The sequence below is a fragment of the Ceratotherium simum genome, chromosome 5 (assembly GCF_057802395.1).
Source record: "Ceratotherium simum simum isolate JZ-2026a chromosome 5, ASM5780239v1, whole genome shotgun sequence".
NCBI lineage: Eukaryota > Metazoa > Chordata > Mammalia > Perissodactyla > Rhinocerotidae > Ceratotherium > Ceratotherium simum.
The window spans coordinates 24,114,696-24,258,874 of NC_141904.1; the positions used below are offsets into that span (position 1 = coordinate 24,114,696).

The 144,179-nt window shown below is 40.6% G+C and overlaps 1 pseudogene; it reads right to left on the minus strand.

The window, feature by feature from the left end:
• Window positions 1-62,306: 62,306 nt before the first annotated feature.
• On the minus strand, window positions 62,307-113,193 carry LOC147916984 (small ubiquitin-related modifier 1 pseudogene; annotated as a pseudogene).
• Between the last annotated feature and the right edge of the window lie 30,986 nt (window positions 113,194-144,179).

Below are 144,179 nucleotides of genomic sequence, written 5' to 3' on the forward strand. Positions count from 1 at the left end.
AGCCACGTTATCCTTGTGAAAATATGGACTGTGGACAGGAATAGCATTTTTTTGAAAAAGGAAAATGGGAGAAATGGTTCTGAGTGTTGGATCTGGTCTTTTCTTTTTGCAGGAATTCTGTTGTCTCTTTAGAAAATATAAAAGCCGTTCCAAGGCACATTGGCACCCGCATGGCACTGCAGCCTTCTCTTGGCACCACCTCGTCCTGTTGCTGGCAGGACAGAGCATGGACCTCTTTAGCCTCATCCTCTGTTGTTTTCTGCACAAGAGCCAAACATTGTGGCTATTCGTGAGGCAAGGCTGGCAGCTGAAGAACCCAGATGCCAAGCTCTGGACTGGACTTCTGTTCGGTTTGTGGCTGGTCCCTTCCCTGGCATCTGCCCTGGCTTTGCAGCAGCCTGCGTCCCCGTCTGCAGAGCTGGGCTCGGGATTAGGCTTCTGTTGGCTCCCATGGATGTTCGGTCACTGTTTCCCTTTTGAATTATCCTTGATTATGAGGAATGTGTCCTTATGACACATTCCTCCCCAGGCGCCTGCTCAGACGATGTGCCTTCGCTGCTAAAAAGGGGGTTTTCTCTCAAATTACTTGCCATTGTTAGCAAGAAAGCTCTTGGAATGGGAACATTCTTCTTCAGATAGAAAGATGTAAAATGAAATACAAAAGCTTGTATTTTAGACGCAAATTTTTATTTTCTTCTTGGTGATAGGAAAGGTTCTGGATGAAGTTAAACAAAGAGAAAAAAAAAACAACATTAAAAAAAAAACCCAGAAACATCAGAAATTCCAGAAGCCTCTTCTTTCTTTTTCAGTTCCTTTAGACTTTCTGTTCCCACACAATGTTACTATCCTTGACTGAGAAAAATGATTTCATTTCCTTATCCAGAGACTTTCGACTTGACAAAAGGGAGAGTGAGTTCTCCAGGTTACAGGAGGTGGTATATGTTTGGCTTTACAAATAGATGTTGAATTAGTTCCCACTGGGTAAGGAATATTGGATCACATTCTGCTGGTGAGGGGCAGGGGGTAGGAGGAGGTAAGGCAATAAGTTTGACTGTCCCTTGATGGAGCTCATGGATAGTTCCCTGATATGAGGAGATCTCATGCTTACCTAAGAAATGAAACTCAGCTTGGGAAGTTCACCAACTAGAAGGGAAGCTAATGTACATGGACATAGTTCAGAAATACTCACCTCTGGAATATCTTTGTACATTGGGAGGCTTCTGGCATTTGTTCATACTCTAGAATCTTTAGGTATTTGCCCTCTTTGTAACTGACTATTTTTCATCAGAATTGTAGATACAGTTCAAAGGGAAGGATGAATTACAGCGAAATAGAAGATGCTTGGCTTTACACAGCACAGTTCTAAATGACCTTTTGGGAATTTGAGCAGCCTTGGACCAAAATCCCACATCTGCAGTCCCATCAAGCTGAAGGATTATTCAGCGCTCAATTTCTGCAGCTGGAAAAGAAGTTTGTCCCAATGGCAATCTCTCTAGCTTCATGAAATCTCAATGAAAGCTAAGTGTTTGAAGTCAGACAGACCTGAATTCTAGTCTTGGTTCTGCTCTTTATTAGCTTCATAAACTTGAGTATATTTCTGAACCTCTTTAAACCTCAGTTTGCTCCTCTATAAAATGGGAAGATAACAGTACCTATTTCATGGGGTTACTGTGATTGTTAGATGAAAAATTTGTGGTACAATGTATGACACAGAGTAAGATCTAAAAGATGTTGCCTAGTGTTAAGATTTCCTGTAGGTTGAGGCCGGAAGAATACCACCCATCAATCTACAGACCTGTGTCATTTTTATCTCATTGGTTGACCCTCACATTTATTGATCTTACTGCTTTTTTTTTTCTTTGTTTGCTGAGGAAGATTCATCCTGAGCTAACATTTGTGACAGTCTTCCTCTATTTTGTATGTGGGTTGCCGCCACAGCATGGCTACCTCTGAGTGGTATATGTCCGCGCCTGGGAACCAAACCGGGGCCACTGAAGCAGAGCGCACTGAACTCAACCACTAGGCCATGGGTCTGACCCCTGACCTGCTTTTAACAAGGCAGAATGACCTGTGTTCATGAGACTCTTGGGGCTACACATAACATGGTGCCAAACAGGCATGCAATAACTAAATGTTTGCTAAATGAAATAGTGGGCAGGATAGACTTTATCCCCCTGAATGCATTATTTTAGAAAGTTAAGATGAGATATAGCCAGTTCATAAATTACTGTCAAAATAGATATCTTCTGAGGTGGCCAACAAAGGAAATTTCAAGCCTTAGGTGTATAAGACTGAGGAAAATATCTATTAAAGGAACACTTTCTGAATTTGGAACTGTGGTCACACTAATCCAGAAAATAAAGTTATTGACCTAGGCAGGTGACTTCAGCAGACACAAAGCACATTGGGAGGGAGCAGTAGTCAGTAAGCAAAGCTTTAGTGTCATTTGTGGGCTCTAGAAATAGGAGCCCATCTCTAAATCTAGAGTGTGAGGGGAGAGGGAGTTGGTATTCTTTTTCTGTAACGGGCCAGATAGTAAATGTTTAGGATTTTCAGATCATATTGTCTCTTAGAGTTGTAGTGTGAAGTAGCCATGAACAATATGTAAGCAAATGAATGTGGCTGTGTCACAATAAAACTTTATTTACAAAACCAGATGGCAGCAGGATTTGGTCAATCCATGGGGCATAGTTTGTGGATCTCTGGAATAAGGGATTGAAGACGTGATGAGTCAATATTCAGAATTTTCTTTTGTAATCAACTTTTAGGTGGGTCACATAGTCCCTAAATAAGGTATCTCTCATTTCTTATTTCTTTCTAGTTAACAGTTCATTGAACTAAGATGCGTGAGAATTTTAAGGGATGGGGAGAAAAAGATCAGAGACTATGAGTCTGGAGTCCAAACCCAAGGGCCAGATGTCTATGAGGAAAAGGCAGTAATAAGATAAAGGAGGGGCCAGCCCAGTGGTGTAGTGGTTAAGTTTGCATGCTCTGCTTCGATGGCCCAGGTTTGCAGGTTCAGATCCTGGGCGCTGTCCTATGTACCGCTCAACAAGCCATGCTCTGGCAGCATCCGGTATACAAAATAGAGGAAGATGGGCACGAATGTTAGCTCATGGCCAATCTCCCTAACGACAACAACAAAAAAAGATCATAGGGAATGGAGGCGTGGGAAAGAGAGCACATACTCTGTTCCAGCCAACCATTGCCATAGGGAATTTGGGCCCTGTGTTTCAGATATTCCAATTTTTCAAAAGAAGCCAGAAACCTGATAAAAATTCCCTGATTTTTAAATACTGGCTTACCATTTTAAAAACACAGTGTGACCATACCAAAACATATGTATGGTTGAAATGTAGCCTGTAGCCTGGTAGTTTGTGACCTTTGCTTTTAGCCCACGGATCTTCCACCTCTGAAATACTACTAGTTGGCTTAAAATGGGGCTGGAGGTTTTTCCAAAGCTAGTCTGAATTTTTCAAGGACTCATCAGTTTTATGCCTGCTTCCTTAAAGTCTCCTGTCTATCTCAAAACTATCTACCTGAAGGTGGCACCACAAAGCTCTGCCTGACCATATGTACCAGGTGTGCCAAACACGCCCAGTGAAATTCTATCTATAGAATTCCGCTAGAATTTGAACAGCCTAAAGGAAAGCGCAAGGCTTGGCAGCTTGTTCATTGCAATCAAGATTTATGGACAGCCAACCTAGAAGATTCCGAGGGAAATCAGTCCACTTTGGGTTTGAAATTGTCCGGCTCTGCTTGGATACGCTAAATCCTCCCTTATCTCTTTCCTGCTCTTTCTTGTTGGCAGACTCATCTCTATGATTCAATAGAAACCATTCTCTTTTCCTAATATTAAAGTCTCATTTTGCTCTAAACTCTAATAATTTGAGACATTTTTTTTTCTGAGTTGAATATAAACAGAAATTACCTTTTCATCACTTGAAAGTTTAATTCCCTAGTTTTAATGAACTCCTTAAATTTAAATTGGATAGATTAGATAAAAATCATACTGTTTTTATTTGATAATCTCAAACTGCATTGTTGTGGAAATATTTGGGGTGCGAGTTATAATTTTAATGTCCCGTGCTTATCCCATGGGCATTAATCTCTTTGGGATTCATCTGTATGGAAGCCATCTGAAAATTCTTTTGTGGAATAAAATTCACATGCTAGAAGTTGTGGGAGGTTTTTAAACTCAACCTCTTTTTTTCTTTTTCCTTTTAGCAGCAGTTCTTCCAGAAATAGTCTATTGTGCCTGACATAATGTATCCTATCCTGAACTTGACAACGTTCCACCCTTATTTGTAACTCAGTGACCCTGAGGCCCAAATTGGTATTGAACTTTCTGAAAAAGCACTCTCGGTTCTTTAATAAGAACTTATTGGTAATTAGCACCCTAGCCTAGGCCTACATTTTGGGTTGTCAAAATAAAAATAAAAATCAAGTGGCATCTGTTGATCTGGAAAAAACAAAACCGGTTATACACATTTAACTCTGCATTTTAGAAATTCTTAAATTAATCCTGTTTTAGCGTTCTGGAGAAAGGTGCAGTGGAATGAAATGATCCCATGAAATCCTTGTGTTCCATAAGGTGTCTTGAAGTTTGATTGGATATTAACTAAAAGATCATTTTGTTTCTCTTTTATAGCAGGAGATGCAATGTGTTCATTTTATAACATCTCCGCTGTTTGGAATAAATCACCAAGGACAGATGCTCATCACATTTCGGTTCAATAAAATCCTTTGCAGAGTCTGAACAGATACATGGCTAGTTGCTTTAGGTCTCTGTCCAGGCCATTATTTGTTTGGAAAATCAAATTCACAGAACAAAATAGAGTTACACTAAGGACATTGAAATTAATATTTTGTTTGCTGTCTTATGTGTTTGCTGTTATTTTTTGGCAGGGTCGTGCCTGTAGGACTTTCCCTTCAGTTTCACAAGTGCCACCTTTATAAATATCATCGACCACCTCTTCATCTTTTCTTCCAGAAGAGCACAGTTAATCTGATTTCCTGCTGTTAGATCTTCTAGTAATACCATTTTAAAGGTTCTCAGCAGAAAAATTTGCCAGTGCTCTTGAAGAAGTGCTAAAATTCCACGTTCAGTCTTTTCCGTGGTGGCAAATGGGTTTTCAACGAGCAAAGCCGAGGCGTTATTTTAAAATAAGATGTGTGCGCTGCAAAGCTGTGGGTGAGTTTTGGACCTCTTTCACGTGCTGTATGGCACTTCTCTTGAATTTTTAAAAAAATCAAGAAGACATAATCCACTGACTTGCCAATATTTTTTTTTTTTTTAAAGAGAAGAGATTTGAGCTTAAGAAGTTGTGACTGTACATCTTCAGTTGATATTTTCTTGAAGAGGTGTCATATGGTTTTAAATTATTTATCCAAGAGGGGATATGATAAACAGTGGAGGCTTCCCATCATGGTGTACAAGGTAAAAGTGTGCATTTTACCAAACATTCATAAATGCATGTTCCTGCATTTGACAAAACTGCAAGAGTCACCTGAGAAAATATTAAGTGGTTGTGTGTGTGTGTGAAAAAGTAAAGGAGAGGCTTGAACGATGAGTAAAGAGATCAACCCACGACTAGAATGGTGTAAGGGTGATAATCATTCCCAAAGAGCAAAAGAAAATGCTCGCTAACCTGTCAGGAAAACGAACCAAGGAAATGCAGCTCTACCATTTGGTAGAGCTAATGTTCTGCCACCATCTGACGGGACCGGAAACGTGGGAAGTTGGGCGTGTGGCTCCAACTACCGCCAGTGAATTTTGCTTGCTGTTTGTTTATTAACAACCATGTCAGTGCTGGAATTACTTCCGAGCTTCCTCTCTTTCAAGAATGTGTTTCTCACCCTGGAATTAAAAGAGCATTTTTATTAGTGTATACTTCTGTTTTGACAAAGGACTCAGTGGCTGTCAGGCCATTTTAGGGTTGGCTGTGTTTTTTTCCCACCCTGAATTAGGTTCCCGAACTGCAGAGAGAAACCTTCCCTACGCGCAAATGCTGAAGTTTATAGCAAGTAGACGATGAGAGATAAAAATTATGCCCTTTCTTTTATTTAAAGATCGCCTTCGTGTCGAACCGGCTTTTTACTGCCGTTAAATATTTGCTTTCTGGGCGCATTTATATATATTTTCTTAGCACTTAACTACCATTTCTGCTTGGTTTTGTATCTGCTAGCCCCAGCATTTACAACCTACGAAAACCTCATAAATCTACTTCATTTTTCTAATAAGACATGAAAGTCCTTAATTGGCCTTAATGAAATGCACTTAAAGGGCAATAAACGTGTTTAAGCCCCTCTTTCAGGGTGAGCTTCAGTACTCTCGCTCTACTCTGTTTTAGCCTTTCTGGTAATTAATCATTTATTCATATGTGACGAATCAGTAACAAGATCAAGCAACTACTGCACAATTGCATGATAATAAGCTGCTCATATATGTGTCAAGATTTAGCAATCCTTTTTAAAGCCTAATTTAAAGTCATTTTACAACTAACCAGACTGCTTCTCTGAAGCATTTTTCCCCCAGTATCTTTTCTACATATTTTCATTTGGATGCCATCTTTTTATTTTGTTTATAGAGCCCAGTCCGCCTTAAATCCACTTATGGCACCAGCGTGAATTTCAGCAATGCAAACATTTACCATTGTTTTTCAGTTGGCTTGGAATTCTCTCTTTGATCCAAAGGGGAGGGGGTGGAGGAGAAGCAAAAGGAAAAGGAGGACCGCATTTATAAATAGAAGACCCAAGAGTCCCTGCCATTTTTAGTACGTATTTAAATCTTAAATCTGCAGTGATTTATGGAGACGTGTTAATCATTTGCCTGCACCTTAGCACTCTGAGAATTCCAGCAATTTCCCATGCCACAAATATGCCAATGGAGGGGTTCCTTTTCCTGCAGAGGAATTCTTCCTTTCTTCCTTTCTTTTTTTTTTTTTAATTGAGATGTAATGAACATAGCCCTCACCACAAAAGAGGAATTCTTTCTTTCTATGCAAGCTGTAGGATGGAATGTCTGAATGCCTGTTTGTGTGTACACAAACTGGGGGTTGGATTTTCCTGGCTGTGTGTATACAGCGTGTGCTCACAGGTAAGCCTAGATGAAGGTACGTGAGGCAAGATTTGGACCTGCCCGATTATGGTATACACAGTTGCTTTGTACTTACATCTTGAGTTGATCCTGATATTTGATTGAAGGGTTGGCATCAGCTGTAGTCAAGGCAAGTTTGTTCCGTCCAAGTAAACCAAAGTAATTAAGAGACGAGTCAAAAGTCCTTCTCCAGGGGCTAGCCCAGTGGAGTAGTGGTTAAGTTTGAGTGCTCTGCTTTAGTGGCCTGGAGTTTGCAGGCTTGGATCCTGGGCTTGGACTTACACACCGCTCATCAAGCCATGTTGTGGTGTCATCCCACATAGGAAATAGAGGAAGACTGGCACAGACATTAGCTCAGGGCCAGTCTTCCTCAGGCAAAATAGCTCAGGGCCAATCTTCCTCACCAAAAAAAAAAAAAAAAGTCCTTCTCCAGCACATATTAACATATGTAGATCACTCGAGGCTTAATCATTCAGGTGTCTTTAATATTTGCCTATAAATAGCAGGTGATAAGACCAGGTATATATATTTTTTTAAATAAGAAGAGATCCTGACAAACTCAGTAGAGATGGCACCTATGAGTAAAAACTTGCCATCTGAATTGGTTTGCTATCTGAATTTTTACCTCCTTCTATGATACGTGTTAGAATTAGAATGAAGCTGTAAATATGTGAGCCCCTCCCCCAGATGTACTTATACCTTGTTAATTCAAATGTGACGTAAAAAAGGTCAGTTTGAATTGGTGACAAAGCTGAGTAGTATAATTTTTGGAAAAAAATGTCATTTTGTCACTTTCAAGTATAAAAAATGGCCACTCCAGTGTAACCAGGCAGAGGGAGCTCTGGCCAGATTCACTTTTATGTCTGGAAAATGACCTCATGGGACAGCACATTAATTGTCTGGTGGTAGTGAATGCTCCTGAAGCATTTCAAAATTTTCCTCTTATATACCTTAAAAATTCCTCTGCAATTCAAGTGGAGGTAGGCTCCTCGAATGTAGAAATTTTATTTTTTCTTGCGTGGCCAATAAAACTCATCATAGTGAATTTAATACATATCTGTCAATTTACCTTGACTCAGCAACACTTTTGTTTTTTAAATCTTAGGCCTTAGAAAAAGTAAATTTTGTTCTAACTTTCTTGCAATTATACATTCCTGAATAGAAGGCACAAAATTAATGAGATTTAATCGAGGCACCATTTACGTTGCAATCTATGTGAATGGCTCCCTCTGGAGTTGTGCAGTGCACAACTCATGCATCCATAAATTGTGGCTCTGTTTTTCTGTTTTGTCTATATACACCGGGCCTTGATAGAGAAATATCTCTGATTTTGGTTGGAACATTATGTTTCCTTCATTTTCAGATGGCATATGTTCTGGGAGATCCTTAAATGTAGCCAAGGGTTCTCATGTGTTAATTTTTATATTTTAAACTTGATTACTCTCATATTTTCTGCAATTCTTCACATGCGGTATAACCTATTTATCTAGCTCTAAATCACTTCGTGGGTGAAATGTGAACTGTATCCTCATTCTATATCGTCTTTCGTTTTGTTTGTGACAAAATGATGTTACTTTCCTTCAATTTCCAACAAAGTTCCTTAGGCCAAATAACTTCTACAGAAAAAACAAAATGATGAGCCTTGAGTAAAATAAATGCAAAGAAAGACCTGGTTACTCAAGCTATACTAATCAGCTGATTTCAATAATTTTAGGGAGAAAAAGATACAACTTTAGAATATGAAAGCTGAACTCTACTGGGCTTGAGATTTTAAGATGGCGTGCTATAGCCTGAGCCCTCTGACTAGCATCTCCCCTGAATTTGGCAGAAATAATCACAATGTGTAAAAATAATCACAATATGTAAAAATAATTGCAATAAGGTGATAATTTAGCAGTAAAAGGAAAATTCCAGACCCAGTTTAATCAGTTAAAGTGTCTCTCTGGTTCTTCTGATTTGTTGTTCATTTACGCTGGGCAGCTGGACAATAGGATTTTGCACGGGCCACAAACAATGAAATAAAACAGCAAGATGTACTGTATTTTACTGAAACATACAATAAAGGGCAGCAGGGGACTCGTCAAAGCCCAATATTCAAAGACTGTAATTTTTTATCACTACTTTATTTCCTAAACCAAAATGTTTTTTGGGTATAAATATTGGAGGAAAACAAAACTGTACCACATTTACTATCATGGAGGCAATACCTAAACCTACATTTTATCAGAATTAAATTAATATTGTGTAAGTAGTTTTGTAGTTTTAGCATTTTATTATTATTTATGTTCTAACTGCTCTGCATAAATAGAATTGTTCCTTGCTTCTTTTTGTTTTTACTACTAATAAAAAGTAATAGGTGTCATAATTCAGGGACTGTTTGCACTTCAAGGCATTTTCTGTTTGGTCTTGGTGGCATGGGGAAGGAGACATACCCCAAACCAGAGCACAAGAAGCTTGAATAACAAACGTAGGAAGCACTTCTGTGGAGCAGTCAGTGTTTAGGCAAGAATGGCCAAAACAAAGATGGACAATTAAGATTTTAAAATTGTTGAACAGAAAGCCAGTCTAACCAGCGACTGTGTTGTGTGAGCAGAAATGTATCTGCGTTCCTTTCAGCTTCATTCATGTATGTCCGGCAATTGCAGAGTATACATATATTTATTAATAAATATCTTCCCTTAGTTACCTGCTGATTTCTCAGAACACTTAGGAAAGAGAAGAAAATACTTTATTTGTGATTAGCAGGAAGGCGATTTTTAACCGCAACAACCGTGCTTTCTTATATTTTCTAAAAAAAGACTTTTCAGAGGTAGAAGTGACAGGAGTTAAGTGAAAATCAGAAAATCGAAATCATTCCTTTGTGAAAGTCATAGGTTTGTGATATTCTTGAGGGAATTATGCAAGAATTTGAACTTAGAAATCTAGAAAAGTGGACTAGTGGCTAAGACCACGTTCCTTAAGTGGGCAGATCTAGGGCTATATTGTAATAATGCTTTTATGCCTCAAAATCTGTGCTACTGTCACTGTCTTAAGCATGTAGGCAGCACAAACAGCCCCTGTCATGCAGGTAACTCGCAGCCTCTTCTCTCCCAAGGAAAAGAAGGGAACCTTTCTTTTTGTTCTAGAGGAATTTTTGTTTTTCAGTGGAAGACTATGCAGCCATTCAAAGGGATGTGCAGGAAGGATTTTTAGTTACATGGAAAATACTGATTCTATGATAAGAAACGAAAGATACAGCATGCAAAATAATACCCCCTTGAGATCTCAGAGAGGGAAAATGTATTGCATAAACACCAAATGAAATATACTAAAATGTTAACAAAACTTGCTTCTGGGTAGCAGGATTATGGGTGACTTTTATTTTTCTGAGTGTATTTCTCTAATTTTCAAATTTTCTATAACATGTGTAGATTATCTTTACAGAATGAAACTAATATGAAAAAATAAATAAAATGATAAAAATCAATCTTTAAGATGCACTTTTAATGAATTACACTGTTAAATTTTTACATACATTGTCAGCAATGCTATAAGAGAGCTACTATTATCTTTTCCCAGTTTACAGATGAGGCTACTATAGCTTAGGAGAGACAAGGTAATTGCCCAAGTTCGTACAGCTCATAAGTGGAGAGAATTCAAACCTAGATGGATTTGTTTCAGTGCTCACATTTCCCACCACCACATTCTGTTGCCTTTTTGAGTCACTGGTCTTCATGCACACATTCTGTATAAAAAAAATTGGAAGGTGTCACTGATTCTTCTTTGTTAAAAGAGGCAGTTATGTGGCCACTTCCACCACCATGCTGGAGCCTGGCATCATCTCTTTTCTTTTCACGTGGGCTGTCACTTTTGGTGATTCTGCTTTTCTCTCCAAATCAAGGGCTATATTTTTGTTCAAATGAAATCAAATGAGCAGGGTTTCTCAACACTGTCATTCTAGCTTATGACAGCTCCTTCAGGTTGCTTGAGCTCAACTTTTTGGGGTGATTTGGCAGGTTCCCAAAGGCAGAGTTTTTCCCAAGCTTTTGTGCTAACCTTTTTGGATGCCTTTGCATCTTCACACAGCCCACCCTATGCTACGATAAATATTAAGCCAGAATCCTTCTAATTGAGACCAGACTTGTCATTCTTTCCATAAAACTTGAAAAGTATCAAACCTAATACCTGCAGAAATAGGCCTGCTTCTACTTATGTCACTTATTATACACATGCTTTTATTAACTTTGACTTTCTTTGGAGTTGACCCTGAAGACTAGGGATTCTAATACAAACACATTGTCAGTTAAAATTTCTGAGATTTTCATTTTGCTTCAGGAAAAAACAGTTTCTTTTTTGGTATCCTAGGGTCATTTGCTTTAAGCTCAGAGGGCAACCCTGCAATTGGTTTCATCCTGCTAATAATTTTGTAGGGGGGTTTCAATGTTATGCTTCTGACCAGCCATACCTAATTTCCAAGGTTGCCACTACACTACATTTGCAATCCTCAGTGACAATGCAAAGTGATTAATGTAAATGACGATCTGGACAATCCAGAGAAGCGGACTTTTGGAGGCAAAGTTTTCTTGGGCTAGATTAATCTAGGGAAAGATGGCACCATTGACCGTCATTTGTCCTGGAAATTTGAATAAGCCTTAATGTTACTTTTGTTAGGCAGAATTTAGATATGAAGTTTGACACTTTTAAAACATGGCCCCAATTGTTTTGCTACTTCTCCCATTGAGAGGGGGTCTATGTCCCTTCCGCTTGAGTCTGGGCAGGCTTGTAAGTGCTTCCACCAATGGTGGATTGTCAAGGCTAGGGGATTAAGGCCATGCCTTTTGCCCCGTTCTTGTACAATGCTCCCTCTCTGGACTCTCTCTGTGAATGATCCTTCTTGGAACTCAGACACGCTGTGAGAAGCCCAAGCCCATGGAGAGACCACATGAAGATGCTCCGGACGACAGTCCCAACTGAGCCCATCTTTCAAGTCATCCCTGTTCAGGTGCAGACGTGTGAAAGAAGCAGCCTTCAGATGATTCGCAGCAGTTCAAGTCTACTCAGCTGAGATCCCAGACATGGTGGAGCAGTGACAAGCCATTCCCACTGAGCGCCGTCCAAATCTTGACCCTCAGAATTGGTGAGCATAGTAAAATAGTTGTTGTTTTACCCTGTTAAGTTTAGAGTGGTTTATTACACAACGTGGAGAACTAGAATAGCAAGATTTAAAAATTTTTCTCCCGCTCTTGGTTGTTCAAATAGTGTCTTACTTGCCCTTATCTTATTTACTATGAACTAAGAAGCCCCAAGGAATGTCAGAGGCATGGCAATAAAAAGACAAAAATGATTAAGAGATTCCTGGGGGTGGAGTTGGGGGTTGAGGAAGAACCTGTGACGTATCCACTGGTACATATTTCCTGGCATTTGTAGTATGTGAAAATTACAAATATGTGGACATTACAAAGAACTTTTAGACACATTTAATGCAATTGAATTGTCATAACAATCTTACAAAGTGAGTATCATTATTATCATTATCATCCTTATTCTACAGATTAAGAAACTGGGGTTCAGAGAGGATAACTATATTTTCCAAAGACACACAGCTGCTTGAGGAACAGAGGGGACCAGAACTCATGTCCCCTGGCCTCCCATCCCTTGCTCTGCTTGGCACCGGTTGCTTTACAAGAAGAGAACTGCTGCCCCTTCGTGGCACTTGGTCTTGCCTCATACAATCCCAAGTGCCAACCTTCACAGGAAGCCAGAAGAGCCCCTTTGCTGAACAGGGCCAAAAATAGCAGCTCTAGAGGTCTCTCCTCAGAAGAGAGGGAATACTGGCTGAGTTTTCATTTCTCTGGGAAGAGCAGACAAAGACGTTTGAACATCCTTAGTGCAGACCTCATGCCTCAGTCCACTGCGCTTCATTTCCAGAAGTTTGATTTTTTAAAAAATACCTTCCTTGTCCCTGTTTCGTATGTTCGGTCTTTCCTCTAGCTTCTTGAACGTATGGAGTACAGTTATACTATCTGTTTTAATGTCCTTGTCTACTAATTCTATCATCTGTGTCATTCTGGGTCAATTTCAATTGACCCAGATGGGCTGCATTTTCTGCCTCTTTGTGTGCCTGGTAATTTCTAATTTGATGCCAGCCATTGTGAATATTATCTTGTTGGGTGTTGGATATTTTTATATGTCTGTATTTCTGAGCTTTGTTCTGAGCCATAGTTAAGTTACTTAGAGCCAGTTTTGTCCTTCCAAGTTTGGCTTTTAAGCTTTGCTAGGTGAGACCAGAGTTGTGTTTCATGTAGGGTTAATTTTTCCCTGGTACTGGGCCCTATGTCCTCTCAATCTTTTGACGCCCATGTACTGGTTAGTCCTCAACTGAATACTTGAGAGGAACCCTCTGCAGATCTCTGGAGTTCTCTCCCTGTGCGGAGATGTCCTCTCAGATTGTCTGCCCTGTGAATTCAGGTGCCCTGGTTTCCATAGACTCCCAGTCTGTCTCCTTAATTCAGGGAGACCACTGGGCTCTGCCTGGACTTCCCTCCCTGTACCATGGCCTAGAGTCTTTCTCCAGGCAGTAATCTGGGGCAGTTGTAGGGCTCACCTTGTTTTCTGTCTCTCAGGGCTCACTGTCCTTTGTGGTCTGATATCCAATGTCTCAAGAGCTGTGTTTTATATATTTTTTCTGGGTTTTAGTTATTTTAGGTAGGAGGATAATGAGAAGGCTTATCGTGTCTGGAAGACTCATGTGATAACACATCCATTGGTAGATGGTTAAAATTGGACCATTATTTAGATACCAGTCTTGTTCAACTATTTTCTTTCCCCCTGGAACTCTGCCTTCAGACCTATGGAATAGGATCAATTTGTAGGTCCTTTAAGTACTTTAGACACCAAAAACCCTCTTGGATATTATTTGAGGCCAATTTACCCACTTTCCAATGCTGAGATTACAGTATGAGTGTGTTGTATACTTTATGGCTAAAATGCAAATGCTAATTCAAGCCTTTGGTAGGAGAAAAACATTCCTATCTCTTTGTTTATACTTCAATTTTGATATTTAAATGTTTTATTCTGGTGCCTTATGCTCTGTTAAGTATTTATTGCATGTATACTGCTTATTAAGTTATACTGCCGCCTGACTTTAAAATCTTACATTGGAGGCAATACTTACATAGAAGTCTCTCTTATCCCTTGCATTAAAATCAATCACACTTCCTGGGAACTTCCACGGACTCCTCCTCATACCTCTCTGATTTAGTCACTTTCACTGCAGGAATGGAGGCTCGCTTACAGGGAGCTCCAGAGGAGGAACAACTGACCCTCCTGGAGTCTGGAAATGATCCAAGGCAGCTCATTGGCAGGAGCTCCTGGATCTCTTCTGAGGGGCCTCCATCGATATGACTCCACCTCTCCCCACGTTGTCGGTTGGTCTCAGGTTGGATTCCCCAGGAAATATACTCTGTGATGGAGATTTGGGTACAGAGAACTGGAATTGATTCCTGTGAGAGGGGGGAGGAATGAGGAGTGGGCAGAGGGAGAAGCTGTGCCGCAATGCAGTAGCACAAAGACCTCAGCCAATCCCAGGGGGAGCTCTGGAGCCGGGATGGCCCCTCAGAGTTGCCCCCAGTTGAGGGAAAAGGGGCTGAGTCTTATTATGTCCCCATCCACCATGGTTGCAGGCTGCCCCTGAGAAGGGAGTGTGACCATGGGTGAAGCTGCTGAGGGCAATTCCCTGGGTGGGGCTCAGTTCAGAGCCATCAGCCTCCAGCACTCCCAGAAACTGGGGTAAGAGTACTTCAAACACAAAGGCCTGTCTTCCGTTTCAGAGTCCTGGGCAACGATTCCAACTATTTATTAGCTGTGAGAACTTGAGAAAAATCATTCATTCATTCATTCATTCCCATTCAACCAATAGTTTTGAAATACCTATCATGTGTTTTTATTTTTGTTTGTTTTGTTTTGTTTTTCTGCCTACCATATGTTTTGAGTTCTGGGGATAAAAAGGTGAGGTGGTCAAGTTCAAACAAAAACCCTTCTTTTATGGAACTTACAATCTTGTTAGAGGAGACAGACAATAAATAATAAAAAATAATTTAAAAATTACAGACTGTCACATAAAGCAGTATAAAGTAATATAAGTGATATAAAATAATATAAAGTGCTTCTCAAACTTTAACATGGAAATAAATCATCTGAGAACCCTGTTAAAATGCAGATTATGACTCAATGGGTCTGGGGTGGAGCCAAGATTCTACATTTCTAACAAGCTTGGAGTTGTGCTGATGCTGCTGGTCCATGGACCACACTTTGAGTTGTGAGGTTATAGAGGACGTAAGCAGAGTGGACTAGGAGGGTCAGGTGGTGGGAGAAGGAAGCTACTTTAGATAGAGTAGTCTGCGTGAGGAGGGAATATTTGAATTGAGACCCGGAAGAAAGTGAAATTACTTCATCTAAGTCCTAGTTCCCTCAACTATAAAATGGGAATAATAATAAAATCTGCACACAGTAGGTACTCAATAAATAAGAGCTATTACTGTGGTTGTTGGTTCACCCAGGCCCATCATGGTTGTTCTGCCTCTTCCTACCTTACAACCTTTCATCTTTTACTCCTGCTGATTGTTGCCAGGTTTCTCACCATATTTTCTATTTTAAATTCCCAAGAATAGGAATCTGATTGGCTCAACTTTGTGTGGACCAACTGCTTTAGGCCCAGCCACTTCATAGGCTGGCTGCTGACAGGCAGCCATCCTTGGCTTTGTTGCTCTTCGTTGACCAATCAGCTACAATGGAAGAGAGTGGGGTCATATGGTATGAACACAGCTGCTTAAGGCCGCTCCCTTAGCAAAGGCTCTAGGCAGGCACCAAGGCTAATGTTTAATATGTGTGTCCCATTAGGTCCCTGGTCCTGGTTTACTAGGGCTAGCTGTTCGTGCATTCATTTCTTCTAATGGATTGTGAGTTCTTTGAGGGTAGCACCTGTTTTTCCTGACACATGGCAATGTGTTGGAACAGTAGGAACTTAATATGATGAGGGCTAATTTAGTAATATTATGGAGGCGCCATGGGGGCTGACATGCACTAGAGAAGGTTTGGAGGAAGAGGCTGACAGGCACAGAAGGAATTTGAAAGACAAGGATGATTTCAATAGATAGAGAGGAGAATGCTTTACAAAGAGGGGCACTTGCATTAGCAGAAGTTTGGTGGGTGAAAAGACCAACATTTTACGGACAGACGCAAACAACGTCTTGGCGTGTTCAAAGACTAAACTAAATTTGAGCAATATTTTTCCCAGCTACAGATACTAATTGGCATTTTCTTTAGTCTTCCTACTTAAGACCTGAGTACCTTACACTTGTGCACACACACATACACACAAACACACAATATATACAATAAAGATAAAACATTCCATTAAAACATACTCCACTCATGCATTAACTTCACCGGCTGCAGAGCTGTAGAAGTCCAATGCCAAGAGTAATAAAAACATATTAAGAGGCAGCTTGCACAGAGGGTGGTTTTTTGCAAGGGTTCACAGATCTTATTTTAAGATTGAAGCCCCACAGGTGTCCTTCCTCCTCTTTTCAACTGACAGTTGTGGTTGTGCAAGGACCACGGCTGGCCCTGGGGAACTGCCAGCCAGGCTCAAACAAACAGCCACTTGCGGCTGTGGATTTCCTTTTGGCTCTGCCTGGAGGCAGCAGTTAATGTTGGGGAGTTTGGGGCCTGGAGGCTGGGGTCAGACTTTGAGTGGTGCTAATTCTGACTCCAGTCTCTTCATTTTTATTACTGTTGTGACAATTTTAGCTTGTCCCTTGGACAAGAATATGGCCCAAGAAGAATTATGGAGGGGACAGCCCTTCCAAACAGAACATCCCCTAACTTTTCAATGACTATGACTCCTGATTGATGGGGATGCCACTATTTTGGTCTTTGGGATGTGGTTGAAGTTTCCTTCTCCTGTATCTATGAAGAAAAGTTCTGCTTAAATGAAGGCCACAAATGAGAGTTAGGGGACATGTTTAACCTGTTCAAGGTCACTCCATACCCCAGAAAAGCTTTCTAACTAAGCTCCCTCCTGCTAGTCTTATACCCTGGAATCCTTACTGTGCACCATTGCCAATTAATTCCAACATTTTCATCACATCATTGCCAAAATCTCTATGACTCCTTTTACCACTAGGATAAAGTCTCTTCTCCCTTTGCTCAAATTTAATTTTGCCTTGTCCAATCTGGCTCCAAACTCTTTTCACCTTTGCATACTATTTTCTGTGCACCAAGTCCCAAATCTCGCCAGATTTGTGACCTCACTGTCCCTATATCCTACAGTTCCTGTCTCTGGGTCTTTGCCCTCGTAGTTCCTTATGCTGGCCATGCATTCTCATTTCATCTCTCTGAATTCACTCGTTCTTCAAGGCTAGCTTAAGTCCCTTCTCCTCCAGCCTCCAGGATGGCTCTACTCCCAATCTTCAGGCATCTCCCTGGACTCTTCATCACTGAATCTCAATCTTGTCATTTGTCAGCTTCTGAGATACCTAGGTTCTGTTTCCTCCACTAAGACTATAAACTTCTAGAAGGCAGGGATATTTTACTTACGGCACAATGCTCTGTGGTTTAATGAATTACTAGTAGCTTGGATGAGGAATGCTGTTAATTACAGATACATTTTATTGAAATCAGACCTCGAAGGTCTCACACTTGAAAATTCTAATAATATCAGCACTATATATACTTGAAATTAATAAACTTTCAGTATGCACGGGATACTGTATCTGACCATTTCCTCTCCCAATTCCCTGAAGAAATGCTCACCTTTGATATCGTCCAAGTCAAACAGCCCCACCCAAGTTCCCCTGAATGTCAGCAATAACTCCACCACACCCGGGGACAGACATATCTCTGGAGGCCATCTGACAGCATATCAGTAGACTTTTCTCTCAGGCTGATTTGTTCTCTATAGTCAGTGGGGTAGTGGGAAGACCTCACCAGGGGGAGTCGAGAGACTGGGCTCTAATCTTGTCTCTGCTGGAAACTCGCTGTGGTGTCTCTCATGAGTGAACCTGTTTCCCTGGGGGAAGTTTCTTTAAGCTGTGAATTTTGGAGGATATCATAATCCCAACCTGAGTTAATCAAGAAAGGGCAAAGCCAGCAGCACATTTCTGAAAATGTTGTCCAACTTTAAACTTTTGCCCCTGTTTTCCTCTATCTGTTTTCTCTTGTTAGGATTGCCTCCTCCCTTTCTCTCTGTCTTTCTTTCTCTTTCCTTTTCTCCCTTTAGTTGTCGGTAAATCTGATAATGATCTCGCTCTCCTTTTATTCCTCCCCTTGTTATAACCACACTTGAGCATGTTCTGCTTAGATAAACATTTCTCATGCCATGAGTGCTGGGTGCTGCTCACGCAAGCTCCAGCTGACTTTGCTCCCGGAATCTTCTGTTAAAAAAAAAAATGAACTCTTAGCCCCAAGAATACATCTTTCTTGTAATTAAACATTGCATTTCCCCTCAAGAGTGCCAAGTCTCTTTGAAAAGCATGACCTCATTCATTTCTCATCCCTTGTCAGCTCATGGGGCTTCTGGAGATGAGGGTATAAGGGAAATGCCCATTACACCACCCCATTTTACGGAGTGAGAAATGAAGACCCAGAGCCCCCAGTGATTTGCCCTAAGGGATCAAGGAGTCCTTGGCTAGTAGGAGAGCAGAATATGGGGTTCCTGGTTTCCAGCCACTTTTCTAACCACAGGCATGGGGACAAGTTTGAGCAGAATCTTAAAGAGGCAAATTGATTATGATGCAGCCAAGAAATGGTGCTGCCCCTGGGGATTTAGGAAGGTGATGAGTGAGGGCAATGCTGTGTTCTGACTGGAGACAGGTAAAGGAAAAGGGATTCATCCACCCAGAGACTTTTCTAGAACAAAGAAAAGAGAAAGCTCCGTTGAAGCAAGACCAAAGGGGAGATAACAAAGGATATGGGCCACCTTGAACTTTATTTATCAGTGTCCAATCCTCACCACCAAGCTGTGTTTATGTGCCTCAGATCTCCCAGCTTTGCCTGGAGACCTGACCAAAGACAGATTTATCACGAAGCCAATGAAGCTTAGTTCATTGGCTTGCACAGGTCCCTTCCAAGACCCCGGGAGGGCTGTAGCAATGGGTTCGCATGGCTGTATCTTTTTGTAAAATTTGCAAAAGTAAGATATTCTTTTTCTTAATGTGTCCCCCAAATTGTAAAAGCTTTAGGACTTGCAAAGTGTGAATGTGCCCCTGGACCTGACCCGCGCTGTCGTAACATCCACAGCTTTTGTGCTGCAAGAAACCACTCCTCTTCCTAAGTGGATCTGTGCTGCCTTAAACTGCCACACTATGTTTGTGCCTGCTCTGTGTCCTTACCACGCAATTGCCATTCTTGGCCTTAAGGAAGGAAGCTATCCCTCTCTGAGCACTTCTTATGCTTTCATAAACACCATCTAAGTCCAAACTTACCACATGTTACTTTTTTAAAGTGGGAGAACAGCTTCATTGAGGTCTGGTAACTTGGTGAAGGTCACATGGTTTGAAAATGGCACAGCCCCAGTGGGAACTCATCCTTTTTGCATAAGCAGGGGTAGCAGGAAGGAAAAAAAGAGGACTCTGGGGTAAAGGGAAAGTTCTTTCTTTTTTGTTCAAGCCACTTTTCTTTGTTTTCCTTTCTAGATTCCTTTCTCTCTTGGGGGCCAAGTGGTGACTGGCAAAGCTCAGGAAGCTCCTGGAGATGGATCAGTTGTTCTAAAGTTTTGGTGGGCACCAGCTCACCTTGAAACTTGTCGATCATGTGGATTCCTTGGGCCCCACAACAAAGAGTCTGATTCAGTAGATCTGGAGAAAGGACCAAGAATTGACATGTTTAATAACCACCTCTGTTCCTATTGCAGATGGCTCACGGAGCCCCAGTGGAGAACTCATTATGTTTAGGGGGAGGATATTGCTTATAGCCAAAGAACAAATGTTTTGAAGAGGACAGAGGAGTCTTTTGGAGGCAGCAGAGCCTCGTGGTTCCCAATGTGATCTCTGGACCCAGACCAGGTTCAAATCCCAGCTCCACTATTTGCTAGTTATGTAACCTTGGACAAGTTATCTAACCTCTCTAAACCTAGTTTTCTCATCTGTAAAATGGTGATGATACTCAAATTCTCACAGGGTCGTTCTGAGGATCACATGAGTGAATCTATGTAAAGTACTTAGAACAGCACCCGGCACTATTAGCTATTATTATTTGCTACTATTATTATTTGCTGTTATTATTCCTCTAGTAGGAGGGAATTTGGTAGCAGTGGAATTTTTTCAGGAATACTGATTTTAGTGGATTTCTGAAAAAAACAGTGCCGAAGGAGTGAGTACACATAAAATGTAGGTAGCTATTGAGGAAGTGAGAGTAATTGGTAGAGCAGTGCACTTTCTCCAGCTGGCTGGAGGCAAGTACAGACCGAATCCCGCTTAACCGCTGAAAGGGTCCTTACCAGACCAGGGTTACCCACACTAATTACCCAAACACACAGTGCTTCCCTTCTGCTTCTAGGCAGCGAGGTCTTGTTAATGCTATAGAGGGAATCTTCCAGAAAATGCCATTCAACATCAGCACACCTGCTTCGTACACCCTGAGCTCCAAATGGAGAAAACAAGCAAAAAAATTGATTTAAATTATGCAGGTGGAGGGTAATTAAATATTGATATAATAATTATTAAATTATGCAGGTGTAGGATAGGTTTATGTGAAACTTCTGGAATCGCTGCAGGAGTGGTGTAGACAATGAAAAACCCTGCATGGGGCTCTGAGCTGGAAGACAATGCTGTGAAGTTATGGTTGAACTGGGCAGCTGGTTAACTTTGCGTTCATCTGTAGGTAGATCTCTCTCCGGATGAGTTTATCCAAACCACAGGCAAGCCTTCCCCCAAATGACCTGAGTGAGTTGTAGGGAAAGCCACTCCTATCAGGCAGTCCTGAGAATTAAAAGAAAATAATAGAAATGGAAAATGTGGGGAACCTCCCAAATAATCATATTTTCACTTAAAACTATAATCTTAAACAACAACCTCATTTTCATCTCTGAAGTAATAATGATTTCAGAGCCAGAAAGAAATGGCTCTGAAATGAACAAATGGTTGAGAGAAGAGCGTGAGGCAAGGTTTGAGGGACTGTGAGGGGGAGCCATCCCAAGTCTGGACCAGAAATGTGTTTGTAGATGGTTGTGGCCGTGATAGGCAGACTCGCCACAGCTAGTTTGTTGGAGGAAAATTCTAGTTCCAAGGCAGTGAATTTTTATGTTTGACCATTTTGTCACTTGTGTCGCTAAAAAAGAATGGGCCAGATGGTGGTCTCTAGTATGTTTTTCACAGTGTGGCGTCTGCAGAGGGGTTTACCCTAGTTGGCCATTAACAATCAGTGTGAACAGCTTAAATAAGAGTCCAATGTTGAAAGGCAAGAAAGCCAAATGCTGAAATGTCCTTTAATTTCAAATCTCGGATGAACTTAAATGTTCAGTTTTAAAAGCTGCATTTGACAGTCATAGCCAATGGATAAGATGACAACTGCAAGTATCTGTTTTAAATGAACCATTTTTTTCTCCCCTTAAAATGCAAAAAGTCATGGTTAAACCAAAGAGTTCTGATGTGTTGGCATTCAATGTTTTGACTTTGGTTTTGTGAGTTTTGACTTTTTCAGGTTAGTTTAGAGGTTCTCAAACTTCAGTGAGCTTCAGAACCACTTGGGGGGCATGTTAAAATACAGATTGTTGGGTGCCACCCCCAGGATTTCTCATTTGATAGAAATTTCCATTTCTAACAAGTTTCCAGGTGGAAGCTCCCAACTTCCCAGCAAGTTCTCTGCTGCTGGTATGGGGACCACACACACTTTGATCACTGTGCTAAAACATCTTGTGGTTCCACTGAGCTCTTAAAAATTTTTTAAAGTCCTAAATTCTTTTGAGAATCTGATGAAAGCCATAGACCCTTTCCTCAGAAAAATGACACAGCTAAACAGAGACATTTATAATTTTAGAGAATTTATCCGGAGGGCATTGCAAGAGTCTCTGCCTGAAAGCTCTTGTCCTGTCTAGAGCAGGGGTCAGCAAACTTTTCTGTAAATGTCCAGATAGTGAATATTTTAGGCTTTATGGACCATAGAGTCTCTCCTGCAACTCCTCATTTCTGCCATTGTAGTGAGAAAGCAGCCATAGACAATACGTCAAGGATGGGCATGGCTGGGTTCCAACAAAACTGTATTTACAGAAACGCATGGTGGGCAGTATTTGGCCTAGGGGTTGTAGTTTGCTAATCTCTGGTCCAAAGCATGGATTTTAGGATCAGATATACCTGTTATTAGGTGTGCAACCTTGGGGTCGACGCTTAACCTATTTCAGCTTTGTCTTTTTCGTCTGCAAAACGGGGAGTAAATGATTCTTGCTATGAAGAGTTGTGTTGAGAATTAACTGAGATAATCCACCCAAAGTTCCAAGCATTTCCCTTAAGTGTTATTATTTTTATATTTAATAATATTAATAATAGTAAATAAATAAATTCTAGTGTGAAAGCCCTTTATGAACCATGCAGTCATCACATTGTTATTGTTACTGGTGTTAGGCAGAGAGGGTGTATGAGAATTACCCAAATACAAGTGAAGAACTGGGAATGTGACATTTTGTTCCAGAATTGTGAAATAAGAGGGATTAATGTCTAGGAAGCCCCAGTGTGTCCTAGCCACCGTCTTTCTCTCCAGGTTCATCCTGCCTACTGGACTACTGACATCCTGATCTCCTCCATACGCTCTTCAGATAAATTCTCTTTTCCCTACAATATTCTTTCTCCTCCTGACCTCATCCTCAGGCCTCTGTTTAAGTGCCGTTTCCTCAGAGGGTAAGTCATACAGGACCTTGTTCTTTTTGCTTGTGGCAATTACTTATTCGATTATTTACTTGATTTTTGAATGTCTTCCCCATTAAAACTATAGTCTCCTTGAGGTCTGGACCATGTCTGTTTTGGTCATCACTGTTTATCTGGAGTTTAGCGCCAGGCCTGGCACTTCATAGATGCTCAAAAAATATTTAATGAACGAATGAGTCAATTTTACCCAAGGTTATTCTTGGTTCAAAGCAAAATAATGAAATTTTGCCTTTGGCGCTCTCTCTCAGTGCTCCTGTCTCTAGGTAGAGGTGGGGAGGGTGAGGGTGCGGGGGTGGGGGGATCTCTTACTCAGGCAGTTCGGTGCCCTAGGCTGCCTTCTGTGGTGTTTCATGATCAAGTGCTCCCACCATAAACTTAGCTCTTCACTGGCCTTCCCAGCTGTCATGTTGTAAAGCCATATCTCAAACCAGTTCCTCTCAATGGTGATTGACCTTCTTCTCCAGGAGTAGTGGTTTTAACTGAGAACTCTGGGGATGCGAGGCCTTAACATCGGGGCAGAGCTCTTTAATGGAGGACTTCTAGGTGGAAGTGGTTGGATGGGTGGGATAAGTTATGGAAGAGGAGCCACCCCTGGAATCCTTCAACTCACAGCCCAGTGTCAGCTGTCTGCTCTGAAGCAGCATCAGGGCAAATGTTTGGCTCTGAGAGAGGTATTTGCTGTTCCTACAGGAAAACCCCATCTAAGTCCCCAAACAAATAGATATAAAATATATTTTGTAAGTGACACTAATTCAGTGGCTCCTTCTCCTCCTCCTCGCCCCTCCTTCTTCTTCTTTATTGTCTGATGATTGTAAGCTGTTAATGATTTAAGCTGTTAATCCTAGTTATGGTGGAGAAAGAGAAAGGTACAAAGAGTAATGGCTAACAATGGCCACATGTCTATTGATAAACTTGTGAGCTCCTCAAACTGCCTGTGATTGAGTAGGGCCAAAATCCTTTACAAATAGAAATAAGCTTAAAATTTGGTTACCAACAATGAGGGTGGAGAGGCGTAGCAGAACATCTTGGGGTGCCATGTCCCATCTTCGAGACTCATATCAGCCATAGCTTTGATAGATAGTGCTGTGCACTCTCATATCACCCCCCATGCCCCAAGCTCCAGCCAGGCATCCGGACACTTTTATTCCTGACAGATTTCTTCAAAGCTGTGGGAGCCCGTTCAGCCAGTACATAGAGACGGCCCAGAAGGGGAGGAGAGTTAACACACCAGGAGCAACCCTCAGCCAAAGGTGTGTGGGAGCTAGTGCTCCAGCCTTCTGTACTTTGAACAGACAATTCTGGGAGGTGTTTTGTATGTTTTTCAGAGGTCCCAGTGGAGTTGAGTCCCCACTGTCTGCAGCAGCAACCTCAATAACCCACCTTTATAGAGTTTTCCTTCTCCCAGTCTCCTTCTCTCATTACTTCACTCGTGTGTTTTTGTTTGTTTTGTTTTGGTGATGGTGGGGCACCTCCCATATAAACTACCTACATATAAGCCTTTTCTTAGCCTCAACTTTTGGAGGAAGCTAAATTAAGACAAGGAGTTATCTAGTAATAATGCGATGATCTTAAAATACTTTTACATAAAAGGTGGTGACTTACTACTTTTTTCCAAAGACAAAGGTGAAGAAAATGGCCTTGAAAGGAAACATATGGGATTTAGAAGACATAGGCATCCACTTCCTGGAAAGAAGACCCTGAGCTAGCACTATCCAATATGGTAGCCACTAGCTACGTGTAGTTATTGAGCACTTGAATGTGACTAAGGAACTGAATTTTTAATTTAATTTGATTTAAATTAACTGAAATTACTACATATGCTTAGGAGCTACTGTTTTGGACCACACAGCTTTATATATTATACATATATAAAACTTCATATGGAGGCTTAAAACAATTTTTTTTGTGGCTGACTCTCTAGTTCCTTACCTAATATCTATTCTACTCCTTTTTCTTGCAGAATCCTGATCTTATTTAGTGTGTTATTGTGCCCAGTTAAAAAACACAAACAAAATCTGATTTCCCAGACTTCCTTGCAGCTGTGAGTGGCCATGGGAGCGTCCCTTCCCATATAAAAGACAACGTCTGGAGCAGAGACGGTGTCTTGCTCCTTGCCCTTCCTCTGTCCCTTTTCTTCCTGCTTGATCATACATCACCCTTGGAGGGACAGCAATCATCTTACCATCAACAGGAGGAAAGTGGACTGTTAAGGATGGTGGAGCCGTAAGATGCAAGAAACCTGAGTCCTAATGCCTTCTTTGACTTGCTGCCCCAGTCTTGGTCTCCTTACTTCCAGACTTTGTGTTGATTGAGACAAATAAAACTCTAACCATTGATACTTGCCGCAGAATGCATCGTGACTGGCGTACATTGTTTCAGATGGGTGGGTTAACTGCTATGTTAAGCTTTGGTGTTGGATTGAGAGGTATTGGAACTGATTGTACAGCTCTGCGTAAGTATAGCTTGGAAAACTTGGAAAATGAGTACAGGCTACAGCTATAAACTAGAAAATGTGGTCCTCTATGGGCATTTACTCTCAATATACCAACTTTTAGGGGACAGTAGCAGTACCTTGGAATAATACAGGGCTGTTTCTCCTTAGGATTTATTAGATGTCTCTGGATGGCTGAAAACACGTATTCTCAGAGAGTGAAAGATGGATTTGCACTGGTGGGGCTGGGGCCTCTGGGTGGTGCTAACACCTGCACATTCTTGATACAGAATGGAGCCTAGGTCAAGAGGTAGCCATTGCAGGACCTGCACCCAAGAGATAATCCCACACCCACTTCACCTCCAGTTGTGATGGACAATTTTGCTGAAAAGTTGCATAGCTCCCTTGTAATCCATTTTCAAGTGTTTGGTGAATATTTGGGGGACCAAGTCTATTTCTTCCTACCATGTAGATCATCAGCTAACCACAGTACACACACTTCTGCCACAGGAAAAAAGATATTTCACTCTCCCAGGCTTTTGTTGTATAAAGAGATTTTTGAACTGAGCTCCTTAAAATATCAATGCTCCGTATTACTCCCCAGATACAGATATAAATCTCTATAATGGTACACTTTACAAGCAGCACTCTGGAGTCTTTTCTGATTGGTAATCACAGTGTTTCCTTATTAATACTGTAAAAAATGTAAAAGGCATAAACATTTTGCAATCTATCTGTTCTTTCTGTGCGGGCATACATCAGGGGCTGCTTTAAGCATTCCTAATGGTTCACCCATCACATTTTTTATGAGTTTATATGGGAAGAAAATTGTACCAGAAAACTGAATTCAATGACTGCCATTCTATGAATAAATTCTGTTATCTTTGATACTCTGGGTATAATAAAAACATACAAAAGTTAAATTTCAGCATCCTTGCAGAGTTATGTCAACTGTTTTTAATGTCAATAAGACACTGCTATTCAACCAATGTCTTTTCCCTCCAAAAAATACTACTTGATTTTCAGGTTATGTTTTCATTAAAACAACTTGTTTTTAACAGCAAGATGCTGTGTATGTTTGCTAATTTATGTATGCTACAAAGTCTGATCAAAATGAAGAGTTATAATTTTAAGACACGTAGCTTAGTAAAAATCCATTTATACTTTGGATGAAAGATTAAAATAAAAGTCAAGTTTCCATAAAATGTGTTTTATATAAGTTAGATCAGAAAATATCTTGGTAGAGTAACTTTGATCAAGCAGATTCTTATATATTTTTGTATTTACACACATCTCCCTGTGATTAGAGGGTATATCTTACATTGTGTCCTATAGGTATATTCTATAAGTAATATTGTTTTTTATGCTCATCTGTGAGATTTTTTATCTCAGAAAAATACAAAGAGCTAAATATTTTGAAACAAAGACTCAATTTTCCTGAACTATCCAATTTCAGTATTTGCAAATTGATTCACTGTGTGTTTCCTTTACATGATAAAAAAACTCTGAGCAACTTTATGTATGGGAAGCCTGAAACTCAGAGAGTTTTCCCAAAGTATTGACCCACAGGCTCTCAACTGCCCATCCAAAGGTCTATCATTTTCCTTTGGGGCTTTAGAATTTTACCTCCAAAAGACCCAACCTGTTTAAGTGGTCATTTTCTTATTCATGACTTTATTGCCAAGATACAGAAAAACTGAAATTAAAATCCCAAAGATGTTCAGGGCTTTCAAAGCTCTGAAAACCCTCTGCTGCCTGCACACCCATCCACCCAGCGTACCCTAATGAGTCCACACACGTAAGCTATAAACCAAAGAAGATATTGCATGTGTTTGCTAGCGACGTGGATCCATCCCCTGGATTTTCCTTACCCTCCATACTTAGCTGACATTTGGGACCTCAGGCTTCCTACATTGTCTTAAGCTTTGCCTCAAGGGAAGTTTCTGCCTCATTCCCTGGCCTCAGGCTAACCCTTAGCCCCTCTGAAAGCAAGAAAAGGAGAAAACGATTTGGACAAAAGACATTTTGAAATATGTAAAACAAAATTTGTTCCTAGGTCTAGTGGAGTGAAAACCAAATTCCTTTTCTGGAAATAAGCAGGTAATTGAAATAAAAGTGCCTCCTTGGCATAAATAATTCTCTATTTGCCTACAGAGATGGCTTCTGATCTTGGCCACAAGCAGAGATTTCCCAGAAGTCATTCTTGAAAAAGTTAAAGAAAGGATAGGCAGCCTTCAGGAACAGGTCATTCGGTAGGCTGTTGGAGTTTCACTAGACCCACCCTACCTTCTTTCAAGGCGTTCACTGGTTTATTTCATGATTGAGCTAAAGCATCCTTTCCGGAGCCACCCAGCCAGATGACTCCATCTGAGAAAATGAGTGTTTTGTTTTCTTTTAAAAGTGTACACGAAGATGCTTATTTGTAAAGAAGATTCCAGAGTTGGCATCCTTGGAGGTTAATCCTGATTAATAAGTGCTTGTCTATAAAATTTTGGCTCTTACTTGAGGTAGAGGTTCTGGCCTCTAGCCACCCTGCAATTATCACCAAGTCTCAGGTCACATCTTGTGGGCACCCCTGTATGGAGGAGGTGGCTCAGCTGGATGCCATAAACAATACCTCATAACCAGGAAACACTCATTAAGCACCTCATCTTCTAGAATTTCACAATCTTCTCTCTTGTTTTCCCATGTCCACTGGCACCATGAAGAGATGTTTTGCTTTTGTATGACACTTGCTAAAGTTTTTCCTCGCTCTGGGGTGGTTGTCAGCGTTAGGGAGAAAGTAGAATCAACATTGCTTGAGTGTTTTCACCCTGGAGAAGTTAAGCCAACATGTCATGGAGGTGCTCACACTTAGACACACATTGAACAGATTGGGACCAGACCATGAATAGCTAATTTTTTCAGAGTAATGTCTTTATTATTTTAATGTGATAAGCAGGAACAACTCTGTTCAATGTCTCCATCAGCTTCTGGGAAATGTCTTTATTGTACATTCTCTTTAGATACAGCAACCTGTGAGAATTTGACTTTGAAATATAAGAACTTTGATGAGAGTTTTCAAGATGCTAGTCCTACTGGTTATTTCAAATTTCACTTGAACCTCTGTGTGCAAATTTGCACAAATGGCAGCTTCTTGCATAAACTAAGATCAGATAAATGGCCCAGGCAGTTGAAGGAGTCGGTGGCTCCTTGGGCTTCTGGTTCCCAAGACTTTTCTGCCCTATCTCTGATTCACAAAATCACATGAGAGCGACTTTGAGGGTCTGGTTGCATTTTTAACAAATTGGGGAAGTTAGGTATTTACCAAGCACTTGCTTTGTGTAGAGTACAGAGCCAAGTGTTGTGGGGATAAAGGAATTCTGGGACATAGGTCTTACCATTAAAGAAACTCATTATCTAGTTAGAGAATTAGCATAAGGTCTAACTTAGATACCAGTGGGTTGGCATCCAATATGTGATTGTGATTTGAGAGACACTCAAAGGATTCCAAATATTTCACCTGTACCAAGGCTAAAACCAACTCCAACTCCAATCCCAACCCAACCTCAACCTGAATGCAACTCAAGACCTACCCTACCAAAAACAATACTAGATCTCTCATATTGAGTATCTTGAACATGCTAGGCATTGTGATATGTTCTTTATGTGTGTGATGTTATTTAGTTCTGAACTGTATTTGGCTTTGACCCTGCTTTATCATTCCTCCAAGCTCATGTGCAAGTTCCAGGAAACCTCTTGCGCAGACTTGGGTTAAGATAGAGCCACTCAAGCCACAAATCTGCTGCCCCAGACTTGTCACTACGTGTTCCCAAAGCCACCCAGAGGGCTTTAATCCAAGGCTTTTACATGTTTTGGAAATTTGATAATGCTGTGACCAGAAAAGAATCTGAAGTAACATCCTCGTATATTAGAGTGCCCAGTGCCTCAGTCCCCAAAAGGCCTCCTATCACCCAGATGAATTTTAAAGAGTAGAAAAGTTGTCTAATAATAGTCTCAACATGCCTTTCCTGCATCTGCAGCTTAGTTACCAGATGGGCTTCAAGATCCCACTATCTTCAAGGTTACTGAGATTGTAGGCTTTGTGAGGCTGAGAAAGAGACAGAATTCTTCAAGAGCTGACCTGGATTTTCACTGAATTCTGGGTTTCTATCTGCACAGCTACAAAGAACTACCAGGAATTCCTGACTGCCTCCCATCTCTGAAGAGTCAGTACAGATTCAAGGTGTTAATTCTCCACCTTTAAGCCAAGACTACTGGCGTGTTCGTTTAATCTGGCTTTTGCCAAACAAAAGATTGTTTCAGGAATAGAATTTGTGACTTGTGCTCGGAATTATTTTTTTATTGGAGAAGGAGAAGCTACATAAATTTGTCCGAAGGTAGATTGTATAGTTACTTTTGAAGCTCTTTCTTTTGTTTCTGGCGTTCCTACTAAAACATGGGGAGATGCCCTAAGTATCCATTTGTGTGACATGGAAGAAGAGGCACCCCAAAAGTTGTACTTGTTGAAGTCCTGATAGATTCCAAATATTGGTTGAATGCTATATGCCACTTTTCATACATTTCTTTTCCTTCTTACACAACTCTGAAAGGCTAATATTAATAGTTCCACTTTAATTGAGTAACAGGCACGGATGAATTAAATAACATGTCCAACTTCATACATCAGCTTCTCATGCTCCTTGCACTAACACTTTGCCCCTTTTAAAGTTGTTTTCAACAAATCTCAGAAACTTGAGATACTGTGAGAATACTTTATATGAAAAAATTATTTTATTTGTTTCCAGCTTTATTGAGATATAATTGACATATAACATTGTGCAAGTTTAAGGTGTACATTGTGTTGATTTTATATATTGCAGTATAATTACCACTGTGGCATTAGATAACACCTCCACCATATCACATAATTACCATTTCCTTTTCATGGTGAGAATATTTAAGATTTACTCTCTTAGCAACTTTCAAGTATATAATACAGTATAGTTAAATATAATCACAATGCAGTGCATTAAATCCCCAGAATTTTTCATCTTCTAACTGGAAGTTTGTACGCTTTGACCAATATCTCTCCGTTTCTCCCATCCCCCAGGCCATGGTAACCACCATTCTACTCTCTGTTTCTATGAGTTCAGCTGTTTTAGATTCCACGTATAAGTGCACTCATACAGTATTTGTCTTTCTCTGCCTTATTTCACTTAGCATAATGCCGTCAAGATCCATCCGTGTCGTTGCAAATGGCGAGATTTCCTTCTTTCTCATAGCTGACTAATATTCCGTTGGATATATATATATACCACATCTTCTCTATCCATTCATCTGTTGACAGACACTTAGGTTGTTTCCATATCTTGGCTGTATGAATAACACTGCAATGAACATGGGAGTGCAGATATCTTTTTGATATTCTATTTTTGTTTCCTTTGGATATAAACCCAGAAGTGGAATTGCTGGATCATATGGTTGTTCTATTTTTAATTTTTTGAGGAACCTCCATACTGTTTTCCATAGTGGCTGTACCAATTTATATTCTCATCAACAGTGTACAAGGGTTCAAAAGAAAAATTACTGTAGTTTTAAAATGGGTGGCTCTTTCTCTCATGTCCTCTTTCTTATTTAGCACCATTGAGGGAGATGGTGCTAAATCCTGGGAAGTCCTGGGAAGAATATAGGAGAATGTGTTCGAGGCAACTGGGGCACAATGCTACTTATTTGTGTCCACTGTAATGCATTGATAGAAACTACAGAAGAAACCTGATAGAAATGTTAATATTAATATGGCCAGAAGAACAAGATTCTTGGCTCCCTGGTGGAACTGTGAGAAGAGCTAAATGGTTTAGCTAAGTATTGGTGCCAGAGTCAGTCCCGTCATTTGGCAGAGAGGCGGTGACTAGAGTTGATAAGTTGTAGCTAACAGTGCTATGCTGGTAAACTAGGGGTGGGGGTAGAGTGGCTGGGGAGCCTTATTTGTAGCATTTGTCAATTTCTGAGGTGTAAATACCCTCACCAAGACTGAAATCAAGGTATCAATGGTTTTACAACGGGCTCACAAAATTTCTGAAAATTTAACAATTGGCTTCCATGAGCCAGTATGATCTGGCTCCAGCATGTCACCGCAGCTCTTCTCTGAGAACTGACGGCTCCAGCCTCCAGTAAAAGACATCCAAGCTACCCTTCCTTCCTGTACCTGCCCAGGATTTCCCAGGTGGACTCTCATCTTGGGGGTGATGATGGTCCCATTCATCACATTTCTCTTTATGGTGCCTCATGATTAAGGAAAGCCTCTTTCAATGAAATCTCTCAAGTGTGCAGAGCTTTATGTGAGGAAAATAAGACAGTGAAAATGCTTATAAAAACAAAGGTCCCGATTTATCAGGGAGACCTCAGGTGAAAAAACAGATTAGAAATAATGCCCAAACTCATTCTACTCAATAGCAAAGAACCCCACAAATAACCCAGTTAAAAAAAGGATAAAGGACGTGAATAGACATTTTTCCAAAGACGACATACAAATCACCAACAGGTACAGGAAAAGGCGCTCAACATCACTCATCATCAGGGAAATACAGTTCAAAATCACAATGAGATATCACCTCACAGCTGTTAGGATGGCTATTATTAAAAAGACAAGGAATAACAAGTGTTGGCAAGGATGTGGAGAAAAGGGAATGCTTTTGCATTGTAGGTGGGAATGTAAATTGCAGCAGCCACTATGGAAAACAGTATGGAGGTTCTTCAAAAAATTAAAAATAGAACTACCGTATGATCCAGCAATCCCACTTCCGGGTATTTATCCAAAGGAAATGGCAACAGGATAGCAAAGAGATGTCTGCACTCCCATGTTTGTTGCAGCATTATTCACAATAGCCAACATATGGAAACAACCTAAGTGTCTGTCAACAGATGAATGGATAAAGAAGAAGTGGAACATATATACAATGAAATATTATTCAGCTATGGGAAAGAAAGAAATCCTGCCATTTGCAATACCATGGTTGGACCTTGAGGGCATTATGCTAAGTGAAGTAAATCAGATAGAGAAAGACAAATACTACATGGTACCACTTATATGTGGAATCTAAAAAAAAAAGTCGAATTCATAGAAACAGAGAATAGAAAAGTGGTTGCCAGGGGCTAAGGGATGGAGGGAATAGGAAGAGGCTGGTAAAAGGGTACAAACTTTCAGGTATAAGATGAATAAGGTCTGAGGATCTGATGTATAACAGGGTGACTATAGTTGATAACCCTGTATTGTATATTTGAAATTTGCTAAAAGAGTAGAACTCAAAATGTTGTCACCAAAATGAAAACAAATAAAACTTTATGGCCAAAACAAAAAAGAAAGAATACTTGAATAGCTTACAGTTTCAATTTATTTACTGTACACTAGACGTGGTTAAATGATGTTTTATAACTTGTGATGAAATAAGGAGATTCCATATTGGGGCTGTAAACAGGTACTGGTGTGGTGGTGAGGGTGTGCTTTGATTCATCTTCAGTGACCAGCGCCAACTAGGGAGAGGAAAGGCTAGTTTCACACTAAGGAATGTGTTCAGATTTGGCCAGCAGAACCTTTGGCTGTATTGCTATAGCTAGTTCTTTCTTTGGTGTCCTGGGATGCCTGGTCTAGGCACAATGAGTTTGTCTTCTTTGGTTGAGTTCACAGAATCATAAGATCAAATATTTGGAAAGGCATCTACCTAAATATCATAAATAAATATCCTTTTCAATTTCCCTGACATATGATCATTTGCTTGGGCTTGAAGGCCTCCATTGAAAGGGACATAACTTCCTGAAGCCCCTGCTTACATTTTCAGGCAATTCTAATCATTAGAAAATTCTTTGTCAGACAGAGTAGGATCTTCATCTCTGCCACTGCTTTTGGTTCTTCTCTGGACATGTAAGACTTAGGATGGACATATAACTTTAGAAGGGGTCAGATGCATTTCAATTCAGTTCTACAGACATTTCCTGAGTGTTTACCATGGCCAAGATACACAGATGCACTAAGCTCATTCCTTTCTTTGAGAAGCTCACAGTCTGGAAACCTAGAAAGGTTTATAAACAGATGACTTGATTCCATTCTAGCATTCTGTCGTAGGGGCTTCCCTTGTCCTGGCCATTGTGTCTCCTTTCCCCTACCACATGCTTACAAAAGGAGCTTCCATGTTCTAACATGAGCTTATTATTCTGACCAACAATTGGTGGGTCTGGAGGTGGGTCTCCGACCAAACTGCAGTAATCACAGGAGTCTGCCCTCACCGGCCAAAGTTGATTGGTCCAGGAGTGAGCTCCAGACCAAAGCTGGCCACTTGAAGCTCTTCCTTGGGCTTTTAAAATTTGGTGTCAGAAAGGATAGAAGCCAGTCTCTCTCTAATGATTGTCTCCCTAATGACTATAAAACCGTGCAGCTGCTCTAGCCACGTTTCCTGCTGTTCTGCAGTGAGAAAGAAGGAAGCAGATGTGCAGAAAGAAGGAGAAACAAGAAATGGAGAGAGAGTCCTGGCAGCATTTCATTCCATGCTTCCAGGTTTTCCTGAGACCTGCCTCCATCTCTGCCAGTCTCAGGTCCAACTGTTCCTTTGAATCACTGATTCAACACATTCTCCTTGTTGTAAGCTGGTTCGAGTGTGGTTTCTGTTTTTTTTTGGGGGGGAGGGGAACAGGTGGGGAAGGCTAAGTAAAGGGATTAGAAAGCAGTGTTGATGCTCCATCCCCCAGGCCTTCTGGTGGGGGCAACCTTGTCTCACGCACATAGCAGAGGGACAGGGTGAGTATCAAGATGAAAAGACTCATGTTTCCTTGGAAGACATTTGGTTGGGAGTCACTGAGAGGCAGAGAATGATAAGACGAGGTGGAGGTGGAGGTGGGGGCGGGCAGGCATACTGTTGAGTGGAAATTGTTCTCTTGGTGAGAAGTTTCTATTCACCACTGTGTCCTGGGGGTATCTTGTCTCTTTACTCTGGGTCCGCTGCTAAAGCAGTTAACTTCCGGGTGGTTCTGCAAGCCTGAATAGGGATGGAGCCCTGTCTTTGTCTGTAAATAGAGGGCTTACTGTATACCTTACTCTTGTAGACATTTATAAATAAATATATATTTACGTATGTTATGTATTACTTTCAAATTCGTTTACACATAAATCTCATAATATTATCATAAAGGTGGGAATTATTATCCACATTTTACAGAGGAGAACCAGAGATCGCAAAAGTCAATGAGCTATCTGAGGTTCACACAGCTATAGAGTGACAGTTGGGATGGGAACCCAGCTTCTGACCCCAAACCATACAGTACGTCCCTTTCTTCCTAGAGAGAGAGTCTGGCCCCTTAAGGCTCTGCCTGGTTTGAGGCCTGCTGCGCAATGTCTCTAGCCGTGCGGTCCAGCGACTGCGTTCCCTGGGGAACTCACCCCCAGCTCTCCCTGGAACCCAGCCTCTGCCCCTGGCGTAAGAGAGGAGTGAGTATTTCAGGGCAGGTCTCTGCTCTGGCAAAGGCCCAGGACTCAGCAGGCTGCACCCGAGTCCTACAGCCAGGTGCGTCCGGCCTGAGTCACCACGCCGGGCCAGGTGAGGCTCTGAGGTGGCACCTGCCTGTGGTTGGCAAGACTTCTGAGAGGGATGCCTAATCCCCCAAATAATAATGACAACAATAGTGGTGATAATGGAGGGCTTCAGGTGCGCAAAGGTGGTTCAATCCCAAAAGGTCCAGGAACTCTACAAAAGGTCCTGATAAGTATGATTATCTCTTGGGAGGGCAACAGGTTTACCTTGTGGGCAAATTCTGTGTGTGGAGCTAAAAAGCCTGAGAGCTGATGAGAGCAGGTAATGATGATAGCAATTGCTAATGCCTCTGCTAGGAAAAGGACAGGCAGAAAGCCGTGTTTGGAGAATCAGGGTTAGTTCAGGAAAAACTTTTCTTTCCCATTTCTCTTTGGATATGAATTAGCAGCAGCAGCAAATGACAGAGCGCAGGCTCAGGTTTTAAGGTAAAGAGATGAGCAGTGTGGGAGAGGCCATTTGCTCCCCATGTGTGGTGAGAATATCTGGGCTGTGGGTTGCACACTCAAGGCTCTCTGGGGACTGGCAGGTAATGGTTGTGAACGAAAATAGTCAAGTGGAAGGCAAACATAGTTCAAGTAAAATGAGTTAAAGATGACAAATGGCAACATATGCTTGGCTTCAGTATTGGGGGGCTGATAAGGAGGAGTGGGGACTGTGGCAAACCAAAGGGAAAATGCATGCCACTACAGAAGGGGGCAGCTCCACTCAGATCCAACCAATGCTGGCCCCATGCTGTCAGACCTTCCAATTTTGGAAAGAAACTGGACATCTAAATTTTTGCAGATAATATCTTGAATTTGAAATATTGGTAACTAATTTGAACATTTTCAAATGCTGTTGGCCTATGGCCTGCCTGGTTGGGGTCTCTCTTGGAAGAAAATCCTTCAATTATTTCAAAATTTTCAGAAGCTTAGCCTCATTATACACATGGAGTTGGATGAGACAGAGCGGCCCGCTGTGCACCCCCCACCCCAGTCTGCGTCCCCAAGATTATAAAGGAAGCCAGTGGGCAGGAGGGGGGTATTCCAGGCTCATATGTGTCTGAGTGTTGGCTGGATGGGGCTGGCCATGAGTGTGGTCCAGTGAGAACAACAAAAAGGAGCTTGGAGAAGGAGAGGCTGGTGAGGGAGATCCAGCAGGGCGACTGGAGATAAAAGGCAACTAGGACAAAATGTTGTCTCTTTTAGCTCCCCTCTCCTTCTCTTTCTTTCCATGGCCCTCCCATCCATTCTGTCTCCTTCCTTCCCCTCCCTTTCCTTCCTCCCTTCCTCCCTCCCCACCCTTCTTTCCTTTCTTCCTTCCTTTCCTCCCTCCCTCCCCTTCCTTCCTTCCTACCTTCCTTTCCCTTTCCTTCCTTCCTTCCTTTCCCTTTCCTTCCTTCCTTCCTTCCTTCCTTCCTTTCCCTTTCCTTCCTTCCTTTCTTCCTTCCTTCATTCACCTTCCTTCCTTCCTTCCTTCCCTCCTCCCTCCCTCCCTTCCCTCCTTCTTTCCTTCTTTCCACAGATTCACTGCCCACTCACATTGTATCAGGAGCTTTACTAGGCTATGGGAATACAATGTATGCCTAAAATTATCTCTAACATTTTTTTTTTACCACATGATGTGAAAACAGCTATAAAGATTTTTACCGAATTTGGAGTATGTTTGACAAGGTTGGACATAACATAAGCTGTGTAAACTTTTCTTTGAGGGAATAGCCTCAGAGACACACAGTCAACCTCCAGAGCAGCAGAAACTGAACAATAACAAGAGGCCTAATGGCTGTTAGTGACATGAGACTCACCAGATGCCTGGGATGTTGTAGGCAGAGACTACAAACAGGAGATTCAAATCTGATACTGGCATAGAAAGTTACAAGGGAAACACCTGTTTCTGACATGGTCAACTCTATAAAGGTGCTCCTGGGTAAGTAGTAACAACAGGTGTTCATTTAATGATGTTAATGAGTTCTTCTAGTAATATTGTGGAGGTTGCTAGTGACGAATGGCCCAGCTCTTACTCTAAAATTCTCCTCCAAGTGGGGTCCATGGACCAGCAGCGTCAGCATCTCCCGGCAGCATGTTAGAAATGCAGACTTGTAGCTCCACCACAGACCTACTGCCTTTTTTTTTTTTTTTATAATTTTATTTATTTATTTTTCCTCCCAAAGCCCCAGTAGATAGTTGTATGCCATAGCTGCACATCCCTCTAGTTGCTGTACGTGGGACATGACCCCAGCATGGCTGGAGAAGCGGTGCGTCGGTGCACGCCCGGGATCCGAACCGGGGCTGCCAGCAGCGGAGTGCGTGCACTTAACCGCTAAGCCACGGGGCCGGCCCCGAGACCTACTGCCTTTTAACAACACCTCCACAAGTGCACATTAAAGTTTGGGAAGCACTGCTCTAAAGCAGGAGTTCTCAACCTTGGACTCATCTGGGGAGTTTTTAAAAAGTGCTAATGCTGGGGCTACCACAAACTGCACCCCCCCCCCGCACTACCACCAAGAGGCTCTGATTTAATCAGTCTAGGGGTGGGGTCTAGGCAGTAGAAATTTCTGAATCCTTCCCCTGGTGTTTCTGATATGCAGCCAGGTTTGAGAACTACTGCTTGTCGGAAATGCAAATTCTTGGGCCCTACCTCAGACCCAGTGAATCAGAATCTGCTTTCACAAGCCCTGTAGGTGTGATTCTGACGCATGCTTAAGTTTGAGAACCACGGCCCTAAAGGATCACAGTCTACGGTGGAGACACATGGGAAATACAGGCCATTTCTCTGCAGTGGGACGAGGACCCAGACAGGGGCAAGGCCACATTTTCCTGCGAGGGGCATCCAGCCTGGGGCAGAAGAGGACAGAAAGGCCTTCTGTAGGAGGTGACATCTAGAGGGATGAGTGGAATGTAACCAGGTAGGGAGACGGGAAGGAAAAGAGCATTCCAGCAAAAGGAAGAGCAGGTGCAATGGCCCTGAGGTGAGAGAGCCCGCAGCTCATTCAAACGCCTGAAAATGGTTCAGCGTGGCTGGAGGACGGAGGGTGCTGAGGGGTGAAACTAAAGCTATCAGCAGGAGATAAATAACGAAAGACCTTGTGTATTGTGCTAAGGCGTTTTTACTCTATTCCTAGGTGGGTTTTTGGTGGGAGAGTATTAGAAAAATCACTCTGGTTGCCATGTGGAGAATGGTTTCAAGGTGATGGGGGGACACTAATGGAGGCAGGGAGACGAGTTAGGAGATGGTCACAGTTGTTCAGACAAGGGATGAATATATTATCAATCAGCGAGTTTTTACTGAGAAACTACTACACTAATAATTGCGTGTGAAATAGTAGATAATTTTTGACCTCAAGAGTCTTTGTTGGGTTGTCAATACAAATAGATTATCCTATTCAATTAGTGAATTCAACTCAATTTAAAAATATTCATAAAACCTGGACTTCGGAGAGGCAATGTCCCAAGGGACAGAGACATGCAATGATCAATAAGGCATGGTTGCTGCCACCAAGGAGCTTATAGTCTCCTGGAGGAGGCAGATATGACCCAATACTGTATATGGTATAGAGGACAAATACTGTTGTGGACAAGTCATTTAATTGGCCTGCACTGGCCGTGCCCTCTTACTGTAATGAGCACCAGGCCACTGACTTACCCAGCCTCATCACTTATGCTTGACTCACCTGTGTCAACCACAATCTTGTGAGGCATTGTTATCCTTTTTTTTTTAAGGAAGATTGGCCCTGAGCTAACATCTGTTGCCAATCTTCCTCCTATTTTCCTTTTTTCTCCCCAAAGCCCCGAGAGATATATGTCATAGTTGTACATCCTTCTAGTTGCTCTACATGGGACGCCACCTCAACATGGCTTGATGAGTGGTGCATAAGTCCACACCCAGGATCTGGACCAGCGAACCCCTGGCCACCGAATGGGAGCACGTGAACCCAACCACTACACCACCAGGCCAGCCCCATGGCAGTCGTATCTTTATTCTCATTTCATAGATGAGAAAACTGGGATCAGAGAGTTTCTATCATTTGCTCCAATCACAGGACTGGCAAAGGAGCAGAAATGGGGTTTTTACTCCAGGCCCTCTAGTCTCATCATCCCATATTCTGATGATTATACAGATGTTTCCCAAACTCTGGTCATCCTTTCTGATTTTTATCATAATTGTGCAAGCCTGCACTATTATTTACTTTATATTTTACATTTAGCTGACTCATTTTTCATGCTAAATAATTTATTCTAAAAAGAAGGGTCATATGTCATATGAATATAATGAGTAGAAAGTATAACTTGCATGAATAGGAAGTAACTGTAAAGTTAAATATGTCAGACACAACCAATGGTCTTAAAAATCTAGTTGCATACAGTAGCCTGGCCAAGACTCTGAGCCTGAGGTCTGCTCTCTCCTTGTTAAAAAGGGAAACTTGCAAATGTGAAGAGGTTTAAAGACCTGGTAGCACCAACCTGATACTTAGCTTTGACTCTTCATAAGGCTCTAAAGATAAGTGAGCCTTTGGGGAATAACTTTCTCACTGTGAGATTTAATCTTGTTAATTGTATCCACTTACCATGTCAAATCATTGCGAGTCATCTATGGGGCAGACGATGTGAAATGTCCCATTCTCCCCTTTTTCCTTTTTATAAGACAATTGTCCTCCCCTGCCACAGCCCCCCACCCCACTGGGTCACCAGGGGCATCCCTTCTAGGAAGGCAATGAGAGAGAACCTTCGGTACAGGATCATAGGGTATAGAGATGGCCATTGGGGTTTCAGTCTTGGGGACATATGATTGTGATAAAGTGATGATGCTCGTGTGATAACTGGCAAAGATTAGATTTTCTTTTGCCCTCAGCACCTGGTTTTCTTTTTCTCTCTTTTGTGGACCACTTCAGCCTCAATTACCTGTTTCTGTCTCACAGGATTCACGAACCCTCCCTCACTTTGTTAATCATGTTTAATACTATTTTTACATTATTACCCAACATGATAACTTTTAGGATGTAGAGAGAAAGAAAGAGACTTCGGAGATGCCTGAGAATGGGTGAGCCTGGGGCATTGAGACCACTGTGTGGACGCGGGCTGAGAGGTGAGGTTATCAGGTTGGTTTGCTTTTCCATAGGGACATTGAGATGCTGGAGCACTGGCCATTCGTGTGGGATGACCAAAGGATGAGGCTGGAGAGCAGTCCTAAGGCAGGATTTACAGCTGCGTGAAAAGCCTGAGTGCAAATCCCCACCCCAAATGTGCAGGGGCTGGGGCAGGTGTCCACACTGCATTTAGATCCCACACACATGTGAGCGATTCTCAACTCTTTGAGAAGGAGCTTCTACCCTGATCATTCTCCCTGACTTGAGAATGTACAAGAGTGGGGACTGATCATAGAAATGTCACCCACCTGAGGGATGTATTTGTTGACCCAGCTCTGTATATACCTAATTTTTACATCAGCTGGGATGTTGATTTTATTTGAGTCAAACGATTTATATGTTAACTACCCTACTTTAATGATCATGATTATCATGATTTATCATATACTTTTTAGCATCCTGATAAAAGAAACCCTTTCAAAATTCAGGAGATTATTATCTGAGTCTGCTTTGCAGGTGATTTATTTCTGTCAATATTCCAGAGAGAGGGGAACATTTTGTTTATGTGACACACACTGGGGATTTTCAAAGAGCAAAAGACCCCCCTGTCAAACATGACTGCAAGTGAAAAGGGATCTAAACACACACAACTCCATATGAAGGATTAAAGGAAGAAAAAAATTAATTGTAAGACCAAGTCTCAAATTTCTCTTCACGTTAGTATAGTGGCTTTCCATGAGGTCCAATCTTTAAAATTTGGATTTGAACAAAATAAAAAGCCAGCTAGAAACTTTTTAAACACAGCTTTCAAAATCTCATTTAAAATAAAACATAAAATCTGATTTCTTTCTAGAATATCTTTCTGGAAAGTACACATTTATTCTGGGCAAGGTACTGGGGATACTAGGTAGACATAAATTATAAGACATAATTATGGCTCTCAGGAAATTTACAACCCTCCAAAAGAAAAAGTTATAGAAACTTTGATGAAAGTAGACTAGAGTAATTGAAAAGTGACCGGTGAACCCAGGGCTGGACAATTCATTTTATATCAGCTGGCAGAGGGAAAGGCTATAGAGGAAGTGGTATTTGAGTTAGTTCTTGACAGGGGCATAGGATTTTGCAAGGAGTGGGGAAAGGAGATTAGAGGCAGAGGGAACAGGGGGAGAAAAGACAGAGATAAGACCTGCTTGGCAGCGTAGGAGTGATGATGGGAGCACTGTGCCTATTTGAGAGAAAATGACGGAGTAAAAGGGTGGGTAAGAGCTTAGTAGTGAGGGTCTCTAAATGGTGCTTGGATTTCACCGACCCTGTCATGGGCAGCCATCATAGGTTCTTAAGCAGCCAAGTGACAGTGATGGGATATTTTAATTTAGAAAGCTAGGAAGGGAGATCAGGCAAGAGACTTTTTACATTGGCCCAAGCAAAATTATCTTTCATATATCTTTCACCAATTCTGTTCTTTTTTTTTTCCCCCTCTAAGTAATATACTAAAATAAAGGATCTTTATTTTGGAAAGACTGGATGTATTTGTCACACAAACTCGGTTGTTCCAATGAATAAAGTCCTGAAACAGCAGAAGGGATGAGAAAGGGCTGTCTTCACTTGGGATTTCTGGTTCTTGTTTCTTCAATGTGTGGGGCATTACTGAGACGGAAGCAGGGGAAAGAGAAAGAGGGAAAAAAACCGTATGTGTCATACTTTGCCTGTTCCTCCAAGAAGACAGACTTTTTTTTTTTCTCATTGCAAGCCTCTTCAGATCAAATTAAGCAGTAAAAATAGTCTAATTGAGTTGGGCTGGACTGAAGCTGGATCCTTATCTTAGTGCAATTACATGGTGTAATCCATGCTTCCAATTATACCATTCCTCCTTCCAAGAGGAAGAGACTGAGCTGGTAAACAGACTCTCGGTGAGGCTCGGAGAGTAGTGTGGCTGCTGTTTTTAAAGGGGAGTAAGAGATGTGCTATCATAAATGTGCATGAGGCCCAGTGCCTTTAAAGAAATCCCTACTTCTGCCCAGGAGTAGTGGAAGGGAAAGCAGAGGGACTGGTAGATCAATTGATGGGAGAAGCTTGATTGTAAAATGTAAGACTATGGTGATTGCTGCTTTTTGAGATACGGACTTGAACTCAGGTCATAGGTGGAGTCGCTGGCATTGCGGGCATGGGGGTGATGGTGAGAGTGGAGGCTGATGGGTTCTAACACTGCCAGTGTCATCAGAGAACCCACTGCCTGATGGAAGCCGGGTTCTTTCAAGGTAGAGCAAGGCATTGTACCCTCTTGTTCAATCTTTCCCCACGCTTCGTCCATCCCACCCAGTTAGAATACTTTTCTCCCTCTGAAACAGAAACGAGAAACATAGTCTATAGTTTTCAGTCTTGAACTTTTAATTTTCAGATCTGGCTTTGAACAAATCATAAGAAAAACAAAGTTGTAAGGCTTTTGCTTTTCTCTGTTTTTTCTCCTTTCAAATTCTCTCTAGAAGCTTTTTATCCGAGCTCCCTGGGGAGACGCATTGACACTGTGGGAAATACTCCATTTTCTCTTACGTGGTGGGAGGATACTCAGTCGTCAGTTAAAAAAATAATGATCTGTAGCTGATTAAAGAACTGAGAGAGCCTCACACTTGGAGTCCTTTAAGTGAGTAATTCCTTTAACTGGGGCCGGGTAATTCTTCTAAGCGGGTAATTCCTTTAAGCAGGACCCTTCACAGCCCTGTAAAACTGAAGACCATCTAGGAACTCTTGAACTGTTTCAAATTGTTTTCAAATGGGTCTGAATGCTGTTGAGAAATGCATAATTTACGACCTTAACACTTGATTAGGTGGTAAACGACTGTCGGGAGAGATGTCCTTGGTAATCCAGTTAACATCTAGATTCTAATTATCACTTCAGAGGAGAAGGAAGGCTGGGTAATTGAGAACCCAAATTCTTAAAGGGCTTGAAGTGGCCATTTTCTTATGCAGTTAAGCAAATTATTTCTCTACCTAGAAGGTGTCTAATTGGTACCAATTGATGAGAAGGAAGAAATGGTGTTATGATTTTCAGGAGTGAGTGAGTCAGGGGGCTCCAGCCAAGGCAACAGAAAGTTGCATGGAGTTCTAAGAGCTCTCTCCCATTTAAAATTTTCACTTTATTTAAAATCTGTGTTAAAGAAGGGAGAGAAGAGGGTCCGGCCCCGTGGCGTAGCAGTTAAGTGCGCGTGCTCTGCTGCTGGTGGCCCGGGGTTCGGATCCTGGGCGCGCACCGACGCACCGCTTGTCAACCTATGCTGTGGCAGCATCCCATATAAAGGCACATATAAAGGAGGAAGATAGGCACAGATGTTAGCCCAGGGCCAGTCTTCCTCAGCAAAAAAGAGGAGGATTGGCATGGATGTTAGCTCAGGGCTGATCTTCCTCACACAAAAAAAAGAGAAAGTAAGAGACAGCCAAGAGAAGACAGCATGTAATTAAGAGCTGATGGCCATACCTCTCCCCTGTCCGTCATTACTAAGGATTTTTCTCAGTTGAGACTCAATTTCACCTTGTGTTAGTTCCCATTGATCACTATCAATTATTTAAGCCGCAAATGCTATGCTGTCCATTAAACCAAGAATGGGGATAATGGGCCAAAATCTGCCTGAGAGAAGGGTCACACTCTCACTGAATTCAGTAGGAAATAGAGAAAGAGGTAACAGGTAAAGAGATTCCATTCTGTATCTTTTTCTTTGACTAGCCCTCCTCCTACCCCCACCCGCAATCTTCTATGGAGCACTTCTGTGTGTATAAATGTCCACAGTAAGTGCAATGGGTGCAAAAATGGGGATGTAAGACATGGTCCTTGTCTTTAGCAGTATCCACTCTGATGGATAGTTGCCCTGATTACTAATAAAGTTTATTGGAGAATATGGGTTAGAACTGTGGCCAAGAGGATTTGCCTATTCAACAGTGAAATCAGCACTTACCTCTGGTCATCGGCACAGCTGGTCAACTGCAGGCATCCCCCATGATGAGGCAGTGGGAGGCAATCCCCACAGAAGAGAGCAGATTAGAATGCAGGTGTGCTCTGGACAGGCTCCAAAAGAGCTCGTCCCTAACTCTGTGATTGGATAACCGCAGCTGCCATGAAAGGAGGGAGCTAGATGTGGATCCTAGAGTGTTACTCTAGCTCAAGTCCCTCTACATGGAACAGGAGGCTCCTCCCTAACACAGAGGCCTGGAAAGGGATGTTAAATGGAGACTAAACTTCTAAGTGGTAAATTACATGCTTAATTCACTGCTTTTATGGATTTGAGGTTGAAAGTGCAATTCTATGCATGTTCTGAAAACTGGCCACATCTTGAAGAGCTCAGAGAACTAAAAATGCACAGAACCACCACAATCCAGAGTCACCACCCTCTTATGCCTGGGATGCAGAAAGTGTGTAGTCCATCCCTGATGGTGAGGTGTCAATTTGGCACAGCAAATGTCTGGTGAATAGGAAATGATGGCTGAATTTAAACCTATGTTTTCTAGGTTCTTCTGACCTTACTTATTTTTTTCTTGATAGCATTTTTTTTTGCATGAATAAAAATGCAATACATCATAGAATATTTAGTTCATCATAGAATATTTAGAAAATACACAAAAATCTAAAGAAGAAAATAGACGTCATCTTTTATACCACCGAAGATATCATTAATACCATTCAGGTTTTTTTTTTTAATTCTATCTATAAGGTGATCAATGTTAACTAAACTTATTGTGGTAATCATTTTGCAAAATATACATATATCAAGTCATTATGTTGCACACCTGAAACTTATACAATGTCATATGTCAATTATATCTCAATAATATAGGAAAAATAAATAATAAAATAAAGTTTTGTGTATATATACACGCGATTTCCCCACAAAATTCCTCTCATACTATACATGGAATTTTATATTCTGATGTATTTTTATTATTTTTATTTATTTAATTTGGTGAGGAAGATTTGCTGTGAGCTAACATCTGTTGCCAATCTTCCTCTTTTTTTGCTTGAGGAAGATTAGCCCTGAGCTAACATCCATGCCAATCTTCCTCTATTTTGTATGTGGGTCGCCGCCACAGCATGGCTTCATGAGTGGTCTATGTCTGTGCCCCGGATCCGAACATACGAACCTGGGCCACTGAAGTGCAACGCGCTGAACTTAACCACTACGCCATGGGGCCAGCCCCTGATTTCTCTTTATTATATCCTGAATAATTTTTCATGTCATCAAGTAGACTTAAAAATATGCTTTTAATGGCTGTATAGCATTTTGTTTAACTTGCTGCTTCCTCTTGGATATTTGGGTTATTTCTAACTTTCTTTTCTACAAAGACCTTTCTTACATGTAAATATTTGTGTGCTTCTCTATTTCTTAGGGTAGAGTTGTTGAAATTGAGAGTTTGAAGGTCTTAAAATGGTGCTGTGTTGTAAATGTTTAACAACTGGCTTGTAAGAAAAAAAAGTCCTAATTTGTAGCATTTGCCAATTTCTATGGTGTAAATATTCCCACCATAGCTGATTTCAAGCTACCAATGTTTTAACACCTAGCTTTAAAAATTCCTGAAAATTTCACAATTGGTTCTTGGGAGCCAGCATACCACTGCAAAGCTTTAGATACATATTTTGCTGTTTCTCTCCAGAAAGTTTGTACCTAATTACATTTCTACCATCAGCATGTGAGATGGCCTGCTTGGATCCTGCTTAGGGTCTGGCAGCCCCAGGTAGACCAGCAGCTGAGGTGGAAGGTAAATAAACTCAGAGTTCTTTTATTCTAAGGGATCAGTGCCACCCTAGATGACATGTGGGAAAAATAACTTTTTTTCTAAAGAACTATGCCACATATATAAACATTGTAAAAAGGGAAAAACTAAACTCAGAATTTGTTTTAGATTTTATGTAAGACCAAGTCCAAATATTTGCTAACCAAAATAGCCTCTCTGTTACTTCTCTATCTTTCATATTGATGCAATGCTATTAAATATGACACTTAATCATCTTGTATATGCAGAGAAAAATGGCATCATGGAATAGAAAGGGACTTTGTAATGTTGCTGGAGCATGGTAGTTCTCAAATGCTGCAGCCTTGGCTCAGCCACTAACTAACTCTGTGACCCTAAGTAGACCTCCTGCATTTTCTGTTGATCCTCTGTATGGGAACCAGAGTGAGCCTTAAAGTGCAGGCTTGATTCTGCCATTCCTTCACTCAATACCTTCTTTGAATGAGTTCCCTTTGTTGGCATTAGGATAAAATATCAAATTCTTAATACGGTTCACCCTGTTACGTTGTATGGCAGACAAACCCTAAGGTAACCTCCAATGACCCCTGCCTTCTGTTATTCACGTCCTTGTGTAGTCCCTCAGCTTGAGTGTGAGTGGGCCTATGACTTGCTTCTACCCAATAGAATATGGCAAAGAAGATGGGATGTCACTCCAGTGTTTATGTTATGTTATTTAAGACTCTGTCCTTCTAGAGTCACTCTTGTTCTCCTGCTGGCTTTGAAGAAACAAGCAGCCATGTTGTGAACTGTCTATGGAAAGGCCCACATGTCATATAAATGCAGGAAGCCTGTAGGAATTGAGGGCTCAGTCCTCAGAACCACAAGTTGCTGAATTCTCCCGACAATCTTGGAAGCAGAACTTTCCCCAGTCAAACCTTCAGAGGAGAATGCAGCCTGGCCAACACCTTAATTACAGCTTAGTGAGACTCTGAAGCAGAGAACCAGCTAAGCATGCATGGCAGCTCCTGACCCACAGAACTGTGAGATAATAAATGTGTGTTATTTCAAGCTGCTAAGTTTGTGGTGATTTGTTACACAGCAATAGGGAACTGGTTACAAAGTCTTCCACAATTTCCTGACTGCCTACCTCTTCTAGCCCAAGGCTGGTATTCTCTGTTTGCCCCTCCAGATCCATTCTGCATGCTTCTCCTTCCTTTTCTGGGCCCCAGGAAGCTTCTAGGGACTGCATCTGCTGAGCTTCCTTGACTTATGGCTTTTGATTGCCACTGAAATGAGGTTGGGAGTTGGGAGGAAGGGGGAGAAGATGGATCGTGGCTCCCTCTCTGCCAGGTTGTAGGTTGGAAACAGCTGTTTCTCTACTGAAGACCGCAGCTCCTGTCAGGTGGCTTCTCCTATGGCTCCAGCTCTCTCTGATTCCCCCCTGCTCCCTTCCCATTCCCCTCAGTGTTAGGGCTGGTACAGGCTCCTTGATGTTGCTAGCCCTTGATGTTTCACCATCCTTTCCCTTGTTCACTTACCTTAACTCTGCCTAAACCTTCGGTAATAAGTCACTTCATTAAACTCTCCTAAATTACCCTAAGTGTGTCACTGTTTCTTGCTGGGATCCTGAATAATACAAGGCATTACTTCAGTTCCATTCTGTTTTATACAAAGGGCTTCCCATATACTATTCCCATGCCTAGGGGACAATTTCCCCAGCCCCTGATCCCCATCTTTACTTAGCTCAGTAGTTCTCACAGTGTGGCCCCCAGAACTGCAGCATGAGAATTAATCTTGGAACTTGTTAGAAGTGCAAATTCTCAGGCCCCAGCCCAGAGCTACTGAATCAGAGACTCTGGGGCTGGGCCCAGCAATCTCTGTTTTAACAAGCCTTCCAGGTGATTCTGAGGCATGCTAAAGTTTGGGAACCACTGAACTAGCTTGCTCTATTATCTTTTTTAAGTCCCAACTTAAACTCTTAGACTTAGTTTGTTCCCTTTGTTTCATTTCCCACAGCACACTGTCTCTGTACCTGTAGAATGCGTTTAACTTATAGTTATTTGTTCAAATTTGGTCTCGCCCAGCGTCCTGTGAGCCCAGCATCTATGTCCACTTTGTTCATGTTGGAATTATTCATGTTCAATCTGGTGCCTGACTTACAGTGGCTGTGCAATAATTATTTCTGAAATAAATTGATTGAATGAACCATTTGGGCCTCAATTTACTCATTCATGAAAAGAAGATCGGCTGGCTCACAGATTCAATGATCGGCTTTGCTTAAGGTAGCTTGGTTAGGTTGTAGAGTTTGGCTCTGGGTAGAAGTTTCCAAACTTCTGGTTTGGGAAGATTTATATTGTGTGGGTTAATTCTCATTCTTTACAACCATTTTTATCCAATGTCATAAAGTTGCATATTTGGAAAAATAAGTTATATAAAGTACTTTACTTTATAAGTAGCTGAAAGCCGCTACTTGGTTTGGATGAATCACTTTCAAAGTCCTGTCTAAATAATCTGACCAAAGCACTCATGTTCTATTGTTCAGTTCAAACCATTTAATCATCTCTATATTAATCTCATATTTTTTGATATATTCATCCATCTATCCATTCAAGATTTACACCTTGCAACAAATATTTACTCTGTGTCAGGAGAAGTGCTTTGGACATGGAGTAGTATAGTATATGCAACAGCAGGAACAAAAGATCAGAACTGTTTTTTTTTTTGAAACCAAAAAACTGTAGCCTAATCTCATGGATTTAATGACAACAAGGTAATTATCCAAGATGAATTTGCTAGACTTGAAGTGGTCTTGTTCCTGAAAGATCTCCTTAGACTTATGACACAAAGAAGCAGATGGGAGTCATTGGAGATTTGAGCAGAGGTGTGACAGGAACAAATCTACATTTTAAAAGGATCACCCTGGCTACTCTGTGGAGTAGAGTGAGGAGGGACAAGAGTTGAGGCAAGGAGAGCTGTTACCAGGCAATCGTAGTGATACGGTAGAGATGCTGGTGGCTGGGATCAGGGTGGTGGCACCACAAATGGAGGTGTATTCAGCTTCTGGATATATTTTGAAAGTAGAGCTGTTAGACTTTGCTGACAGATGTGATCTGGGGTGACAGAGATGGAAAGAAGTCGATGTTATTGGCCTATGCGACTGGTAGGATGGGGTTGCTATTTAGTGAAGTGGGGCGAGTTGTGAAAGAATGCTCTGAGCAGTGGGATCAGGAGTATGGACCATTTCTATCATAAATCATCAGCAGGATAAGATTGAATAAATAACATTAAGTTTAAGAAATATTTTGGGAATTTTACAAATGGTTCTGAATTTGGCTTCAGTGTGACTGTGGATGGAGACAAAGAACATCCTATGATTTTACCCCTTATCAGTATGTGCTAACTGAGGTAGACATGCTTTCATTTGCGAGAGATCATTGCCCAGTGTGGATTAGATTCTGTGCTGGTCCTTGGCTCAGATTTATCCCTTGCCCTTCTCCTGCTCTGCTCTGTTTCACAGAAGAGCTGATAATTGCAGGCTGTGTTTCCTAGGCTGCCTGAGCAGGGAGCTTTCGGCTGTGTTGGTACTGGTAAGCCCTCATAAGAGACTAGAACGTGGGAGGAAGGAGAAGCCAGGATGTTTCTCCTCTCTGTCTGACACGTGTAGCATCACTAGCAGTGGACGAACATCCCCTGTGGCCCCAGCTCCCACAGGACAGGCTCTTTGTGGTTCTGGTCTCTCTCCTCACCCCTGGGCTCTGGTGATGCCCCTCCCTTTGAACCTCTAGCATAGGAAAGTCTCCTGCTTCCGGCAGCTGCTAATCTCTTGGTTGCCATCCTGTCCCTGTTGGCTTCTGAGTTTAATGTCTAGAGTGGTTTCTGTTTTCCTGGTTGGCTTCCACAGGCTAAGATTCCTATAGTGAGACAAAGAGGGAATCTGGGGTAATTATTTGGTTCATCTCATACGTCAAGGGAATCTAAGTGTTTGACTTGAGCTTATCCTCTATACTTGGCTTGTCTGTGACCCAATTATTCATCTGAGTTAGATGGACTGTGGGTTTAATATTGATCTGACCTCCAAGCATTTTGATCCACTACTCAGGACCAAAAGGGTTGACAATAATCTTAAAACAAAACCCCTCCTCTGATGCTTGAATTTCTTCTCTGCTTTCCTCACCCTGCTTGAATACTCTTAATGAGAAAGTTGTTAATTTCCAAGGTTTGCCATTTTATCTTTAGATAGTTCTGTTTTAAATTTTAATGTTTTTGATTAGAACACTTTATGTCAAAAAACCCAACTCAAACTGACTTAAAGAAGAGAATAGCATTTATTGGCTCCTTTAGTTGATCAATCTAGATGGAAAGTTTCAGGTGAGGCTTTACTCCGGGCTCAAATGATATGTCTACGATCCAGTTTTGTTTTGTTTCCCCTCTCTCTCCATTTCTTAGCACTTCTACTTTAGGGTTGTTTCCTTCCTGAGGTAGGCTCCCCTTGTGGTCTAAAATTGATTCTCAGTAGCTTGCAAAACCTCAAACAAATCCTGGAATGGAGTCTCCTTGGCCCTGATTGGCTTGTGTTCTATCCCTCATTGGTCTGTTGAAGTCATGTTCTCATCCCTGACTGGCCTGTCTGGGTCATGCTCCCATCCCTGAACTAATTCCTGTGGCTAGGTGAATGGGATACACTGATAGGTCTAAGAAAACACACAATAGGGTCTGGCCCCATGGCCTAGGGGTTAAGTTCGGCGTGTTCTGCTTTGGTGGCCCCGGTTTGGTTCCCAAGTGTGGACCTACACCACTTGTCAGTGGCCATGCTATGGTGGCGACCCACACACAAAATAGAGGAAGATTGGCACTGATTGTTAGCTCAGGGAGAATATTCCTCAAGTAAAAAGAGGAAGATTGGCAACAGATGTTAGCTCAGGGTGAATCTTCCTCAGCAAAAAAAAACACCCAAAAAAACCCCCTCAAAAACACAGTAAATGAGATACACTGATTAGCTTAAGCAAATAAATGGCTGGATGAAACTGGGAGTGGGGTCAATTCCACCCAAACCACATATCTCAAAAATTCAGAGTGAAGTTAGTAAGAGAAAAGCGAGAAATGGGTTCTAGGGATTCCTGGGAAAAAAAAAATCCATCCGAAGGCAAGGCCAAAGAGTCAGACAAGTGTCTATTATTATTTCATCCATGTAGGTAAGGGATTCTTGAAGGTTTACGGGGTACATTAACAAATCACAGGGTGCCACAACTCCAAAATTTGGTAAGTAAAATGATAGGTTATATATATTATAAGGAGGAAAACTGTGAATTTCCAAAACTCCTTGTACAGCAACAAAACTATTTATTAAATTATAAATCAATAAACAATACATGTATAGGCATCTACGTTTGGAAGGAGAAGACAAAGAGAAACAAAAAGAAAGGGTGATTTAGAAAAATCAGCTTTTAACACAGTAAAAATACTTGAGAAAATGATTTGTTCTCTAAAACAATGCACAATTAGAACTCCAACTATCATACCAAATGTGGAGGAAAAGGCTATCAATATCAAAAAAATGTATTGGACACCCATGAGAAATGCAGCCAAAATTTCATTTGATAATTCCATCTCATCATCTTGCAAATGGTAACTGTGGCAACTGAAATATGCTTTAAAGGTCTACACCTCCGTGTACACCTCAATTTGTGGCGGGTTGTTTATTTGTCATTCTTTTTCATATAGGGCAATGAGCAGTTAAATTGAACAAAGCTTCCCTCTTCCCCCTCCTCCTTTCGATTTCTCTTTTGGTTTGGCAGGTGCCTAGATTTTTATCTTTGCACAGGACAATGAAATGGCAGATGATCTGTTAAAAGCAACAATGAGAACAAAATCCCACATACAACCGTAACTTAAAAAAATGAAGTGAACAGTGATTCACTTAATTCTATTCTTACTATTAAATCATAGCTAATTATTTATAAATTAGGAAGAAAGTACATATGTCTCAGTGAATATGGTTGATTGGTATAACAGGGAGTGGGACTAGACAGGATTCTTTGTTTTATTTTGGCATGCGTGTTTTTTGTCTTTTTTGCCAAAGTAAACTGTTACTTTTTAAGCCTCACTAGACCATTGGAGGTTTAAGGTGCTGTTGTTCTGATGGCGCTTCCCTGGTGAGGTGGTTTTTTACATTATTCACTTACACTAAATAATTCTGAGATGGCATCTTCTCTTAAACTGACTTGAAAACCACCACAACAGCAATAACAATAAAACAGAGATCCACCAAAGCTGTCGTGAGAGTCAGGTTCAACTGGTTTTTCAACATAATGACTGGGGAGATGTTTTAGTTAGCTGGTGTAGTGTAACAACCCTCTTTAAAACTTAGTGGCTAAAAATAATGGCCATGTGTTATTCCTGACAAGTCAATGCATCTGCTGGGTGGATCCACTGATCTGGGCTGGAGTGGGCCCATCCTGGCTGCTCTCACTCATGTTCTTGTGGTCAGCTGGAGGGTTGGCTGGGCTGGCTGGTCTAGGATGGCCATGGCTGGAACAAATCTGCTTGGTTCCATGTGGTCTCTTATCCTTCCAGCATGTCAGTCCTGACTTGTTCACATGGCAGTGGCAGGGTTCCAATAAAAAGTGAAAGCATGGAAGGTCTCTGGAGGCCTAGGATCTGAACTGGAACATCATCACTTTGACCTCATTCTATTGGCAAAAGCAAGCCCAGATTCAAGAGGAGGGGAATAGAGAATGCCTCTTGGTGGGAGGAGCTGCAAACTCCCACGGGTTGCAGGAAGGAAGGAATTGGGGCCATATTTGCATCCATGTACCACGGAAAATGCGAGTATGCTCAGCTCACATGGTAAACACCTTATTTTTAGGGGGCAGAGTAATATAAAAATAAACATTATGTGTGAAAGAAGTTCCCATGCCCAATTTAGAAACAATCTGGCTTATTAAAATAGAAACATCCCGCCCAAAATCCTTTTTTTAGTTTTCTCATTTCTACCATTTGTCGACTTTTCTACTCAATTGTAGAGAGAGAAACTTTTGTATTTAACTTACTTTTTTGTTTTGATTACACTCCAATTATTTTTGGCTTTGTTTATTAATATACAAATGTAGAGTTTAGGCTTTTGATACCATGGGAATATTTTCTATTCTTCTGAGTTTGTTTCTAGGTATCTTAAAATGAACTGCTACCCATAGTAGAATACTTGAAATTATTGGGTGAAAAGGAAAAGTATGATTCAATTATTCACTTCTTCAAGAAGTACTGGTCGAGTGAGTGCCTCCTGGCAAATAGAAGCTGGTCTAGGTGCTCGGGATACAGTGGAGAGCAAGATGAACAAAATCCCTGTCCTCGTGGAGCTTCCATTTTACTGGGGTGACAGACAGGAAGCAAGCAAACCGTGACTGACGGTGATAAGTGCTATGAAGGATAAAGCGGGGCATTGAGAGCTTCGTTTATACAGAGACAGTTCCACCTGCATTTATAGGAGAGTGGAGGAGGTGAAAATGAAGCAGAGAATATCTTAGGGAAAAGAAGGCACCCACACAGGGGTGAAGGGCCAGGGGGAGAGAGGTCCAGAGCAGAGCAGAACTTGATGAGGCCTTGAGATGCCTCCATGGAGCATTTAGGACCAGAAACCCAGTATAGCAGGCGCTGTCACTATCTGTCCATATCCATGCAGATTCATCAACCTCTGATGCACTTTTCCCCCCAGTAGAGGCACCTGCATCTGCTTGTTGGAGGGCTGCCTTCAGGCTGCCAGAATTCACTTTCCCTGTAAGTCCCAAGAGCTGAAAGTTCTGGGTATGTATCCTCCTCCAGAGCAGCCCTTTACCAATGACTGATGGATGTGGGGATATCAATTCCCCAGCTCCCTTGCCATGATGGGAGCACCTCCCCAGATCTCCCCTGCAAAACTGAGCCGAAGTTGTTCTCATTGGGACTTTGATTTCTTACCCTTGCTTGATTTCCTTCCCTTTCTGGTCGCACTTCCTCATTCTCTTACTGGCTTTTCCTGGACACTTTCTAACAAATGGCTCTCAAATTCGTGCGAGGTACCCAATCCTAGGCAGCCAGTAACACTGGAAGATAGTGAAGGAAGGAGTCATGAGATAAGGTTCCAGAGACAGACAGATTAGGCAAGGTGTTGCAGCCACAGTACAAGCAGGGAAGGAACCTAACCTAACTGACTTTGTAAAAAGATCACTATGTTGGCCAGAGTGGCAATGGCTGGAGAGAGAATTGGTTGGAGGAGGGCAAGAATAAAACCTCAAATCAAATCCAGGACCACTTATCCTCCCTTGTGCTGACATCTCTACCGATAGCTTTTTATCTTTTCAATTGCAATAAAATGATCTACCCTTTGGCTATGCCTCAAAGACAGTATGAAGATGAAAAGGTGATTTACATAAACTTCTTAGCACTTTCTGGAAAAGAAATGCCCAATAAAAACCACTATTATTATTGATAAAAATAAAAATAGCAATGTGCAAACTCATAACCAGCCTCTGGAGAATTTTCATACATTAATGAGAAAATTAAGTGTTATATTAAAAACTAAAAAATAAAGCAACTGTTTCTAGGTTTCTCTGTTGTTCTTACTATTGTTAGTAAGAACACGCTCCTCTGAGCGTGTGAGGAAGCCAAATAGCTGAGGCAAATGTTTATGCCCCAACCTGGTTCACCCTGTGGTACAGATGAGGGTCTTTTGAAAAACAGCAGTGATGAAAAAAAATTCAATGTTTTTTCTTTTGCAGGAGAAGGATAGCTGATTTTGAAATTTAAAAAAAAGCTGTTGTATAAACGGAAGTAAAACTGTTGTTGAAAAATATTGGCTTATGTTCTAGATAAATATACACACACACATAATCTCCATACAGGGCAAGTGAGTGTATGTGTGTGATGTGTACACGCATGCATGCTTGGTAGACTTGCTCTGCTCACTGAAAGCTTTTTCCAACCCAATGTACGGAAAATGACAGATGGATCAGCAATGGCTGAGAAGCAGTTACACATATGTGGCCAGCATGGTTTTGATTGTATGTTGGGTTGTCAGCCAGCCACACACCAGAACTATTATTTTAGGAGGCTGAAAGAGAATTATCTAGTGTCGACGGGAAGAGAGAGATGCAGGGAATGAAATAGACACTCTGCATGTGTGTGGGGGTAGGGATCGATGGAGACAAAGTGGGAGGTGCAATATCAGTTCTACTTAAGAAGTTCCCCAGTTCCTTTAGTTCTCTGGTTCCTCTCCATATAAAGACCATTCATTATGTCTTTGGTAAAAATGCTTTCAATAAGGCATCAGTGTAGTTGAAGCTGCATCCAACTGTCTGAATTCACACAAGAACTCATTGAAAGCAATGCATTCTGGTATTCAGGTTCAATTGTTATTGTACCTAAGTTTTCATAATAAAAATCTCATAGCTGAAATAAATATAGGATACACAGTCGTTTTAGGATTGTATGCCCATATCTTCAAATAACCCGTAAATACTTCTTATCTCAGTGGTTTCTGAACCACACAGCAGGTATAACCTCAAATGCATTGAAAATGACTGATGTACTTGAATGTCAGAAGAATAAATATTTAAGCTCAGCATCTGAAAAGATTACATACCTCGGTAAGACCAACAAATCAAAGAAGTCCGTAGGAAAACATGGAAGTGTTTGCTTTTCTACTTCTCCATCAACACCATTCTGGTACTTTGCTGTATGTATCTTAAAATACACTCTGCTTGACAAAAGATGTCAAAATTAGCCCAAACAATCCAGTGAAGTCTAGACTCTACTATGATGAGGATACCCTAAGTCACTGGTTTTGTTTTTTTTCAGGAAGACCCCCAAATTGAATAAGTAGACTCCCCATATCTCTCTCTCCTTCATTTTTTTTTTTTTTTTCTCTCTCAGAAGAAAGGGACATTCCAGGCCTGTGTTATTAGGCTAGATCCTTGCCATGCCTTAGCATCTCATCCACTGGCCCCTTGATAAGGTTGGGAGAATGGTTACAAGGGTTGGTTTTGAAAAATGGTACAAAGAATGACAGTTACATACAATATTGCTAACAATTGCTTCCTATGTAGCTTTAGACGCCTCAGAGACCCAGTTCCCAGCTGCCTTTGCCTCATGCTCTCTGCCGCATCCTCCCCAGTGTGTCCTCTGTGATGGGGGCTCCCATGTGGCTCCCCACAACTGCTTGTAAGCATTCTTACACTAACTCTTCAGGACTGTCTCTTTTAAATTTTTATTTTTTTAAAAAAATTACAAAATATAACATTTCCTCTGTGGAAAACCAGGGTCTAGAACATAGTAAGTGCTTAATAAATAGGCATTGAGTGAATGAAGGAATTAAAAATAATTAGAAAATATAATACAGAGAAAGAAAATATTAAGAACCAATCGTAAATCCACCATACAGAGATGAACAGTAACATCACATCTTGGTTATATGCTTCTAGATATTTTCTGCAATTCTAAAAACAAAAATTAGATAATTTTGTCTATATTATTTTGTTTCACACTTGCCTCACCCCTCGACATGAACATCCTCCCATGACAATACACAGTCTTATGCATCATACTTTTAATGGCCACAGTATAATTCATTTTATAAAATGGTACTATGAACTATTTAAGTTTCTATTGTTTGACATTTAGGTTGCTTCTAATTTTTTTGCTTTTGCAAACAATACTGTAATAGACATCTGTGATGTTGTTCTTCAATTTTTGCATGCAATCTTAATTATTTCTTTAGGATAAATTCCCAGAAATGAAGTATTTGGGCTAAAGAATCTGTGTTTTTTAATATCTATTGACAAGTCATCCAGAGAAGCATCTCTTTTCCTGAGCCCCAAGGCTTGTCCATTTCCAACTAGAACTCTGAATTATAACCTCCTTCAGAGTGTATACCCTCCAGGACCTGTGACTTATACAGCAAATGATCAATATGTAGTTATTGGATCCAGTAATTTGAGTATCCCTTTCCCATGGCCTTGATTCTAACTCCCTCAAGAACTGAATTCCTTTGTATAGCTAAAAAACAGGTAAGCAGAAAACCAGAGAGAGAATAACCCTGAGTTATCTCTAAATCTTTTACTCCATGGGCTGGCCTGGTGGCGTAGTGGTTAAGATCGCACACTCCACTTTGGCAGCCTGGGATTTGCAGGTTCAGATCCCGGGCGTGGACATATGCACCACTCATCAAGCCATGCTGTGGTGGCACCCCATATATAAAGCAGAGAAAGATTGGCATAGATGTTAGCTCAACGACAATCTTCCTCAAGCAGAAAGAGGAGGATTGGCAACAGATGTTAGTTCAGAACCAATCTTCCTCACCAAAAAAATAAAAAATAAAATAAAATAAAACCTTAACTCCAGCTCAATTAATTAATCTAGGCCAGAGGTCAGCAAACTTACAGCCCACAGGTCAAACCTAGCCTGTTTTTATATGGCTCATATACTAAGAATTGTTCCTACATTTGTAAATGCTTGAAAAAAATCAAAAGAAGAATGATATTTCTTGACCTGAAAATTATATGAAATTTAATGTGTCCATAAATAAAGTTTTATTGGAATACAGCTAGACTAATTTATTTATGAATTGTCTATGGCTGCTTTAGTGCTAAAATGGCAGAGCTAAGTAATTTTGACCGAGACCATAAGGCCCACAAAACCTGTAATATTTACTATGTGGCCCTTTACAGAAAGTTTGCTAAACCCTGATCTAGACATTAGCCAATCCAAGCTGAGTAAACTAAACCTAGAAAAATGAAATTTGCAGTGATGTTGTCACTAAATTTGCACTCTTAGAGAGCTGCAATTATTAGCACTTCCAGTGTGTGTGGGTGAGATCTCACCATCTTTCTATTGTCTCGGCTTTGACCCCAGCATTCCATAGGTGAGAAAATCTAGTACCTTAAACCCTGGCTCCACAAAGTACTCAGATAAGGGATTTTCACTGTGAGCATTGACAATTTCCCAAGTTCACAGTTTTAGCATCATTGATACCAAGTCCTGAGGGCATGCTTTGGCTAGTGTGGCTGACGAGATGAAGTATGGCTCCCTTATTAACTTGTCAAAGTGCGGTGCAGCTGCATCATTTGCTCACCCATTTGCTTAACTTAAATAAAGGTTGGTGGTTAGGCTTCTGTTGCATTGTGCTCTCCTGCTAATTATCAGTGTATTTGTTTTAGAGACAATTAGCCACCTGGTTCATTCTCTCATTGAAGTCAGGTCATCATGAGTTACATCTGCTTTCAGGCCTCCTCAAGTCCAAGACATAATAAAAAGATGATGGCTATGATTATAAAAAGCGTGCAGGGTTGGGCATCAATGGTACAGCATATTGAATTCCCAAGGAGCACTGAGTTGCATCATTGTACTCGCAGAAGCTCCTCTCTGCCAGTCACAAAAGAAGGATGTGAATCGAGAACTCTCATGCAGAACCAGAAGTCCTTTAGCAAGTGAGGAGAGTATTTGCAAAGGTGGACAGGGAGAATGGCAAAGCCAAGTGAGACATGATTCTTCCCTGGGGCGCTGTGCTGATACAACAAAAAAGTGACAAGTAAGCACATCTTAGTGCTTGCAGAATTTGCATAAAACTGAAGTTGTTCAGACCTGTGGGTGTTGCCTTTTTGAAAAATGTGCCCGATAATGTGATGTAATATTATGCAGAATACACATTTGCTTTTATAATCCCATATGCTCCAGCAAAACTTAGCATTTTGGAGCTAAAACTTTATTATGCTAGGTCCTTGCTGAATCACATTGATGATGGAGACACCGTTTGCAGCTTTCTGAATTTGGAGAGTTGAGGGTCTTTGGCATTGAGGCAGCTTGATCACATGGGATGTTGTGTTCTGAGGATGTTACTTGACTATAAAGAGGGAATTCAGATCTGTGAGGCTTAGTGTAATTAATCAAGTGTGTGTCTTTGCTGCGGAGGGCCTGGAACCGGATTCAATCGAGTAAGAGTGAGTATTAAACACTTCACTTTGTTTGCCTTGATACTAGTCAAGCAGAGACTGTTAAGTGAGGTCCAGTGTTGGGTGAAAATTAAGCACTTGTAAAAGTTACAAATAACAGGTCAACAGGACACACTCTAAAACCTTCACTCTATGCACCAGGAAGAATGTAACAGAGAATGCACGCTTCAAACAAAAAATTAGCAAGTTGCTTAAGCACTAAAAGAAATTCCATTTTACATAAAAACTCACAGCATCCACAAAACTCGATAGATTATGGTGCTCACCGCAAAGGCACAGTGGATTATTTACAACATATTGTCCAACATGAATTAGTAAAGACGGTGTAAGCAGAAAGCCGACTTGGCACTCTAAAATTGGGTTTCCCAAAGTGAATCCTGGCAGAACACTAGTTCCGTGGAACGTTATGTTGAAAATGAGATTCTGTGGCCTCTTAATTTTGGGAAACAGGGGGCTCAGCTAAGATAACTCAGCCAAGTTTAAAGTTTGTGTAGGACTTCTGGGAGCTTCTAATATGCTAATGAGTTTTGTGAAATGTACATTTCCCAAACTTATTAGACCATCGAACCCCCTTTTCCTGAGCATCTGGCAGGAACAGTGTTCTGAAAACGACCTGGTTGAGAAACATTGCCCCAAAGAAACATTGCTCAGGCTTTATTAAAAGGCTAAGTGTGAGTGCCAGTAAATAGTTGGGGGCAGAGGGCTTACGAAATTGAACAGGAAGGTTGGCCCTAGTTCCAACTCACCTGTGTATTGTCCTTTTCTTCCCTGGATCTCATCAGAGCTTGGGCTTTTCTTTCTACAGATCTGATGTCTGAGCATGCATGGTTCCACTTTTAAATTTTTAAATTGCTGCCTTGTGGAGCCTCAGGCTATGATTTGAAATGGTAAGAAACAATTTAGCTAATTGAATGGAGAAGTAAGCCCACAACTTTTGATCACCTGCATAAAATCCATTAGTCTGAAGATAAATTGTTCCGTACAAAGGGTGTACAAATGAGTAGGACAGGGTGGGATTGGCCTAATTTCCTAATGCAGGAGAAAGTAATTCAGCCTGATTGTACATCACTGTTGGTGGCAAGTGAGTCTTACTATTTGAAAATGTTTGCCAGTTACATAATAGAGTGTGGCACATAAATAATACGGATCAAGTGAGAACGCAGGACCACGAAGGTTACTGTTTTACCCGCATTGATTCATAATACCAGCATTTTAGAGAGAGGAGTCTGCGGACAGCAGCTACATACAAATGCGTTTCCGTTGTGGAGGTCTACCTTTGTGTTGCGTTTTTCTGCAGACTTTCACAAGGCTGTTGTAAACTTAACCCTGTTTAGCAATTATGATTTACTTCAATTGGCTCCACTCATTAAGCTGTTAAAAACTTAGATTTAAAGAATAATATCCACTTTGTTCCTTTACACAACTTTGGGGGGGAAAATAAAACATTTAAAATGGGATTCTTGGCAGCGAACAATTGACACAAGACACTAAAGCTTACTGTAGCTTTAAAACATGTATTTTTTTCTTCTTTAAAAAGAACTTTGAAAGAGAACAACAAAGCCCAGACTGTTTTTAAGGGAAAGGAGTGACTCCTGATAAAAGCCAATTACAAACTGAATACGTGCTATTTATTTAGACTTGAGAAAATGTATATCTTTAAAAAATATATGTTTATATAATTACAGATCAGCAGCCTCAGGGTTTTAAACCTATTAAAAACAGCTAAGGAAAAACCAAAAGCATGTCATTCATGGAAGCTTGATAGTGCATGAAAGAAAGAGACAAACTAGTGGTTTTGTCTCCGCTCAAGGCCTACTATTGAAGTGCGTATACTTAGAGACGTTGATTCTCAGGTTGCTAAGTGGGTGTAGCTTAGGATTCAGGGTCCCTGTGAGGATATGGCTCTGGGGTGCAATGCTGTCTTTGAACCCTTATTCTTCAAGGCTATCACCTTACACCCTGCTGGCCGCATCTCCTCAGAACATAATTAAATAACTTTGCGCATGTTGGTAATGGCTATGTGAGGCATTTAGGAATGACTTGAAGGAAATAGTACATTCGTGAATTTCTCACATGTTTGTTTTAATCAAAATCAGAAAGTCTCAACATGTTGAACTCAATAGACTACTGGATACTGGGCAATATGCCTAGATGACATTTGAGTTTGTGTATTAAGAAATAAGGGAAAAACCCCCTAATATCTCAAAAAGTGTTTGTGTTATGCTTATGCTTGGGGAAACACAGGGCAATGAGGAAATTTTCATGAAAAACAAGTGGGAATAATTTTCTTTCTATGGCAGATGATGTCATCAAATTCAGAGCATTACAACCAATTAAAAATTTCTTTTTGCTTTAGTTGCTGAAAGATTTACATTAAACCTATTATTCATTTAAATTGTGGGTATGTCAACTGCCATCTTTCTTGTATATGACTTTTAGGTTTTTATTTGTGTTTCACACTCTTAGTCTATGGTGCATTTTTTAAAAAAAATTAACAGACGTTACAAATATTTTACTTGTTTTAATGTAGCTGGTACAGACAATTACCATTTAAAATGCATCCCCAGGCCAAAAAATATGAACAAAATCAAAAGATAACAGTGTTCTGTTGCAGATGCTTCTCTATGACCTCCTTTCTTGATTATTTAGGATCTTGTGACAAGATTTTTAGAACTCTTAAAATGCATTGTCTCTTCAGTAAAGACATCTTTAGGGCTGATTATTACTATTACTCTGACCTATTCTCCTCACTTCCAACCAGATTTTTCTTCTTTTGGTCCAGACCATCAGATTTTAAAGGTATGTTCAAGTTAAGGAAACACCTTTTCTTCCCCCACTTTTAGTCCTCTGAAAACCTCCATCTCCCACTGCCATGGTCAGAATGTTTGTGTCTCCCCCAAACTCATATGTTGAAATCTTAACCCCCAAGGTGATGGTATTTGGAGGTGGGGCCTTTGGGAGGTGATTAGGTCATAAAGGTCAAGTTGTCATGATTGGGATTAGTGCTCTTATAAAAGAGGCTCCAGAAAGATCCCTCTCTCTTTCCATCGTGTGAGGACACAAGAGGTCTGCAACCAGAAAGAAGACCCTCACCTGGCCATCCTGGCGCGCTGATCTCGGACTTCTAGCTTCCAGAACCATGAGAAATAAATGTTTGTCTATAAGCAACCCAGTCTGTGGTGTTTTGTTATAGCATCCTAATGGACTGAGACATCCACAGAAGGTCCAGTGGTGAAGCAGTCGCTGGGTGCACTCCCATCCATCAATCCCATCCCAGACAAGCCCAGTTCTAGAAAAGGTGGCCTTCTCCCATAGTGTCCACATAAACTTTATAAAAAGGAAAGGGCAATATGAAGAAGGCTGGAGTTGGATCACAAGAACTCAGCAAGAGGAAAACCAATGAGAATGAATAATAAGCACCAAGCTTAAAAATACCAGCTGTTATAAAGGGAGACTCCCAGAGATGGGGACCTGCTTCAGTTCAGCATCGAACATTACATTTAAAAGGACTATTTCTAAAAATAGGAAAGGATTAAGGAAAAGGAAAAAAATTAAAAGAATGTCTAAACTGGTGAATGGCTTGCTGTTTGTTCTTGATAAACGTCAATCACATCTCCTTCCTCGGTTCCCAGTCCTTTTGGAGCAGGGTTATCAGCAATCCACTGACCTTCAAGGAGAAACTTGAGTAAGTTCCTTGGAACTCCCTGATGTTGATAGTGCGATTCTTTGAGTTTCTTGACGTGTTTGTCATCTTCACCTTGAAGCCACTCTCACTGCTCTCCTGTGGAATGGCTTTGAGTGTAAGGTAATTTCCCTTCCTACCCACCAATTCCTCAGTTGAAGGTTCACCTCCCAGTCAGATGTGGTGGACTCCCCACCAAGTCCTCACAGTAGTGACCCCCAGAAGACAGAATCCTGCACTGGAGTTACACATTATCTCTCTTCCCCACCACACCACCTCCAGTACGTGTCTTTTCCTGTAAAGAGTCTTGAGTCTTTCTAGGAAGTAGCGAGGGATGAGAATTATAGAACAATGTGGAGGGTTGTGTTCAGGCAGCATGGCTTAGAGGTTAGGTTGTAGACTTTGGAACGATACACTCTAGGTTTAATTTCCAGGTCTGCCATTTGCTAGTAGTGTGACCTAAGGCAACTCACTTCACCTCTCCAAGCCTTAGTTTCCTCATTTGCCAAATGGGGGTAATAAGGGTCACCTTTTCACAAAGCTGTGGGGGGGAGTAACAAATTAAAGTGTAAAACACTTAGCACAGTGCTTTGCTCATGGTAAGTGCTGAATACATTTTTGCTGCTATGGTGATCATTGACACTAGGGAATGAGAGAGCAATATAAGATCTCGTTTTTGTCCTGAACAAATGTACAACCTTCAAACACACAAGCATGTACAATACACACATTCACACAACGATTAGGGAACATCGCAAAGGAATGTGCTAGAATAGAAAGCTTTGGAATTGAAAGCTATGGAAACTAATGTGATTTTTTTTAAAGGACATTAGTGCAGAATGGCATAAATAGAGAAAAATTAGTGGCAAAACTGGAACTTGAGCTGGCCTCTAAATGACAGGGAAAGTTTGATAGGTAGACAGAGCAGAAAAGACTGTTCTGGTATCAGGCACGTGGGAATGAGCATAGAATATGTAGGAGGCCCAAGAAACCTGGCCAAAAGAACCAGATCGTTTGTGTTGGGGAATGTACCATGGCTAACACATGGTAGATGCTTTAGATACACTATGGACGAAGGAAGAAAGATGTTTTCGGATGTCTAGGATGAGACAAGATGATGGAGGGACTTGGGTATAAGATGAGGTGTTTGAGCCCAATGTACAGCAAAAGGCAGGATGAGAAAGTAACATTCTAGGGATATTATTCTAAGGAGGTCATCATGATAAACTGAAGAATAAAGAACCTGGAAGCAGAAAGACCAGTTATGAGGCTATGGCTATATAATAAAAATTCCAAGAGCTGACCTTCTGTTGGAATCTCGCAGTGGGAAGAACTAGAGGGAAAAATATCAACGGGACAAATGAAAATAGCTCTCTTCCGTAATCACTTTCTATCCCCTCGTCCTGTTTTATTGGCTTCCAAACACTTCCCACAATCTGCAAGTCTTTTGTTGATTTATGTGTTTACTTGTTTATTGTCTACCTTCTCCTCTAGAACGTAAGCTCTGGAGAGCGGAGACCTTGTTAGAATACAGCCTAATGTGTAAGTTGGGTCAAAAGGCTATAGGGCAGAAAGCACTTTTAAGCTATTGGCTGTCATAGGACTGCAGTGTAGACTAACAGAAACAGGGAAGTCAGGACAAGCTGATTTGGGAAGAAACGATGACATTCGTGTATCTACCCATCCTTTCAATTATAACACTCGTTGAGTGCTTACGTGGAAGCCATGCAGACCAGTTGTTAAGGCCCAGACTCTGACATTGAATGGTTTGGATTTGAGCCCCAGGCTCCACCACTTTTAACCTGTGAAGGGACTTTGGGCAAGTTACTCTCTGAGTCTTAATTTCTTCATCTGTACAATGGGCATAAAATAAAACCCACCTCACAGAATTGATGTGAAAATGAACTGAGATATGTATGGCAAACTCCTAGTATAGTGCTTGGCATTACCAAGGACTCCATAAAGGCAGCTCTTGTTATTACCATGTGCCAGGCATTGTGCCACTGCGTTGAGGTGGCAATGAGCCTAGGCAATGGAAATATTCCAGAGGCTGTCAGATATGCAGGCCTGGTGTTTAAATGAGATGTGGGAGCAAATTTGCTTTGATTTCATTCCCTATTGACTTGGGTTGCTACTGCTGGCCTTGTAACAGTGGAAGGAAACAGTCTCCAAAGCTACCTCAGATATATTTTCTGCAAGGGACTCACGGTAACAAAGGAAATTACTATCAAGGAATGACACCAGGCATATCGTTCTTCCAGAAGGAGTAATGAAATAAGTTGGAAACTGCTTTTTTTCTCTTTTTTTGTAACTCAAAATAACACTAAAAAATAGATGATGAGATAATTTCAAAGTCAAGTGCTTATTGATGTTTTATTTATATTGTTTATAAAACATTTGGATATTTAAATTTCAGGTACTGTGTTACCGATAGCTGTGCTAGACAGCAGGAAAAACTAAATAACAAAGCTCCCAACATCTGGTAGAATAATCAAAACAAAGAGCCTAAATAGCAACCCAGGATACTTTTTTACTATCAAAAGATTTTTTTAAAAGTATTTCTGATATCAAAGACAAAAAGGAAGTTTCGTTGCCTATGACATTTTTTGTTCAATGTCTTATTTTTAAAGAGTAAACATTAGTGAGCAGGTATAGATTAACTGGAACCACGACAATAGAATGTTAGGACTGAAAAGAAAATTGAGGATAATTTTAATCTTGTTCTTCTGCAGATAGTGAAGCCCAGAGGCTGAAAGAGATCTCCTCAGGGCCACGCAGCCTCTGGGTGATAGAGTTTCGACTAGAACCCAAGTCTCTTGATTCCTAACCCAGAACCCTTTCTCCTTCACCAGGTTGGTGGCCTATGGTAAAGGGGCAAATGTCCAAATAGGGGACACATTAAAATAATAGGACAAATGGCCATCAAACTTCATGATGATTCCTGTGATCTGCATTTATCCAAGCTTGTCTTGCTCATCCAAGGCCCAATGTAGCTACTGATATATCCCAGGGACTCTAGACTCAACATGGACTCTTTATCATGGCAAATGGCACCACCATTTACCCTCTTGGCCAAGCAGGAATCTGAGCATCATAATGATTTCTCTTTCTCCTCTCAGAACCAATTATTCAATAAACCTTATTGTTCTCTCCCTCCACGGTACGCCTTGAATCTTTCCACCTCTCTCCATCTCCACTCCCCCTACCCCAGAGAAAGCCGCCATCATGTCTCACCCACAATACTGCTACAGCCTCTAACAAGCCTTCTCTCTCCTCTCCTTGTCTCTTCCCACCTTCCTGCTCAATCTATTCTTCACATGTGGCAGGAGTGATCACTCTAAAATCAAATCCGGTTATGTCACAGTCCTGTTTGTTATTCATCAATGGTTCCCATCACCCTCAAGATAAAATCCAAACTCCCTTCACTTGAAGTACAAAGTGATGCAAAAACTAGCCCTTGATTATCTTCCCATCCTCATTCATTCCTTTATTCTCTCCCCCAAATCCCCTGCCCTGTGCTGAGTCTATGCTCTAGCCATATTGAACTTTGATTTTTTTCAAATGTACCAAGCTCTCATACGTCTGGGCCTTTGTATGTGCTATTCTCTCTGCCTTGAATACTTTCGCCTTATATCTTCACCTGGTTAATTTCTAATCATCCTTTAGATCTTTGCTGAGATATCCCTTCTTCCAAACAATCCTCCCTGACCACCCAGCCCCTCCACCTGTCTGGGTAGACTCCTCCTCTCTACGCTAAGCTGTATGTCCCCCTTATAGCACTTATCTCATCTTATTGTGGTTGTCTATCTTTTGTTCTCCATCATTAGCCAATTAGCTCCATGTGAGATGGAAATCACGTCCAACTTCTGTGTAGAATCCCCACTAACAATTTCTGTTCCTGGCACATAACCATAAATAGCTGGTGAATGAATGAATGAATGAATAAAATGAACTGTTTTTCATTTTCTAAAATCCCCCATGGGATTAAGAGAGTTTGAGTTGAGTGTGAGGATGGGTGAGGAATGGTTCAGAAAGAAATAGCCCGGATTGGAGTTGGGGAGGAGGCAGAGCATAAACCATTCCTCTCCCTCTTGGAATTCTAATAAAGAACAAGGTTGGTGACAAAAGAGAATGAGATGCTGGGTTAAGGACTGACTTGCAGTTCTATCAAGCAAGACTTTGAATTCAACGGGAGTCTCCTTACCAGAGACTCCTTATCCTACACTAATGATTTGTGTTTACTTTTGTGTATGTCTAAAATTTTCCATAATAAAAAGTCTTAGAAATGTATTCCTTTGCCTAGAATTCCAGGAAATTGGGGAGGCAATCATTTGGTCAAGGGCAAATGCTTATTTAATCAGTAAATGGTTACTGGTGGGCATGGGCGTCGGGGAAGAAAAACGTATTAATTGGATGATTTTATATGGAATGTAGTGTCCCAAGTACTTGATGGTTGAGAAACATATATTGAGAAGAAAAACTAAATATCAGTTTAAATTATAATCATCTGTCATTAAGAAAAGGAATAATCTTTATTATATGATTATTTTTAGTGCTTATCTCTGTGTGTATTTTAACAAAATTAAAACAAAATTAGTATATGGTGATATGTATCTTGAACTATGTAAGTTTGTTTTGTGATGATTATTTCTGAACTTCTGAAAGTAAGCCAGGAACACTGTTGAAGTCGGTTATTGCTCCACAAAAATCACATCATAGTCTCAGTTCCCCTGAGAATTTTGTTAGCTATTTTCTGAAGGCAAAACCAAGATCTTAATAGGTTTTAGCTGATAGAGTGGGAGTTATTTGGACATTTGAACGTGTCATTACTTAAGCGTTAGCCAAATTTGTACATAAGTCTATAGCCTTGTATTCTAGATAGTTTCCATGGTACCTTTTAAATTTTCTAGCTTTCACAATTTTTCTTTTACTACACATATAGTAATAAAATTATTTGCAACCAGCACAGTTTTGTTGAGTCCAATGTATCACCAGGGCACTTATTCTTTATGTTCCAGCCAAAACATGTTTGTGGAAATGAAGATTCTCTTTCAAGACAGGAGATTAAATTCAGTTCCAGTGGTGTCCCATGAAGCCAGTACAGTCTCTCATGGTCATTTTGGTAGGAGCCCAAATATATTTGACTCATAGTTTGGTCTCTCATTCTGGTGATTTTCCTCATTTTTCATAATTTACCTACTGCTGTCAAGAACAATCATTGTCTTTCCCAAGAGACTAGTAAAGACTCTTTTGAGCCAATGGATTTATAAAAGGTGGAATCCAATGATTCAATTCATTTGGGCAGATTCATCAAATGCTTCCTAAATATAAGGTACAGTGGAAGATGTTTTCAGGGATGCAAAGAGAACAATCCTTGACCTTCACTTATAGTCAAATTACGGACAAACAGGAACAATATACACAGATAAAATTATTCTTTCCTGCATTTAAGTGGATATAGCCTGTAAGAGACAAAACACCTATATAGTCATGTGCTGCATAATGACATTTCAGTCAATGATGGATGGCATATATGACAATAGTCCCATAATATTAGTATCATATAGCCTAGGTGTGTAGTAGGCTATACCATCTAGGTTTGTGTAAGTGCACTCTATGGTGTTCGCCCAGCGACAAAATTGCCTGACAATGCATTTCTTAGAACATTTCCAGTCGTTAAGTGATGCATGATTGTACTAAACGCCTATTGAAGGAACACGTGATTGCACCCAAAACTAACTGTGAGAGGGTTTATATGAAATAATTGGAAATGAGTGGTTTTGCTACCACTCTCTATGCTCCAGCAGAGAACAGATACTGCTGTAGATAGACATTTTTTATTACACGCTCCATTGAAAGCAAGGTTGCCATGTCAATCTCACACATCTATTTGCTTTAGAAACTAACACATTCTAGACTAAGAAACTTTCTAGCTAATCAGGCCACTGGAGTCCAGCCAATGCAGTATTCTAGGTAAAGAGTACACAAGTGTTGGACCATCTTGACCTGGGGTTGTTATATAAAACCTCAAATTGACGGAAGAAGTTGAAGTTGCTGCTCTGTCTCAGGGGGACTAGATATCAAGTTTATTGTTTATTTATTCTGGCAATGTTGGAGGAGGTCATTGACAGGACATGACTGCCGGTGGGAGGTTCCTCACCTCCTCTCCTGTCCTTGGAATGTATGTTCTGCCCACATTCCCACAGTGGGAGCTGTTTTCAAGGACGCAGGCCTGAGAAAGCAATGTGTTGTTGAGACCATGGTCTACATGACTGAATCCAGTTAAGGCCTCTATGGAAACTTTTAAGATTCTGGTGGACAGTCTTGAGGCTGCCTAAAACAAGCCTTGTATGTAAGTTCCTTTGCTTATTAAACCTGCCACCTGCCAATCTGGAGTGGTCTACCTCTTTCTTCAGTCTCTCCTTGCCCTCCTTGTATGGGGGCTAATTTGCAAACCAACAATTGGTGAGCCAGCCAGGAGACCAAAGAAATGGGCCTCGGGAAAGAGGCATCTGAGAGGGAAATCCCAAGTTGCCCGTTGACCTCTATGTGGGGAGGAGTGGCCCATAATATCTAACGGGTTAGATGTTAGATGCCTGTGGACCACTGTGTGAGTATGGGGACGCCCCGAAAACGCTGGCTGGTCTAATGTACTTGTTTGAGGAACTGTGCATAGCACACTGCAGCAAAAAAGGGAAACAAATGGTTACTGCAGTGAGCTGGTCTCTGCTGTGGGCAGTTCGATTGGCCACCAATGTCCAACTAGAGACTAAAGCTCTAGTTAAAAAGTTGGAAGAAGAGCTGAGGTTAGAAAAGGACATGTGGTTGTCCACTACTCTGCTAGCTTCAAGGCTAGCAGACAGAGTGGAAAAGCAGGAACCTGTTGAAACAAACTATACCTGGAATGGAACAAGCACCACTGAAAGAGGGGGAAAGGTGTGGTCCTGGTCTGGCATATGCCGCCCCCTGTCCATCTCCTCACGCCTGACAGTGCTGCCTCCCCTGGTCAGCATGTATGGTATATACAACCAGGTCAAGTTCCTAAAGCTGCCAACCTCCCTCTCCTCAAGGCCAGATGAGCATGTTCTGTTTTCCACTGGTACAGTTTTTTGGCCACCATCCTTGTTCCCTCATTGGCCTGGAGGACATTATAGCTCACATAGAAGCCCTTACTAAATTTACCCAATAAGCCTTAAATGATAGCCAACAAAGCCTGTCTTTATTGAACACTGAAATGTCTCTAATGAGAAAAGCTGTCCTTCAAAATCAGATGGCCTTGTACACTATTACTGCCTCTCAAGGAGGCACCTGTGCCACTATCTAAACAGAATATGTGTTCATATCTGATGAGTCTGCTAATGTATCATCTTTATTAAAACATGTGAGGACATAAGTGAACATCCTGAGTGATCCGACCCCCAGCCTAGGGGACTTAATAAATCAATGGTTCGAATCATGGGGCTCTTGGTGAAATAAATGTTACTCATTTTGGAAATCATTATCTTAATCTGTGTTTTCTCTTGCATGTGTCTATACTGTTGCTGTGGCATCTCCCTCCAATGCAGCTGGATAGCCACCAAATGGGCCACCTCCACGCTAATGAAATGCCTTGCTGACCACTCAGGGCACATTGCAGAAGAGGGGGACTCGAGGGGCAGAGTATTGGAGGAAGTCATTCAGAGGACATGATGGCAGGTTGACCCATGAGCTGGACCAGTCAACAGAGGCTCCTCATCCCCTCCTGTCCTTGGAATGTGCATTCTGCCCACCATTCCCACAGCCAGAACGGTTTTCATGGACGCAGCCTTGAGAAAGCAATGTGTTGTTGAGACCCTCTGGATGCTATACTGGTGAACCCAGTTAAGGCCTCTATAGAAACTTTGAAGCTTCTGGTGGGCAGGTGTGGAGGTCTACTCTTCTTGTGGCTGCACAAGACAAGCCTCGTATGTAAGTTCTCTTGACTGTTGAACCTGCCACCTACCAACCTGGAGTGGTCTGCCTCTTTCTTTGGTCTCTTCTTGCCTTCTGTGTACGGGGGCTAGTTTGTGAATCAACAGGCAAAATGCCATTTGAATTTTAGCATTTATTTTTTGGCTTATTTTCATCTTGTTTTGTTTAAAATTTACCTTCTTTGGAATAATAGCTACTTTTAAGAACTTAATAAGCTATGGGCTACAGCCCTGTTGACTTCTAACTAAACTGTTTAGAAAAGAAAGCAAATAGTAAGAGTTATACATCTAAATCTAAATATAATTGTAAACTTAATCCCTGTCTATGTCTGTATACATGAATTGTGTATTCATGTATTCATATTTGGTATAAAACTCATAACCATGGGCATTTTTAAACTGTAAAATTGTCCTTTGTATGCAGATTTCTAGTGAAGAACAAAAATTTTTTGCCAAAATATGCCTTCTGAATTCTTAATTTTTAAATACAATGATAATGTTATACTCAATATGGAAGAAAGCAGAACCCTTTCATTGATTATTTAAGGTTGGCAATAACACCCAGTAATGGTAGTGTGGAAGACTAATTTATTGCCATGGCCGCATTGTGGCAAAGTATAATTCCCCATCCTTGGACATTGGACTTGATCATGTAAGTTGTTTTAGTCAAAAGGATGTTAGTACACATGATACAAGGAGAGGCTTTGCATGCCTCATGTAGCCACTGCTGCTTCAGCCTGAGTCCCAGGATGAGAAATGAGGAGCTGACCACATGTACCTGGCAACCACTCACCCAAGGAGGATAAGAGAATAGTACATGGAGCCCCAAGTCTATAGCCCAAGCTGGTTCAGCCAAGTAGTAGCCAACCTGCTGCTGATGAATGTGAGAATAAATGATTATTGCTTCAAGTCAATGAGTTTTAGAGTGGTGTGTTATTCAGCATTATTGTGTCAATAACTGACTAATACAGATGATCTCCAGAGATTTTTTTCTAGTCCATGAAGACATATAGGAAGGTGAAAATTTCTGAAAATATTACTTTTCATAAGTGTTTCCAACAGTATTTTGCAATGTAACTTGGATATTTAGTGGTTTTAACTAAGAATGTCTTTTCTGTGCATTGCAAGACCTGAATAGGTTAAAAAAATAGGGTGTTCTGAGTGACTTCTAGATATAATATGTATTACTTTCTGTCTTCAAAAGGTACAAATGCCGACTACAAATTGTGCAGTTGGAATTTGGGAGTTTGGTACATATAAACGTTCTGAGATGTGGACAGTGAGTTATGTGACGATTGAAATTTCCAAAAATGCTACGCTTCTTTTAAAAATTCTTCTCTTAAGTTTGAGCAAACTTCTCACTCATAAGCTTTCTAATTTTCCAAGTAGAAAAAAAATTCACATCACAAAGAATGCAAGTGTGAGGAGCAGTTAGTTCCAAACTGCCTGCTGCTTTTCAGCTAGGATTGTGTGCAGTTTATGTCAAAACACTTCAGCAAAGAAATACAAATACAGACTAATGTTTGACTTCTTTTGTTGTGTTGAACTGGAGCCAGCAAAAGTATTTATATATAAATCCACTTGTGAAATGCATAACCCTCTCAATGTGACTTATATGTTTAAGGCTTAAAGAGAATTCAGGTTGATTGACAGAAGCTACCGCTCTTACAATGTCAAAACGTATGACTGCTTATGTGGAAACTTTCAAATTCATTCTTTTCACTGAGGGATGTTTACCTTCTAATTAAGTGCTACTGCATTAGCAATGACCATTTATTTGTCCTACTACGCGTATTGTAAAGCATAAGCCTTCCATCCACCCATCCTCATACTTCTCTTTAAAAATCTGAAGGAAATAAATCCCCCCAAACCCCAAGTGTTTGCCTAAAATATCTACTTAGACATTGCCTGAGGGCAAAATAGATGGCTTTGCTGTTTTAAACACTTGAACATAATGTAGGTATAAAAGAGAGCCCTGTCATATGGAGTCAGATATTTTTCTTCTCTCTCTAACAGTAATACTCTACAAAACCCTGTTTTCTTCTCTTTAGTACTGTGAGGAACTAAGGTATGTTTTTTGAATCTCTGATTTAGATGAGCTTCTGTGGGTGGAACTAATGTAAAAGAGCATTGGCGCATCAAATGTCTTGGAGACCACGTAGGAATGTCATGTCTCCATTTTTCAAAAGCTGCATCCTCCTGTTTTGTTGAACTCTAGTACCTTGTTTAAATTTTTATTGCATTCCCACATAGTGTTATGCATAAGTATATAAGAAATGCCACAATGGATTAGGCCAATGGTCCATCTTGCCTGCCTCTGAGGGACGTTTTGTAGGGAGCTAAGGTTGTCTTGATGTTACTCTGAAAACATTAGGGATCGACTGCACACATTCCTTACACCTCTTTAATGTTCCATTATGGAACCAGCATCTGAGAATTTTCCTAAACCTTTTAAAACTTATTTATAGTTTCACCCTTTGTTATTCTTTTGCGTCAATAAGATCACTGCATAATCCTTCAAGTTTCAAGAGTTGGTTCCTGAGGCCTAGCATTTTGAGATTTGATGAATAAGTCCCTGTTTACAAAACTCACGTCTTCACAATTTCCTCTAATTTAGTTACGTGGTGGGCTGCTTCAAAAGTGATTTCCAATGATCCCTAAATGCTGGCATTCATGCCCTTGTGTAATTCCCTCCTCTTATGCTGGGGCTGGACCTAGTGACTTGCTTCTTATGACTGGAATATGGCAAACATGATGAAATAGCTATTTTAAGATTAGGTTGCAAAAGACTGTGACTGCCATCTTGCTTGCACTCTCCCTCTCTGATTCTTTCATGCACTTGCTCTGAAAAAGTGAAATACCGGTTGTCTATGGAGCGGTCCACAGGCGAAGACCCTAGGGTGGCCTCTGGTCAATGGCCAGCAAGGAACTAAGGACCTCAGTCCAGCAGCCTTTGAGAACTGGATCCTGCCAACAGTCATGTCATGAGCTTGATGGAACCTAATTCTTCCCTAGCTGAGCCTTCAGATGAGGCAACACACTCAGCTGACATCTTGATTACAGCCTCATAGGAGACACTGAAGGGAAGTTGGAGATCATTGGGGACCATTTTAGAAGCAGCCTGCCACATAACTAAGCAGGGACTGTGAAGGCCCTTGTCTCAATTCGTTTTGATTATATATTTGAGATTGTCCTTCTATAAGATTGTAATACTTTGCCACATTTGTCCTCCAAAAATATTTTTATCTTGGCAATTCTAAGGTGTGTTCCCCCTCTCAGATCATTTATGTGACTTAAAAAAAAATTTAAGCATGATCCCTAGCAGATTTTGATATGGTGGGTGTATCACTCAGTTATTCCTGTGTAACAGACCACCTTAAAACTTAGTGGCTTAAAACAATAAGTACTTATTTAGCTCCTGATTCTGTGGGTTGGCAATTTAGGCTGGGCTCAGCTGGGTAGTTGTAATCTGCTGTACTCCTTCATGCATCTGTTATCAATTGCAGGTCGCCTAGCAGGCTTTGCTGATCTTGGATAGACGCTCCCATTCCTGAGGGCTCAGCTGGGATTAACCAACTGACTCAATTGTGTTTCATGTGATAATGATCCAGCAAGCTAGCCCAGACTTGCTCACATGGCTATGTCAGGGTCCCAAGAAAATAAACAGAAGCAAGGCCTCTTGAGTCCTAGGCTTAGAACTGAAACATCTGTCACTTCCACCACATCCTATTGGCCAAAATAAGTCACAAGGCCAGCCCAGACTCATGGGGTGGGGAAACAGATTCTACCGTTTTTGTGCGTGTGGGTGTGAGGAAGAGTGGCCCTGAGTGAACATCTGTTGCCAATCTTCCTCTTTTTGCTTGAGGAAGATTGTCGCTGAGCTAACATCCGTGCCCATCTTCCTCTATTTCTTTTATGGGACACTACCACAGCATGGCTTGATGAGTGGTGTGCAGGTCTGCGCCGAGAATCTGAACCCGCAAACTCCGGTCTGCTGAAGTGGAGCATGTGAACTTAACCACTATGCCACCAGGCTGGCCCCAACAGATTCTATCTTTTGCTGAGAGGAAATGCAAAGTCAATTGCAAAGAGCATGGATACAGGGGGAATGAAAAATTATGGCTATTTTTGCAATCTATCCTAGTGGAAATGATTTAACATAGAGTCTCCTCCTTCTACAACACAGAATGTTGTTACACTAAGTGATCACCAATTGTTACCAATGTTTTACTACCAGTGTTGGATTCTCACTCCTATTTTGCAGCTCACCATCTGTGTGACAATATGCCTCAGTTTACTTACCTGTAGAACGAGGCTATTAATAGGCCCTAACTCATAGGGTCATTGTGAAGATTTAATTAATTACTATGCATAATGATCTTAGGCTTAACATACTCAAAAATTGTTAGCTATTATTATCAAGATTATGTTGCTTTGTAATAATTATTTACTTTCATGTTTATTTCTCTGCTAGACCTAGACCCATTGAAGGAGGGACCTGCATGCATTTAATCTTTCATCAAAAAGTATTGAGCATTATTACACGCCAGGAGCTAGGAGCTGGGGAATAGCCGGCTCCAGTGGGACATAAACCTATAACTGTGTTATTTTTAGCACCATGTGTTTGCATTTCAGTATCTTACTTCCCTAAACTCCTACCTTAATATTTTTTTGTTCTTGCTTTTTATTTTTTACAGTTTGTTGTTGTTGTTGTTTAAATCTTTGGAATATTTTCAAACATCTTGGGTGATCTCAATTATATCCACAGGTTATCCTGTGTTTGCCTCTTTTTGTTACTTCAACCTCTCAAGGTATAGTAGATTAATAAGGCTTTGACTTTTGTTTCCATATTTTCCAAAGACTCTGTTTATTCCCTTTGTTTCTGTGTTTATGGTAGAAATTGAATACATTTAGAGGGACTTTATGTTTGTTTAGCCAAACGGTGGTATCATTCATCTGTTCCTTGTCCTTGGTAAATGGGGGTAGTGATACCCAGAGTTGTTGGTTGGATTATTTCAGTCATTTCCAGCAGGCAGCAGAGCTACTCGGTGCCTCAGTTTTCTCATTTGCCAGTTGGGAATAACGCTAACTACTCTACCCGCCTACAGTGTTGTAGTGAAAAGCAAAAATAAGAATAGAAACAAAAGAATTTCGAAAATGGCTTAATAATATCTGTAATGGAAATGATGTCAGATTTATTAAGGAGCAAGAGTAGCTAGACCAGTGGAGGATCGAAACTGGCAAAGACCCAATAAATTCCAGGCGCCGAAAGGAACTTTTATTGGTGTAAAGATTTTTGAAAAATTTTACTTAATATAATGGCTCCATTCCTTTTTCATCTTTCCCAACATTTTTTCTACTTCTTGAATCTAAATCAAGGCTGAACATGAAAGCTTCTGTATGATGTAAAGTCACTGTTGTAGTAACTATAAAATGTTGCATGTACTTCATTTCCGTAAGTACAATGTATTCTGCTTCACTTATATTTTACTCCATTACGTATGCAGCCTATTTGCCAGGGTGAGTTATCTCCTCTTAGAGTTTGGTTATATACCTAGTCTATTTTGTAAACAGAATTTCCATTAAAAATGAATTACTTTTCCTTAGAGCTTATTGATGGGGCTGACACGTTGCTAAATTTCTTTTCTCAGCCAAGATTTGTCACCTTGATCAAAAGTTGGCAAATGCAGTTTGTGATCATTTGGAAGGTACAAGTGGTGTGTGCCCTACAAAAGGTTTTCCTAGTGGCACACTTGCCCTTGTTTTTGTCTTTAAAGCAATTAACCAGCAGGAACAAAGAAATAGCAACTCTGCACTCTGATTCCTCATGCGGTCTTGGCATTCACCAGAAACACTTTTCTTCATTTAGGAAGAAGTGTTCTTCTGACAGACAGTCTGGAACAAAGTGTGTGTACACACATACAATGAGTCAAGAGTTGGATTGGAAAAACATGAGACCCCAAACAGTAAGCTAAAAATGTGATATCGGGTGCTTGGCAGAAAGATTATATTGTCAGACTTCCGAAATCCAGCCCATGATGCAAACAGTCAGGCATCGGTGCTATTAGTAACCACTCCCCAATATCTCCAGGAAGGGACGGAAGTTTGGTGAAATCATCTGTCTACTTCTTTCAATTTTACCAACAAAAAGTTGTTAAAAGAGTTTTTGTTCTGATTATAAAAGTAATACACGCTGATAGTAAAAAAGAAAAAAAAGTATCAGAAAATATAGAAAATTAGCTGTGAGAATAGAATTGGGAAGAATTTAGGATGATGTCCCAACCAACTATAGTTGGTTGTTTTTATTTCTAATTTTAGATACAGATTGTTTGTGGTTCAAAATGTTTAATTATTTGGGGCTTATAAGGTTCATCAGTGGGGGGGAGTAAGATAAGGCAGTTTCTATGACCTCTGAGGAAACAAGGGATTTCTCAGTCAAGTATTTGCCCCATTGTTCCAAACTAATTAGCATTTACAATCTCCTAAGCTTCATTTTTCATAGCGTTTCCCACACGGACCTGCCTCCCCTCAGTTTCTCAAAATGAAATAACATTAGGAGAGAGCAGCCATGTGGAATGGGTACAGAAAAAAGCGAATGTTCTCAGATAGTTTGGAAGGTTTGTTCTCACAGAAACGAGAGAGGTCAAGATCGGTAAGGCTTGGGCTGAGCAATTTGATTTGCAGGAGAAAAGAAAACCTTTTTTATGTTGAACATCAGTAAATGATAAGTAGTTTTCTGGAACAGAATAAAGCTGTTCTAAGTTGAGAACAGGTCTATAAAATAAAGAGCCTCATGGGAAACAAGAAAAGAAAACCATCCTTGTAACTGTGCTCCTCATAAAAAGAGACGTGGGTAAACAGTAATGATTATTCACTGATGGGTGAGGGATGATAATGGCTGAATCCACCATTAGGTGCTCAGCTGGAGAGCTGCACACCGTGCCATCCCTGGCCAGGGGAAGTGCAAGCCATGGTAGGGGCGGGGGGAGTGATAATTAGCGGGAAAGACATGGGCTCAGCTCAGGCTGCGCATCACCCCCACAAGGTGAGGCTTGGAGCAGAGAGAAGGCTAGAGACATCACAGCTTAAACAGCTTAAGCAGAGGAGTAGGAACCAAAGGCGCTAGAAGTAAGGGTTCATTTCTGCTTGGGCCCCTGTCAGGGCTTTGGAAAAATTGCTTTTATATCTCCATCTGCACACATTCTTCTATGTGCATTACAAAGTTCCACAAAGTGTTTCTATCCCTGCTGGCTGTGTCAGTATCAATAAAGTGTTTGCTCATATAGCAACAATACTAATAGTAATAGTAATGACAACAGCAATAAGTAATAGCGAACATTAAGGAGGAATCACCATGTGCCAGACATTCTAATGCTTTACAGGGATTATTTCATCTAATCCTAATACAATGCTGTTGGATAGATACTATTATTACTCATTTTATTGATGAAGAGACTGAAGCTTAAAGAGGTCCCCTAACTCGCCCAATGTCATTAGAAATAGGAGACAAAGCCAGGAAGTGAATCTCTGCAGTTTGATTCTAGGCCCCGCACTCTACTGCCTACCTGGGAAATAAGTAATGTATATTTATTGTGTGTTTCCTACATTCTCTGGATGGTACTAAGTGTTCTATGGGTATCATCTCATTTACTGATACAAAGCTGATGAGCCAGGTACAATAAGGATGCCCACGTTACAGATAAGAGACTGAGGCTTATATAGTTTCAGTAACTCATCTATGGCAGGGGAGCAAGCCAGGCTCCTTCCCTGCCTAAGTGAGGTCTGATGAACCCCAGAATCAGCACCCTGAATCCTTGTTCTACATTGCCATCTTACACTCTTTATTTATATGTTGAAAAGTCTTTTGAGAAGATAACCTTTTTCCTTTTGCTTATCTTCCTTTTTTTCGGAACCATGACACTCTCTTACTCTCTATTTTCTTTTTCAAAAAAATGTACCTCTTTTGGCCACAAAAGCAAAGAACTCATTGAGTGGTAGGCTTATTAAAAACCCTCACTCTTGAGAAGATGGGGACCCCTGAATACTTTCACACTTCCCTTGTGAGCACAAACCGAAAGCATACTAAATTTTGCTGTTTGGTACTTGACAGTGACCACTGCTTAATGCTTTTTAGGCATGTTGGAACCCCCGCAGTGCCTCTAAATTGTGCAGGAGTACTCCTTGGGGAGAAATGTCTTTCTGACCCCAGCTTGCAATCAATTAACACCATGAAGCACGGGAATTTATAGCCCTTACTTTTTATTTTCTCAGCGAGGGAGAATCTGGAAGATGCCTGTGTTGTAATGGAGTAAAGAAATGCAATTTGATCCGTTGGTCCACAGATCTCTCCTTGACCTATGTTGTAAGGTCAACAGCCAGTGATGCTGTTTCAACAATCCTCTGAGTGAAAGCAGTGTGGCTTTTTTTTGTTTTTGTTTTTTTTTTAAAACAAACTTCCGATGTCTAACTTTTTAATTCTTGCCATAACACCAGCTGGCTCGTAATTAACCGCTGGCATCATCAATATCTCGTCAAAGTTAATGAGTTTTTAACATAATTTTTAACTGCTCTGAAGAGGTTACAGAATTAAAAGAACAAGAATAATGTATATATTTATTCACAGACAAACAGAAGGATGAAATATTAGGATCCAGCTCTAAGGCCGCTGGGCAAGGAATTTGAGACAACTACCTGGGCCTTCCTTGCTAGTGAATCCAGTGGTCAAGGTTGAAGGGAATTACAGGCCTGGGTGGTGTCACACACCATTTGTACCTGCTAAGCACTAACATTTACCTTTATGTGAAGTTGCTTAGGCTGAACAGCAATTCAGATGCAAAGGGATAAATGCTTAGGATATTGATTTTTTCTCTCTCTTTCTTTGGCCCTCAGACTTAGAGAATTCGCTCAATCATAGTTCTCATCTCTTGGCATATTATTATTATTGGTAGAGCACACTTCTTTTCTTTCTTTCTTCATTATTCTCCTCCGCTGCCCTCCTCTCCCTGCCCTGCCCTCCTCTCCCCGCCCTCCCTTCTCCTGCCTCTCTCTCCCTCCCTTCCTTTCTGCCTTTTTATCCCCATCCCTCCTCCCATTTCCCTCATCACCTGTGGTCAACCATTTTTAAATGATTGATGTGTATCCTTTTATTTGAATATGTTCTTATAAAATATGTGCTGTTGTTTTTGAACATGAGTTTTTAATTTACAGGAATAGTATTGCGCTATAGATCTCATTCTCTTTTTCTTATGTCCAACACTTTTTAATCTTTCCATGTGGCTTTGTATATAATATCTGCCTGTTGATTCTAACTGCTGTATAATATTCCACATTAAACTTATGTATCTCCTGATGTTGGACACCTAGATTGCTCCCAATTTCCCACCACCATAAACAATGCTGTCATGAATATTTTCACGCATGCACTCTTATTGACCTGTGTGGGAATTTCTCTGGAACAGTCCCAGAGCTAGAATGCTGGGTCAAAGGGCATGACTAAACTTAATTTGACTGCATAGCTATATGGCTCTCCAATAGGGCTGCCTATTGGAGTTCATTCTGTATGAACTCTGCATGGGAATTCCTGTAACCACACATTGCCAACATTTGTCACTATCCTGGTATCTAATTATTACCAATCTGATAGTGTAAGGTGACATCTCATAGTTATAATTTGCCTTTCTTTAATTATTAATTAGTTTGAGCTTTTTTTATGTGTTTATCAGACTCTGTTTTCTTTTGTAATAATTGCCTAGTCATGTCTTTTGCCCAATTTTTCTTTTGGGATTCATGAAACTTTCTTGTTGGTTCGTAAGAGCTTTTTCTTTTCTTCTTCTTTTTTAAACACGTTCTACATACTAGTTCCTCGACAGTTTTAGATATTGAAACTATCTTCTCCCAGAGTGTCATGTGTCTGTTAACTTCACCCATAATTTCCTTCCTTGAACTGATACTCTTAATTTTGATGGAATTAAATTATCATATTTTATGCGGGTGTATTAAAACTTTATTGATGCAACAAAATTGTATTTCATGATGGAATTTAAGGCAGTTGGTCTTCAAAGGACTGAAAGAATAAACTGAGCATCTGAGCTTCATGTCATGATGGATGGTGGTTATGCTGAGATATATTCTAGTTACCCTAAAATCATTTATGAATTTGCCTTCAAATGCCGTTGGAGGATTGTTCATCTCTCACACCCACAATATAAGCTCTGAAAGCTAAAACAAAAAAATAAGGACTTCATGAATACCCTTTATTCATCGAAAGACTAAAATACTTTAAGTCTTCTCATGGTTAAGTCATTGTGATGGCTTCATTTTCATCACTTGTACATAAACCTTTCTTTATAGTTGTGGCCTTCCCTCTGTATATTTCTCCCTCAGCCTGGTGAAACTCCTATGTGAGAATGAGCTTCACAGTTGATGTGCTTCATGGAAATGGAAAGTGTTCACAAAAGGAAAATTTCAAACTAAACTCCTGGGTGGAAATTTTAAGACAAAAAGTGGTGTACTGATAATTCCAGTAGAAAGATCAGGTGTCTTGGTTCAGCCCCTTCCTGTTCAAGGATGTCATAGTGGATGGTATATATATATATATTTCACCAATATCTGAGGTTCTGTGGTGTTTCTTATTTACAAATTGTAAGCCACTTGTGAGCCATTATCAGCAATATCTGACATTTCTCTAATGATTAAGAATTACAAAGCATACTTTAAAAAATTAATTTCACATATGAGCCTCCTTATAGCTCTGTGAAGTGTGTATTATTAATCCCATTTTACAGATGGGAAAACTTAGCCAAGGAAACTGTTAATATATCTTTTACTCATGTTTGCTGACTCCAAATTTCCCCAACACCGTTAGCCTGACTGATACAATATTTTCATTTTCACTGATCCTTTTGTGTTTCTTATTTAGGAGTTGAGAGTGGGGGTCACCAAACTTTCCGTTAAGAGTCAGAAAGTAATTATTACAGGCTTTCTCAGCCGTAGGGCTGCAACTCTGTCACAACTCCTTGCCCCTGCCATTGTAGTGTGAAAGCAGCCATGGTAAATACTTAGATGAATGGATGTGTCTGTGCTTCGATAAAACTTTATTTGCAAAGCTAGGCTGGCCAGGTATGGCCCATAGGCTGCAGTTTGCTGACACCTTGTCTAGAGTAACAAATCTTACAAAGAGAGACAATAAGGAGATGATGTATGTAACCCGGGCGTGTTTAAACTCCTCACATACACTTCACTTGTGTTTTTGTACTGAAACTCCTCACACATTTTTACTGTAGATTTCATGGAAGGATTATATTGTACACCACATTGTGAAACTCCCTAAATGGCACATTTAAACATTTCTTCTATTTCCCCACAGCAGCCCTTGTATCTTTCTCAGGCTCCTTTCTCTCTTCTGAGCGCAGACCTTTCTTTCTGATGTCTCTCTCTCTCTCGTCCCGCTCTGCTGTTCGAGCTCCTCCGCCTTCTTATCCCTTCTATATGGTCTTTCTTTCTTAGAATGACTTAGCTCTCTGTCAGCTTCTTCATTTGCATCTCCACCTATCATCTTCTCTCAGCACAAAGAGGGGATCCTGGGAATCTCTCCTTTGCAGGTAGGAGAAGGGGTGATTGTTAATGTCAGTGTTTTGTCTTCCAGCTATAGGTAAAGTGCTTACCCTAGTGCTTGGCACATAGTAAACGTTTAGAAAGTGACAATCATTTTCAGATTGGGTACCTGGTGCGGAGTTTTGGAGGCTATCAAGCACCATGCGGATTTAGGTCATTGTCTGTTATTATGGTAAGACTAAAAAACCTTTACCCAGCCCACAGAGCTCAGAAGCCTCTGGTTTAAGACTTACTGAGATGATGGCCTTCATGGTCCCTCGGGGGGTTCCAAGTATAATCTACACTTCTAGACTGTGCTAGTTTCCGCATAGAAAGGATTTCCTTGTTTTGTGTTAATTCAAACAGTAAAGCATTTTTGCTTAAAGACTTTGTGACTTGAAGAAAAAATCTTCGAGTTGACAGCAGATCTTATTCAATAGGACCTGTTTCATGGAGCTACTACATGTTTGCATTCACAATGAATAAAGAGCATCAAACATGTTTTCAGCCAGACAGTCACTTTGCAGAACAAGACTTTGTGGATAGCACTGAGAAATCTGATGTTAAAATTTCATCCTATTTTTTATAGCGCTATCTTATGATAACATTATCACAATATTTTAAAGCAAACTGTCATGTGCAACGAATACCACAATGTAAGTCATGTTCACACATTTTTCAATCATTTTCAAAGTATTCCCCCATCCTTGCACTCACTCCAGCAAACATTTCAACTGCCTGTTATATGCCAGTTGCCAAATAGTAAGACGCAGTTTATGCTCTTAAGAAGTACAGTCCAGCGGGAGAGACACTCATGTTACAGAACAGTCTTCAATAGAGATATCTACAAGAGGATCCTACAAGACAGAGTCCTCCTGTAACTGTGAGGGACTGGATATTCAAGGAGGGCTTCACTGTTTCAAAACAATTTTGAGGTGATTTACAGAGTATATAAGATAAAAACTAAGTAGTGAGGAAACTGGGACTAAAGAAAAATAAGGAAAGGAAAAGTTTGTTGAACTAAATGTAGGGTTGGTGAACAAAATATGTCATAAATTATGCAGTTTTTAGAGGTGAACTATAAATTTGGCCCTGAGATTCCTACTAGCCAAAGGAAAGAGGAAAACATGATCCTTTCCATGGTCAAAGTATCCATAAGACAAAACAGATTAACTATTTCTAATGAACACCTGAGATTGACACCTAGTCCTCACTGTCCCTTCATAAACCAAGTCAGTCTCATATAGAGTTGTTTCTTATACCTTTTTTCAAATAGACCAATGGGGTAATGTCAAAGCATAGGTCAGCAAAAACACTTGATATCATGCCAGAATACGTTCCCTGATTTATTCTCTTCTTCTGCTTACTCCAAAGATCAGGTTGTAGTATTTAGAGGAATCAATATTCTGATTATCATTCAAGAAATTCTCTATGTCTCTTATTTCTCCCAGCTGAAGTTTTGTGAGTAAAGGGCCTCAGAAAATTTGAGTTTATATTGAGCAAATCTGAAAGAGACTGCTTTAAACTAGCAGAGACTGAGTAGTCTAACTGACAAAATCAACTTCCCTTTCACCTCTGCTATGGACTGAATGTTTGTGGACCCTCCCCCCCAATTTGTATGTTGAACCCCTAATCCCCAATGTGATGGGATCCGGAGAAGAGGCCTTTGGAGGTGATTAGATTATGAGGGTGGAGCCCTCATGATGGGATTAGTGCCCTTACAGGAAGAGAGAGAGAGAGCTTGCTTTCTCCCTCTCCCCACTCCTTCCCCTCTCCCTCTCCCTCTATTATCCTCCTCCCGCCCTCCCCCTTCTCCTCCCTCTCCTCTGCCATGTGAGGATGCAGTGAGAAGGCAGCTGTCTGCAAGCCAGGATGTGGGCCCTCATCAGACACTGGATCTGCCAGGGTCTTGACTTTGGACTTCCCAGCCTCCAGACCTGTGAGAAATAATTGTTTGTTGTCTAAGCCACCCAGTCTGTGGTATTTTTGTTATAGCAACCCAAACTGACTAACACACCCTCTTATCTAGTAATTTTGTGGTAATGGAGTGAAGGAGGTCATGAGGCAATAAAGGTCAGAAAGAGAAAGTTACAATTTTTGTGTATCTTAGAGTATATAATGTTTTGCTTTGCTACATCTGTGTGTAAACATCAGTCTTCCAGGTCCTCAATTACTCTCAATAACATCATTTCCCATAAAACAGTGAAATAACCCCCTTCAAAGGAAAGAAGGGGATAGGTTGACACTAGGTAAATTGGCTTGGCAATAACTCAAATATAGTTTTTCCTTTAGTATTTCATATTATTATGCCAAAAATAGGTTGCAGAATTCAGTATTGTGTAATCTTGTAGTTTTCCTGCCATTTAGGAATTAAAGAACATGCTACATAGCATAGAGCCCACTTCTTGTAAAGCTTCATAATAAACGTCTAGAACTCATCAGAAGTGAGTTCTAGAACGTAATGAGCTTCTAGAACTCATCAGAAGTGAGAAGTCTCAAGGTATCATATATAGCTATCATTTGTAGCTATATTTCACTAATATTTTTGAAATTTTGTTTTCCTCATAAAATTTGTATTTGTTTATTGAAGAAAATTTGAGTCATAGAAAAATCTAAAGAAGATAATAAATGTCACCTATAATATTTCCACCTGAGATTACCCCATTGAAATTTTACTCTATTTAAAACTAGTTTTTTTTCCTATTCATACATGTTCACATAATTGTGATTATATTTAATTCACTTGGCATAATATTGCAATAATTTTACCCTGTACTATTAGAAGTCTCTTGTAAACATCATTTTTGGTAACTGTGTAATATTCTACTGGCTAGGTGCCTCATAAATTTCTTAGCCTTTTCTAGAATGAGTTTCTTGACATTTGGGGATTTGGGAACAAATAGTGATAAATCACTTTGAAACTTGCCCCTTAGCTCTGTAATCTTGGCACAGTACCGCACTTAGACCCAGGCATGCCTAACCCCTGTCCTACTTCCCATGTTTGAGGAGGCCCTACACTTTCAAGTGCCTTCCTCAAAATTTTTTAAGTCCTCCTTTAGGACCTGGGACCAGCCCAGGCCAGCAGCCAGGGCTGTCTTCATGGGCTGAACCTGTGTAGTCACACAGAGCCCCATGCTCAGAAGGGCCCTTGTATTGAATACTCTGCTGTCACTGCCTTGAAAGTCTAAATACTTTTTAAACAAGAGGTCCCACCTTTTCATTTTACACTGGACCTTGCAAATTTTGTAGCCAGTCCTGAGTCTAAGCAAATTAGGTAGCCATAGAAAAAAGAAATACTAGTTTTAAATAGAGCCAAATTTCTACCATGGGTAATCCTGGGTGGAAATATTATAGGTGACATTTATTATCTTTATATTTTTCTATGACTCAAATTTTCCTCAGTTGTAGCCATCCCAGCTAGATGCTCTGGGTCCTGAGCAGAATCTGATCCCCAGGATTCTCTCTGACACTTATCCCCCAAGTGAGGTTGACCAGATACCCTGAAGCACTCTAGAACTTTTGCCTATGGGGTTGTCTGGGGGCCTGGGTGGAGGAGGGCAGCCTGGCAAGAAGATTGCTCACATTGGAAAGTACAATATGTCTTTTGCAGGACCAGGTGAGGCCAGCCTGCCAGAATGGTGCTAACATACTAATTCTGGGTGACTCAAATTGCTTATATAGTCAGGGGCCCCACATAGCCTAGAGGTGGCCTTGCTTTGGCCAGAGCGCAAAGCACTACCCTGCTTCAATTTTCTGCTATACTTCTCACGTTCCCATCCTCTGTGTCCTTCCCCCAGCTCTTGTCTTGGCACAGTCTGTTTTGATTTTTGGCACAAGCTGAGAGTCCTGGAGAGTATGGGGTCTGATACCATTGGCAGTAACAAGGTCATAGAAGGGCAGTGAAGACCTCCTTCTTGGTTGGGACTATCTCAAACAGTAAAGGCCTTGGTTGGAACATCAGTTCCCACAAGGATTAAAGAACATTAACAAGGGCTGTGTTCTGAGTCAGAACTTATTTATAAACTCTTAGTTAATTCTCAATTTTATATTCAGAAGCTGAAATTCCCACAATTGCTGATATGAATGGAAAAGTCACAGCATATGGCAAGAGTGAAGAATCTTAAGAAGCTTAAATTTTTGCTTTTCTCAGAGGCTTCTCAGCTGAGATATCTCCAGTTCCTTCATTCATTCTTGCTAGTTGGGGGTCAGCTTGGCTCAGTTCATCTCTTGTGAAGGTTTGGACTGTGGTCTTGGAAATAGCAGTTGCCCTAGGGGGCTTTGAGCTGGGCAAGTGGGGGCTAGAGGGGGTGGAACACAGCCATCCTAGAGAGCATGTTAATGCCTGGAGGTCCAGTTTTTATTCCTGGCCTATGTTTGGCATCTGAGTCCTGCTGTACTAATTCAAAGCTCCTGATTCTGGGTTTTACTGTTATCTGCTATTTCCTTGACTTTGGTTCCTTGCCATTCCCAGAAGGAGAAATGTAGTCAAGGAGCATTTCCACATCAGAAGAGTCAAGGATGGCTTCTTGGAGATGCTGATTGCATGTCCTTGTGATTAGGCACAGAGGAAATTTGCAAGGTTGTAGCTATTTATGAAGCCATAATTCACCCATTCTCTTACTCATTCATTCATTTATTCATTACACTACACATTTATTAAAACTTAGCTCCTTCCCTGGCACTGTGATAGGGATTAGAAAAAGAAACAAGGACGTTTTTTGTCTTTGTGGGACTCACCAAATAATGGGAGAGCAAAATTACAAGGCAATCTGAGAAGCATAAATTAGAGACATGCATCAAAGTGCATGGGAAACATGAAGGAGGATGAAGCCATTTGCTCCCCTCCGAAGCGGGCAGGAGGACCCATGTAAGTCTTCATGGAGGAGGTGCTATTTGAGCTGGGGCTTGAAGGAGAAGTAGGGGTGTGGCAGGTTGGAGCCATGTGACTTGTTCTGGCCAATGGGCTTTGAATGGAAGTGATAAGCATCCAGGCAAAGAAAATAAAACACCAATGTGTTTTATCCATTTCTCTCTTTCCCTTTGGCAAAGTCTGGAGAAGCTGTGTGTTGAAACTGTAGAGTCTCAAGACGGAATCCTTGGATCACTGCATGGAAGAGAGCCACTCAGGAAAGAAGCCCAGCCCACACTGATCTTTGCACAGGTGACAAACCTCTGTTGTGTTAAGTTATTAAGATTTAAGGTTACTTGATACAACAACAGAACCAATCCTATTATGACAAATTTAAGGAGTTTTCTAAGCATATAAGGTGACATTTCCGAATGAGAGAAAAGCAGATGAAAATTCATGAAGGTGTTTCCTGAGAGCAAGGAAGCTGGTTTAATTTCCTATCAATTCCGTACTATCCTTAGCTAAGGGCTGCTCCTGGAAGAAATAGCAACTCCCTGTACTTCTCGACTATTTTATGCACACACTGAAATTACTCCTATGGAAAGAGAGAGCTCTCAGGCAGAGAGCTGCAGGTACTTTTTGTAGAAAGCTGAAGGAGTATGTGGAAATGGGGAATGCCAAGGGGGTTGGGTGGAACACTGACAGGTGATAGTTGGAGGTGGCAAAACTTGTTTGCCTGGATCTTAGTAATCCCTGGGGTGGATATCTGGCCCCAATCATTTATGGCTCTCTTTGGAGTGTAGGGTACTTGGCCTCTACTTTACGGCCTGTCATCAATTCTGGGCAACAGAAAAAGCCTCACTCGACAACTCATTACCTGTTTGCAAGCTTTTCATGCAGGACACTGGGGCCCAGAAAATCTTTGCCTCGTCTTGGAAATAATTAAATGGCAGAGCCAGCACTAAAACTCTGGTTTCCTGACTCCAAGTTCAGTATTTTTTCTCTCTCATTATTTATTTGATATTTCTTTTATTGTTTTTGTAATTGTCTGCTTTTTCTCTTCTGTCCTCTTTCTTAACATCCTAATGGCCAGATCAGTTCATTTCTTTAAAGAGAATTAAGGAAATGCAGTACAGTGGTTACATTCTTAAAGTAAGAGTCAGGCTGCTTTGGTTACATCCTTGTGCCCATTCCTCCCTCCCACCCCATTGCTACTTACTAGTTGTATGACCTTGGGCAAGTCACTCGCACTCTCTCAAGCCTCGGTTTTCTGATCTGAAAATGGGATAATAATAGCAGCTGTGAAGAAGAAATGAGATAGAATGATATGGGGCATGTAACATACCTAGCACAGCACTTGGCTTAGAGCAAGTACTTAGTCAGTGCTGGCTATTAGTGTGAATCCGGTTTTCAGACTGAGGCCTAAGCAACATCGTGAAGAAAGCAAAATCTGTCTCTGTCAGATTTTGTTTTAATTTATCTTTTCCTTCTGCCATAAGCCCGTCCTCCCTCCTCAGTGTGCCCCACCAGGTATCTACGTCCAAGTTTTGTCAATTGAGAGCCCTCTGCCTCCTTACTTCTATCAAATCAAACCTCTGGTATCCAGGCTTCTCTTTCCAACAAAAATGTGTCTCTCATCTTCTCAAATCCACAGCAGCAGCTCAATGATCTGAAAATTAATGTTTTTTCTAATGATGAGGGTAAATAAATTAGTTTCAGATGATCTGAGGTGCATGTTAAATGAGGTATTTTGAAGGCAACACTCTACTTCCCCATATCTTCCCAATTATACTATAAATCATGAAGGGAATCAGTTGATAAGAATTGACACCAGGGTAAGTGGCCTGATGGGCCTAAATCCTCACGTTGCATTCTGGCTCACTCTGGGGTCTTTGATAAAGATGAAAGCAGAGAAAGGATACATGGAAACACACACAAGCAGAAGCACCAGCATGGCCAACTTTCTTTGGGTAGGATAAGAAATAGTAACATCCACTCCAACCAGATTTGTGCCGGTTGATATGACACTTCATAGGAATTTTAGGACAGTTGAGGTTACTTAGTTTTAGCTTCTCATATATAAATTGTGTAGCCTGAGCAGAGATAAATATATTTTGGCAATTATAAAGGTTCTACATCAGGGTACAGATGAAGATGTAACTCTGGTGATTTGTGATTCCATCACCAGCCCCTCAAGCTGTTTCTAACCTCTTATTTATAGCTTTCCTGGGCTGTATATCTTACAAATACAAAACAAGTGAAGTAGTGAAAATGAAAAAGCAGCTCTCCTTATGGTCTGTTTATATCTCCTTGTTTGTCACCAGGGTAAATAAAGACACAGACTCCTGATCTGTGGGGGACACAACTACTCTTTGTGTCCACAACAGAGAAAGTATCTTGGTGGGCAGAGAAGTCTTGAGAGGTTGAGAGAGACAGTTGTGGCCTTTGAGCTTCCCAAATGAGGAAAATTCTGAAGGTTGGGGGTAATTATCTTTGATTTCATAGTCCGGGAGAATCTTGACAGTCCTCACAGTTGTTTCTGAGGCTTTCATGTGTTCCCATAACATAAGATACCTAAAGGGTAGGTGGAATTATTGGTCCCAAATCTTTACCTTCCCCAGATTCACACCATGTCCATGGCTATGTCATGGGTGGAGTATATTTCTCTACCCCTTGACTTTGGGCTTGGCCATGTGACTTATCTTTGGCTAATGGCATGAGGGCATAAATGACAGTGTATCGGTTCTGAGCATGGGCCTGAGAGGGCCTTGTACGTTTTCATTTGCTCTTGTGTACCTATCCCATCACCACAAGAACACGACCTGGGTATCTCACTCACTGGTCTAAGGAGAAAGAAAGACGTGAAGAGCAGAGCAGAGCTACTTAGATAAAGTTTCTGAAGTTTACTAGGCGTGTGACAAGAGTCCAGATTCTGTATGGTGATCTTATCCTAACCTTCAATCTCAACCACAACAGAGGTTTTCTCACCTGTGCAAAGATCAGTGCGGGTCGCGCATCTTTACTGGGTGGCTTTCTTCCATGCAGTGACCCGAGGATTCCTTCTTGAGGCTCTAAAATTTCAGTGCACAACTTCCACAGACTCTGCCAAAGGGGAAGAGAGAAATGGATGAGACACACTAGCTTTTAACTATCTTTGCCTGGAAGCTTATCACTTCCATTCGAAGTCCATTGGCAAGAACTAGTCACACGGCTCCAACCTAACTGCAGAGGAGGCTGGGAACAGTCAGGGAGCACATGCATGTTTTGTGAGAGCACTAACAGCTTCTGTCACACCCTACTCCTCCTTCAAGCCCCCAGCTCTAAAAGCACCTCCTTCATTAAGACTTGCAGAGCACTTCCCATCCCCTTCCAAGGAGAACAAGTTGCTTTCTCCTTCTTTATGATTCCACAGTGCTTTGATATACATCTTGATAGCCAATATCAAGGTCCAAATGCTTTAAATTTAAGCCTTATTAAATTTTAAAATGACTACATTGGTTTTCGTAGTGGACATCTGTTATTCCTGCCTGCTCAACATCCATTCACCTCCTTCCCTTTGGAGAACATCTCTCCACTGCCTTCAGTCCAGGGCTTTAGGAGGGGCTGACCCACTTCTCAGCTCCAGGGGAACACATGTGGCCAATCAGCATGTCCCATTTCCCAAACGCTGTGCTTGGTGCAGGGATGAGCAGGTCACTCAAACTGGTCTGACGAGACTCAATGCCAGGACTTTTGTTAGCATTTTGGGGAAACAGAAGTTTCTTTCCACTTGGATTAACAGCTGTAAGAGTAATGGGAGCTGGGAGCGTCTGAGGCCCCTACTGAGAAGGCCTGCTCAAAAGTGATGTCAATAGATAGGAAAGTGGGGCTGAGAGAGATACAAAGAGCTAGAGCTAGAAATAAAAATAGAGATAGAGATGAAAGAGGGGAAAAGAAAGAAAGAACGAGAATGCTGATAATATGATTTGGGCCATTTCAGATCCTGGGGTTAATTGAGCTAGAAACCATTCTTTCCTGAACTTTTCAATGAAGTAACTAAAAGTTTTATTTTATTTTATCTTATTTTATTTTTGCTTAAATCAGTTTGAGCAGGATTTTCTCTCACGTATAACCAAAAGATTTCTGAATTTGCAAATAGTTAAACATCCTAAAGTGTCCAAACCTATCAGTGTGTGGGTGAGAGAGGCAGCATAAGACATTTCCTCACTGATAAATGGAGAAATGAGGTCCATTCTGTAATGACTGTTCTTAGACATTCCACTTCAAGCTGAACTGAATACAGAAAAATCTCATCTTGCTTCCTTGTGCCATCTTTTCTTTTATTGCTTTTCCCTCCACTTCCTTCTTGACTTTTTTGTTAATCATGGATATGTTCTTTACTCCTCACATCTCCCAGACCCACCACCTAATCCTGGATTCTTACAATTCATGCCCAGTTACTATCAGCCATTGAATCCTGGGTTTGTTCATGTTTTGTTGTGAGGTCAGGGACATCCTGAACAGTCTTCACTTACTCTTGCTTTGATTCGCTAGTAAAACAGAAAATTTGACAGTGACACTGCAAGAAGGCACTGGGGATTAACTCACCAAGTGGCTTCTTCCATGTGTGGGTTACTCACACTGAGTGATGATACACCAGTGCATTGCAAAAGCCCTCACTGAGGTGGGCCGTCAGGATGCCTTCTCCATAATACCTGCAGCCTTGCTCCTTCCCCGAGTGGATGATGACTCTGCATCCCTTCTCGTGAAAAGTTAGGGCCTTTCCTTCCTATCTTTTTTCTCATCTTCTCGCCAACTCTCCCTATCCATATTCTTTCATCTTTCCAAAGTTCTTCAGAAAATAGTGAAAGTTCACTTACTCTCTCTGAAGCTGTTTCCCCATGTCTGAAAAGGGATAATGAAGTTTATGTGCTAGAACTGTTACGATGAATATGAGATTAGCTATAGAGAGTGAGCCACCCAAAGCCTGGTGCATCACAGATGCTAACATACATTAGTACTCTAACCTTTCTGGTGTACGTCCTTCTTTCATTTTTCCTCCTCCATTGTGATGGTGAATTATAGTCCAAATATATTTCGTCTTTTAAAGTAGTTAGAGGGCGATGTGTCTATCCTCTCTGTCTTCTGCTTTTAGTTAAATCCAGATTGAGAACTCCTTTTTTTTTTTATAATTTTATTTATTTATTTATTTTCCCCCAAAGCCCCAGTAGACAGTTGCAAGGCACAACTGCACATCCTTCTAGCTGCTGCATTTGGGACGCGGCCCCAGCATGGCCGGAGAAGTGGTGCGTCGGTGCACGCCTGGGATCTGAACCCGAGCTGCCAGCAGCGGAGCGTGTGCACCCAACTGCCAAGCCACGGGGCCGGCCCCAGGTTGAGAATTCTTGAATTTTCAATAACTCATTCATCTCATTCATGACATTTCATTTGAGAACATGGCATTGCCCCTTTCCTTCCATATACATGCTGTTATCTGCACAGAAATGGGAAAACAATGAGGATCTCTACTTTTGGTCAATCTCTGAAGCATCATTCCTTTCCTGGGCTACCTTCAACCACCGGTCTCACACTTGTGGCTCCAGCAGTTGCTATGGGTTCAACAGAACACTAACTCCATGAAAATTTATAGGTATCAGGAGACCCAAAAAGAGGTCCACAATTGTGTAAATTTGTGAGTAACTTGGTTTAAACCAAGTATATCTGTCTTCTGTAGGACTTCCCAGAGTTTTTTTAAGCCAATGTATGTTGTGAATCTCCAAGGGGGGTGGGGGAGACGTAACATGCAATGTTTCTCAAACCCACTTGGCCATAGAACCTATTATTAATTAAGTGTCTCATAGGATAAGTATTCTAGAGAACACATTTAGGGAAATGCTCACCTAGTGTTGTAATTAGATTTCTCTAATAATGTCCTCTCCTTTGTTCCCGGAACGTCACATTTTCCTGTATTCTTCTTCAGTTGGCTTGTTTCTTTTGTTCTTGCTCCTCTATCTTTGTTTAGTTCCTGCTGGGTAAATATAGTCATAGGCTGAATGATAAAACACAGTGATTAGTTGACCAAAGAGAAGAGTGAATAGTCACACCAGTGTGTGGTGATAAACGCTAGCAATATGTTGAATTCACCTTTGCTGCTTTTCTTTAACTGATAAAGTGAATGGGAGAAGGTAATGTGTTTTCCATTCTTCTCTAGGACTTTCCTTCTTATTGGAACATGTGAGGCTTAGTGGGGTATTGAATAGAAAGAACATCTTTTAGGAAAATGGTCCAAGTTTTCATTGTAAGAGCACACTTCAACATATATTAGCATGTAGTCATTTGATTTTTATGGCTTATCTGTTTCTAATTGGCTTGCAAAAACAGGCATGGATAATGTAGACCAGACCAAAAGATAGAATTTTCATGTACACGGTCACCAATACATTGATTCAAGAAATAATCATTTACTCATTTCTGCCTTTCTTCTCTCATTAGTTAATTAATGTTAGCAAAGATTCCCTCCCCACCGTTTTTAGGCTTCCCTTTCATTGTAATCCAGATAAAGCTTTTATGAAATGGAATTAGTGCACTTCACACCTTGTAGCTAATTTTTAAAATACAGTTCCCTCCGGATTACTATATATCTGAATTAAATTAGGAGGTCAGAATTAATGTCTTTGCTTTCCTTTTTCTTTGGTCTTTGAAGCTTTCTCTTTCTAATGAAAAGAATACGATTTTTTTTAAAGCCTGCTCTTCTTAATTTTATTTAGTCCCATAAGAGTGAACATAACCTCCTTATTGTTTTCTTTGTCTTCATTTGTAAAGTGATATCACCTCTGTGACAGGTGTGTAACCTTAGGCAACACGTAAATAAGGACATCCTTCCCGTGATTGCTTTAATCTTTCTACATAGAATTTAATTCAAGAATTCTCCATTTATGGTATCAATTTGTTATTAGCCATTTTAGGGATGCAATAAAGTGTGAAAGAATTTAAAAACCAACTAAACATTTTTAATAGGAGTTAAATAAGAAATATATAGAATTTCCCTTTTATGGAATGCACATTTTTATAATACTTGGACCCTTTACATTACACTTATAGTGATTTATATATAAATAAATTATTTAAGTATTAATAATAAATGTAATAATTATTAATAATTATATATTTTTATTTTTATATATAAATAAATTTATATATAAACTGGGGACATGTTTATCAGCAATGCCTTTAAAGGTAAAAAAATTAAAAAAAGTCTCTGTGCTTCTCCCTTAGAAATTCTAATTTAGTAGTTCTGGGGTTACCCCCAGCATCTAAATTTTTAAAGCCCCCTGGGTTTTACTATTGCACATCCGATGAGAAGTAATAGTATAGAATGTTCTGTTTGGAAATAATTTCTTGTGTGAGAAGCCTGCCTCATTTTGTGACTGACGGGACAAAGGCACAGATAGATGAAACGATTTTTGTGGAAACCACAGAGCAAGCCCTTGGGGGTGCGAGCAACAGGATTATTTCCTTTCAGCCACCCTCTTCTTTAACTCAAGTAAATAACAGAGGGAGTATTTGGCTAGGGCCCCAGTTATTATTAACTGAGTTGCAGAAGAGCATAACTCACACTTCACCACCCAGTTATGCCTCTTCTATGCTGTTCTAGAAAAAAATATGTTCAAGATTGGTGGTTGCCCGGGGGAGGAGCGTGGGGAGTAGGCAAAATAGGTAAAGGGAGTCAAAAGGTACAAACTTCCAGCTGTAAAATAAGCAAGTCCTGGGGATGTAATGTACAGTATGATGACTACAGTTAAGAATACTGTATTGCATATACGAAAGTTGCTAAGAGAGTAAATCTTAAAAGTTCTCATTACAAGAAAAAGAATTCTGTAACTGTGTATGGTTCTGGATGTTAACTAGACTATCGTGGTGATCATTTCACAGTATATACAAGTATTGAATCATTATGTTGTACACCTAAAACTAATATAATGTTGTATGTGAATTATTCCTCAATTAAAAAAAAAAAGAAAGAAAAAAATAGGGTCAAATTGGCTGGAGCAGAGAACATGTGTAGAGATACCCTGAGCAATCTGGTGGGAATCATTGCGTTTTTCTACTTCAGTATAGTTTTCTATTTGTTTTGGATAAATGGGCCGCCCTGCCTAAATAGAATGTTTGGACATGAATGGTTACAACTTGTCCAAATTTCCTCTTCACTCTCCTCTCTTCACCAACTCATACCTCCATCCTCTTCTCTATAGTGTAAAAACACAATGAAAAGGTGTGGATAACAAAGGCAGTGCGTTTCAGAGGTTAGAGTTCTGACTAAATTGGATCGTTTTTTCACATTGCCTGTAAGAACAGGATGTAAAAGTCAACAAGGGTCTCTATTGTGCAGGTCTTGTTTTCATGGTAGTTACAGAATGTAGTCTTGACAGATGGAACTCAATAATAGTATGTCTAGAGGAGTGTAAAGGTGTCCTTTCTAGTGGTGAAATGTAGCTTTATGAGCAAAGACAAGCAGTAGGTTTTTTCCAGAGCTTTCATACCTTGTCACGCTGAACAATTATGCTTAACCACATGTGGTTAAGAAAAGCATGCCTCAGTGGGATTTAAGCATGACATCCCTTCCTTCATTCCCACAAACGAGAAGCAGATGCCCGTATTCTCTGGGTAATATTCAGGCCTTAATAACATTGCCATGCATTGAGTCCATTAATTGATGCTGACAGTAGTAATAATAATAGTAGTAAGAGTAGTAAACTTTTATTGAGTGTTTACCATGTGCCAGCCACTAACGTTTTGTATGGATTACTTTATGTAATCCTCACAAATCCAGATGTAGAAGGGTAGTGAGTGTTTTTTATTTTAGGCCTCTCTTCCTGTTGATAATAGTACCCAGACTTTCGTTTTCTCCACTAGAATATTCCCTGCGCTTTGGGAGAAACAGATCCCATCCCTATCTCCAGGATGAACCTGGAGAGACTTAATCAATCAGCAAATCCTATTCCCCTGGCTATGGTGATTAGTTCAGGGATCATCATTTGACCTACTTTGGACCAATTAGATCTCAGGAGAAATTTTCAGGGGGATCCTGGGTCTTCTGTGGAAATACCTGGAAAGACATTCTGTTCATGTTAAATATGAATGTGGAAGCCTGGAAGCTGATAGGGGGAGTCAGCTTTGGGTAAAAGTAGCATCAAAGAAGTCAGTGAAGAAAAATAGAAAGAAATTGAAACTTTGTTGATTTCACTGAGCAGCTAGATTTGCCTCAATTAAAACCTACTCTACTTTTAGATTTTTCAGCCAGTAACTCTCCTTCGTCACTGAAGTTGAATTGGATTTTTGGTAGCTGGCAACCAAATGATTCCTAAAATGTATTGACATTAATATCTTTATTTTACTGATAATGAAATGGTCTGAGAGAGTTTGAATACTTTCCCAGTTTAATTGAAAAAGTAAATGGGAGAGGAGGGATTTGAATCCAGGTGATTTGATTCCAAAATCGTGAACATACCTGAGACCCTGAGAAGGTAGAAGATAATGTTATCGTTAAGGACAGAATCCTAGAAAATAATATTTTCCTTCTGTTTCTTACTCCTGATGGAATATGGATTTAACTTGTGAAGAATGTGTAAGAAATTCGTTTGAAATCTCAGGCTATGTACCGTTTGTTAGATATAACTTTTGGTGTCTGTTTTCTGGAGTGACTATAGGAGCCAAAATACCCTACTGGAGAAATCACTATAAATCGCCTTGTTATGAACTCATCACATGTAATTTTTAACATTAAGGTTTTGGAGTAGGATTAGATTTAAATACATTGCCAAATCTGATTATGTTTTTTAATCACTTGGGAAGCTTATAAAAATATACATTCTTGAGCTTCAGGAGGATCTGTTTGAGGTGAGATTCCAGGTAATTATGATGCACAACTGGATTTGACAGCCTCTGATGTAAGTTTGTGACCACATGTATAAAGGGAAACTGCACGTAGTTATTCAGAGACCGACCAAAGATCAAATAACTGATCAAAAACAAGGTTCAGAGAGAGGCAGACAATTTGTACTAGATAAGAAATATGAAGATTTATAAACCAAGGTACCAGCTGGAACAAAGAGCATTTCAAAAGCATTGGTAGCCCCTTAGAACAGTGTGATTTTTTTTTCTTTTCTTCTTTTCTCTTCTCCCCACTTAGATTAAGAGAAAAAAGAAACAAAGGGACTTGGAAATACATGCAGACTTCTTCCCTCGTAACTTGATAACTTTTTATCAGTCAGTTAGAAATGTATCTTGCAAAAGAAACCAAAGTTCATGTGGAAGACAATTGCGAGGACTTTTGACATAAACCTTTCCTAAACACTTGTCGCTAGAGTCATTGACAAGCCCTAGGCAGTGTTTTTCAAATTTTAGTGTACATTAGAACTCCTGAAAAGCTTGTTAAAATTGTACATCCGGACCTCATCCCACATTTTTGAATCAGAATGATTGGAGCAAGGGCCTGGGAACCTGTATTTGGCCCCCTCTCCTCTCTACCCTCACCCCATCACGCTGACTCTAATGCAGATCAGCAGGTGCCATACTTTGTGAAAAACCACCCTAGCTGATATCTCAAAATTGGAGGTCATTTGTTATTAATCATTATTTAGATAACTAACTATGCCTGAGTGGTCTTTAAATAGTGTTCTAATTTTGTGTCATTTTAGTTATAGCACTCGATGATAAGTAATTGTTTAAAATAATTATTTAATAAATGGTTCAATTTTTTAAAGTTAGGAGTAATAGGGTGGTTAAGAAGGAGACTGTTTTTGGCAACTCAGTGAACTACACCATGGGATGCCTGACTGCTAAGAACGTGAAGCTGTGGCTTGAGCACCTGGGAGCAGTTTACCTGGATTGAAGAGAAATTAGGGCCCTGAAGGCAAGATTTTTTAGAGTGTTAATCTTACCAAATCTTCTCAAGGTGATGGTAAACCTTAAGGTCTTTGCCTAGCTACTGCACACCACAAAGCTTCTCATTTTCTCTTAACAGAGAGAAGAGGAGCAGTGCTCTTAGTAGTGTGGCATTGTAGTCATTATAGGCTGACTACAATAGATTTCTCACAAAATTCTGTGCAAATTGCCAGAATGTTAGTTATTCCATCAGTAAGAATGAGCATAAGTAATAATAGTGATGTAAATAATCATCCTGTAAACTCTTTATTGCTAAGGAGTTCAACATGAGGTCACGCGTTCTGAACATCTGGTTGAATGAGTGAATTGTGAATTATCAAGGTCTTGTGAAGAAGGGCGAGAGCTGCCTGCTATCTTTAGGATTCCTGCCTGTCTGTGAAAACTTCCAAAATCGTCATTTTGGATAAATAGGAAATTGACCTGCCAGTGCTAAAGGTGATCAAAAACTATTTTCTTCAGCCCTGTTTAGGAAAGAGAATGATGAAGAGAAGTGTTCTGGTTGTCAGAGTACTTGGCAGATTGTGGTTGATTGTGAAATGGCCCCAAAGTCCTCCCATCCTTATATTCATACCGCTTTGCAATATAACTTTCCCACTTCTATCAAGAGGTAGATTTGATCTTAGCATCTCTTTTTTTTTTTTTTTTCTGTAGTAAAGAGAATTTTATTTCCAGATCTTGCCTTAGTCCCTGCCTAGGCATTAACATTTTTTTTTTTTAATTTTTTGTTTATTGCAGTAACACTGGTTTATAACATTGTATAAATTTCAGGTGTACATCATTATACTTCTATTTCTGCATAGATTACATCATGTTCACCACCCAAATACTAATTACAACCCATCACCATACACATGTGCCGAATTATGCCTTTCGCCCTCCTCCCTCCCCCCTTCCACTCTGGTAACCACCAATCCAATCTCTGTCTCTATGTGTTTGTTTATTGTTGTTATTATCTACTACTTAATGAAGGAAATCATATGGTATTTGACCTTCTCCCTCTGACTTATTTCACTTTGCATAATACCCTCAATGTCCATCCATGTTGTCACAAATGGCTGGATTTCATCGTTTCTTATGGCTGAGTAATATTCCATTGTGTATATATACCACAGCTTCTTTATCCATTCGTCCCTTGATGGGCACTTAGGTTGCTTCCAAGTCTTGGCTATTGTGAATAACACTGCAATGAACACAGGGGTGCATGTATCTTTATGCATTGGTGTTTTCAAGTTCTTTGGATAAATACCCAGCAGTGGAATAGCTGGATCATATGGTAGTTCTATCCTTGATTTTTTGAGGAATCTCCATACTGCTTTCCATAGTGGCTGCACCAGTTTGCACTCCCACCAGCAGTGTATGAGAGTTCCCTTCTCTCCACATCCTCTCCAACACACGTTGTTTCCTGTCTTGTTAATTATAGCCATTCTGACGGGCGTGAGGTGATATCTCATTGTAGTTTTGATTTGCATTTCCCTGATAGTTAATGATTTCGAACATCTTTTCCTGTGCCTGTTGGCCATCTGTATATCTTCTTTGGAGAAATGTCTGTTCAGGTCTTTTGCCCATTTTTTAAATGGGTTGTTAGTTTTTTTGTTGTTGAGATGCATCAGTTCTTTGTATATTTTGGAGATTAAGCCCTTATCAGATGTATGGTTTGCAAATATCTTCTCCCAATTGTTAGGTTGTTTTTTCGTTTTGTTGATGGTTTCCTTTGCTGTGCAGAAGCTTTTTAGTTTGATGTAGTCCCATTTGTTTATTTTTTCTATTGTTTCTCTTGCCTGGTCAGACATGGTGCTTGAAAATATGTTGCTAAGACCGATGTCGAAGAGCGTGCTGCCTATGTTTTCTTCTAGAAGTTTCATAGTTTCAGGTCTTACCTTCAAGTCTTTAATCCATTTTGAGTTAATTTTTGTGTATGGTGTAAGGTAAGGGTCTACTTTCATTTTTTTTTGCATGTGGCTGTCCAGTTTTCCCAACACCGTTTGTTGAAGAGACTTTCTTTTCTCCATTGTATGTTCTTGGCTCCCTTGTCAAAGATTAGCTGTCCATAGATGTGTGGGTTTATTTCTGGGCTTTCCATTCTATTCCATTGATCTGTGTGTCTGTTTTTGTGCCAGTACCATGCTGTTTTGGTTACTATAGCTTTGTAGTATATTTTGAAATCAGGGAGCATGATACCTCCAGCTTTGTTCTTTTTTCTCAGGATTCCTTTACTTATTCGGGGTCTTTTGTTGTTCCAAATAAATTTTAGGATTCTTTGCTCTATTTCTGTGAAAAATGTCGTTGGAACTTTGATAGGGATTGCATTGAATCTATAGATGGCTTTAGGAAGTATGGACATCTTAACTATGTTAATTCTTCCAATCCAAGAGCACGGAATATCTCTCCATTTCTTTGTGTCTTCTTCAATTTCTTTCAGCAATGTTTTATAGTTTTCCATGTACAGCTCTTTCACCTCTTTGGTTAAGTTTATTCCTAGGTATTTTATTCTTTTTGTTGCAATTGTAAATGGGATGGTATTCTTAATTTCTCTTCCTGCTACTTCGTTGTTAGTGTATAGAAATGCAACTGATTTTTGTATGTTGATTTTGTATCCTGCAACTTTACCATATTCGTTTATTACTTCTAAAAGTTTTCTGGTGGATTCTTTAGGGTTTTCTATATATAAAATCATGTCATCTGCAAATAGTGACAGTTTCACTTCTTCCTTTCCAATTTGGATCCATTTTCTTTCTTTCTCTTGCCTGATTGCTCTGGCTAGGACTTCCAGTACTATGTTAAATAGGAGTGGTGACAGTGGGCATCCTTGTCTGGTTCCTGTTCTTAGAGGGATAGCTTTCAGTTTTTCACCATTGAGGATGATATTAGCTGTGGGTTTGTCATATATGGTCTTTATTATGTTGAGGTACTTTCCTTCTATACCCATTTTATTCAGAGTTTTTATCATAAATGGGTGCTGTATCTTGTCAAATGCATCTATTGAGATGATCATGTGATTTTTATTCTTCATTTTATTAATGTGGTGTATCACGTTGATTGATTTGCGAATGTTAAACCATCCCTGCATACCTGGAATAAATCCCACTTGATCATGGCTTATAATCTTTTTAACGTATTGTTGTATGCAATTTGCTAGTATTTTGTTGAGGATTTTTGCATCAATGTTCATCAGTGATATTGGCCTGTAGTTTTCTTTATTTGTGTTGTCCTTGTCTGGTTTTGGTATCAGGGTAATGTCAGCTTCATAGAATGAGTTAGGGAGCTTTCCCTGCTCCTCAATTTTTTGGAAGAGTTTGAGAAGGATAGGTATTAAGTCTTCTTTGAATGTTTGGTAGAATTCACCAGGGAAGCCGTCCGGTCCTGGACTTTTATTTTTGGGGAGGTTTTTGATTACTGTTTCAATCTTCTTACTGGTGATTGGTCTATTCAAATTCTCTACTTCTTCTTGATCAAGTTTTGGAAGGTTGTATGATTCTAAGAATTTATCAATTTCTTCCAGATTGTCGAATTGGTTGGCATATAGCCTTTCATAGTATTCTCTTATAATCTTTTGTATTTCTGAGGTGTCTGTTGTAATTTCTCTTCTTTCATTTCTGATTTTACTCATTTGTGCCTTCTCTCTTTTTTTCTTGGTGAGTCTAGCTAAAAGTTCGTCAATTTTGTTGATCTTTTCAACTACCAGCTCTTGGTTTTATTAATTTTTTCTATTTTTTTTTGGTCTCTATTTCATTTATTTCTGCTCTCATTTTTATGATTTCCCTTCTTCTACTGATTTTGGGCTTGGTTTGTTATTCTTTTTCCAGTTCCTTTAGGTGCATTGTTAGGTTGTTTATTTGAGATTTTTCTTGTTTGTTGAGATAGGCCTGTATTGCTATAAACTTCCCTCTTAGAACTGCTTTTGCTGTATCCCATAAATTCTGGCATGTCGTATTTTCATTTTCATTTGTCTCCAGGTATTTTTTGATTTCTTCTTTGATTTCTTCGTTAACCCAGTCGTTGTTCAGTAGCATTTTGTTTAATCTCCACGTATTTGTGGCTTTTCTGATTTTCTTCCTATAGTTGATTTCTAGTTTCATACATTGTGGTCAGAAAAGATGCTTGGTATTATTTCAATCTTCTTAAATTTATGGAGACTTGTTTTGTGGCCTAATATGTGAACAATCCTGGAAAATGTTCCATGTGCATTTGAAAAGAACGTGTATTCTTCGGTTTTTGGATGGAATGCTCTGTATATCTACTAGGTCCATCTGTTCTAGTGTATCATTTAAGGCCAATGTTTCCTTATTGATCTTCTGTTTGGATGATCTATCCATTGGTGTAAGTGGAGTGTTAAAGGCCCCTACTATTATTGTGTTACTGTCTATTTTTGTTTTTATGTCTGTTAATAATTGCTTTATATATTTAGGTGCACCTACATTGCGTGTGTAGATATTTACAAGCGTTATATCCTCTTGTTGGATTGTTTCCTTGATCATTATGTAATGACGTTCTTTGTCTCTTTTTATAGTTTTTGTTTTAAAGTCTATTTTGTCTGATATGAGTACTGCTACCCCAGTTTTCTTTTCATTGCCATTTGCATGGAGTATCTTTTTCCATCCCTTCACTTTCATTTTGTGAGTGTCTTTAGGTCTGAAATGTGTCTCTTGTATGCAGCATATATATGGGTCTTGTTTTTTTATCCAATCAGCCACCCTATGCCTTTTAATTGGAGCATTTAGTCCATTGACGTTTAAAGTAGCTATTGATAAATATGTACTTACTGCCATTTTTTAACTTTTTTTTTTCTCAGTGTTTTAGTAGTCCTTCTCTGTTCCTTCCTTCTTCTATACAGAATTGATGGTCTCTTTAGTTTGACCTCTGTCTGAAAGCTCTACTCTTTAACTCCCCTCCTCCCTCCTTTTATGTTTTTGATATCATATCTAACCTCTTTTTTGTGCATTTGTATCCATTACCCTCCTATCATGGAAATAGATAATTTTTCCTATTTGTGGTCTTCTCTTTTCCCCTTAAATCAGTCCCTTTAACATTTCTTGTAGCACTGGTTTCTTGGTGACAAACTCCTTTAATTTTTGCTTGTCTGGGAAATTTTTGATCTCTCTTTCCATTTTGAATGATAACCTTGCTGGGTAGAGTATTCTTGGCTGTAAGTTTTTTCCTCTTAGCACTTTAAATATATCATGCATTCTCTTCTAGCCTGTAAGGTTTCTGCTGAGAAGTCAGCTGATAGCCTTATGGGGTTTCCTTTGTATGTAACTTGATTTTCTCTTGCGGCTTTTAGGATTCTCTCTTTATCTTTAATTCTGGACATTTTGATTATGATGTGTCTTGGTGTGGGCCTCTTTGGGTTTATCTTGTTTGGGGCTCTCTGTGCTTCCTGTACCTGGATGTCTGTTTCCTTCCTTAGGTTAGGAAAGTTTTCATCTATTATTTCTTGAAATAGATTCTCTGCCCCTTTGTCTTGCTCTTCTCCTTCTGGGACACCTATAACACAGGTGTTGGTGCGCTTGATGTTGTCCCAGAGGTGCCTTAGACTGTCCTCACTCTTTTTAATTCTTTTCTCTTTTACCTGTTCAGCTTGGGTAATTTCTTCTAGTCTTTCATCCAGCTCACAGATCCGTTCTTCTGTATCCTCTACTCTGCTTTTGAGTCCCTCTAGTGAACTTTTCATTTCCTGTATTGTATTCTTCATTTCTGATTGGTTCTTTTTTATATCTTCCATTTCTTTGTTGACATTCTCACTTGTTCATCTATTCTTCTCCCCATATCAGTGAGCATCCTTAACACTCTTAGTTTGAACTCTCTGTCGGGTAGGTTGCTCATTTCTGTTTCACTTAGTTCCTTTTCTGGGGTTTTGTCCTGTTCCCTTACTTGGAATGTATTCCTTTGCCTCCTCATTTTGCCTCTTTCTCTGTGCTTGTGACTACGTATTAGGTAGGTCAGCTACGTCTCCTGCTCTTGGATAGGTGACCTTATGTAAGTGATGGCTTAGGAGGGCTGCAGTGTGCTTCCCTCAGTTCTCAATGTTCCAGGGGTGACCCCTATGTGGGCTACGTGTGTCCTTCTGTTGTGGCCCGTTTGCTCTCCCTGTAGGCGCCCAGGGAGGCCGAGTTATGCGCCTGGCCAGCTGTTGTAATGCTCAGCTGCTTGTAGTTGTTGTGGGCCCTTCAGTCTCTTTACCAGGTGTGGGGAGCCCCAGCACAGTTGGCTGCAAGTTCTAATACCACATTTGTGTTGCAGTATTTCTTTTAAGTGAGTAGGCCCCCAGTGTGGCAGGTTGTTAGGCTCAGGGCCTTACAATTGCTATAAGCCTCCAGCCTTTAGGTCTCTTGTCAGTTCTCTGAGGATTGCAGCTGTGTGGGGCTGGCCTCAGGCACAGGAGCACCCAATTGTTTCAGGCTTTGGAAGGTGGAACAAACCCCCTATGTGGGTCTTTGAGAAGCACAAGTCTTCTGCAGCTGACAAGCCCTGCCGCCCACAGGTCCACACACACAGTCAACACAGTCCTGCCCCGTGTGCGTGCCCTGACCTCCCGAAGCCGACCCAGTCTCTCCATGGTGGGAGCCCCACACACTCCACCACTGCCCTACACTTTCCACCCTCTCCTTGTGCACACCCTGTCCCACTGAAGTGGGCTCAGTTGCCAGGCTGCAGAGAATCCAGTCACCAATCTATGCAGGCCCACAAGTTGCCCGAGGGCTTGTTGTTGGGTGAGGCCAGTCTCTAGGGTGGGCTGCCCGCCCTGGCTGAGTTGGATTAAATTGGTGCTCTAGCGGGTGGGGCAGACCTGGGCTAGCAGGCCTCAGGGAGAACTCCAATGGCGTCTGTGTCAGCACGCCCACACCGGGCCACAACAATGGCCGCCGCCAATGTCCCAGTCCCTGGAGAGGTCTCACCCCTCACTGAGATGCACTCAGGGCCTATTAGGTGAGTCTCTTCTCACCAAAGCACTGTGCACCTTTCTTTCTGGTGATTTTAGGTTGCTTTCTGAAACGGGTGAGTTTGTGCGCGGGCTCTTTAAGAGCCGGTTTTAATGTCTTTGTGAACCAGGTTTTCTGGGGGTACTCGCCAATGTTTTAGTAGCAGGCACAGTCAGATATTATGCCACTGGTCTCGATTGTGCTGGGTCCACAAAATGCCCACAGCGGGGGCGCTCCCTGGCTCAGGGCCCCATGCCTCCAGGGAGGGCTGCGTACTTGTGAGCTGCTCCGGGCGGCTGTGAGGCGCTGCGGCTTGTGAAGGCGGCGTTTTTTCTCTCCAGAAGGGAGTTTCTGCCTCTTCCACCTCAGTTAGGATTGTCCGTTGTTGCAGGAGTTCCTCTTATCCAGTTTTCAGTTCTGTCTCAGGGGTAATTTTTCCACGAGTAGTTGTAAATTGGCTGTGTCCCTATCTTAGCATCTCTTGAATCTGGTCTTGCCCACATGACTTCAACAATGTGACATTAATTAGCAAATGTGATACAAGGAAAGGCTTGAAAAGTGTTTGCACGAGCTTTCTTGCTATCGAGAACTTTGTAACCACCACCACGTGAAGAAGCCAGGACTAGCCTATTGGAGGATGAGAAACACCTCAGTTGACAGCCAGCACCAACTGACAGCCTTCCCCACCTCCTAACGTGGAGATGAGGCCATTCTAGTCCATCCAGCCCCCAGTCAACACTGAGACTTGTGAGCAATAATAAAAAGTTTTTTGTTTTAAGCCCCTATGTTTCAGAGTGGTTTGTTATGTCGTGAAACCTAACTGATACAGAGCGCTATGGTCTGAATGTTTGTGTCCCCCCAAAACCCGTATATTGAAATCCTAACCCCCAAAGGTGATGGTGTTAGTAGGTGAGGCCTTTGGGAAGTACTTAAGGTCATGGGGGCAGAACCCTCATGAATGGGATTAGTGCTCTTATAAAAGAGGCTCCAGAGAGCTCTCTAGCCCCTTCTGTGTATGTTGTATGTGAGGATACAATGAAAAGTCTGTGACCTGGAAGAGGGCCCTCACTCAACCATGCTGGCACCCTGTTCTCAGACTTCCAGCCTCCAGACCTCTGAGAAATACATTTCTGATGTTTATAAGCTACCCAGTCTGTGATGTTTCGTTACAGCAGCCCAAATGGACTAAGACACAGGACACAGAGCATATTTCTTTGAAAACACTTGGTACTTTTATCTTTGGAAGAATGTCAGTTTTTCCCCTGAGGCCAAATTCTTTGAGGGCAAAAAAGAGTTTCTTGCTCATTGTAGCAGACACGTCTTACTTGTCTCATCAGACTCTTTGGCCTAACCTGCCTGCTAGACTCCAACTCACTTGCTCTGCCTCAGTTGCTGCCACAGCCACCAGACTCCCTACTGGTCCGTGTGGTCCTGATGCCTGAGGCCCAAGGCTGCTCGCCCAGTCTCTCTCACTCCTCCAACCACTTCTGGGCTCCAACAAAATGCCATGCAAGATCCGGCTTCCTGAGCAGTTGCTGAAGGGGCCAGATGATGCAACCCAGAAGTGCAGGGACTTAACTCCCTGGGGAGCAAACTTTGAACAACTGAGATGGAGACAGGAGGGAGGTGAACAGATAAATTCCCTTTCTTTCCTCTCTCTGATGGGCTTAGTAAGAACAGTTTCTCTGCAAAGCCTGTCCGAATATGTCCCTCGCTGGGCAGCCAGCAGGAATCTTGCAAAGCTTGAAGCTGTGGCCCACACAGTAATGTATCATCTGAAGTTGCTTCCACTTTCCCTGTTTCCTTCTCCTTTTCCTCACTCTTCCCATCCTGGGACTGTGCCTTCCAATAAAGCATCAGGACTCAGACTCAGGCTGTGTCTTTTAGGGAACTCAGATGGAGGTCTTCATTTTGTATTCTAAGCATTATCAAACATTTTCTGGTGTTTAGGATCCCCCTAGTTCAGAATTCACTTGCTGCTGTCACTTGAAGGATTTTATCAGAAACACTGCAAAGTGTAATGCACAGAATTAGACTCACAGAGGTCAAATCTTGGCTGTACCATAGGGGGAAAGCCTTATGATGCTGCTCCCTGATGGCCATCTTGGGCCACACATATTAATTAATCGTCGATTAATTTATTTGCTTTTGTGTATGCGACTCACATACTCTTCAAAAATTCAAATAATTAAGAACGTAAAACAGAGTCTCCCTCCCACTTTTCCTCTGTCCCTGAATTCCATTTCCCAAAGGAAAATCCTTTTATCAGTTTTCTTTTGTATCCTTACTGAGATGTTCCATGCACATACATGTATAGAATACATTTTTTATTTTTTATTTAATTAATTAATTTTTTTGTGAGGAAGATTAGCCCTGAGCTAACATCTGTTGCCAATCCTCCTCTTTTTGCAGAGGAAGATTGGCCCTGGGCTAATATTCATGCCCATCTTCCTCTACTTTATATGGGATGCCACCACAGCCTGGCTTGATAAGTGGTACGTATGTCTGCACCCGGGATTCGAACCTGTGAACCCTGGGCTGCCAAAGCAGAGCATATGAACTTAACCCCTACGCCACCGGGCCGGCCCCTACATCTTTTATTTTTAAATATTTATTATTATTATTATTTACATATTGTTCTGCTCCTTGCTTTTCTCGCTTTCCCATGTGTCCTGGAGATCATTTCAAATCATTTTATAAGAGCTGCCCCGGTCTTCTTAATGACTGTACCATTTTCCACTGTATGGTGGTAGCAGAGTTTATCTAAAGAGTCCTGTAGTGATGAACATTTCGGTTGTTTCCAACTTTGATATTGCAAAAAACTCTGCAATATGTTATACATACATCTCTGAGCAACTGATAAATTCTTAGACGTGGAATTGCTGAGACAAAAGGGTTCGTGTGCTTTTTATATTTTGAAATTACCATATTGACATGTATTTTCTTAACATTTGCTTAAGTTCTTGACTCAAAATGGCCATGAGTATCTTCTCTCTCTAAGCGTGTTCTACTGCATCTAAGAAGGCTGAGGTTTAACCAGCGTGTGGGGGAAATGTGAGCTGACTCTCCAAACAGAAGAGCTGGGGGTAGGGGTTTGGAGGGACGGAGGGAGGAACTGGATTGAAGCAAGGAGACAATTGGAGGTGTGCCAAAGCAACACTCTTTCATCATTGTGGGGAAGCAAATTCTAGGAGGCATCGTGAGCACTGCAATGATCAAAAAGGCAGAGGAGAAGAGCGAATCCACCTTAGGTAAAGCCAGTGCCAGGCAGTGAGGGGACTAATTAGGACAGTAAAGAGACAAAGGCTCATGCTCACATACGGAGTCGATCTTTAATTACTTTAAATAGGTTAAAGATTCATTACAAATTATGATTTTTCTCCCTGGACATCCTCTGATAACAATAGATGCTTTTTCTTTCCCCTCAAAGTCAGACACAATCAGAACAGTAGCACGTAAAGTATCTCTTCCAAACCACAGGGAACTCCCTGACGCCAGGGTGACACTGCCAAGGCAGCCCTTTTCCATTCTTTTGGCTCTTCTTTCAGTTAGGGGCACCCCTCCTGACACACATGGTCTGGGGGTCTCTCTCCCATCCCCAGGCAGAGGGCTGCAGAGGGAGACAGTTCCATCTCCACACAGCAGCTCGTCTCCGTGGACAGGATATTGAAGAGCAAAGGGCTGACAGCTCATCCCTTCTCAGATGTTCTTTAATCTCTACCCTTGCTGACCTAGTTCTATCTCCCTTCTTCACTCACTTGACTACTGGCTTCCAAGATCTCGCTCTCAGTGCTGTTGTCATTTCAGCAGAAGAGTTTCTACAACGGAGGGCAGATTTCTCTGCTTAAACGAGGGTATAGAAATGTCCAGCCAGGGGCAATAAGAACACCTTTTCGTGACTGTTAACCCCATAATTCTCCTAGAGCCATCCTTTTTGTCGTTTGTCTCTGTTTTATCTATCTAAAGGAAAGAATAAATGAAAGGTAACATTACAGAGAAATTACATATTTGTATTTTTTTTGCTTAGGAAGATTAGCCCTGAGCTAACATCTATTGCCAATCTTCCTCTTTTTTTTGCTTGAGGAAGATTAGCCCTGAGCTAACATCTGTGCCAATCTTCCTCTATTTTATATGTAAGTCACCATCACAGCACAGCTGACGAGTGGTGTAGGTCCACACCTGGGATCTGAACCCACAAATCCAGGCTGCCAAAGCAGAAAGCATGAAACTTAACCACTAGGCCACAGGGCCAGCCCCAGAAATTACGTATTTTAATTGATGAAGAAAGCTATGTAATTTAGGACTCTATGATTCCGGTTGAGTTGATCAAATGTCCTTTTTAAAAGACACAAGAGGGCATTTTCACTTGTTAAAACACTTACACATTTTGCCACAATATGTCCTAGGATATTTATCATGGCAAATTTTCCCCCTAAATTAGGCATAGGAATAGAATCTAGGAGGCAGGAACCATGTGCTAGGATAATCTGGACCATATCTGAAGCAAGCACTCTGAAATGTATATTGCATGCACTACCTATTTGAATTTTCTGCCTAGAACAATGTATCTGTACACAGCATGATGGCCTCAAGCTAGAAGTGCCTACCACAATTTTGTGTTCTCATTCTTCCAAATGGAATAAAAATAATTCTATCATATTTTGATATAGTCTGGTTAGAATAGTCAGAATTATAACCTAGATTTTTCCATACTAGAAATAATTATTTTGATGTGTTAGTAGCCTTCAAATTTTAAATCATATTGAAGGAGACTAAATGGCCCAGAGAATTTGGATTCATCTAAGAGAAGGATCCAAACAGAATATTTGATTTGCTTAGTCGTTGTCTAAATTAATCGTCAAATTTTTTCTGCAAAGGAAATGTTTGTCAAATAAACTCTTTAATGGAACCCCAATGTATATAAAATAGATGAAGGCTGGAGTTATGTCTGCTTGCATTTCTCCTCTCTGCTCCTTGCCCTCCCACCTTTCCAGATCTAGATGCCTTGGAGCCCAGAACTGGACAGAGCTGGCAGGGGCTGGGTATTTCTGCATTGTCACTACCTGACAGCATCTAGCATGTAAGGGTGCCCAATTAATGTCTGTGAAATTACGCAGAACCTAGTGCTCATAGAAACATGAATATAAGATGTTTTAGGTAGAAATATTTAGAGTTCATGTTTTAAAAAATTGATCCAAATGAGATCTACGTATTTCAAGTCTGTGTTCCTTAGCGACATTTAAAAAGGTTTGTGAGGATTACTTTGGGAGTGCCACAGATTGTTATAAGGGTTGTGATCCGCTTCTGGGCAAATGTAACATTTAGGGTGATAGGGGACCAAGTAGGATGACCTAATGGTTGGGAAGGGAATATGAGGGGATGTTAATATCTATTTGTTCATCTATTAGCAGAGTTGTTTGACTCATCTACCTGGCTGATGTGTCCTCCAAAAGCTGGGGGCTAAGTTGAAGGGGTATCATCTTCCCATACAAAGATGTGTATGTGTGTGTGTGTGTGTGGCACTCCTTGATCAAGGCTTATGGTAGAGTTGTGAACTGGCAGGTTAAGGGCAAAATCTAGCCCAAAGATTCTGGCTCACAGAATGCTTTAAAAATAATTTTGAATTTTTTGCCAAGATTTTAAAACTTGGGAGATTTCCCATATAAATCCAGATTTCTGGTTTCTCTTGAAAAAGTAGAAGATCTAGCAACCCAGTGAGCCTACCTTCCTCTTAACCAATGGTTCTTACAGTGTGGTCCCTGGGCCAGCAGCATCAGCACCACTTGGGAACTTGTTAAATACTCTGGGGATGGGCCCAGCAATCTGTGTTTTAACAAACTCTCTGATGATGCTGATGCATGCTTGCATTTGAGAGCCACAGCTGTTGAATATAATGGGGAAGAGCTTGGTGGTCTGTGTGCTTTCCACCGAGGCTGTTCTGCTCATTCACTCAATTATCTGGTCCTTTGAGCATTTGAAGATTTCTTCTCGTTGTATATGGATACGAGATCACTTAGTATGAAGGCATGAGATTTTCAAACCTCCAATTATGAATCTGAGTCCCTGAAGATCTGAGGTCATGCAAAGATCTTTAGGAACCCTAGCACCATCCCACAGGCATATCAGATCTAACTTCCTATCTTCTTTTAGTTGCTGCCCATGTGGCAGTATGAGAAAACTCAATTAGTCCAAAGAGATAAGGGCATATTAAAGTCTTGGGAGGAAGAGAGCCCTGGAAGAGTCCCTAATGCATACAAGTAAAATGGTTAGATAAAGCTTTATTTAATTATATTGCAGGCGGGAAGAGAGTCACAAGTAATCTTGGTGTATTCAGTGTGTGGTTTTTAATGAACTTTTCAGAATGTCTGTATGGTTTCTGCCAGTTTGTCAGACAGCCATCAATTACACAGCCTCACCCTGAATATAAACCAGCCACCATTTCATTATCAGCGAACATCTACTGAAGCCAACTCTCTATGTGTGGGTCAGCATTCTAAGTAATTGCCAAGCATGAGTCCCACATGGAGGTACCCTCAAGTCAGCCTTCTGTTTACTCATCCAACTGCTATTCTTATTAAAAGAAGACGTGTATGACTCTTAGATCAACCAAAGGTGTTTCTTTTTTTTTTTTTTAGCTCTTTTAGACCCTAAAGATAATGTTTAGCTTCCAAAATAATTATGAAATAATATTAATTAGTGCTCATCAAATACCCGTATCTTCTGTATTTCCCAGCCCCGAGGCAGATAGGTGGGATCAAATGGCTAATTCTTACTAATGGAATGTAAACAGAAGTGTTGTGTCACTCCTGGTCTGAGACAGGTAAGTGAAGGTGCATCTTCTCTGTGCTTTCACCTTTCCTGCTTCAGCAATTTTAGAGAACACATGTTTGAGATGATGGAATTACGACGTGGAAGCAGCTTGGGTCTTTGATTTGCCGTCTGAAAGAGTGCCTTGCGGGAGGACTACCTGACCCACTGCAGACTCTGGCATCCACAAGAATTAAGCCTTTGTTGTGTCACATTTTGCTATGGATAATTTTGCCCCAGATAGCCTGTCTTATCCTGAGTAATAGAAAGTGTTGTAACTCTGATAAGCTGGCATGGCTAAGGAACATGCTAGGAGTTCAGTGGAAGCCAATATGAAAGAAGCAGCCGCTGGGAACTTACACATCTGCAGAGTTGGCCCGTGAAAGGAGTGGTCAGCAGCCCATTTGACAGTGTCCAGAGAATGAGGCTTGTTTGAGACTGGAGTCAGTATCCAACAAGATTTGATCTAATGAGCAGGACACAGCAGCAGGATTTTCTGGGCAGTGATGATACTTAAGATCATATAGGAGGAATCATGGTGGTTTAGGATAATTTAATGATTTGGAACAGGACCCCAGGCAGTTACTGAGAGGGTGGTACATAGGGCCACACCCTTGGAGAAGGAAGTTTGGGTTGAGTGAACAGGACCCCAAGAAGGAGGATTGAGGCTAAGTACAGAGTACATGACCCGGAAGAAAAAGTGGTGGTGGGGGGAGAGATACTCGGATCTCTAAAGAAGATGCCCAATTTGGGGTTTGGGTGACCAGGTAGATGGAAGCACCCTTCCCTGAGATAGGGGATATGGGATAAAGGGTTCAGATTTGTTTGTAGTGAGTTTTGGATATATATGGGACATCCAAATATCAGTAGAGGTACCAATAAGCAGCTTGGAGTGGCTCATAGCCTCCTCTTAATTTCAATTAGCCTTCTACTCGGCTACCCCAATTACATACAAAGTCGTAATAGACGGTAATACACAGTCAATACAGTATGTATACTATGAAAAGGCAGTTTTAATACAGCCCCAGCCCTTCCCTTCCCTCTAGAGTTCTGTTTCTAAACCTCTCATATAAAAATTCTGGGGCATAAAGATGGAAATGTAACTGGTGGGAGAGAATGGAATTGCCCCCAAAAAGTGTATCAGATAAGAAGAGGACCTAATATAGAAACCTGAGCAGCGCCAATGTCTGAGAGCCAGGTTGAGAAAGAAGACCTGTGAAGGTGATTAAAGGAAAAGAGTTGAGAATGGTGTCCAAGAAATCAAGGTAGGAGAGTTTAATGGAAGAGAGAAAGATTATCAACAGTTACCAAAATTATAGGGAAAGTAAGGACAAATCCTTAGTGGGTTTTTCCACTAAGGAATCATTGTCAACATGGGTGGGTATGGAAGGCAGATTGAGATAGGAATGGGAGGTGAGAAAATGGAGGTGATGAGTGGAGACAACTTCTTCAAGAACATTGGCCATAGGGATAGCTATCAATAACCAAAGGGGAATTTGGGTTTGCTACTCTGGCCATAACAACCACAGTGGTCCTTTTAATGCAGGAGTCAGATCACGTCACTTCTCTCCTGGAAACCTACCAGGGCTCCTCACTTCTCTCAGCATCAAAGCCAGAGTCCTCAGAGGAGTCTATGAGGTCAGACATGATCTTCTTCACCATCAGCATGAACTCCTGTGACTGCCCCTCTTGCTCACTCCCTACCAGCGACACTGCCTTTCTGGTTGACATGCCAGGCAGGCTCCTACCTTAGACCCGGCTTGTTCCTTTTGCCTGGAACATTCTTCCCCCAGACATCCTCTAACTCACTCATCTCCTTCAAGTCTTGACTCCAATGTTTTCCCAATGAATAAAATCCGGACTGGTCTTTGAAAATTGCCACTTGCCCTCGAACCTCTGCACTCCTGCTTCTTTCTTATTGTGCTTGACGTTTTCTTTTTCTATCACGTTTATCATTTAATATATTATGTCTATTGTTTATTTTTTGTTTGTCTTCTCTTGCTAGAATATAATCTCTTCCAAAGCAGGGCTCCTTGACCATTTTATTCCACTGATGTCTCCCATGTACACCCACTGACATCTCTCTGGAATAGTGCCTGGCACAAAGGAGGCCTTCAATTAATGGCATTGAACAAATGAAGGCAATTTTTAAAAATAGAGAGCCTCTACCATATTTATATGTTGAAGCTTCAGAAAGGACAATTGATGGAACAAGGTGCCCACGGGATGGAACGCCGGCACAGAAGAGAGTCAACTTTATCCAGCGGTGTGGTGGATGGAGATTCAGGGATCATGTCTTAGGTAAGGTTGATCTTAGTTGATTAGGGCACATTGCCACTCAGGTCCAGGTTATAGGTTCGGTTCCCAATTGGGGCCACTTAATGTTGTCTCCTTCTGACCCTGGGCTGCAGTGTCATCTCATAAGACATGAAATTGGTCACAAGGGATGAGCACGTTGGGCTGGATCCTGGTGCATTTGTGGCCGTTTCCGAGAAATGGGTGGCCAGCAGCCACATTTCAGAAGAAAGGCATATTCTAGGGTTTTCTATTCTCACACTTTTCACTTAGCAGGGCTCCTCCTACAAACTTCTCTTAAGTACAGAAGAGGTTGAGAGGAAGGCTTGCCAAGGGCGGGTGTTCTCTCCACAGCCTCTCACAGGCTGACAAGGCAGCTGAATTACAAGAGAGGAGAGCTCTTTGTCCCCGGAAGTCTGCAAAGCAGGTCTCAGTTGCCTTCTGCATGAGCCCTCCCACTATGTTCTCTGTTGACAGAGGCAAGCATGGGGCCACCCTTAGGCTCCACAAAGATAACCTAATAACAGCTTGGCCAGCATGCCCCATCCTTCCCAAGCCCCGCAAAGAGACTTGGATGGTGAAGCAACCAGTTGCCACCAAAACAGCAGTTACCGCCACCCCCCACTCAGGATCATTGACAAGCTGCCTGCTAGGTTGGTTGATACTCCTTTTATTTGGCGTTCTGTTAATTTGCTAAACACTGTTTTGGTCTATGTGACTGTAGAATATAAAAATGCAGTAGGTGGTTTATAGGAGACAAGTTGCAAGAGAATGCTCAGTGCTCTGAGCCGCACACACAATACCTACCCTCTGAAGGGCTGGATTTTCCCTCGGGCTATGGGGAGCAAGCTAAGCGAGGTTCCTCATCCTCTTTACGGCTCTCTTTGACCTGCTCCTCCCCTCGGTGCTGTGTGGTGGGCGTACAACTGTTGCAAGTAGGTGGCACAGCTGTTTGCTTTGACTGCCTCTGTACCTCGGGGATCCCAGCCACACAGTTAACATTGCGGGATGAAAATGGCATTTATGCTTTAATAAACTCACCCTATTTCTTTGTTCGAGGATAAAAAGGGGGGGATCCCACCCACCACGTTGCCAGCTACATGTCACCGCTTAGAGCACACCACAGTGGCTAATGTTTTCCAAATTCTCCCTTGCACTGGAAATGGAAACCATTAGAAAAATATTGGGATGGTGTGAAGATTTCCCCAACACCTGCCTCCCACCTCTACTGCACATATGCCTGGTTTTTGCAATGCATGTAGCATTTTTTTTTTTTTTTTTTTGCCGTTGGTGCATTTTCATTTACAAGGGCATGTATATTTTATAAGTGTACGTGTACATACTTCTTGGTGATTTACTTGTAAATTTCCTAAGTGGGAAAGCCACACAAAGGTCGCCAAGCTGTGGACGGAATTAGATAGCATTTCCTAATAGGAAATAATAAAGCAGGCATCAGGAATGTATCGGCAAGGGAGGAAAACGCATTTTCAACTGGAAAGTTTTTGAGTGTTTATAATCAAGGAGCTGATTCTGTCGAGTGGGGGTCCGCCCTCCTCTTCCCTGTCAAATACATCACTGCAGGCTCTCAAAGTTGTCTCTCCGAAGGGCTAAATCTTTCAGGATTTGCTCCTTTTTATCCTGCAAAAACAACACAGTCCCCTATCCTTGCTGGCACACCTGTTTCTCCCTCCTCCTTGCCTGGTAGTATCTAGCAAAACATATTTCATGGGTTACCTCCGATAGCACATTTTGCTGATTTGACTTGAAGTATCCATTACTATGATGGACTTCTTTGCCTGACTCAGAAATCAGCTGCCTTTCAATCCCCCGTCTAGAGGGCCTCTGTAAATCAAAGGAAATAGCAACATTGACTTCTTGCTATTGCTGTCATTATATTATTTTTATTAACTAGCCTGTTATTATTTTAACATTGTGAAGCAACAAATAACTCAATCTAGAATAATGAAATCCATAGTGTTAAGAAGTTTGGAATTGGAAGAACCTTCAGATCTTACATCTCTAAACAATCTGGAATGACAATTGAAACCTGATGGCCTGTAGTCACCTTAATGATGCTATGTTCCATGTTTATTTAATACTTTCGCCTTCAGACTTTAGGATATTTTGAAATAATGATCAGTACATTTTGGAGTAGATATTTCATACTTTTTTCTCAAAGCTTATGTTTTGCTATATAAGCAGGAAATATTTCATTTGTTCATTTATTTTAAGAATCTTTATTGAATACCTACTATATTCTAGGTACTATTCTAGGTGCTGAGGATAATAGAGTGAACAAGAATGAAACCATGCTGTCATGGAGCTTATGTTTTTGTAGGGACATCAGATGATAAATGAGTAATTCAATAAACATGGTAATTTCATACTGTCGTGGGCTCTTGATAAAAATAAGACAGGGTTATATGATAGTGATTGAGGGGTAGGTTACCTTGGATTGCATGGTCAGGGAACCCTTCTCTGAGAAGGTGGCCTTAGGGCTGAGAACTGAATGACAAGAAGGAGCCAGCAGGTAAACAAAGATTCAGGAAAGGAATTTTCCAGGTAAAGCACTACTGCAAAGGCCTAAGGCAGGGATGAGCGTGGCAGGTCCAAGAAGAGAGAGCCAGACTGAGGAGTGGGGAGTGGGGTGTGAGATGAGGTCAGAGAGGTCCAGCTCACTTGGGAAGTTTTAGATCAGTGTCTTAGTCTGTTTGGGCTGCTATAACAGAACACCATAGACTGGGTGGCTTACAAACAACAGAAATTTGTTTCTCAAGATCAAGGCTCCAGCAGATTTGGCGTCTGGTAAGAACCCACTTCCTGGCTCACAGATGGCTGTTTTCTTGCTGTGTCCTCACATAGTGGTAGAGGGGAGGGAGCTTTTATAAGGGCACAAATCCCATTCATAAGGGCTCCACTCTCATGACTAAATCACCTCCAAAAGGCCCCGCCTCCTAATACCATCACATGGGGGATTAGGTTTCATATGAATTTTGTGGGGCCACAAAGGTTCAGTCTATAGCAATCAGGGAAATAGTTTGAGTTTTACTTTAAGTGCAATGGGAAACCACGGATGGGGAGTGGGATGGAGTTTAAACACAGGAGAGATGTTGTAGAGCCTCTGCTCTGAAAGAACTCGAAGACTGTGATTCATGAAGGTCTGTTCCTATGGGTCCACCGAGACTGCGTATGGGCAGGGGTGCTTCCTTAAAGGAAATCCAAAATGTTATGAACAGAAGGAAGGGTAATGGATGGCAGGCAGCCAAAATAAAAAATGTTACACTGTTAGAATCTTCTCTGAAGAGAAATTTTACAGGCTTTTGTACACGGGCAAAAACAGTCAGAAAATCTCAACACAATCTATCTATCTTCTATCCATCTGTCATCTATCTATCTCTCTACCTACATATCTATCTATCCATCCTTCCCCACATGTAAAGGGCTAGAAAGGGGATAACACCAAAAGGCATTTACTCTCAGAATTTTTGAAGAAGGTGAGGAGAAGGCGGTTGCTTTTCCCCAGCAGGGATATATTTATACCCTACATTTAGAGACTTCATCATAAAGCTGAGGATTGATGATGATGAAGATAATCTTCATTTATCCAGTTTGGTTGGGTTTCCTCCAAAGCAGACGTGGAGACAAAGGTTAGGATGCAGGTCGTTTATTGGGAGGTAATCCCAGGAACCAGAGATGGATTGGGGGAATTAGGAAAGAAAGGAAAGCCAGCAAATGGTGTATTAATGAGTGAGTTGCCAGTGCAGGCAACTGGGGACCTTCTGTGGAGGACATACTTTGGAATTGTGTCACCAAGAGGAAAGGAGACTGGGAATATCCACCAACATCCATCCCTCATTGTTTGAGAATCTGTTCTGGAGTATTAACTCCCTGGCTCTTCTAATCTGCCTAACATTCTTGGGGCTAGAGAAGAGAGATGAAGGAAAGATGGTAGAAAGTTTAGGAAGCTATTGACACGTATGGGTACTGCTGGTGATATCAGACACGGGCTAAAGGCTATGGATAGGGCATCTATATGGAAATTTAAGGAAACATCAAGTGTAGATGATGCTGGTATAAGTTCCCATTTCATAGCCCCCAGGGAAAATTCTACTCATATAGGGCACCCCTACCACAGACCCTCTGATGCTCTTTAATCTGGTACGGCTTTAAAAACCTGCGGCAGCAGTTTTCGTAGTGACTATGCCCATGGTTGCTGAGGTTCTGCATTTGAGGGTCACTGAACTTTGGTGGTCCCTCTGTGATACCTGCCTTTCTACTCCTTTCTTGTGTCTGAAGATAGTGGTCACTTCTTCAGGTTGGAACTTTCCATATAGAGTTAGCTTTCCAGGACATCAGGAAATTCCTGAGAGTGGGGGAGTGTAGTGGATGCCTTAGCGCACTGCTCAGATTTCCCTTCAGGACGTACACATGCATTCTCCTGCTGTTGGGAAATGTGGCTGCTGGTAGCTCACAGCTAAGGCCCTGTCCAGGAAATGCCCTCAGCCAAAGAGAGTTTCCTCACTCCAGATTATACCTCTCCCCTGCCCAGGGCAGGCCGTATCCAATGACTGGTTGATGCAAAGACACAAAGGCCAGGCCCCCTTATCTCCATTAGGGACACCTCTGAGGTGTCCCTAGCTCCAGAGCTCCCTGTGGGATAGGCTGAGGCCTCTGCTACAATTGCATCAAAGTCTAACTTCTCCCTCTTCCCAATTCTGCTTCCTTCAAACCCCGCAGATATTGATCCCCAAAACATACCCCAATAAGCCTTCTGCACCCAAATCTCTGTGTAAAAGTCTGTTCCCTAAGAAATCTGTTTTAGGGGTCCAATGAGGGGGCAACTGTTCATGCCTTCTTATTTTATCTTCGTCTCTTTCCCCCAGAACAGCTCACAGTCTAAAAAGGTCCCTTTGATAACCCCAGAAACTTGAAGGTCCTTGTGAGTATTGGCTGCTTGGGGAGGTCCATGAGTGACCACCTTTGTTGCAGACCCCAGATATCATCCCTGAAGTGGAAAAGAGTAAGAGTCCACTGGATGCCCAAGAAGTCATAGTAAACAGATGGCACCCATGGCTCCCAGAGCCAGCCAAGTTCAGAATGGTCTGTCAAGTGGTGAAATGTTTCCCTGAGATTTTTATGACTGTAGAATGTTTGAAGAGGCTAACATATATCAAGAAATGTAGACAAGGAAAGGCAGCCTACAAAACGGGGAAGGAAATAAGAAGTCTTTAAGACTTAGATTTAATATTCTTGGAAACAGAAATGAATGATTTAAAGCTTATTTGTTTATGTTTGTTTACCATTTGGTGCCTCGTGTTCCGATGATATAATTTGCTTCACAATTTTAGGATTCTATTTTACATACCAATAACACCTTATACTTTCTGTATATAGTGCATTTCATCCAGAAACTCTGTGGGTATCTATCTATAGAGGCACACACTCAGACTCATGCTTATCTACACAGTGTAGCTAATATACACAGAGAGAGAGATATGAAGTCACCCCACCTTAATAAATTCTTTGTTATTGAAATAATTTGTTGGAGGATGATAATCGCAGTGAAAGAATTTCTATAAGCTTTCAGTCTGCCTGCCCAAATGATTGTGTAAGCCACAATATGAGTTTTCATTTTTCTCTTGCTTCCTACCCAACTTAACCCTGAGTTGGTGGACATTGGAAATCAAGCAGCAGGAATTATATTCTGTTAAATATTTAAATTTTATATTTATGGAGCATTAATGACTGATTTAACTATCAAATTATAATGTTAAGGAAACTTATGGGAAAATGATCTTCTAAGTGTTCTAAAATATAGCACTGTAGGTTGATAATAGTATAACAAGTTCAAAAAGGCGTCTGTGCTGGCATATTCACCAAATTTTAGACTCATGTGAATTGACACAAACTATACAAGAAAGCATTTTATTATACTCAACTTCTAGACACCAAGATCAAGAGCTAGGTTTTGTAATAACATCAGCTCTTTCCAAATTATTTTCTTTTACAAAGCTTTGGAACTGTGACCATTTCTGAATCTAATGGATTCTGTCTACTGCAAATATTTAATTTGGTGAAAAGAAGCTTTAGACATCAAGAATTTTATATCATATTAACAAGGATGCTCATTGCAATGTTGTGTATAATATTGAAATAGTGGAACGACCTAAATATTCATCAATAGGGGAGTGGTTATATAAATTATGCTATGTTTATACAATGCATTCTTGAATAAATGATGGTGTAAATATACATCTATTGGCCTTAGAAACATGGCCATGTCATATTATTGGCTGATAAAAGCAGATTACAAAATGGGATAAATAGTATAACTCATTTATATATAATTGTCTATAGATAGATAATAGCAAGTACAGAAATATTACATATACTTATACATAATAGTGAGCAGTTCACCAAATGTTAATTGTGATTATCTCTACCTAAAAAGTAGAATTTCAAGTGACATTTAGTCTTTATATCTTTTTTCTTTTTGCAATAACTATACATTATTTTTACAAAAAAATTAAAACTATATAGCATCTGAAGATATTATGCTGATCAACACTCTTTTCTCCTTAAAGCACTTCATTTGGCTTCCAGGACAATGTACAATCCTGGTGTTCCACTTACCTCATAGGCCATTTCTCAGTTTCCTTTCATCTCCCCATTCTCTTAATGCTGGAGGAATCCACAGCTCAATCTTTGATTCTTCTCTCTTCTCTATTTATTTCCTTGGTGTCCTCACCTAGCCTTATGGTTTTAAATGCCATTTATGCTAGATATTATCTACCGTCCTTTGGCATCCATATGACTCCTTTTACGTTCATTTTTGTATTTCAGGCACTTAAAGGCTAAAAGCTGTATTTCCTAGACTCTTTTGCAGCTTGGTTTATGAATGCAATTTAGGTTCTGCCAATGATAAGTACTCATATGAGAACTAGAAGACAGCAAGGACGCTGAAGTCATTTTTCTATGGCAGCTCCACCCAACATGCATGAATGTTTCCAGCAGCTTGGCTCCGCGTTTCATGTCTCTTTGCCAGTTTCACGGGCATGAGGTGTGTAGTAGTGGTAGTGGTAGCAGTTCCTTGACTTCTGGATTACAGCTCTGATGAAGGGCCTTCAGAATAAAATAATCCAGTGGTGTTCCCTGAATTTTCTTCTTTCAGCCCTTCCAACAAATTTGTAAGTTTCTGCCTCAAATACTTTGAGTGATTTCTCTGGCCTTCTCTGAATCCTGACTGATAGGCCAATGATTCTAAAATTTTATCTTCAGTCCAGATCTCTTCTTTGCACTTTGGACTCGTATATCCAAGCGCCTACTTGACACTCAATTTGAATGTGTAATAGGCAGCTCAACCTTAAATCCAAAGTTAACTCTGATCTTCCCACCAAAACCTGCTGTTTCCACTGCTTTCCCCATATTGGTTGATGGCAACTTATATTTCCAGTTGCTTAGGCCAAAAATTTTGGAATTGTTTTTAACTCCTGTTTTTCACACCTCACATCAAGTCTGTCAACAGGTCCAATTGTCTCTATCTTCAGGATCTCTTTTTGTTTCCCCGAGTAGAATGTCAGTTCCATAAAGGTATGGAATTTTGTCTGTTTTGATCCTTTGCCAGAATAGTGTCGACACATAGTAGTTGCTCAATGTTTTTTGAATGAATAAATAAAGGAGGAGATGAGTAAGATCTGAAGCATTCTAGCTACAACACAATAGGAAGCATCTTTAGCTAAACTTTCTTCTAGCTTCCAGACAACACTCAGATATGTTTTTAGAGAACAGACTCCCAGTATTTCTAGCACATTTTCAGATTTATATATGTCTTAGTCTTATCTAGAGTTTGATTCACTAAGCATTTTTATCTCTGAATGGAGAAATAGAAAGGTATGAAATAACTTACCTTAGGGCTATTGTGCAGAAAATGGATTGATCCTTCTTTAGTGTTGCAGCTTTAACAGAGATCACAGCAGCATAACCATCAACATCAAATATTCATTGAGCACAAACTATGTGCCAAATCCCGTTCAAGGCATTTATGTTTAATTTTTATGATCAAAATGATGCTTGTACATAGTATAACAAATTGAAAGAAGGTGAAAAAGAAGAGAAAAAAGAAGAAGTCTGGGGCGGGCCCCGTGGCTTGGTGGTTGGTTGTGCACGCTCCACTACTGGTGGCCCGGGGTTCGGATCTCAGGCATGCACTGACGCACCACTTGTTCGGCCATGCTGAGGCGGCATCCCACATACAGCAACTAGGAGGATGTGCAACTGTGACATACAACTATCTACTGGGGCTTTGGGGAGAAAAAGGGAAAAAAAAAGAGGAGGATTGACAATAGATGTTAGCTCAGGGCTAGTCTTCCTCAGCAAAAAGAGGAGGATTGGCAATAGATGTTAGCTCAGGGCTAGTCTTCCTCAGCAAAAAGAGGAGGATTGGCATGGATGTTAGCTCAGGGCTAATCTTCCTCACACACACACACACACACACACACACACACACACAAAGAAGAAGTCAAATTGTACTGTAAGGTTTATAATGAAATGCTATTTTCTTGCTCCACTCTCTCCCTTATCTCTGATGTCCCCCTCCCCAGAGACAACCACTTTCAACTATTTTGGTTGTTTCTTCTGCTATTTACTTCCATATTTTAAAACAACAAACTTGTATTTCAATATCTTGAATTTTCCATTTTAAATATTGTTTATTGACTTCCTACCTTGGCAGATGAGGATTCAGCTTTCCGATGGCATCTTTGCCATCTCCCTATCCTTTCATTACAGTTATTTCAAAGCTTTTGAAAAATTTACTTTTAGCGTTTGCTTTATTATAACCTTATAAATATTATTTACAGCTGAAATTTTTATAGCACTTTTGATTTTTCTTGGAGTTTATATCTGCTCAACTTTTTAAAAACTTAGCTTTCTGTGTAACTATCACTAATTCTTTCTTCAAACTCTAAAACTTGTAACACTTCCCTCAGTTCAATCAAACACTTTGGGTAATATACCAGTTACTTTTATTTTTTGCTCTTCTAGGAGACTAGAACCCTCAATCCCCCTGTTCATGTATGGGTGAGTTACTCTCTAGGCCACTCACTGCACAGCTATCATTTGGGACCTCCTTTCACCATGATCTTTGGGATTGCCTATTTCCTGGTCACATATTTTCCTTTTTTGTTTTTATTTCCTTGTTTTGTTGGGTAGTATACTAATGAGCTTCCCGAGGAAGGGTGCAAGGAAGGTAAAGTTTTTGAGCCTTACGTATCTTAAGATGTCTTGATTCTATCTCACACTTGACTGGTAGTTTGGCTGGGTATAGAATTCTAGTATGGAACTCTATGTGAACATTTTTTTCTCTTTTTTAAAACTTAATTTTGACATGATTTCAGATATATTGTGAAAATTGTGTTCAGTACAAAGAATTTCCTTATCGCCTTCACCCAGATTCCCCAAGTGTTAACAGTTGCTTTATCATTCTCTCTTTCAGTATATATGCAAGCTGGATACTGTTTTCCTGACATATGCATTAGTTTCCTTTCCTATTGCTGTATTACCATGAACTTAGTGGCTTAAACAATACAAATTTATCATCTTATGTTCTGAAAGTCAGAATTCTGAAATTGGCTTCTTTGGGCTAAAACGAAGGTATTGCAAGGCTACATTCCTTCTGGAGGTGGTAGGGGAGAATCCATTTCCTTGCCTTTTCCAGCTTCTGGAGGCTGCCACATCCCTTGCTTTGTGGCCCCGTTCCTCCATCTTCAGAGCCAGAAGACTATCATCTTCAAGTCTCTATCTGACTCTGATCCCTATTTTGCCATCCTCTTCCATTTTAAGGACTCTTGTGATGACATTGCACCCACCTGGATAATCCAAGCTAAACTCCTTATTTTAAAGTCAATTAATTAGCAATATTAATTTCATCTGCAACCTCATTCCCCTTTGCCATGTATGATAACATATTCAGAGGTCTGAGGATTAGGATGTGGACATCTTTGGGGGACCATTATTCTGCCTACCACAACATGTACCCATCGTTCTTTAAACACTTCAATATTTTCTGGAATAACAGAATATTCCAGGCTAATTTTGTACTTTCCCTATCTCTGCCCTAGAATTAGCCATCTATTATCTCATTTAACCTTTACAACAACAACAATGATAGATGCTATTATTACTCTTGTTTGACTAATGAGGAAATATGAAATACAGGGAAATTAATTAACCAGCCCATGGTCACACAGCTGGAAAGGGGCTGATATCAAGAAAAGGACTGGAATCCAAGTGTATCTCACTTCATGCCTGTGCTCTCAACCACTAGATTGCTTGGTGCAGGATGGAAACCTCACCTTCCAAAGGCAAAACCCATTTCGAGGTATTTGTATCGGGAAATAGAATGTACACTGACTGACTATCAAGTAGTATTTGTAAATATTGTACAATATGTACTTGAGTTTGGGAAGTTGGGATATGAATGGGATAATTGTTAAGCACATAATAAGTGCTTAATAATTATTTCTTGACTAATAGAAGGATGAACTGTGTAATAATATTCTTTTATTGTCTTTGAGTAAGTGAAAATCTATGTGCTGAGTAGCTTGAGATAAGTAGTTTTACAGCAATCAAATGTACATATTTTATAATATAGATTTAATAATTGAGCTTTTACAACTGAGTTGTGTTCAAAACACAAGCTTTAAGCAACTTGTTTGTTCACATTCTTGATCTGATTTAGTGATTAATTTAAGGAATGACTTGGATAATATTTCCTCCACAAATTAATCAATGATGTTGATTTTGGCGTAACATTTATTGTGTGTGTATGTGTGTGCACAAAGATGATGTGTGTGATTTAACAATATGGGCCAGACTTGACTGAGCCCAGTATAACAGGAAACTGCTGGGATATTAACCACTTGCCCCAACCAGTATTTATAATAAAAATAAGCCTTTGCCATAAAGCCTCTCCAACAGGCCTTGTAACTGTAATGGCACTAGCAGGTGCCGCCACAATAAAGAAGCCAGCCTCCCTGTGAACAAATATTAAATTAAAAAAATCAATCAATCTGCAGTCTCGGTTCTGGCCCTAGCATCATTTCTTCCAATAACAGCAAACTCAGGGTTTGTCAGTTCATTGTTAACAGGTTAAAGATTTTTAGATTATTATTATTATTTAAAGTACATCAGGCAATTGGCTCTTTTCCATCCACACCTGCCACTTTGGAATTGGCATGTAAATTTGATGGGACTCATGGCCTGAGGGCAAATCCTCTGGCCCTAAAAGCTGACAGGAAACGGCAGGATTTTGCAGGGTGGGCTGGTGACTCATGTCCCACTGTGCCATCTCCTCTAAGAGAGCCAAGAAAGCTGTTTATTCTTTAGGGCATGCTGTCATCCAGACTTGGGGTGTCCTTGTGTGACACAATTAGCCTTAGAAAGGCATCTTTACTCCCTCCTGCTTTGTGCTTGTCTCGTTTTTCGAAAGGGTTGTGACCCATCCTTGGCTGCCCAGGACACCTAAGCTGCTTTCTCTCTTGTTCCGTTTCTGCTCCCGCTCTCACTCTTGTGCCTATTCTGAGACCCCCACACCCTTCCTCACACTCCTCCCTGCTGAAGCAATAATGGCCAGTCCGAGTTCTTCTCCAGCTTTGGGCTGCAATACCAGGCAATCTCTTTGGTTATTTGGTTATGTGGGGAATATCCCTGAGGAATAATTTGGGAGCCTACTGTGGGATTTCAACCATCACTTGAAGTAGGAGTAAGTGCCATATCTCAGACTGCCATGATTCCACTCAGCTTTGTGGCAGGTCACAGATGTTTGCTATCTGGGTTCTGAAGTCCTTACAGAAGAGACTATCTATGATTTTCAACCCCAAATGTCACTGTAGTGCTGGGGCTTAAAATTCTGTTCTGTCAGGATTTAGATGCTGTATCTGAGAATTATCTAGAACAGTGCTTATCAAATTTTCAAGCACAGTCATGTGCTGCATAACAATGTCTCAGTCAATGACGGACTGCATATAAGATGGTGGTCCCATAAGATCATAATGGAGCTGAAAAATTCCTATTGCCTGGTGACATTGTGGCCATGATACATCACAGTGCAATGCATTACACACGTGTTTGTGGTGATAATGGTGCAAACACACCTTTTGCACTGCCAGTCATATAAAAGTATAGCACATACAATTATGTATAGTATGTAATACTTGATAATGATAGTAAACAACTATGTTACTGGTTTATGCATTTGCTATACTATACTTTTTATCATTATTTTAGACTGTTCTCTTTCTACTATTAAAAAAAGGTTTATTGTAAAAGAGTATGCCATGTTATGCCAGCAGCAGCTTCATACATCTCATGTTTGCCACATCTCTTGACTGCATCTTTTTCTTGTGGGCTTGATTTAATTTCATGTTGGTTTGTTCGTCATGGCTCCTAAGCGTACAAAATCCACTGCTAACATTGCCAGTAAGAGGCCATGTCAAGTGATCGTCCTGGAAGTGAAATTAAAAGTGATTAAGGATTATGAAGTTGGAAAATCAGTGATGGTTATTGCTCGTCAGTCAGGCATATCCCATGCCACCAGAGCTACAATCTGGAAGAACAAGAACAAAGTGATGGAAGCTGTTAAAGGATCTGCTTCATTGAAGGCGAGATGAACAAAAATTCGAGAAGGGCCTATATCAGAAATGGAGAAACTTCTAATCATCTGGATTAAAGACCAGACACAGAAGTGCATCCCTCTTGGCACCATGATGATCACAGCCAAAGCAAAGTTTGTGTGCGATATTGAAAGAAAAGGCTGGACCCAACTATGATGTTGAGTTTACTGCTAGGTCCGGGTGGTTTAAACAATTCAAGAATCATTATTCCTTGCATAATGTGAAAGTAAGTGGTGGGTCTGGGAGTGCTGGTGTGAAGGCAGCTGAAGAATTTTTGGAAACTCTAGATAAGCTGATTGTAGAGGAAAATTACTTACCAGGGCAAATATTCAATATGGATGAAACCTCCATATTCTGGAAATAGATGCTTGAAAGGACTCTCATCCGTAAGAAGGCCAAGTCAATGACAGGTTTCAAGGCTTTGAAGCAAAGGATAACAGTCTTGCTTGGGGGCAATGTTGCAGGCTACAAACTGAAACCTTTTGTTTCAATTTGGGCACAGTGAGAACCCCAGGGCCTTCAAGCATATCAATAAGCACACACTGCCAGTGTACTACAGGAGCAATAAGAAGGCATGGGTGACCCAGCTTCTCTTCCAAGTTGCCTTCCTGATTTGCTATGCCAGTGAAATGGAGAAGTACCGTTTGCAGAATAATATACCTTTCAAGATTTTGCTTATTGTTGATAATGCTCTTAGACTTCCTTCTATTGGTGATCTTCATCCCAATATCAAAGTGATGTTTCTCCCTCCAGACACCATCTCCTTGATCCAACCAATGGATCAAGGAGTTATAGCAGCTTTTAAGGCTTACCACCTGAGGAGGACATTTGCCCAGGCTATTGCTGCAACTGAGGAAACACTGAGAAGACACTGATGTGATTCTGGAAGGATTACAGTGTCTATGACTACATCAAGAACCTTGCTTGGCTTGGCCTGATGTCACCAAGGAGTGTATGAATGGCATCTGGAAGAAGATGCTCAAGAGGTTTGTCAGTGACTTCAAAGGATTTTCTAAGAATGAGGAGGTTGCAAAAATCGACAAGGCTGTGGTTGAGATGGCAAACAACTTTAAGCTGGGTTAAAGTTGGGATGAAGATGACATTGAAGAGCGCCTAACGGTGGTTCCTGAGAAATTGACTAATGAGGAGTTGTTGGAACAGAAACAGGAACGCATAGCTGAGGAAGGAGTAAGAGAAAAAGGAAACTGCCGGAGAAGAAAAGGAAGAGGAACCCCCAAGAAAATTCACAGTGAAGGGTTTAGCAGAAGCTTTTGCAGACCTCAACAAGCTCCTTAAAAAGTTTGAAAACATGGATGCCAACACTGAAAGGTTTTCATTAATAGAGAGAAATGTTCATGGTGCATTATCTGCTTACAAGCAAACCTATGATAAAAAAAGGAAGCAAACCACCATGAACATATTTTTGAAAAGAGCGATACCTTCAAGAAGAGCCTCAGGCAGGTCCTTCAGGAGGTGTTCCAGAAGAAGGTATTGTTACCATAGGAGATGACAGCGCCATGGGTGTTATTGCCCTTGAAGACCTTCCAGTGAGACAAGATGTGAAGGTGGAAAACGGTGATATTGATGATCCTGACCCTGTATAGGCCTAGGCTAATGTGTGTGTTTGTGTCTTAGTTTTTAACAAAAAAGTTTAAAAATTAAAAAAAATTTAAAAACAGAAAAAATCATATAGAATAAGGATATAAAGAAAGAAAATATTTTTGTACAGCTGTACAACGTGTGCATTAAGCTAAGTGTTAATACAAAAGTCAAAAAGTTAAAAAAATTAAAAATTTATAAAAGTTACAGTAAGCCAAGGTTAATTTATTATTGATGTAAGAAAAATATTTTTTTATAAATTTAGTGTAGCCTTAGTGTACAGTGATTATAAAGTCTACAGTAGTGTACAGCGATGTCCTAGGCCTTCACATTCACTCACCACTCGCTCACTGAGTCACCCAAAGCAACTTCCAGTCTTGTAAGCTCCTTTCAGAGTAAGTGCCCTACACAGGTGTACCATTTTTTATCTTTTATACTATATTTTTACTGTGCATTTTCTATGTTTAGATTCACAAATACTTACCATTGCGTTACAATTGCCTTCAGTGTTCAGTACAGTTACATGCTGTACAAGCCTGTAGCCCAGGAGCAATGGACTATACCATATAGCCTAGGTGTGTAGTAGGCTATGCCATCTAGGTTGGCATAAGTACACTCTATGATCTTCACACAATGATGAAATTGCCTAACAACGCATTCCTCAGAGTGTATTCCTGTCGTGCAATGACGCATGACTGTCTATCAGCTGGGGATGTTTTTAAGTGCCAATTCAGGTTATCGGTAGGTCTAACATCGGACCTGAGAACCTGCATTTCTAACAAGCTCCTGGGTGCTGGTGATGTGGATCACACTTAGAGTAGCAGAACTAGAGGGAAGTGACTTGGGAATCTTTAGAAATATCCCATGTTTTTCTTCTGGAGATATGCAGATACTGCCTTTGGTCTAGAATGAAATATATGATTTTTTTTTCCTAGAACTTTCTAGAACTTGTCTCTTCAACTAAATCACTAAACATTTGGCTAACTAGCCAATGAAAAAAGATGTGTATAGATACTTTATGTGTTTTCTTAGTTATGATTGCTCTGAAAATAGTGTTAGATCACCACCCTTGTGGCCATGTGTAAGTTACAAATTAAAAAACAAACAAACAAGAAAATCAAACAGTCTCCCATAAAAACACATAAAGGTAAGTTTGTTTCCGACATCCCCTCCACACACAATTTGCGGCACAATTTGTTGGATCAGGGAGGGGATTTATGAATAAGTCATGTTGGGAGGATACTGGTGTATATCAAATAAAAAACAAAACTCTTTTATCTATCATTGAATGAGAGGCTGCTTTTCCCCAATTCATATGTTTTCATTTTCATGCTGATGGAGGAAGAAAAAGTTTAAGACACCTTCTCTCCTTCCTGACATACTTTAAACCAATCAATCTTCTTGCTTCAAATCTTTGCTCTGGGCAAGAATCACCATAAAAAAAGACAATAGATCTGAGGTGCTGAGATAGTTCACCCAATTTAGGCCATAGCTCTGCTAAAATACCTGTAACACACATGTATCTGGTATTTTTCAAACATATTTTTCAATTTGACATCAATTTCCTGGCATGCATTTTGTTACACCACCAGAAGTGTTTAGAATTGGATAATACAGTAATTTACAAGGGGAAACAATGGATAGTGAGAGATTCCAACATAAAACTGAACATTAGGAGTCCAGTCCACACATGTAAAGAGAGGGATGTGTGTGCGTCTTGTTGTTGTTGTTTAGGGTGTGGATGGTAGAGGGCTATGGGAAGGCTGAAATAGCACTGAATGTCTCTGATACTTTATTTCCAAAATCATAGAAACGCTCGGAGCTTCAGTTTTCTCATCCATAAAATAGGAATGGTAAGTGGTGCAGTGTACTTGTCTGCTTCACAAGTTTGTTTTGAAAATCAAATTAGATGACGTAGAAAATCAAAATGAGGTGATGTAGAAAACCATCTACAAATCTATGGTAAATTTTATTCAGGTAGGACTCAAAATCCAGGCATCAGGGCATCCCCAAATACTCCAGCCTTGTGGTCTTACACTCCCTTTAATAGTTAAATAAGGTGGTTCAAGCCCTCATTCCACATGTGTGAGGAGACCATGAACTCACTCCCCTTGCAAGCTTCAGACCAACATCTATGGAGAGTCTCAATGAACTCACCTTTCTTCTAGTCACCATCTTCTCCAATACCTTTTGCCAGTTGGCTTCCTGATTTTCTTCACAACTTGCCTTCTATGGTTGATCTTTTAACTCTGTCCCACACCATCCCTTTTGTTTTGGTTTTTCAAGGCAACTACTTGCACAAAGCAGTTGTGTGTTTTGCTGCTATGCAGTTGCTGTAGTTTTGCTGGTCATAAAAAATCTTCCTTGCAGCAGTCCCAGCAAAGCAGACATGTGAAGTTAAATATGACATTCCTGTTCTTAAAATTCCCTTGGAATTCTTGCCACTCAGAATTGATCACTGGCAACTTTCCTTGTTTGACATATCTGCTCTCCAATGACATTATTGGTCTTCTCTCCTACTTCCTTGTTCCTGCGCTCTTTCATGTTAGTCAGTCTATCTATTCTTCTCTTCTTCACTACCTTGGTCTCCCCATCGTCTTAAGTCCAGTGAGGAATTCTGCTCCCTCTTGACTCTTGCCTCAAGTCCACTCTAAAACACTTCACAAAGTATCATGCTCAATCAAAGAACATCTTCTCCAGCTCTCCTCCTTTTAGCATGGTGTTGACCTGTTATGCGCTGAATCGTGTCCCCCTAAAATTCATATGTTGAAGTCCTAACCCTCCAGTACCTCAGAATGTGACTGTATTTGGAGATAGGGTCTTTAAAGAGGTGATTCAAGTCAAATGAGGTCATTAAGGTGGGCTTTAATCCATGTGTCCTTATAAGAAGAGGAGATGAGGACACAGACACACACACAGAGAAGACCATATGAAGACACAGGAAGAAGCCTGCCATTTACCTGCCAAGGAGAGAGGCCTCAGAAGAAACCAACCCTGCCGACACCTTGATCTTGAACTTCTAGCCTCCAGAATTGTGAGAAAGTAAATTTCTGCTGTTTAAGCCACCCAGTCTATCGTACTTTGTTATGTCAGCCCTAGCAAACTAATACATGACCAACAGAAATATAACGCAAGCCTTATGTGTAATTTTAAATTTTCTAGTAGCCACATGCAAAAAGTAAAAAGAAACAAGTGAAATTAATGATAAGGATATATTGTAGTTAACCCAATATATGCAAAATATTATCAATATGTAACCAATATAAAAATAATGGAATATATTATGGTCTTTTTTTTCCCTACAAAATTGGTGTGTATTTTACACTTACAGCACATCTCAATTTGGGCCAGCCACATTTCAAGTGCTCCATAGCCATATATGGCCAGTGGCTACTGTCTTGGAGAACATTGCTTTAGCAGCACAAAAGATGGCTATAAATTTTGAAATTACAGCTCCTTTCTTAATGTGGGTCAGCTGAAATCTTAGGCAGAAGAGGACAAGAGTAGTGTAAACCTTTGCCCTCTCCTTATTCTGAGTTATACTAACTTTCCCTTCAAAATTTTAAGAGGCTAGAGTCAGTGTTTTTAAACTGTTTTTCCCCTTCCCATCAAAAAGGGATTATCACGAGGAAACTATACATACCATTTTCCCACACCAGTGGCTCTTTTCAGCCCTAATTCAGACTTTCCCCGCCAGGTTTGGCAACCATTAACCTTTTCCACCAGCTAAGTGCACAGCTGTTTTGGGGTGACCTTCCTTCTGATCCTCTTGTCATTCAAGGCCCGTTCCCTGGTCCCGTTTCTAAGAAGTTCCTGACACTCTGGGCTGCATCTGCTCTGAATCTCTCTAACATGCGGAGTCTGGGCCGTGGCCCCTAGCTTTTAAGTATTTTGCATTTTACATCACCTACTATTGTTTCACATGCATTTATCTTGTTTTCACAAGTAGATTAAAGGACATATCATGGCTTAGAGGAAAGTGCACAAGTCTGGGCTTGTGTCTTATCTCTGCTACTTGCAGGTTGTGTGCCCTTAGATGATGTACTTAGCCTCTCTGTGCTTCCATAAAACAGAGATCAAACTACCTACTTCCCAGGGTCTTCATGAAGATTAAATGGGAGAATATATCCCCAAAGTCTAGCCCTTAGCAGGTTATCCATAAACAATAGCTGATATTGTCCCCTTATTATCCCCGATTTATGGAGCACCATAAAGCACTGTGTCTGGTAAGTGCCAGACACAGTGCTCTGTCCCGGGGATACAGCTGTGAGCAAGAAAAGCTTAGTATTAACTTCTTGGAAACAGGGACCAGCCTTATATCTCTGTTTTATTTCATTTTGCAAAATATATTGCAGAGTGTATGACAGGAATTTAATAAATATTGTTGTTTCTGTAACAATAAGATCAAAACATAGATGGAAAATACGAGAGTCTATTCTGAGTTTGGTGTGGCTTTGGTGCTTGGTTGCTGGGGTAAAATGGACTTTCAATGCTTCTTTGGTTTCTTCCTCAGAAGGTTCTTTGGTTTGACTGAGTGTCAATGTGCTGTATTTTAAGCGGTGTTTTGACAGCTCAAGATCAGATTTACTTTCCTGTAAGTTTCACTGGAATATCACTCTAGATTGTTTTAGTGTTTAGTCTGTATTGCCAATGGGCACTCAAAACATTGAAAATTACATGGAAGGGCTATGGAACACAGGAAATTTTAGAACAGGAAATCTCTGTAAGTCTAGTTGAGTCTGCAATTGTGCCACCCCATAATTACTTTCCTTTGTAATGCTTATCTCCTTAAAATATATAGTATTTATATAAATACCCATATACATATGTACAGTACACATATATTACCAATCTGAGCCTGCATGGTAGTTTGCACTGTAAATTTACCCCTGTCTTTGTAAAGAAATCCCACTAAAACTTACTTAATACCATATTCTTTCTGAGCTTAAGTATATGCCCCTTCTTTTTTCTTTCTCTTTGGCATTTAGTCCTTGCAAATCTCCCTCTATTCTGCTACCTTGGAATTGAGGACATTCTTGGCGAATTCTCTTTACATTTTCTTTTTTAACAGAAGAAAGCAGAGCAACAATATTTCCAACCTTTGTAAATAATTAAGGTCCTTGAGTCCTTGTATCATTCTGGGTGCCCTCTGTTGTACCTTCTTGATTTCAATAATATTCTTTTCATATTAATGCGATCCGTCTTGTAGGACCGCTCTCGCTGCATTCCAAATGGAGACTCTCCTCCAGCCCCCTCTATTATAACGCAATAACTGTTGTTGACCTGCATTCTGTGGCTGTGCAGCCAGGATTCCATTTCCTATTCTTCAGCTGCTGAAATTTTCCCCTACTGCTTTTTCTTCCTATGCTATCTTTATTATCCAATGACCCATTAAGCTCCAAACTTCACAGCAATCTTTAGCTCCTTTCTTTCTGTCCTTGATCACACATAGTTACCTGCAAGAGGCAACTGCTTACACCAAGAAATCATGCCTGCTTGAAGATATAAATAGGCTGAAGAAGTGTTTGGAGGCATTCAGACATGAGAGAGCCCTAATGAACTGATGAGGGGAAGTAGGAGGTAAATTGCTGAAGTTTTCTGGGTGCAACGGAAGCAAAGGCCGCCACCACCATGTTGGTGCCATTTCCAGAAACAAACACTGCCAGCAACAGGCCTATTCTGTGAGCTGCTGTGATAGTTCCTGTGCCCTTTTCTGATGCACCTGAAGTCTTCAATTCTTCCCTATGTCTCTACTCTGCCCAGTTTCTGGTTTACTTCTTGGATTACCAGAATATTCTTCTTTCTCAACACCAACACACTATCTCTATCCACTCCAAATTATTCTGCACGTGGTTGCCAAAATAATTTCTCAAGCTTGGCACTGGGATCATGGTATTCAGTGACTTAATCCTCCAGTGGCTCTTCATGGCACTAACCAAATAAATCTTCCACTCTTGCCATTGAAGTCCTCCAGCAACTTGAACTGGATTTACCTTTTTGAAGTGATCCTATGCCTCTTCTGTCTTGTCACCCACCTACCTCTGCTAGATTTGGCCCTCCTTCACATATTTGTCCCCCTTCCCCCCTCCCCAGTAATCTCAAATTTATGTTTTAACATCTTCCCAACATCTTCCAATCTCATTTCTCCATTTCTTTAAATTACAAATTAAAGTTCAAGTTCTCCTAAAAATTTTGCTTAAATAATTTCACCAATCACAAACCATTATACTAATCCTATGCTTCTCTCAAATATATTTGTGTAATAATGGTAAAATGTAAATATTTGTTTAAAACCATGCCTCTACGTTGGAAATAGTTGTATTCATTTTAGATGTGCACTTCATTCCAGAAGTGCTAAAGCAATTGGGAATTTGGGGCAGTTTTATCTACTAGTCAGTTAATCTGTCAATTTGATTTCAAAAATCAGATAAATTCTAGTGACTTATAATAACTTGGTTAGTACATTGTTGATTTTATTTATTAATTTATTTTTAGCAAATCTGAAACTCCTAGAAATATCTGGATAGGAACAACTTGACTTTTTATCCAATGATTCCTAAGGGATTGTGCTTGTGTGTGTACTAAGAGAAGGATACAGGTATCAAAATGAGCTAGGCAAGATTTTTAAGAACACACATATTTGAGAGCTCCTTTTTACCATTCAGGTTGTCCTTTGATGAATCTTCCTGATTTCAACGATTTTTTTGTCTCATCGATGATACTTTTATGGAGTTACTTTTATGGCATCCCAAATGGAGCTGTTTCTCCAGCAACCTCCATTGCAATGTGATCACACTCATTGAACTGCATTTCATGGCTCCCCAGTTATGATTCAAAGGGTGAAAAATAAAACAACATTTCAATGCCATTTATACATCCCTTCTTTTCCATCACTCGCTACCTTTGGGGAAAAAAAATAGAATATTCTCAACTCTTATGATTTTGTGATGGGAAAAACCCTCATCCCCTACTAGTGGTAATGAAAGTGGACCCAACCTTTCCAAAGGGCATTTTACCAATATATGTCTAGAGCCTGCATTTCCACTTCCAAAAACCTATCATCAGGCAACCAGAAATATTATAACAAATTGATATGCAATGATGTTAGATTGTATATAAATGGTTGGATTATGGTTATACTGTTTATGGGACATGGTATAATCTTTCTCTGTTACTCTTAGGCACCATTTTGGAGAACTATATCCAGAAAGCAGAAGTTCCCATAATGACAGGCCAAGCAGAGACAGGGAATCACGTCTTCTTAGAAATTAGAAAAATTGCCATCTAAAATTCCCAAACAGGTTCTGCCTTCTAAGATGGGAAGTCCAAATTTGCTTTTGGGGATTATTCAGTTGTTGACTGAACTAACAATATGTTGGTGGCCTTCATACCAATCCTGGACTGTACACCTCTGAATTTCATTTTTATGAGCAAATGATAATCTTCTGTCATTGAAGACACTGTTATATCCAGTTTCTGTTATGAGCAGCTGAAAATAATTCCTAACTGATGCAAGAAACTTATGTGATATGTACAAACTGGCAGAGTTTGGAATATTCAAGTTATAATTATAAGTATTCTGAAGTTATTTTTTATTTTACTGAGGAATGTGCTATGGCTTTGTGTGTGGTGTTTTAGATAAGCAGTAACAATAACAATAAGTATTAGTATAGAAATTTATAGTTTGCAAAGCATGTCCAGATCTGATTTTATTTGCTCTTTGCGAGAAGCTTGAGTGAGAGGTCAATGGAAAAGAAACTTGCAGAGTTATTAGAGGTTCTAGCTTTAGATCTGGCACTAGCTAGTCCTATGACCAGGTGAGTATGGTAAAGAGACACAGAGTCCCATTTTATAGAGGAGAAAACTGGAATATGATGAAGTTTGGTGGCTTTTCCAAGGCCCTCAGAGTTGCTGACGTCAAAAGTCTCTTCCAGCCTTAAAATTCTATCCTGCTACTGTGCTTCTGACTACTTCCCACCTCAGGGTCCCTGACCTTCATCAAAGTTTTGTCTTCTTTTGCATTCTGGATATGAGGGGCTAAGGCTACATGAGGAAATGTTAGGCTAGAAGAGGGAGTGGGAATAAGACAACTAGACAGGGAGGCCCACGTTTCAAGAAAAATGGCAGAGAGCATCATGTTTCTTTGTGCAAAGGAACGCTGTTTCTATGGGTGTAATGTACTAATGACATGCTTCACTCATTTCTTTTATCTTCCTGGCTCCCTTAGATATTTGGCTTCTCAGTCCTAAACTAAATGACCTTGAAACTTCCAAGTAGCTCAATATCATGTGACAGTCAAATGCGAAGTAATTGCTGGTTCATACTAGGAAGTGAATTTAACAGAACAAACCATCCAAAATGTCTATTTGCATACCGTGATGAAAGATGAAATTTTTTATAGAAAAACGATGGATCTTATATGTGATATTCTTAAGCAGTAGACACATGCATGTGTGGTATTTGTGAGGTATAATTGAGACAACAATTTTAGGTTAAGGTTCTGGATCTGTGCTGTGCTATATACTAGCTGCTAGGCACTTTTGGTTATTTCCATCTCAACTTAAATTAATTAAAATGAAACAAAATTTAAAAATTCAGTTCCTGAGTCTTATCAGTCACATTTTACATGCTCAGTTGTCATACGTGGCTGGTGGCAACCATATTGGGCCACGTAGATTATAGAACATTTCCATCATCACAGAAAGTTCTATTTGACAGTGCCACTCTAAAGCAGCTGTTCTCTACTTTTTTACACCTCCAACACATCTGAGAAATAAAATACAACCCCATTAAGAGCAGTGCCCTTCACTTATGGTGCTTTTTCCTGCGGGTACCTCCTCCTCAAAGGGGAGAGGCTTAACAGAATCTGGGTGAGGGGTAGTTCCAAAAAGTCCCCAGGTTACCCCTGTATGTGTTCGCATATGTCGGTGTCCCACTGAGAACCTCTGTTCCTGGAAGCTTGTAGAGCTGGCCTTCTCAACCTTGGCTTCACATTGGAATCACCTGGGAAGTTTTAAAACTATTGATGACTCCATCCCACTCCCAGAAATTCTGCCTTAATTGAGCGTTGGGATTCTTAAAGCCTTCCCATGGGATTCTAGTGGGCAGCCAAGATGGAAAAACCACTGTTTTAGGGATTAGTATTTGGTAATTAACACCTTATCACTTGGTTGATCCCATTAGTAAATTATGGATAAGGAGTCATATTTTACTTGTAGAAACATCTTATAATGGCTTCCCTCTAAACTGCTTTTTAAAATATACACCATTTATAGTTACTTTAACTAAGAGGTCACCAGAAAATGAAATTCATGACTTGATTATCTGAAATTATTATTAAACCAGGTGAATTGCGAATTAAAAATCCTTCCAATGACTTCCTGTCTCCCTTAGAATAAAGCAACAAATTATACACCCTCCTTAGACTTTGCTTTAATCTCTACCCCCTACCCACCTTACAGGCTTTCACTTCCTCAAACCTGCCATGTTCTCTCTTGCTTCTGGGACTTCACATGTATGGCTCCCTCTGCCTGAAGCACCTTTTCCTCCAACACTGCTGCCATTATCCTTCCCCTGCACCTGACCTCAAGTCTCAGTCTAAACTTCACTTCTTCAGGGGAGCCTTCTCTGACTCCTCTGACCTAGACTAGATTATTGCACAGAGACTCACAATAATGCTTTCCAAACATTCCCAGCCCCCTAACAGTTAGGCAGAGTCATGTGACTTCTGGCCAGTGGATGGAGAATGGTAAAGGCATGTGGCAATTTAATGAGCAGTGAAAGCTCATGTCTGATTCTCCCTCTCCCTTCCCCTCTGTGGTGATGAGTAACATCCCAGGTGGTAGAATCTCCTTCTGCCTGAGCCTCTGTATGACCATGTGGAGTGCAGAACCCTATGTAGAATATGGAGCACAGGTGAGAAAGAAATCTTTGTTGTGTTGAGTTTTGGTGCTTACTTTGTTACTACAGCACATTCTAATTTAACCTAATACAGCTATGTCCCGCTCTTGTGTGCTCCTTTGCAATCTTTATTTCCTCTCTCTAAACCTTATCAGATGTCTAACAACTCTTTAATGCAGGTATTTCCCTTTAGACTTTCAGGTCCATATGGGCAAGAATGACATCTGTTTCATTCATTGTTGAATCCCCAGCACTTAGTTCACTTATTGGCACATATTGGTGGAGCAATACATAAATGATGAATGAATGAATGAATAAGAAATAGAGATGAGAGCTAGTTATATCTTCTTGTTCTTTGTCAGTGTTTACAGAGCACTCTATTTATAGTATAGAGGCAAACCCCAGTATTATGATAATTACAGAGAATATAAGGTTGAGACATTACTTATAAGGATAAATTCAAAGAGCCAGAGCTAGAAGGAAACTTAAACATCATCTAATTCAGGGTATCTCTAAGTGGGGTCGAGAGAACATCCACATCGAAATAACCCGGAGGTGTTTTTAAAAATTAGCTAGTTCGATGAATAGGCTCAGCGGAATGAGACTCTACCATTCTGGAATACCATTATCACCACAGAGGGAAAGGGAGGCCTAAAAAATCACACTTGAGCCTTCATTGGCTCATGGAATTGCCACATACCCTTTCCACTCACCGAAGCCAGAGTAAATCCAAAATTCTGGTGATGGGGCCTGGATATTTGCATGTTTAGCAAGCACCTCAGGTGATTTTTATGCACTGGAGTCTGAGAACCACTAACCTAGTTCAACAAACTGGGAAAAGCAGGCAAATGGAATCACATTGCTATCTTTACTGTTCTGTGGGGGCTGGTGATTAACAGTGATGTATCTTCATGAAATTGTTTCCAGGGAAAAGTTCCACCACTGGTCCACATGTAGCCATCCTTCCAAGCTCTTCGCTGTTGGAGAGCAGAATAAATAAGAGCATCCCTCTGGAGTCAGACTCTCTGGTTTTCAATTCTGGCTCCACCACTTCCTAGATGCCTAAACTTAAGCTAGTTTTTACCCTCCCTGTGCCTCAATTTCATCATCTACAAAATGGAGATAATAACAGAATCTATTTCATAGAAGTATTTTGAGGATGAAAAGAGATGATACGTATAAAGCACCTGATATGTAATACTCACTCAATGTATATTAGCTATTATTTTAGTTACTATTGTTCTGGGTCCTGTGTTTTTTCCAATACTTTGGAATACTTATTGTTTTGAGGAGATTTATAGTAGAGGTGTCTGTTCATGGGGAATGTAGTCAGACCCTCAGTGTAAATAAATTCATAGTACTGCACTGGCCTTTATCTGATTATCTTTTGTGATGCATGCAGACCTTGTTTACATAACCCCAATATGTAAAAATGCAGATTTACACAGAATACATATTAATAGGTTATTATTTACTTTATAAATGTAGTTTTTCCTTTTTTAAGAAAAGGTTCATATAAGATCAATTTGAATAAAAAATTCCTGTGGTGCATTTAAAATATGATTGGTATACCAAAAAATGTGTTTCTATGAAACTCTTCAGAGATACGTTTATTGTACAAATGAAAAAGTCCTTTTGTATTTGTTTCCCACTCAAGGCTGCCTTCTGAGGTGTGTAACATAGCTATCCTTGTTCATCAGCAAAGCATTAGGGCTCAAGTGGATTGGATGGTATTTCGCTTGGAGGTCTGAGTTTAGAAAGGACGTCAAGATTTAGACCCATAGAGTTCTTAGCACTAGAAGGAAACTCACTTACAGTGATTCTGAAATGCCCTCATGTGGATGGGGACAGCCTGGGACAAAGCTTTCACTGGTCCATGGTGTGATGAGAAAAATAAGGATAATGTAATGAGGTTTCCCTAAAACTAAGTTTCTTAAAATTAAAGAGCTGTTCTTTATTTGATATTATATCTTGTTATTCAAGTGTTTAAAATTTCCTGTCTTTCATGAAATGTTGGCTATAAATATGGCTATCTTTTGTTGTCCTTACTGGGTAAAATAAAAAGCTAGCTCTTCTACCTTGGACCCTACATTAATTTTTCGTCTATTATTATAAAAGCCCAGGAAAGACTAAAATTCAACCCTGATTTTAAAGGAGATCCCAAGAATTAGGGAAAATAAGTAACCTGTACAAGAATACACAGCTAGTGTTAAAGCTAGGATTTGATCCCTGTTCTCCTGATGCTTTCTGCTGCTTAAGGTACTTTCGTAACACTGTGTCTTTTATTGTTCTATCCTTTCGGCCTGCCTTTTTTAGTCATCTCATTCTGGTAAGGTTTATATTTATGTCTTATTGCTAGAAATTTGCTTCCAGTGTGTAATAGCATTTCTTTTTATATGACTTTACCTTTTTGTCCCTTTTATAAACATAAACTTATTTATTTAGTACTTAATTGGGTTGTTAGGACTAAGTGGCTATTTATTTGGTTATTTATTCATTTATTATAATAAGAAGATCCATTAAAACTTGTTTTTCCTTATGAGTAACATGGAGTTTGGCCTTTTTTTCCCTCTAAAATAATGCTTCACACTGAGAATCTATGCAGGGAGCTGAGGGTAACTTTTCAGCCCAAAGGTAGTTAGAAATTATTACGTGAGACATTGATGACATATGAGGTATTTGAAATGGAATTGTTTGTTTCTTAAAATATAGCTCCCCCTTCTCCTTTTTGTTTGAAAAGTGGACAACTGAGTAGACTAAAATGAAAGCAAAACTCTGTTCCTTGCGTCTTCATGGAGCCCAGACTCTTACCCTCCAGTGCTGTGTGGGATTCACGGTAGAGCATGCCAGCAAACAACGTACTCTTGTATAGGCTGCTCTTTCATTCTTTCTTCTTTTTTTTTCATAAATAAAAAATTGGAAACATATCTGAGACTCAATCTTGTATGGAGAAATTACAGAGGAAAAACATTCCTGTGATCATCTTGGGGGAAAAGGCCCACCATCAACCTGGTCGTGATCAGGAAGACGTGGGTGCTCACAGAGCTCTCTTTGTGTGACTAGCTGAAGTTGGATGACTCTACCCACTGGGCAGGCTTGACGTGCTCTCTGCAGTCTCCTCCCGAGCCCTGAGCCAGATGGAGGTCAGTGGTCCAGCTCAAGTTTCATAAAAGAGCTCAGGGCCCTTCCATGGTGCTCCTCTTTTAGTTTTTTCTATTCATCTTCTCTGGTTTTGATTTTCATCTTTTTTCCTTTTCAGGGTAAAAAAAATTCTTTTCAAAGGGCTCTCTCCAATTTCTGGTAGTCATTTGCATAGTTACAAAGATTTTTGACTTTTAATGTTGTATATGTCTGTCATGTGTTCATTCCTTTCTAATTTAGACGCTCCTTTTCATTTTATTACTATGCTATATGTGAAATATGTATGAATACATAAATGATCAATTGTGTGTGTGTTTATTTATGTATATATACATATATATACATTTTTATGCTTTACATATATTTATTTCTATGCTTTATGTGTATATATGTATGTAGAAATAATACAAGATATATCTACTCATATTTTGAAACCTCATATCTTACTTATAGGAAAAGCCTGAGTAAACTTTCTCAAATCAATACATTTATAGGTAGATACATAGATAAAATACAGACTTAATTAACAAGCCAAAAAGGAGGGAAAACATCCTGTGGAAAATAATATATAATAAACCAGAGAAGCAGAACAGCATCGTGCCCAGCCTGCTATTGCCATCACAGTTATATATCCTATATGCTTTCCTAGCCAACATAACTAAGCTCATGGACTGAATGTAATTAGCATTTTTTCTGGATATAGTGAATTGTTCTGTTCTACTGTGGCTAATAAATGACAGAAAGATGTACTTGCTATACACTGTAAACTTCAAATACATATATATATGTATGTATTTTTTTAAATTTGAAAAATGTCTCCGCTATTACCTGTGGTAGACTCTGAACACTCACAAGCTATTTTGTTGCTTGCCCTGCCCTCAGAGACTGCACATTTAAATCCCATTTGCTGCAGCAGGGGCAGGACTGCTTGGAGGTGACAGCCTCTTCTATAGCAAATTCCCCAGGGGCAGAGCCCTTGGGAGTGGACTGGAGAAAGCCCCAGGAGAGTTGGAGGGGCACACACAGGAAAACCCAAAGCAAACAACAACAACAGCAACAACAAAAAGCCAAGCAAGATTCTTTCCCCCTTATTTTTCTTACAAGAGAGATAAAGGCGATGAGAATAGGTTGATATTTGATGAATTGGTTCTATTCAGAGGAGTGCTATCATTTTAATGTCCCTTTTTTTTTTTTTTTGGAAAATGCACCCACAGTCTCTGAATTCCCATTAATGCAAAGTTCAGATAAAGCTGATGAAAAGCATCTGCCATCTTGATAGTTGCCATGGCAGATGGCGCCAGCCTTTATCAGTATTAGTATCAGAACACACTTTGTTTTCCAAGCTAAGATAAAAATCATTGAAGCTGTACCTGGAAGAGGCAGTGCCACACCGCGGGCCCCACTGTTCTGCATCTTGACAGAACTGCTTGAATAAAAGTCACGCATGACATAGTCTCATGGTTCATAAGTTCATCAGTGCTAATGGTATTTTGCAAACTTGGACGATGAGGGAATTTTTCTCAAAAGCTGTTCTACCCTTTGCCACTTTTCCTTACCACTTGTCCCTTTGGAATGTGTGGGGAAGCACATTACTGGTGACCATTTATGCTAAGCCTGCTGTCGTTCTGGGAGTCCTGTGTGAGGACACTCAATGTCAACCTTGGGAACCTAAGAGCAGTGTGAAAAAGAAGGAGCCCTTCGAGTACTTTGAACTGAGGGTAGCCCAGGCTCTGGAAGGGTGCCTGTAGCTTCCTTTCAGCAAGTGCATTACAGCTTTGGGATTCCCACCTCTCTTGCTCTCTGTCTCTCCCTGTCACAGCCACTGCTGCTAAGTGCTGCCTGTTGGTGATGTAGAACTGAAACCCTGCACCACCTCCCCACACTTGGCTCAATCCAAGTTCTGCAGCCTCCTGCAAGATGGCCCATTGGGCCTTTGTTTATTCCAAATGTCCCAAAGATGTGACTTCAGAAAGGTAAAAACATTCCACTAGCTCTTTATTACATTTCCAAACATATTGACAGATTCTCCCTACCTCTGGCTTCCCCCTCTTTAGTTACGCATGCAGTTATTTTTGGTAACATTGTTGCCTGATAAATAGAGGGGTTGTGAGATCTTAAGTTATTATGCAAGTGTTAGCTACACAGCCTGGTACACCATTTGGCTGGTGCTTGGGGGGAGATGAACAGTAGAACAAAGAGGAGGAGGGCAAGGGAGTTATTTTAAATTAAAGTATACGTATGTATCCATATGACATTAATAATAAGGGTTGGGAGCCATTAGAGTTGGCTGCACTGGCTTTTCAGGCACCTCCAAGAACACTTCAAAAGAATTTAAAAAATGAAAAGACAAAACTGACTTTCTTATTTTTCCTCCCTTGGTTAAGAGAATTGGATTCAGAGCCCAGGCTCAAATACTGGCTCCATCATATACTAACTGTGTGATTTGTGAACATTTACTTAACTTCTCTATGGCTTGAGTTCCTTATTTACGAGAAGTAGATTATACTCACATCCATCTCATAGAGTAACCATGAGGATTAAATAAGATCATGTGTGTAAAGCGCAGGGATATAAATGCTTAATAAACGCCAGCGATTACTAATATTATTATTATTTCTGTCACTTCCCAATTTTTTAGCACTGAAATAACTTTAAAGGAGATACATGTCATTAAATCCTACCTCACCAATGGCATCTACTTGAGTGGGGCACCTGATTACTGTTTTCCAGAATTCTAGGCATTCAGCAGCTGTGGTCTCAGCCCAGCTCCGAGTCGGGGCCCAAGCATGCTTTCTGAGCTGCCTCCACTGCCTGGCGGACATTGTGCAGCCTGGTTCTTACTTCCTGCCCTGGGTTAGATGGGTGATGGTCAATAATTAATTCACACCTACCAATTTATTCTAGAACTGTATGGTTTACAAAGAGCTGTCACAGGAAGGTGGGGAGGGATGTCATTACCACTGTAACACCAATTCTCAATCTGGTGCAATGCCCATGCCTACTTACACTAGGCTGTGTCATTGTCCCAGAGGAAGGTGAAAAAGAAAATGTGCACTTTCAAGACTATATTCAATAATTAACATAATCCTATATTTGAAAATGGAATGATAC